Source organism: Melospiza melodia, chromosome 27, assembly GCF_035770615.1.
Source record: "Melospiza melodia melodia isolate bMelMel2 chromosome 27, bMelMel2.pri, whole genome shotgun sequence".
Classification (NCBI taxonomy): domain Eukaryota; kingdom Metazoa; phylum Chordata; class Aves; order Passeriformes; family Passerellidae; genus Melospiza; species Melospiza melodia.
Genome location: NC_086220.1, coordinates 7,690,431 through 7,797,460, shown reverse-complemented (window position 1 = coordinate 7,797,460; position 107,030 = coordinate 7,690,431). Strand labels below are relative to the sequence as shown.

General features: G+C 48.2%; 4 protein-coding genes across 4 annotated transcripts; 2 read left to right on the top strand and 2 right to left on the bottom strand.

Annotated features, from left to right (window-relative positions):
- Positions 1 to 324: 324 nt before the first annotated feature.
- On the bottom strand, positions 325 to 31,515 carry KIAA0319L (KIAA0319 like). Its single transcript, XM_063177654.1, has 21 exons — positions 31,412 to 31,515; positions 30,031 to 30,197; positions 25,633 to 26,285; positions 20,451 to 20,724; positions 17,495 to 17,596; positions 16,560 to 16,657; positions 15,224 to 15,311; positions 14,105 to 14,197; positions 13,419 to 13,551; positions 12,346 to 12,574; positions 11,475 to 11,598; positions 10,815 to 10,947; positions 9,858 to 10,006; positions 9,428 to 9,579; positions 9,119 to 9,257; positions 8,648 to 8,807; positions 6,602 to 6,744; positions 5,518 to 5,640; positions 4,801 to 4,891; positions 4,363 to 4,454; positions 325 to 2,057 (listed from the first exon to the last, which is right to left on the bottom strand). Exons 2-21 carry the CDS (start codon positions 30,170 to 30,172, stop codon positions 1,870 to 1,872), a joined length of 3,306 nt encoding a protein of 1,101 aa, XP_063033724.1. The 5' UTR covers positions 30,173 to 30,197; positions 31,412 to 31,515; the 3' UTR covers positions 325 to 1,869.
- Positions 31,516 to 31,837: 322 nt separating this feature from the next.
- NCDN (neurochondrin) lies at positions 31,838 to 35,650 on the top strand. The gene is made up of 6 exons (XM_063177438.1): positions 31,838 to 32,175; positions 32,517 to 33,503; positions 33,648 to 33,874; positions 34,050 to 34,274; positions 34,495 to 34,637; positions 34,938 to 35,650. The coding sequence occupies exons 1-6, from the start codon at positions 32,074 to 32,076 to the stop codon at positions 35,402 to 35,404; spliced, it is 2,151 nt and encodes a 716-aa protein (XP_063033508.1). The 5' UTR covers positions 31,838 to 32,073; the 3' UTR covers positions 35,405 to 35,650.
- A 5,306-nt stretch (positions 35,651 to 40,956) lies between these two features.
- TFAP2E (transcription factor AP-2 epsilon) lies at positions 40,957 to 64,482 on the top strand. Its single transcript, XM_063177462.1, has 7 exons — positions 40,957 to 40,983; positions 41,097 to 41,543; positions 41,846 to 41,897; positions 57,748 to 57,976; positions 58,173 to 58,291; positions 62,016 to 62,157; positions 63,892 to 64,482. The coding sequence occupies exons 1-7, from the start codon at positions 40,957 to 40,959 to the stop codon at positions 64,178 to 64,180; spliced, it is 1,305 nt and encodes a 434-aa protein (XP_063033532.1). The 3' UTR covers positions 64,181 to 64,482.
- Positions 64,483 to 76,738: 12,256 nt separating this feature from the next.
- On the bottom strand, positions 76,739 to 86,675 carry PSMB2 (proteasome 20S subunit beta 2). The gene is made up of 6 exons (XM_063177395.1): positions 86,551 to 86,675; positions 84,166 to 84,288; positions 83,586 to 83,656; positions 79,450 to 79,612; positions 77,774 to 77,823; positions 76,739 to 76,976 (listed from the first exon to the last, which is right to left on the bottom strand). The coding sequence occupies exons 1-6, from the start codon at positions 86,639 to 86,641 to the stop codon at positions 76,869 to 76,871; spliced, it is 606 nt and encodes a 201-aa protein (XP_063033465.1). The 5' UTR covers positions 86,642 to 86,675; the 3' UTR covers positions 76,739 to 76,868.
- Between the last annotated feature and the right edge of the window lie 20,355 nt (positions 86,676 to 107,030).

Sequence of the window (107,030 nt, the reverse complement as noted above, 5' to 3'; positions counted from 1 at the left end):
TTTGCTGACTCACACCCAAATGAAGGCACACACAGAGTTAAGTGTGGGGCCGTGGGACAGCCAGCCCTGGGCTGTGCCCTCTGAGGAGCCTCCCAGGGTCAGCCCTGCCTGTGTGTGGTCCTGGGTGGGTTTGGAGGGTGCAGGAGCCTCCAGGGAGGGGAAGCCTGAGCCAAGCCCCAGCTGTGTGCCAGACAGCCCAGGCACAGGGTGGCCCCTGTGACGCCAGCAAATGCCACAGCCTCAGCACTGGGAGAGCTGCAGGCTCCAGAGCTGGCCTGAGCAACAGCTGATTGCCCAAAAAATAAACTCAGCAGCAGCCACGACTACATTCAGTGAGGGAACACCCCCTCACGTTCAATAGTGTTTAATCTTCATCTAGCTCAACACAAATCAGTAGTGCAGCAATATAAATACAACTGAGGAACTTAAAGCCTTTTGGCTTTCATAGCTCAATAAGAAGGAAAAAAAAAAAAAAAGCCAATGAAACCAGTTTCCAGTTTTTAAATTAAACACAAAGAAAGGCAATGAACTGCCCAGCCATCCCCAGAGAAGCAGTGGCATCCTTCATGCCAGCACGAGGCTGAGCTCTGCCCGAGGACAGGGTGCAACTCTCGACAGCAGCACAGTGACAAAAGGGAGTGGCAATGTGAGAGGAGCCCCCTGCTGCCCCTGGGCTCAGGCAGCAGGGACACAGTGACACGCTGTGCCACGTGCTGCTGGCACTGCCCACCACCCCTGGGCACCCAGAGTTCCCTTTGCCACCACAAAAGGACATCATGTGTGCTATTGACACTGTGATGGGAGCACACAGGGCTCTGCAGCCACACCAGCACAGGGCCAGGGAGCTGCCAGCCTGAGGGAGCAGCCAGCTGGGGACTGCACAGACCAATCCCCATCACCTGGGATGTGCAAATTTTAAGGGAAAAAACAAACAAACAAACAAACAAACCAAAAAACCACAGTACATAGTGTTCCATAACTGAGATATGGTTATGTCCAGCCTCATGGACGGCCTGGTGACCAACAGAAAGTGCTGGGGCCACAGAACATGTCACAGCTTTGGAATGAAGCCAGACATTGGACAGAGGCACCAAAGGGGGGTGTGTGTCCCCAGCTCTGGTACCAAGCAGGACTTTGCTGCAGGAGGGGGTCTCCCAGCCTGGGCAGTAACCACAGGTCAGCTTTTGACACATGAACAGGCACCAAGTCCCAACACTCCCCATGAGAGCAGCCTGACAGTGATTGGGAACAGCCACAAACCCCTCTCCTACCTGCAAACTGCCAGAGTGTTTACATTCCCCCTCCTCTACACTCCAACAGCAGCCAAGTGCACGTGAAAGGACAATCTACATTAAAATAGTGCTCAAACCATTAGGGAAGGTGGGAGTAAAGGAGAAGAAAGTTGTTGGACAGCATAACTAGCCTGTGGCAGGCTATGGGAGCCTGAAGGGAGCTCAGAGCACAGCTCAAGTCCTTGACTTTCCTTCTCCAAGGAGCTCCAAGGCAAGTGAGCTGAAGTCCACAGGTGCTCCCTCCAGTGCAGTCTGAGGTGGCTTAGGAGGGTCCTGCACATTCACAGTTGCTCCAAGTGGTTCTGCCCTGCCCTCTCCAGATGCCAGCTCCATCCTTTCCTGACTCTTCTCCTGGGGTTCACAGTTGCCTTCTCCTCCCTTTGATTTCCCTTGAAGTTCAAATTCAAGTACAACCAGTTTTAACCAAATGAAAAGAAACCCACAAAACCAAAGTTATTTTTCTGTGAAACGACTTAGCAGCGTTGTCCTGGTCAAAGTGGCCTCCAAAGGCCCTGCTAGGACAGGGATGGGATCTGACCTTCCCTGCTGAGCTCCAGCCAAGGCTGCCCAAGGGGGGCTATAGGATCTCCTCCCTCTGGCCCTTGGCTTTGAGGCTCAGCTGCCCGTTGCGCAGGGAGCCGTTCTGGCTGCGGAGCAGTTTCCCTTTCTCCCGGTCAGGCCACGTGAAGATGGCTTCATCACTGTCCAGCTCCGACTCCGAGTGCATCAGGCTCGTGTTGAGGACTTGGGCTTTCTGTCTGCCACCTTGAAGGGGAAACATTCCCAGGTTAGAAAAGCTTTTAACACCATCCCCTCTAAGACTCCTTTTCTCATCACGTCTAAGAGGCAGCAGAACCTGACTTTCCTCTGTGTGTCTCTTATTCCCTGGGATGCTGAAGCCAAAGTGATCCTGTCTCAGACATGAGACAGGATAAATACATTCTCCTTCTTGAAATCAGGGAATGATCTGCCATTTGCATTTATTTTTTAACAACAAGCCATGAAATCCAAATCAGGACAAAAAGCAGTAGTAAGTCCGACCTGGGATTTCTTTTTGTATTTCTGAGGGGGACCCATGGTTTCTCTCATATGTCTTTTCAAACACAATAGAAGTTATTTCCTATTTAGAAAAGTAAATCTGTATTGTAGTTAGATTTTGTATAAGATTAGTAGGTGTAGCTGTTTGGTTTGTATTAGGATCTCTGCTAAAAATAGAGGGGAGAGTTAGGTGAAAACTTACAGGAGTACCAGAGAAAAACCTGTATGAACAGAGTGTGTTTATGTCTTGCAGAGTATATATGTTAAAACCTCAGTTAAATGTGGAAAAAGTATAGTGATCCTGGCTCAGACACTCTGGCATGTCAGGGGTCACAACAACACTCCAAGACAGCACAAAGCACAACAAGCAGCCAGGAAGGCAATGATGTGACCAGAAGGGAATGTGAGTACATGGGGGAGCTCTGTCTCCCTGACCTTGCTCGGGGCATTGCCTAGAAAATGCTTGGAGGGCTCACAACTGGAGAGAGAGAATATGCAGGTGTGTGAGGGAAGATCTCTGCCATCTCACTACCCTCTCCCTACTCTCCTCTCTGCAAGAGAAGAGAGATAAATTAGCAGGATGAATTTAGATTAATGCACAAGGACGGGAGAGAGACATTTACTGATATTGTCAACAGAGGAAATATTTAAATTTAGCTTTTCCTTAATGGAGAAATGCAACATTTCCTCTGTTAGCAGAAAGCTCCCTGGACATATCTAGCAGGGAAAAAAGACTTCAGTCAGCAGCAAAATGAGTTTAGTTACCAGAGAGCAAATGGTGAGGCACATTTGGCACATTTATTGCACAGTGGGCTCTGAGGTGACAGATGGTCAGATTAAAGCAGAGTTGGGTGCTGAGGGAGGGAAACACACCCGGGTTTCCTGCAAGGGTATCTGTGTTTGAGCAGCTGGGACAGCCTGGTGCTCAGAGGAACAGCTGATCAGTCTGTCACTGCAATGCCCCCCATGCTGCTCTTGGGCACTGCTCACTTTGCTGGAACACCATTAAATGGGATAACACCAGCACGAGCAGTCGTTTTCTGCTAGCAAACAAGGATCAGGGACTCTTTTCCATGCACAGTTAACACATCCCCTTCTCTAAACAAAACCAGGACACACTCTGACATGAAACACACATTCAGCAGCTGCAGAGCTCCCTGGCTTTCAGCAGGGCTGTACTTGGCACATCCTTCCCAACACTTCCCTCTTTTCCTGGTCAGTCAGCAGGTGCCCATGGCTTGGTTCATATATCAGATAAAAACACTCCAGCCTGAAATAACTCCCTGATCTTTGCAAAGCACTGACAAGCACTCTCAGGTCAGCAATGCTGGCTAAGAACACTGAGGACAAATCCTGCCCTTCTGGAATGGGCCAATGGACCTGTAGCCACAAGGAGCACTGAGGAATTAATGGAGCTCCCTCTGAAATGCACCTGCTTACTGGAAAACTAGAGGATGAGATAAAATGTGAAATTTTCACAGCCTGATGCGCACAGGAGCAAGAATAAATAAGTTGATGAACCAGTTGTTTGTGGTGGGTGAGTAGCAGAGCAGAAATAAACCTCAATCTCTCCAGTACACAAGTATTTTGAGGTTGTTCTCAGGTGTTGATCAGTTCAATGTAATGTTTAGTGCCACTGAATTCCTGCTTTGCTGTACAGAATGACCAAAGAATTGCATATTGGCAAGAAGGGAACTACCAGAACCCAGGGGAAAACTTCAGAGCAGGAGAAGTTACAGTCAAGACCCAATTTTGGGCTTCCTGAGTCAGACTCTTTTGCACAGCTTAATGCATCCCCTTCCTACTTCTGAGGTGCCAAGTGGAGACATCAGGACCAGGCCAGTTTCAGCCCCAATTTCCAAACCTAAAAGTTTAGATGACTTTACTAAATACAGATCTGAGACAAGCTCTCAGATCTTCTGAGACTCCTCTGTCAGTCCCTACATCACATTTGTTTCACTGTTAAGTCCACTGAGGAAGAATCCTCAGTCAGCCCTCTGGAAGTGCTGAGCTCTTCCCTCTCATGTTTTACCTGCTTTGGGATTTGGTTTTAACTCCAGGCTTTCCTGATCCGTTGCATCCAAAATCTTGTATTTGCTTTTTCTTTTGGATTTTCCTTTCCGTCTAAAGGGGAGAAAAAGGAATTAAGGAACAGTCCATTTCCAAAAGAGCCAGAAGAAAAACAACTCTGATCTTCAAAGCTAAAGCACTCACTATTTAGGATTATGTTCACATTACAAAGTGAAACATTAAAATGTTGCTCAGTTGCACATTTATAGGTTAATCCAAATTTTCTTCTTAACATAACCCAGAGTTCTGGAACTTTAACATTTAACTTGAAACACTTAAAACCCAGGATCCCAAGGCTCAGCAGATGACCTGCTGGGACAATGGGATCGAATCTTTAACCTCCTACTGCAGACACTTGGCTGTGAAACCTGAATACAGCAGGGTTTGGTTTCAGTCCCACCTCTTGCAGCAGCAGATCACCATCCACGACAAGATTCCAAAGGCAACCACGATGACAAAAGATGCAATGATCACATACAGCACACTCCACTCTGCAAGCAAAACCCCAGAGATAAACACATTTTGGCACCTCATACAACTGACAGTGCACATTTTAGGGGACTGGTTTTGGGAAAGAAAAGGCAAGGCCTGCCTCTTTGCAGAATTAGAGGCTGGCATTCCCCACCAGATCCCCTTGGGAAGCTCAAAATCCAATGTGTGGATTTGCTGGGCAGTGCTCACTGAGTGCTGGTTGATAAAATTTGCTCTCCTGTGGCAAGACAGAGATGACAGAAGAGAGCTGTGATTTATACACCCAGAATGGACTCAACTTTAAGTGAGTGTCCACTGGGAGGGTGTGAAGGGAACTCACTCCCCTGTCAAACATCTGCCCAGAGGTGAGACAAGGGTCTGTGTGCTGGTGTCAGCATCTCATCAGGAGATGACAGAAGAGAGCTGTGATTTATACACCCAGAATAGACTCAACTCTTAGTGAGTGTCCACTGGGAGGGTGTGAAGGGAAGTCACTCCCCTGTCAAACATCTGCCCAAAGGTGAGACAAAGGTTTGTGTCCCGGCGTCAGCATGTCATCACAACAATGGGGATGCCTGGCATGTGCCCAGCCTGGGTTCCACACAGGGGTTTCTGTGCCAAGGTGCCACCCAGGGGGGTCACTCACCGCAGTTGCTTTCGCCGTCCCCCATCTGCACCCTGAGGAAATTCTCCATCCAGAAGGGGTCACACACGCAGCGCTTGGTGAAGGAGTCGCAGCGCCCGTGCTCGGAGCAGTTCAGCTGACAGGCTGGGGGCCAAAACCAGCAAGGTGAACTAAATGACTCACAGGTGAGGTAAAAATGGGAGAAAATGGTTCAATCCAGCCAACCCCTCCTGCAGGCTCTGATCTGAATGTGGCCCCTCTGCAGCTCATTCATAGCTCAGTAATCACGAGAGGTGAGAAGTGCAAAGTAAGCACCTGGGCTTCCTGCCAAACTGAAACATCCCACTTCACCAGCAACATATATTTTGCCTAATAAATCCTCATTTTGATATACAAGTTGTGGAATTTGTATATTAGTCAAGTAAATGTTTTTAAACAAAGTTTTGATTTTCCAATTCAAACCCCGACTGTGAGACAGACAAGAAACAAACAGATCCTTTGGAGGCACCAAACAGAACTGAAAAATGGCTTCTGAAGGCCACAAAATGGTAAAATCAGGAAGTAATGAAAATAATTACTTTACACAATTCTAGTTTCAAATCTCTAACTGATCAGCAAATGATCCTGACAGGATGGATCTCATAAAAGAAAAGCAGCGCTAATGTAAAGATGTAAAATAATGATAGAAGGGGAATATTTCTCGCAGACTGATGTTTGTGCTGCACAGGAAACAAGTGGGTTCACAGCTACCAAGATGTGTAGTTTATTGTTTTCAGGATGACACTGATTTCAGGGACTATAGTCCATTAACACTGTATTTTAGTTTCATAAGTATCAATCTGCTTTTGGTTTTGTGAACTCTTATCTTCACAGCAACACTGCAAGTAATTATTTATAAGAAGCTGAATAGTGAATGGATGGAATTAATTGGTAGATAAGTGATCAGTGAATAGTCTAATAGACTTAATTTTCTGTTTCCCATTTATTAACATGAAAGCTCCTGCATGTGTGTGGGCATGGGGGTGTTTTCAGCATCCTTATTTCTGTCAGGCAGCTGAAAGGAAGGTAAAAGATGTTCAGTCTGTCCCAAGAGACTCTCACTTACTGACTGTGTTAATCTCCAGGGCCCGGAAGATGAGGAAGTCTGACTGTTGTTTCCTCAGCTCGTTCTTCAGCGTCCAGGCCACCTCCCGTCCTTTGAATATCTGGTGGGGAGGCTGGTTCTGCACAAAGAACACCATCTTTGTGCTGGAAGAGAGGAAAAAAATATTAATTATCTGCTGCTTCTCCAAATATCAGGTGGAGAGCCACACTCTCCAGTCTGTCACGAGAGGGACTGACTCACAATCCCAAATTTATTTGAAGACCAAACTTCTGGCTCTGTTTGAAAGCAGTAATGGCACACCTGATCCTGCAGTAGAAAACCCTTCACGATATCTGATCCATTCATATTTTCCAAGCTAGGGCTGCACTGTTCTTGAATTTGCACATCAAGCAGATCTTTGTATGTTCATGCTAAGCATCAAATCCCCAGACTTTAGGGTCTTGCTGTTTTCATACTCTCCTTCCTTCCTTGCTGTGGGATTCTGAGACTTTACTACACCTGGAACCTGGGGGTCCATTTACATGCTCAGCACCAGAAAATCATCAGAGCTCCAGCACCAGAAAATAGAAATTTACAGTCTTTTGCAGAGTTGAGTTTGAATGCACCAAGTGCTGTAGCCCAAAAACAACCCAGGTGTGAAGGATTCTGTATTCTGCAGCTTTACTGCATTAACTTTATGACAGAAGAACTTGTTCCTCATGGCTTGCTCACCTTGCAGAGCCCTGTGGATCCTTTAGACTCACAAAAGGATGCATGAATGTTTGGGATTTATTATCACTAGTGAGCTCATGAGTCAATGGCATATCAGTGACACCCTCAGAGTATGTGAAATACCAACAGTCAGAGGAAAAAGCTCTTTCTTAACAGCACAAGTTACTTTGACAGTGGAAGCAAAAATGGGATCTTAAAGCCATCTGTCAGGAAACAATCTCTGCTCCTTTTTAACACTTCCCACTCTTTTGTCTGCTGGAACACACAAACAGATGAAGCATTAATGACAAGAATCCCTTACTTGCCTTCCTCAGGGGCGACTTGCTTGCTCATGGCAGAGACAGAGAGCTACAGTTACAACAGAAAGTGCTGGCTCCTCTGTTCTCAGCTCCCTAGGTTTGCATGGACAATGAATTCTGATTTTCCTGCTACAGCAGGCCAGGTGGACACAAAGGAATCGATACATCACAGCACTCAGCTGGGTGTAAAGTAACAGCAGATTTATTGCTGACTTGCTGCAGGACTTTAAGCACGTCCCTTGAATCTTCTTCAGTGCTTTAGGTACTTTAAAACTACTCCCCTTTTAATAAAAACTAAGTGGAATATTGCACTTATTTCAACAGATTTCCACTCATGGCTTGTTGCCACTCTCCAGGTAGGCAATACCACCCTGACCTACAGCCCTGCTCAGCAGCCAACTTCCATGTGGTTAGGATAAATGCAGTTTTCTGTAAGCCAATTAGCAATCAAAACTAAGCTTCTCTATCTCTTCAAACAGAAATCATATTGGCTCAATATATTTTTTTCATACACTAAGTTGAAGCAGTTGTGTGGGCAATAAAGCTTCTGCAGAATTAGTGGAAGATGTCCCTGCCTGGGGCTGTGTGGTTGGAACTGGATGATCCTTAAAGTCCTTTCTACACAATCCAGTCTGTGATTGTGTGAGCTATCAATTTGGCATGAAGGTGAGGGGGATTATTACACACTGTGGTGTGTTTTAAGTATTTCAGCAAACTCCTGCACCAAGCTCTGCTACTTCTCCAGCTGCAGAACATCCCTTCACACAATCTCCACAACTTTCAAAAAACAAATCAGATTTGTTCTTATTTTACAGGTTTGAGGTGAAAATACATCAGCAGCAGCAGTTTTCAAGGGCAATGCACCATCTCCAGAGGGGAAAGATACCCAAGACCTGCTTGACAACTCTGATCCAAGCAGGAATATCAACGTTAACAACTCCACATGTCCCAATGATCCAAACAGCTTTCCAAGAGGCTTTGATTTTCCAAACCCTCCAGCAATTCCTTGCTGTGTACCCTCCCAGATGAATCCCACCTTTGCTCAGTGTATGGCTGGATCTTTTGCACGGTGATGTCTGAGTCCAGGACCCCCAGCAGCACCCCAATCTGCCGGATGAACATCCCCTTCTGCCGCTCCGTCAGCTGGCTCACGTTCACATCCAGGATTATCTCCACCAGGTTGTTTTTCCTAGGATCTAGACAGAATGTAGATTGTACAGATCTTTAAGAGTTTCTATTTAGCAGCCTGGGCACAAGGCAGGTTTTTAGCTATCTCTCCAGGATGTTTCTGATTTGAACACAGAACTAGAGCGGCACTGTGGGAAGGGACACAAGGTAACAAAAGCAGTGAGAGTCAGCCCTCAAAAACCACAGGAAAACACAACCACATCCCTCAAAACTTTTGACATTTACAGTTATAAACTACACTAGATGACATATTTTAATTCCAGTATACTGTATCAGAAGGCTGCAGGCAAATGTGGTACAGCACAAAAGCCAGACTCACCAGGTTTGACCTCCACTGTGGTCCTTTCCACATCACTCTCTCCTTTGGCATCTGTTACTCTGAGGTGAAATGTGTAGGTCCCTTCTACCAGATTGGACAGGAGGAGGACAGGATGATGGTCTGAATTATTTAAGACTTCCTGGAAGGCAGAACAAAGTATGAGGAAACAAAGGATCAAAGTAGCACCATGTATTGTCATATTTCAGGATATGACAGAGTAACAGCCCAACAAGGAGCTTTGTATTTCCTCAGGAGCTGTCAACACTACTTTGCACTGATTTTTGTGATCCTTTACAAAAGAAAGCTCACCCCAGCTGCAGGGCTCCCCTCATCCCGGGTCCACAAGTAGCTGACAATCCCTTTATCATCAGAGGACTTGGATCCATCCAGCTCTGCTGTGTTTGTGGGCAAGGTGATGACAACATTTCCAGCAATCTTTGCAATGGGTGGCTTGTTTATCTCTAAATAAACAGAGAGAAAACACTTGGAGAAAGATCTTGTAATGCCCAATCAAAAATTACTGCATTAGATCTCCAGTGTACTCCAGAAATCCCTGTCTAACCCCAGGGAAGAGAAGGGAAATGCTGCAGGATTAGGCTGAAAATATCATTCAAGGCCACTTCAGTGCTCTCCACACTGTCTCCCTCCATTCCTTACTTTTGTTGTGTCTCTGAACACAGGTTTTGCTGAACTGCTCAGAGATAACCAGTGACTGAGCAGCTCTTGTGGCTGGATGTACCTTCCTTGACGATGACGTTGACGGAGCTTTGGCTCTGCAGGTTCCTCTCATCTTTCACTGTCAGAGTGAACTCATATGTCCCAACCTGGAGGCCTGTGACAGTGGCAATGCTGCTGTTGGCATTCTCCAGCTTCACACCATCTGGACCCCTAACAAAGACACAAGGGGTCTGGTTAGTTTTTGATCTCTTTCATGGGTTTTGATAAGTTTAAACTTTGCACGGAGCACTCGAGGCAAACTCACTCCAAACAGGAGCCTGGAAATAATAATCCATTATAAAAATCAAAATTGTGTTCTCCAGTTACAGCAAGATAATCTAAACAATAAGTGCAGGATCCAGAACAAAAAGCATAATTTCTGGCAGGTAAATGTTTTGGTTAATTTTAAACCAGAGGATCACTGATAACAGCACTTAGGTGGTGTTTACAAATAGTTGTACTTTCAGCAAATTGGCTTGTGAACTGCACAATGAGCCAATTTTGAAAAAAAAAAAAAGAAGGTGCAAAGCAATAACAGTCCTTCATTTCTAAGGCTTTGCACAGACATTGCATTAACAAACAGAAAAAATGACTACAAGTTGCTCATAGGCTTTTTCCTGAGTTCCCTAAAGCATTTCAGGGAATTTAGAGTTGAAGAGAACTCTGCCTCTAAACAAACTGCAAAAGCATCGAGTTAGGAAGCCCTGCTGTTGTTGATTTCAAGGGTCAGTCTCTCCATGAGACCCAAGCTGTGAATGGAAACACAGCTGAGCCACACCATGCTCAGGCCTAGAGATGAAGGCAAAGCTATTTCTCATGCTCAAAGAAAACTCCACTTCTTTTCAACCAAACATAAATCCTTGTCTTATTCAGGTAAAGCTTGGCAGGCCCCATGTGACCATGACTGAACACAAGGGAGGTGTGAGGGTGTTTTAAATGAAAGATTTGGATACACAAGAACATGGAAGGTGATACACACCGTGTTTTTTCCCAAAGATAGAAGACAATCTTCTGGTCATCTGAGCTCTTGCTGCCATCTAGAGTGGTGCTGTCCACAGGAAGAGTCAATTCTTTATCTGGACCAGCATCTGCCTTTGGGGGCTTGTTGTTCTCTGGAAAAGAATGCAGGGTTTCTCAAACACACACCATAAAGGTGAAGCTTAAAACACCACCAATGAGATTTTCCAGTACATCCCTTGCCCACTACTTTGTACTCAGATAAAGTGAGGTTAAAAGCAGTTAAGAAATCCAATAAGCATTTAATTCACACATGTGCAATAAAATGAAACTGAAAACTAGGAATTCTGATTTTTGCTCTCATTCTCTCAGTACTGCTCCACTTTTCCTGCCCCTGTCCCAGGACCCAGCACTGTGGGCAGACACAGCTGTTTGGAAACACAATCTTGCCTTTATTGTAGGAAAATATCAATCAGGTTACACTGTGTAAAATAAGAGAATGGCCCACAAAGGCAATATTCCTACAAGCTTTATTTTGCTCATTTATCAGCAATATACCAGCCCAGAATGTTCCTCAATCAGATCAGCTTTCCTGAAAGTCACCATAAGAGGTTGCTGACAGATTGCTGCTCACCTCCAACCCCTGGAAGGGAAGCAGCAAGAGCAGGTAAAGGCAGCTTACCTGGCTGGACTATCACAGTGACCTCTGCAGTGGACTGGTGCCCAGCAGAATCAGTCACTATGAGCTGGTAGGTGTAATCACCTTCCTGCATTGCAGAGAGCTGCAAGACTGGTGTCCTCACACCCTGTGAGAGAAGATTTTCATGGATTAAAAACAATCCTCATGCAGATGAGGGTGGACCAGAAGACTCTGATTCTAAAGCAACCATTGCCAGCACATTCTAGGGGGTTATTACCAACTCCTGCTGTGGGAGCAGGAGTCTGTGCCACTTCAGCAAAGCTCTTGCAGCTAAATTTATGCACACTACAAGGACACACTGTTGTGGGACATAATAAGAGCAATGCCATACAAGCAGACCTTTAAGGATTCAGTAGTTTCCAACTCCAGTAAAATCTCTGGGGAGCCCTGTGCAAATCCCACACATTGTGAACCTGATTCATGGACTTTCTTATTTTACAAATTTGACAGTAATAATCTTCAAAAGAAAAATGATGACACAGAACAAGTTCCAACATTTATTTCTTAGGAGGGTCTGGTCAGTATCAGCAAAATTTAGACTCCAAGATTCAGCTTCAAAGTTCTCACCTCTCTCAATCCCCCTTGTTCAGCAGGATTTGAAACTGCATTGTCCAAGAAAGGAACAGGATGCCAGGGTGAGGCTGGTGCAACAGCTCAGCCACTAAACCACCACCAGCTTCCAAAATCCTTGTTTAAAGTTAAACAAGGATTTAACTTTAGGCACATACTTATCATCACACCTTTGCTCTGTAGGATTCTAAAAGACATTTCCTAACAGTCCATTCAAACTGGTTTGATTATAGACAAAATCCCAGCTAGTGAGCAACCCAGGTGGAACACAGGAGACACTGACCTGCATCTCCATCACCTTCCCTTTGCTGTTGGGGCTCAGCAGCCACTCGTAGCTGACGATGCTGTGGTCGTCCGTGCTCTGGTTGCCATAGAGAGTGATGGAGTTCTGGGGCAGGGTGATCACCTGGTTTGGGCCAGCATTGGCCACTGGAGGATAATCCACTGCCTTCTTCACAGTCAGGTTGGCAGTGGTGGAGTTGCTGGCACCATCTGAGTCCACAACTGTCAGACTAAAGGGGGAAATAAGAAGTGATGGTGACCAGAGCTGAATACAGGCTTTTCTGAATAGAAACTTCCCCCAGTGTCCAATTATCAGCCTCAAAGTGATGCAAGGAATTCAACAGTCACATCCATCTCTCACCTGAAATCTAACAACCAGTTCCAAGGTGAAACACAGAAGTGCATTACTAACCCACAAGTGGAATGACACAGCACATCTCCTCAGGTAGCTGGTACCACAAACACAGCTGCTTTTTGCTAAATCTAGACCTGAACATGGATCTGATTAGTTCATGCCAACTGCCTAACAAGAAAGCAGTGTTCATAAGAGGCATTCCAGGTTATTTGACTTTAAATAGATCTGCTGGTGCAGTGATGGACATCACACCAAAAAATACAGGCCAAAGGAAAAACACAGGACAAATACAGAATTAAAATCAGCTCCCGCCTATTGCCAAGGTTGTGCATCAACCCATTAGACCTCATTCACTTATCTGACACAAACACATTGCATTTAAAAACTGGATTTCAAGACTGCATTTCTTCCTAAGCCTTTACCCAGAGAGTTTAGATTTGACATTTCAAGGGACATTTTGTAGCACTGACAGAGCAGCCATCATCTTAACCAGGGCTACAAGTCAAGAATAAGAAGTAGCTGGACAGCTTATCTCTCCTGAAGTGCAAAGCTACAAAACTACTTGAAAGTGTAGGAGTGGAGAGAGGGAACATCACAAAATGGAGTTCTCTCCATGTTCTGTGTTGGGTTTTTTTTAAAACCAGATTAACACTTCAGGAATCTCATACATTTCATTATTGAGGGATGATAACTGATGGACTCTGCCAGGTGTGACCTACCTGAAAGTGTAATTCCCAGGTACCAGGTTGGTCAGTGTCAGTATGGGAGTGTCACTGGAAACCTTCTCCTCCCTCAGGGGACCCTTCAGCTCTTCCCAGTGGTAGCTGATAATTTTATCATCATCAGTGCTTTCTGTTTCAGCAATGGAGGAAAACACACACACACAAGGAGTTGGAAAATGCTGCTTCACAGATTCCAATGGTCAGTCCCTACTTCTGCCCTGGGGTTAGTGGGCAAAGGTATTTTTGGTTGAAGCCCAAAGTCTCTGTTATTCTCAGACACCCAAACTGTAACAAATCAATGCTAGCTGGGCCTAAGACAACCTGAATTTGTATAAAGAAACTCCTGAAAAGCTCTAGTGCAGGCCAGGATCACTAAAGGTGTCCTGTCAGTAACTTACACATTTGAAGTTTAGCCAAGAGCCCAGTAATTTTGATTGACAGTAATTATTTTTTGATTCTGAGCAGCAACCTCCAGAGCTTTTCCTTTTTTAGGAGATTGGCTCAGGCCAGTGCCCTTCCAAAGGAACATGGAGAGGTGCTGTTGTGTGTGTTCTGCTCTCTTGGCCAGAGAGGCTAATTCTTTTCAGGGTCACTGTTTCTCTTGAACTTTATGCAAAAGGCCAGCCCAGGAGCAAACACAAAGCCCCCTGCTGGATGCTGCACTAAAACCCGCAGGTACTCACTGCTGCCATCGATGAGAGTGGAAATGGTCGGCAGGGAGATTTCCTGGAACGGTGGGGACACGATGGCAACAGGAGGCTGATTCACCCGGGGCTCTGCAACAACAACCCAGCTGTTACCATCACACCACAGGCAGAAAATCCTGGCCAGAAAACTGCAAAACTATCAGCAACAGTGATTTGTGCTTCCAGCACGTTCTACACCAGCTTGGGGAATCAGTGATGCCAAAAAGGGGGTGCAAACAGTGTGGGGGTGAACAGCCAGCACATCAGTGCTCTGGGAAGGCTGCACTGCATCAGGTCAAGCACCTACAGCTTCTTGCCACAGTGTGGCTGCTGCTCTGAAAAGTGAAGGATTTTGGTGCATGCTGCCAGCTGCAAAGTCACTGCTTATAAGGAAATGAGCAGCCACAGCACCCAGAAGACCAGCCACACACTCCTGCTAATTTAGGGAGTGCAAGAGGATTCTTTGCCCACAAAGCTTGTACAAAAGTCTTGCTGAAGACTGCAAAATTAAGGGTTTTATTGACACCTGTGGCTGTCTCTACACACAGGCCACATAAAAAGTGAGGCAGCACAAAATGCTGCATCTCCACCAGCTCATCTGCAAACCAAGTCTTACAATAGGGAATGAGATTTGACTTAACCTGCCTGTGGTTGGGAATGATATTCCTTATGGACAGAAAAGAAAGGAACCACCAAAGGAGCTTCAAAGCTCTGGCTTCTCTTCAGTTTTTGCTGCTGCTGCTAGAAGCTTTTTGTCAGACTGCAGCTAGTTTTTATGGAAGCAGTGACCTTTCAGGGTGAGGTGTTTGCTGAGCACTTCCCTATCAGGGTTAGAGCTCTTTTATCAAAGTGGTTGGCTTGATACAGTAGAGCAAAAATAGCAGTGTGTTAGCAATAGCTTCCAATCTCAGGAAATTATTTAATATACATGTATATATGTGTGTGTTTGTGTGTGTATATATATATATATATATATTTACACATATTCTGCAAGTTCACAGCACAATGAACGATCCCCACACCAAACCAAACAATCTAACCCATGATACAGCTGCCTTGGCTTGTCAGAGATGGGTGAAATCAAGGAAAATCCAAAAATCCAACCCCAGCACTCACTTGGATTCACTGTTACATTCACATATCCCTCTCCATGAGCATTCTCCCCATCCACAACAACTCTGAACTCGTACAGGCCAACAGTAAGCTGGAAACAAACACAAAGGATTATTTACCTACGGGTTGGTGGCACCTTGTCAGGACCTATTGGAAGGTCAAGTTCCTGTGCTTTGGCACAGGAGCACCCAGGCAATTGTGCTTCAGCCTCTGCATACACAGCAAAGGAGGGTTTCCAGGCCAAAATGGCATTACAGGTATTTTAGTTTACAATGGCTATGCAGAAGCCAAAGATTCATGATTCTCTCTGCCACAGGATTGTCAGTCAAGCTTTATTTTCCAGCAACAAAAGGCAAACAGAAGAGAGATAATAGAGATTAGTTCAGGTTGTCTGGCCACAGGAATCTGAGCTAGCAGATTGCATTTGAGGTGAAAAAAGCTGCATGTAAGAAGAAAATCTCTTTTTGTGCATTTTTATAAATGCAAGTGTTTCTTCTTTTCCTTCCAGGTGACATGAGCCAGGCAGTCACCTCTTCACCATCCACTATTGAGCCAAAATGAGAGGATGAGGGACCAGGTGCTGGACAACAATCTTGACACCCAAAAGGCTGAAACCCTGACAGAGACCTGCACACTCCTTTCCAAAGGTTTGGCTCTGCACGATACCCTTACTACAGCCTGTAGATTTTTTTCTGAGTGCAGTAGAATCCAGGCTGCTCAAAGGAATGTCTCAAGCACAGAACTGTATATTCCCAGTACTTAAGAGTCATTTCCTTGTTAAGAATCCCCACATGCAGGACCTGGCAACCCTTTCCCTGTCAGAGCTTGTCTAAGAGCAGCAGCCAGGACATGCCATGAGATATTGCAGGGCTCTGGTTAATGGAAGCAGCAAGACCCCCTTCCAGTGGGCAGTACAAGGCTCAGACTACCACACTGCTCCAGGAATATTCCCTCCCCTTGTTACTGTTCAATTGTGCCATTTGTGTGCCTTGTCACACTGCTTGTAGGCAGCTTGTACCTCCTGAAATCAATTTCTTCCTTCCCTCGTGCCAGATCAATCTCCTTTCTCTAAGAGCCTCAGAAGAGGGTTTGCAGCCCAATGTTGGCTGCCTGCCCATCATGCAATTTCCTATTCATCCTGAAACCCCACACAAGTCTTTCCTGGCTGCTGGGATCCCTATCTTCTTCATCTTGAAATCCCACACAGGTCTTTCCTGGCTGCTGGGGTCCCCATCTTCTTCATCCTGAAACCCCACACAAGTCTTTCCTGGCTGCTGGGGTCCCCATCTTCTCCACTTGGCATTTAACACAACAGGATATGAAGTAGCCAAAGCTTTACCTTAGACAACTTCAGGGTCTGGGAGTGCTTCTCTGCCATTACTCCACTGTAGTCTTTTGGATGAGTAATCAGCTCCCACTCATAGGAATATGTGGTTCCTCAAACAAAAAGAAAAGGTCCAGATGTTTGTTTTCAAAGCCTGTCTTTCTGCCATGCTAAAGAACTGCAAAGGTATTAAACATTTACAAGGCACATTCTGCTGCACTGTGGAGAAATGAGACACCTTGGGCTGTGGCTTTTTGGGAATATACCCAGGAAAAGAGACAATCTGTGCTTCCAAACTCATTTACTCTGGAATCAAAACCCATCTTTCAGCCTCCAAGGCAATAAAGAGCTTTGGAACAATCACAGCTCCAGGATAAAAAGAGAGAAAAGCCTTATGACATCCTCAGATCCTGCAGATACAGGAATGCCAATTTCTGAACAGGAATGAATCAATCCCTGCTGCCCATAACATGGAACACACCTGCCTCTACAGCTCCCACTGCCACACTGGACAGAGTTAGGAGAAGAACTTTAAAAATATCTACCAACAATTTGCATGATGAAATGAGGAGTGTACAGAATGTGTTCCTCAGCAGGCAAATACCCCAATTCAGATTTTGATCACTTGCTAATACAGCTCAGTTCCTATCACCAAATGTAAAGAATAGATGCTAAAAGTACAATTTTTTGTCACACACCACCCTGAGAATGTGCCATCTCTTCCCACAATCTCCCAAATCCACTGGCTTTGTAGCACTTTCCATATTTTTGTGCCTCACTATTTTCTCTGAGAGGCAGCACAAGGCAAGAGCTGAGTATGAAAAATTTCCACAGGAAAGTGCTCTCTGACAAAAGACATTTTCAAGACTGCCCTTATTACATGCCACACATAATCACTGTTTGCCTTTCCACATCCCCAGCCCTTAGCAGAATTCCCAGGGAAGCTTTACCAGGTGGTGGCTCAGGAAGCACAAATGCATTCAGCTGAACTTCATTCTTTGGCAGGGTCACTTCAACACTGTCTCCAGCAGAAACCACCAGCTCCTTCATGGCTGAAAGGGACAAACACAGAATTGGAGAGGAACAGGAAAAAAAACCCCATCTTGATTTCATTTTATGGAATAAACCCCAGCTACAAATTATGATGTATTTTGTAAATATCCTGCTCTCATTTCAGGTTTTGCTCTCCTTGTCAATGTAAAAGCTCTAATGGGGGTTTACAATTTTTAGACAAGCCCAAAATGACTCAGTCTCCTCTCTCTTTGTAGATACTGTGCTGAAACCTCCTCACCCAGGTCCAGCAGGATGGGAAGGGTTTTACATGACAGCTTTTTGGCAGAGAACTCAGCTGCAGGCTCATGGCACAGCAAGACAAACACTGCTACTTCCAAACTGCAATTCCTGAGCTTCACAAATATATAAAGAATCCACAGAATTTCGTTTTTGAAAAATTGCTTGAGGGCTAAGAGAATTTTTTTTAACTTGCATAGCTGCCACACTGGGTATGGAAGCTCAAGATACAAACTTGGTCCTTTTATTTGTATTTTCTTTTCCACACCCACTCAAGAATTTTCTTGCCATTCCATTTCAAATAAACTGACAGGTTCCTTTTAAAAACTACAGGGTAACCTTGAAAACTATAGCCAGGGACATATTTTTTCTACTTTTTATTAGAATTCAGATAACCAGAAAGTTCAACACATTTCTTAAAAACACCTCTTGGCCTCCTCATCTCTCTCTTCCCTTCCCATTTGCTTTATATTTGTCTTTTTATTATTGGACCTGGGAATTATGCATAGAAAATATTAATTCTTTAGTTTGACCCTGTCAAAGACAATGTTTCAGAGGTATGCACAAAAAATCCAAATTTAAAAAATGGGGAAAAAAGGACCTTAGACATTCTGCTAATTTCCCACCTTTATTATCTATTATTTATCTATCTTCCAGTTTTAATAGCTAGTGGAGTTAACCACCTTTTTTTTTCCCACTCAAATACTCCATCAATCTTTCCCCTCTCAAATACTCATCAATCTTTCACCTTCAAAGAGTTCCAAGGCAAAAAGCAATCAGATCTCATTAGGAAATAATAAAAACAAAAAACAGACAAACAGATAAAAGACCTTGGAAAAATTGCTCTTTACATCATCTTTGCATTGTTTAGTAAAGCTAGGAGGCCTTGGCTATGTTAGTCTTCCTACACAAGCCAGTGAAGTTGTTTAAAGCATATTTTCCAGTTTTAGGTGGGGTAAGCCCTTAAAAAGTAATAAAAATAAATTAACTTGTCAGCACAAGCAGCCAATGAGCTTCCTGCCAAAACCATCTTTGGATGCAGTGCTTGCCTTACACTTTCCATTTGTTCCCTTGTAAGGGAAAGGCACCCTAAATTCAAAAGAAATTCAGCAGTGAATGCCTCAGACACTGGCTGAAGTGAATTCTGAGACAGCACACGAGCAGTACACGCCATTCCCTGTGCAGGGCTGCCAGCCTGCCTGAGGGAACAGAGCTGCCAAAGGGCATTTTGGCCCTTGTGCACTTTCAACAGTCTGTTTTAGGAAATAGCAGTGTGAACAGAAACATCAGCATGCTGCAGAGCAAGCAGGGCTAACAGCCAAGTACACTGTTCTCCACGGCCGAACTGTGCAGGGACACCTCAGGGACAGAAAAGAATCACTCACACCCTTTTTTGAGCACACATTAAGGTTTCTGCTCGATTTGATGGATAGCACTGTGCCAAGGCTACTGGAAAAACACTTCCCAGGACTCTGCCCTGCATCACATCTCAGCCTTCACTTGGGGAATTGAGATATCCTCATTAATTCCCAGCTGTCCTCACATGCAATGGTCACATGCAGATTGATGATGCTCAAGTCCCATTCCAGACCCTCAGGAATTATTGGGATCCAACAGCACATGTGCTGACACAGATGCCTCAGTATTTTCTCCAAGGTACCATAACTATCTATATATCTATATATTTTTATATATTTTTATACACATTCTCATATATATTATACATATGTAATATAATCTACATATAAAATATGTAGATATATATAGACATAGATATATAGATGGATAGATATAAAAATATACATATACATATATAGATATCTATATATTTTTATACATATTTTATATATATTATATATATTATACTCTATATATATCTATATATGTGCATATATATCTATATCATATATAGATATTTATATATATATTTATACATATATTTATAAATATTATATATAATCTATCTATATATATAATATACCTGTACATATATATAGATATATATATTTATATATATATATTTATACATATATTTATAAATATTATATATAATTATCTATATCTTTATATTTGTATATATAAAAGATAGATAGATAGATAATTATGTTACCTTGATACCATATATTTACAGATATATTTATAATATATCTATATATTTTAATCTATCTATATTTATCTAATATATATATATATATAAATAAGATAGATATGAAGATTAAGATGAAGATATAGAGATATAGATATAGATATAGATAATTATGGTACCTTGAAACCATATATTTACAGATATATTTATAATATATCTATATATTTTAATCTATCTATATTTATCTATTATATATATATACATATATATATGTATATATATATATATATATATATATATAAAAATAATATAGATATGAAGATGAAGATGAAGATATAGAGATATAGAGATATAGATATAGATAATTATGGTACCTTGACACCATATATTTACATATATATATAATATTTATAATAATAATTATTTATAATTATATTTATTTATAATATATCTATATATAATTTTCCCCACTGCTGTGGCTGGAAAAAGCCTGAGCAGGTGCCATTTGCTGGAGCCCCCCAAGTCCTCACCTGGCGTGGTGGCAGCAGTGCTGGGGGCAGCAGCAGTGCTGCTCTGGGCTGTAGTGACACTGCCATTTGTGGGCACTCCACTGGGCACAGAAGTCTCTGCCTGTGCCTTCGCTGTGCTTTTCACTGGCACAGGGCTGGCTGTGGGCAGCTGAGGGTGGGCATCACCAGGCTGCCCAGGCTGCTCAGTCTTCCCTGGAGCTGTCAAGTCCAGTGCCACAGGGCTGGAGAACGTAGCCAGCACTGAGGATTCTGGTGCAGATGTTCCTGTGTGGACCTGGAAAGGAAGAAGTTGTCTGAGTTTGACCTGAACACTGAATGGCACTTTTAAGTTGCCTTTCTCCTCCTCCACAGTGAGGGAGGCTGGAAAATCCCTGGTTTGTTTTTCCAGTTTGTTTTTCTTCTCTCTTTCTGAAGTTTCTCCATGTTCTTCCTCCAGAGCAGACATTTCTACCCCAGCTGAACACCAGATTTAGCTACAGCATTTAAGTACCAAGGCTGTTGATGTGACAAATATAAGAGAAGATCCAGGTTCAAAGTTGCAATGAGTGGAGCTAAAAGAACAGAAAGGTGGGATAAGACAGATCCTGAAGACAGGGACCACAAACTGGGGTTTATTTACTCTGGCTGTGATTTCCTGAATCCATGCAGTTGGCCAGCATGAAGCAGGAGGATGGCAATGGCATTTTTATGTAATAACTGAATTGTTACAGCAAGAGGAAATTTATTTTGGAATCACTCTTCAAAGCAAGGTGAGCTGACACACAGAGCTCCCTGCATGCCTGCCCCAGGAGATGCTGTTGGGCAGGGAGAGGAGCTGGAGGGCACAAACTCTGCTCACATCCACACAGGATGAGCCACTTGATTGAAAATAATCAGAGTGGCAGGAACAATTTCCGTTCTTTCATCAGAAAATTCCTTTTACCTAGCCCCATTCCAGCTCCCAGCCTACCAGGCCATACTCCTGACAATTTCCCTCCACCATGAAGTCCACATGTGTAGCACTTTTTGTTTTAGCTAACTCTATTTTGAGAACATCTGCTAAATATTTAAAATGGAGCAATTTACCATCTTTGACTCAGAAATTGCTTTGGAGCTGGATTTCCCACCACTACTGCCCATTAGAGGAGTGAATAAAAGCTCATATTGGAGGAAATATACTCAATATACTTTTAGACCCTGCTGTTGGCATTCAGTCCACGAAAAAGGAACTGGGAAAACTCTCCAGATCATGGTGGGCAACATCCTTGTCAGTAAATGGGCTGGGTTTTAGAAAACACTAAATGTTGGTTGTAAAAATAAAGCTGTGCTGCCCACACTGAACACCCAGCCAAGCCAGGAGCAGCAGGGAAGGCACTCAGGGCTTCTCTGCAAGGTTTTTGTTTCAGCCTTGGGCAAATAATTTCCTCTCACCACATCTCAGCTCCCTTTGCTCACAGAATGTAAAACAATTGTTTGATTAACATCTGAGCTGTATGTACCAAGGAATCAAACACTATTTGTTGGTGTTACAGACATAAGTTGTCCTCCCTTATTTGGTTACTTACTAATGGGCTCACTTAAACAGAAGTATGGATTCTTTGGAATCTATGCAGGGAAAATCTGGCATGCTGCTCTTCCTCAGTGGCCCCAGGACAGCTGGATGTCCCAAGGTGTATCATCTTCCACCCACTGACAACTGCAAAGGGTTCTGACTCCCTTCCCTCAAGATAAACTTTGAAATGCTGGCAGGAGAAAGAGGGAACAGCCAGGCAGGAACCCAAGAGAGAGACTTTAGGAAAGGCACAGGAGCAGAATGTTCCCATGACTTCCTACCACTATGGGAAACAACTTTTTGTTTCTCAAGAATCAACCCAGAAGGGTCACAAGAACAGGAGCCACAAAAAACAAACAGGAGATCCACATTCACCTGCTGGTCACAGCAGAGTCCCCACTTTGCTTGGCAATATTTTCAGGGAGCTGAATGCTTTCTTGACTCACTTTTAATTCCCAAAAAAACCCCACTTTAGAGTTAAGAGAGATCCTCTTCCTTCCAAAAATCTTCAGGATGAATTGACAGCCAAATGTCTGTGGAGAGCTGGAATTAGATAAGCTTTGCCTGGGGCAACACAACAGTCAAAAATGCCTCTAATGCTTGCAAGCTGAGACATTTCTTATCTCTGCTCCATAACTCTGAATTCTTTAAAGCAAAGAACAGATTATTTCGTTCTTGGGGATAAATGACAAGGAGACTAGAAGTTTGCCAGCTGTCCTATCTTATTAGCTTAGAAAATAGAGAGGAGTGACACATTGGCCTGAGTCAACACAGGAGCCTCAGACAATTTTGATTCCACCCCTAACTGCCTTTGGCCTGAGACAAATAACCCAGTGTCCTTGCCTGGGAGTCCCATGTCTGGGAGAGGGACTAGGGCAGCCCTGTGCTCAGAATCCACACTGAGCCCAAGTTACTTGAGAGAAAAATACCTCTGTCCTGGAAATTACTTCTATTTTTTAATTTAAATAGCCTGGTCTGAACTCACAAAATGGGCTCTTTTCAGCTTAGATGGTTTCCTTGCTGTCTGCAGTAAGTGCCACATCTGTGAAGTCTTTCAAGGCACTAAAATGTAGGTAATGTCACAAACCATTACAGAGTTAGTGCTGGTGGTAAAGAGACATTTCCTTGTTCCTTGTGGATGAAAAGCTTGCAGGAAGTGTGACAGCAGGAGCCAAACAGTGGGTTTGATGTGAGGGCAGGAATGAGTTCTCTGGCTCTGTTGCAACACTCCTGCTCCAGCCTTTCCCATCTGTCTGCAGAGCTGCTGCAGTGCTGCAGCATCCCTGCTCCTCAGCAGTGCTACAGTTAAATACTTCTCCTGACTGGCTGTTAAATGTGTAGCTATAATTTAAAATTGACAAGGAATTTACAATGAGACAGAAAAAAACCTGTCACTCACTTTAATGAAAAAGTACCAATCTCCCTAAGTTAAGGGCTGATGAGCAGGATGCACTGTGGTTTATCCTGGTTCCATTGCATGGATACAGTAAAACCAGAAATTAATGCTCAGTGCACACTAGCAAATGCCATTGCAGATGGCTGTGGAGCCATCAGAACTGCAAGAGGAAAATTAAAACCCACAGAGGCAACGTTTTCCCAAAACTATAATTTTCCTTCTCTCTGAAGGAGAGAAGGAAAGCAAAGGAAAATATTTACCTTCCATACATTCAATGCTCAGCAGCAGCAGAGCAGAAAAAGCACTTTGAATTCAAATCTCCTTTCCTACTTCAGGTGTTTGATGCTCTCAGGTGTGAACAGCCAGAACTGTCCCCATCTACCAATCCCTCCCAAATAACAGCAGGAAACACCCAGCCATGTGCTCCATGGATTGGGCCAAATGTAGCCCAGAAATTCTATTGATTTCAGCATGGGTGTAACTTTATTTTGGTCCCTCCTGGAAGGTCAGGCCATGTCCCAGGAACACAGCCCCCAATGTTTTATCCTTGGCTCACATTAAACTGCTCTTGGATTTGAAGTGCAAGGACAGCTGCAGAGCTGGGTTTGCATTTTGCAGGTAAAGTTGGATGGTTCAATAATCCTGGAATTAGCCCAGGTGGGTATTTTAATTCTTTCTCCTCAAAAACTCCATCCTAAACCTCAAAAATGCAAATGCCAGGAATTCCATCATGTCACTATATTTTTGTAGAATGTTTTTAGTTTTTATATTTAAGAATTTGCATTTTGTTAAGAGCCATGGACTTTCTTATTAGCAAAAATCATCAAGGAAAATAAAAACCTTTCCCCAGCAGTGGAAAGGTTAATGTCAATGTGCACCCAACAGTGCACATTAATGACAATGGGAGCAATTCCTAAAGAAGGGAAATCCTGCATGTTGAGCAACATTTAGAAGCTGATTAATCAGTGTAATTTAATATTTGCAACCAGTTTACTAGACACACACTGGACTGTGATAGCAGGACAACCTGGAAAGCAAAACTGCAAAAAGAACAAGCAGGGAGATGTAAAAGCTGCTCCCCAAGAGCAAGAGAAAACATTTAAAAGTGGCTGCAAAGACATCTCCTCACATGTGTGACAGCTGAGAGAATGGGGTCACCATCTCAGCTCTACTCCTAGGAGGAGGAAAGAACAGGGAGGGTGGAAATGCTGCAGCATTGCAGGGGAGAGAGAAATTTGAGCTCAAGTCAGCCTCAAATGCTGAGGGGGTTCTGGAAAATCCAACATTTGTCAGGTTTTAGTGCCTGGTTTCACATGTCACCCTGGCTGCCCAGCAGTGTCCCTTGGCTGCTCGCCACATCCTGCTCCAGGGTGGTGGCTCAGGCACTCACAGCCCTACCTGCAACCAGGATTTGAAAAAGTCAGTCATTTCCAGAACCAGAGGCACCAGTTCTGTACAAAGGCAAATCCCTGAAACGTGGCAAAAGCTATTTCAGGAGCAGTTTAACAAAGTAGAATTATATTGCACCATCAGGAGTGCACAAGCATTTTTGAGATAAGGCTCCAAAAATCATTTGCAGATGTAAAAATACAAACATCACTTAACAATTCAAATGTGCCAAATTCTCTGTAACATCATGATGTACTGGCTTAACACTGCATGTATTTGGAGTAGAGACTAAACTGATTTCATTCACCCAGTGCCAAGGTAAGCTTTGGAGGATTTGAGAAACTGGAGCACTCCTCAAAAAAGAGAACATTTGGAATTAAGATGCCAACTCAAGCAAGCAGATTGACATCAAAATACACTGTGAGCTCTATGCATGACTCTATAAAATAATGTATTTAACTGCCTTGATTCAGTATTTAAATGAAAACAGCTTTTTTAATTGTGTGGATTTGAACAGGTACTTTTACAGGTAACAGTTTTCAGCTCTCATATAATTCCCACTGACATGTCACCTTTCCTTCTCATCTGGCAAGCACACTGTGTGATTATACAGAGGATAAGCATTATTAGAGACTCCATCCTGCCTCACATTCCCACTTCAACACAGTTTATCCCAGCTAAGAAAAGGGGGAAAAAAATCCACCCCAAAACCCAAATAAAAACCCAAACCACTGGCTGTGCCTTGTTGATAGGAGGCTGAAAACTGGTAACTTGAAAAGTTATCCCATCAGTTCCAAGTCAAAATCTACCTAAAGCCAGACTGAGGAGGGGAACAGCTGTCCCAGACTGCCCCACCCATCACTCACCTGGGGCAAGTCACCATCAGCATCCCGTGACCTGTTCACATTATTGCTCTTAGTAAGGATTGGGCTTCTGGGGTTCAGTTCTCTTGGATTCTGCCCATTTCTCAGCAAGTCTTGCTTTTGTTTTTCTTTCTCAGGAGCAGCTCTGTCTGCCACTAGGTGCCTCAGGACCTGATCCTTCAAGTGTTCTGTTGCACTTTGGCTGCTTCTGGAGTTCTCTGCCAGATCCCTTCTCAGGAGCTGCACCCTGTCATCTGCCAACCTCCACTTCTGCAAGGATCTCCTCAGTCTTTTCTTCCTCTGGACAGGGATATCCCAGTCCAACCACTTGTGACTCCAAGTCTTCCCATCACCTTCCACGTGGAAGTTTAACAAGTGCTCTGTGCTTTTTGATTTCTTTAAAAACACCAAGACAGAATCTGAAAAGCCAGTTTTGTTGGCCTGACAGGTGCCAGGCATGGTGCAGTTCACCTGGATGCACATATTCTCCAAGAACCAAAAGGCATCACAGGTGGGGTGCTGGCAACAAGTGGTCTGACAGGAGCTCAGAGTGTGGAACCCCTCCAGAAGCTGCAAATGGTGACCTGCCCACGATGTCAAACGGCCACCAAGCAGGATCTTCCCCAGCTCACATTTAGATCCGTTCCAGTTTGCATCTGGGAAAGAGGAGGGAAGACAAACAGACAATTCTCAGTCCTTTAAAGCAGTGGGTAATAGATCTCATCACTATTTGGGACACAGGAAAGTAAATCTGACTTCTGAAATCTCTACCTGGCCTCACTATCCAGCACTTACACAAGATTTGAAGGAACAATCTGCTCCTCCTACCTAAGCCACCACCATCCTTTCCAAGAGCAGAAGTGGCGACAGAAATGTTCCTGTTTCAGAGGAGCCCATAATGCCCACACTGAGCAGCTGCACCAAGGTCACACAGCAAGTTCAGAGCCAGAAACTGAACCCCAAAATGCCAAGCACAGCTCTTTAACCAGTTATGGCCCTGCCTCTCTGCCCATAGTCTGCCCAGAAGGAAAACACTGCACACAGTGGCACTGGCCTGCTGCACAGCACAGAGGCATTTTTAACTCTTCCATGCTGATATTTGACATCAGTTGCTTATTCTGACTGAATTTGCTCCACTTGGGAAGTTAACAGGTTCTAGAAAAGAGTTCTACAAGGCAAAGCCTTGCCACCCACCCTGCCATGGTGTTTTTCATTAAAAACCCTCAAACATTTGGCAAAAATTTCAGTTAAGAGTCAAGTCACTTCAGGTCTCAGCTCTGCAGTAAGGCAGCAACTGCTTTGCATATGGATTCTTTTTTTCTTAGCATGAAAATTTTGAGTGCTTGCAGGGATCAATGGATTAAAGGCTTCCAAAATTCAGAGCTCTGCAGATTAAGGACTCCCTAAAAATAGCCTAATGACCTATGGGACTGTTCCACTGTGCTGTGTTCAGCATCCAAGCAATAACAGGTCATTGGAAGATTACTTTACAAACAGTGTTGCTAGATGGGAGTTGTGCAGCTGGAGAATATGCTCCAGATCTGGCTCCCTCCCTGTCAAGAATGGAGTTCTTGAACACAACACAAATGGGAAACGTTTTTCTCCATTAAAATAAAGTATGAATTTAAATTACAATATCCTGATTGAGAATGAAGTTGAGTTTAGTGACCAAGTCATGGGGACAGAGCTCGCTGTGGGTGTCTGAACCCACCACTGTGCAGAAGGGGGAGAGCACTGAAATGTGTAAAAGAAACTCTGCAAATGTTCAACAGCAAGAGAAGAAGAGAAGTTGATGCCAGGATTTTTAAAAACCTCAGCACCCTTGTCACACCTCATCAACACACAGCACTTCCTTGGAGAGAGAGCAGACAGGGAATCTGTGTGCCCAGGGCAGCTGCCAGCCTCATCACACCCGAAATGTCAGGACTGGCACTGTCACAGTCACAGCAGGGAGAAATTCCTGGCACCAACCTGATGGGGCTGGAATTAGAGCAGAATATGGAACGTGTGTACACACCAAACCCATGTGTATGCACACACACTCTCTCCAGACCTGGAGAAACAATAACAAATTGAAGAATTACACCACCCCTGTGAATTTCAATAGGATTTCATCCACTCAGATCTGTTTTGCCTGTAAAATTCCCTTTCTGTTAAAGGTGAATCACTGTTGCTAATATATCCTGAGCATGAGGGAAATGTGCTGCTTCCCACATCCCTAAAATCCTTCCTCCTCCTCCTCCTCCTCCATCACTGCTCATCCATCTCTCCTCATGTGTCAGGCCTGGCTCACACATACCACTCAAATTAAGGCTTGATATGGAAGCAGTGAAATTCAGCAGCAGTTTCTAGTACCAGGCTTGGAACTGGGGCACACACAGAATGGGGCACATTTAAAAGAAAAATGTTCCCAGGGAAGATATCCCTTGTGACAAATCACTACATAACACAGGTATTATATTTATTTATCTCAAATGTAAAGCCTGGATCCCCAAAAATATCTCAGCATGTCAGAGCCATGACTTAGCCTGGATGACACAACTCTGCCATGCTGAGAACATTCTGCTTCTCTTTTAACACACTGCTAAAACAAGATTTGAATAATATTTTGGCTACATTTCATTTCTAGAACTCTGTTAATGGCCACTTGGGACATATTTCTTTGAAATTAGCCAGTATGTTCTTCTGAATTGCTGTACATGGACAGCTTAAAACTCAGATAACTCTCAGGAATGACAGAAGTGAACAGGCAACTCCCAGCACACCAGATGTGAATTTTCCACAGAGACATACTGATTTTCACTTTGCATTTTCAAATTCCATGGCCTTTGCTGGGCATCAAACATTCAGACAACTCTACATGCCCTGGGAGAAAACAAAATCTACACTTGCAGTCATTTGTGGAAAGCAGAAACATTCCTGAGGATGAGTTCCCTCCTAAGCTCAGCACCACACAAGTCACAAGACACCTGCACAGTGGGTGTGCTTAGTCACTTTTCCATCCTGTTTTTGTCACATCAGTGCAGAAAACTGCTCTTCCCTGGAATTCAGGAGTTCCTGTCCCAGGGATGCAGCTCCCAGCCTTGCTGAGCTGCAGGGGAATGGAACACAGAGCTTCTATTAATAACTTCAGGTTTACAGACTTGCCCAGGCAGTTAATCCTGCCTGATAGCAGATTAATGATTAAAGACTTGACTCTGTGGACTTTTTAAACCTGCCACACAGTCACTCAGTCAGTTATGTCAACACAGCCCCCTTGTGTAACTCCACATGACCACGCTCATTTCTAGGCAGCCAGAACTCCTCCTCAGCTTCACAAACAAGCCCAAAATAACAAAAAGTCTGCAATGGAAAAAATGTCCACATCAGGGTAGCTATGCCCATATAATTATATTTATTTCTGCACACGCAAAAGCTTTAATTTAATGGACTCTTCACTCATTTAACAGTTGGAATTGGTGATCTCAGAGCTGCACTGTTCCAATCTTAACAATTCTGAGTCCTGGCTTTAACTCTTCCAAGCAGAGCAGCCCTTAAACACATCAACAATGTCTAGAACACCCTCTAGGAGCTCTAACTCTGAACTTCCAAGAAATTACTAAAGCCAGGAAATACAGGCAGGAAGCTCAGTTGAAAAGGAAACACTCATCATTCAAACACACAGCCCTTAGCAGGAATACAAACATGTTTTTCCAGGGTCTGAATTAGCTGATTAAAATCACACAGCTCATTAGCTTAATCAAATCTGCCACTGGGAACTGTCCAGGAAGGTCCAGCAACACAACAGGGACGCTGCACATGCCCACATAACTGGGAAACAAAACAAACCAACCCCCTTCCCAAACCAAACATCACACAATCCATTAGAGGAAAACTTCCATCCAAGCCACTAACTTTGTTATTTACTTGAGCAGGAGGTTGGTTGCTCAAGTTTGAACAGGAAACAATAAAAAACAAACATACCCACTGCCTGTAGGCAAATAAAGACTTCTGACACACTGCTCTTGGGAAGAGCATTAAACATCTTAGGGCTAAAAAATATTCCTGCCTTTCCAGGTTGATTTCCATAAATTAAATTATTTTCCAGATTATCACTTGTCCCTTTTGTCAAAAATTAAGGTCAGAAAAAAGCTCTCCCTGAGATACAAGCTACACTTTTGAGAGCTCATTTAGCAGCTGCTAAGGGTGGTGCTTTGTTTGGTTTGAAAAAAAAAAAACAACAACTGCTTTGGTTTCTCAGTTAAAAAAACAAACAATTAAAAAGGAAACCAATAAAAAACCAACCCTATAATGTCTACCAGTAAATCATTTCACTTTTCTCTCAGAGTATTTTAAACAACTAAGAGGGATAAAGAGCATAAAAATCCACAGACAGAGTCCCAGAGAGAACAGAAGAGTCACCTGCAGAGGAGCACGAGGCACAGAGGCAAGTGCACAGGTAGAACAGCTGCAGAATTCCCAGCTCCCTCACAGCTCTTCCCAGGCAGTATCGGGACAGGAACCGGGTGCTGATGCTGGGCTTGGCTTCCAACCTCTTCTCCATGGCCTTTGTGGGCAGCAGCAGGGTTCTAGAAACAAGCAGGGTGTGAAACACAAAACATCCTGTGGCAATTGAAAGGTTCCTGCACGGATCCAGCCAGAGTGCAAAGTGAACAGAGCATTTGTGGAGGAAAAGGAATGTCTTATCAGCTGGGATTAGTCCAGCTGTTGCTAAGGAACTATCAATGCCTGATACCAAAATGAAATTTGTAGTGGCACAGCTCCCAGTGCTGAGTGCAGAGAGCCTTTCCCTTGTGGTTTTCTCCTCCAGACCCCATTTTTCATCTGGTATCACAATAGCTGTCCACTGGTATCCAAACAGGCATTTAGGAAATTCCAATTTCATATATGCCTGAGGATTGGACAGCCAGCAGCAGCACGAGGATGACACAGGCAGGGACAACCCCTGCACATCTGCCCAGAGATGTCACCACAGGCACGTCCGTGCTGGCTGGTGCCAGCCACAAACAGGGAAATGACAGCACAGCAACGCTGGGAAACTGGGAACTAACGCCCTGGTTTGCTTCTTGTTGTGCCCCACAGGGCAGAGATCACCAAACTTCTCTGCCTTTCTAATGCCAAAGGCTATTTAATAGCCTTACATGCTAATTGAATGCAAATTATCTCTAGGTGACGCGGTAGGAGAACATTAATTATTTCACAGGTAATAAATAGTATCTATTTTAAGGGAGCAATGAAAGCATCATTAGGCACTAAACGGCATTAAATAGGCCAGTTCTGAGAATGCAAAGGGAATGCTGTGATAGAGGGAATGCTACTACAGGGAATGCTGTGACAGGGAATGTTGTGGCAGGGAATGCTGTGGCAGGGAATGCTGTCACACACAGGGAATGCTGTCCCAGGGAATGCTGTCACACAGGGAATGCTGTCACACACAGGGAATGCTGTCACACACAGGGAATGCTGTCCCAGGGAATGTTGTCACAGGGAACGCTGTCCCAGCCGGATCCAGCAGCGCTCCGCAAACACCCAGAGCTGGTTACACCTCGAGGAATTGCACTCAACCGTCCGCAGCAGAGCAGGAACAGACACAGGAGCAAAACTTCACGGGGATGAGGGTGTAAACACACGCCCGTTCACCCAACAGGTCCTGGAGGGAACTTTCCGCCTCCCCAGCCCCGGTGCCCGCTCCTGCCCGGCCGGAGCCCCAGCACGGAGCCCCCGCGGCCGGGCCCGGGCCCCGCGGGAGGCGCAGCGCTCCGTGCCGCCGGCGCGTACGTACCAAGGGCGCATGGCGAGGCTCGGCGGCTCCTCGGCGGCTCCTCGGCGAGCTCAGGCGGGCACCGGGCGCCGGGCACGGCCGGGGCTCCAACGCGGCGGGCCCGGGGGCACCGCGGCCTCCCGCCCCGCGGCCATGGCGGCGCACGCTCACCCGGAAGCTGAACCGCCGCCCGCCGGCACCAGGGCTGGGTCCGGCCGTGCGGGCAGTGCCAGGGCTGTGGAGTCCCCGGCGCTCGCTCCGCCGCCGCTCCCGGTCGCACCGGGCGGGGCGGGCGCGGAGGCCGCGCAGCCACAGGTGATTTGCCCACAGTTCCGCGCGGAGGCGGCGGCTTCGGGCACCGCCCAACAAGGCCGCGCGCGGTTGGCCGGCGGCGAGGAGGCGGCGCGCGGATTGGCTGCGGGGGGAGGCGGGGCCGGCGGCGCGCGCCCGCGGGCGGGGCGCCGTGAGGGAAGGGACCGGAGCCGTGAGGGAAGGAGCGGAAACCGTGAGGGACAGGGCCGAGGGAAAGGAGCGGAGCTGTGAGGGAAAGGAGCGGAAACCGTGCGGGAAAGGACCGGATCCCTGAGGGACGGGACCGAGGGAAGGGGCCGGAGCCGTGAGGGAAGGGGCCAAGGGAAGCCTGCCCGCGTTCCCCTCTAGTCCTTCAGCCCCGCTTCCCAGCCATGGCCTCGGACTCCGGGGACGGGCTCGCCACGCTGAAGCGGTGCCTCAGTGTGCTCAGAGACCCGAGGAACGACAGCGAGCAGTTCGCAGCGCTGCTCCTGGTAAGGAACGGCGGGATCGCCTCCGGAGGGGGGAAAGGGGAGAACAAACACCCTGCTGGACACGGGAGTGCCCGGGGGATGTGGGGAGGGGGATCAGAGCAAAGCTGCTTCAGAGCTTTAGGGTTCCCTTCAGCAAAGCAAGAGAGCCTGGCCTTGACCTAGGCCACACTCTTGAAACACCGTGGTAAATGTCTGGATTAGCACTGGAGCAAGTGCCAGTTCAGTGGGTACTTTCCTGCTCTAAATAAAGTTGTTTTGGTATCTGATTTGCAGCAGTTCCATCTTGTGCATGTACCAGTTCCTTTTGCTGTGCTCACTCCCACTCCTGTTTTGCCTCGTAGGTGACCAAAGCAGTCAGAGCCGGAGAGGTGGATGCCAAGACCCGCCGCCAGATCTTCGACGCGATCGGTTTCACATTCCCGACCCGCCTGCTGATCTCCCAGCAGCCCCCAGCCGACTGCCCCCCGCACACCTTCCGTGCCCTCGGCCTCACCCTGCTGGCCTGTTTCTGCACCGACCCACAGCTAGCTGGGCACTCCCAGATCCTGAACAAAATCCCGACCTTCAATGACATCCTGCTGTCCCCCTGTGACCCAGACTGCACATCCATGGTTGATGATGTGTACCAGTGCCTCAGTGCCATCCTGGCTACAGCCAGGGGCCCCAGGGCGTTGGTGACCAAAGGGACAGTGTCTGCCCTGTGCCAGGCCTACCTGAGTGGTGGTCATGGCTCTGAGCGTGCCCTCACACTGCTTGTGGGGCTGTTGGCCGTAGCAGAGGCCAAGTGCTGGCACAGAGATGCTCCACAGCTCCTGGCTGTGCTCAGCAAGCTCTCCAGTGACTTCCTCAAGGCTGAAGACATGACCAAATTTGAGCTGTGTGAGGTTCTGCCTCGCTTCATCCCCCTGTCACATCCTCTCACAGAGAGCTCTCAGGGCTCTGAGTGCCTGTGCAGGCTTTACAAAGGGCTGGCTGACGTTTTGGGCAGCAAACTCAGCCAGGCCCAGCGGGACCCTGCTCTGAAGCTCGCAGCCAGCCTCGTGCAGGCCTGTGGGGCTGAGTGGATCCCAGCAGGGAGAGCTGGCAGCAAGTTCCTGGCCCTGCTGGTGAACTTGGCTTGTGTGGAGGTTCGCCTGAGCCTGGAGGAGCCAGATCCCCTGGAGGTGGAGGGCAAGAAGGAAGTGGTGACAGCCTGCTATGTCCTTATGGAGATGGGCATCCAGGAGTGCCTGAGGGAGGAGGACCCTCTGCTAGAAAACGTGCAGAAAATGCAGCTGATGAGGATCATGGAGGAGGCATTTGGAGCTGTAATATTCTACCTGAGACAGGTAAGGCAGGGCTGTTAACAAAGAGCAGGTTGTGGGGGTGGCTCTGTGTGGAGCAAACTCTCCCTCTTGTCCCACTGTGATTTCCAGACCTGGGGTAGTTGATGTACAGTGACAATAATGTGTCACTTTGCTTTCTTCATGCAGGTTAAACAGGAGGAGCTGCAAGATCCTTTCATCTTTGCCTCTGTTCGAGTCCTTGGAGCCTGGATGGCAGAAGAGACATCCTCCCTGAAGCAGGAAATCTGTGAGCTCTTGCCTTTCCTTGTTGATTATGCCAGGAAGCTTTTCAAGGAGGGCAGCCCAGCTGAGAGTACTCCCCAGGCAGAGCTGGTCAGCACTGAGGGCTCTGCCTTACCCCAGGATGCTCTGAGGTGAGCATTTTCAGCACACATTTATTGCATTTTAGTGCAAACCTGCTCAAATATTTTGTTTTATTTTCATTCTCCCTGCAGTGCCACTTCCATGGGGCTTTCTCCCCCGAGATGGATGTAAATGCAGGGCTCAGACCCATTCTACCTCATGCTCCCAGTTTCTTTCCCCTTCCAGATTTCTGCTCCCTGGCTTTTGCCATTTGACAGCAGAGGACAAACCCCGGGACATCCTCATTGCTGAAGGGGCCCCAGCACTGCTGTGTGAGTACTTCCTGCAGCAGTGGGAGGTTCTGACCTCCGAGCCCACGGCCCCAGCACCTCTGACAAGCACTGAGATGAGTCTGCAGACCGTGTGTGGGATTTTCCTTAACCTGGTTGTGACTGCTCCAGACCTGGTCAGGTAACAGAGCTGTGGGGTCTGGCTCTGAGGTTGGCAGTGGGAAGAAAGGGTGCTTTGTGCATCAAGCTTGAGGATCTGTTAACCTGCCATGCTGAAAAGGAATATTCCTTTTTCAGCCCCAATTCCATTATATTTTTGGTGCTGTGTTTAACCTTGACATTCTCAGGCGCTTCTGGCTCTGCTCAGGAAATGTGTCAAAAAGAGTTGATTTTCTCTCTAGGCGTGACAAAACCTTTTCCTCCTTGATGGATGTGTTGCTGAAGTCTCTTCCACTTCTGCTGCCCCAGAAGCATCACCTGGTTCTGGCAGCAAACGTTGCCACTCTGGGCCTGATGATGGCCAGGATCCTGGCAGGGTCAGCAGGTAAAGGAAGTTGCCATTGGCAAAGCTTCATGGGCAGAGACCAGGAGCTGGGGCCGGGCATGTGGGCAGTGCCAGGGCTGCAGAGCCACAGGTCTGGGCTGGACAAAGCAAATAGAAGGGAAACTGGTCCAGCTTGTCATTAGAAAAGTGATAAACCAAAAATTGTTCAGGAGCAAGGAATGCGTGAAATAATCAGCATGGTGTGCTGGGATGAAGAGATTTCTAGGAGATATTCTGCTCCACGGGGCCCTTCTCTGAGTGAGCGAACTGCATTGTAACATTGATTTCCTTTTCTCCCAGCCCTCCAGGGAACACAACGGGCCAAGGAGTTCTTTGGAGCTGCCATTGGCTTCCTGTCCCGGGCCCACGTGGCTCAGGCAGAGCCCAGCAGTGACAGGCTGGCCCTGGCCGTGTCCCCCGCCTACGCCAGCGCCTGGGACGACATCGCTGAGCTCTGGTTCCTGGGGATGCAGGCCTGGGCTGGCTGTGTGCCCCTGCTCCCCTGGCTGCCACACACCGCTCTGGGGGCACGCTGGCTGCAGGGAATGGCACAGCTGCTGTCCCAGGTCACTCCAGCCTCTGTGGATTGTGAGCTGGTCACTGCGTTCCAGGCCGTGCTGGTGGAGCTGGCCAGAGCCAGCCAGCAGTGCAGGGAGGTCATCCTGTCCCACCAGGGCACGGACTGGGCCAATCTGTATGGAATGGCAGCTCTGGAACAGTGTCTGGCTGAGCAGAGAGGAGCCAGCAGCACTCCAGGTGGGAAATGAACCTGCACAAGGTCTGTTCAGCACTTCTGCCAGATGGGCACAAAAAAACCCATTTTAATGACCAAACTTCACAAAACTGGAGTGATGCAGCGGCACCCAGCATGATCAGCACTGTCCACATCTGTGTGCAGAACTGCTGCCCCTCAGAGCATTTCACCTTGCCCTTGCTCGACCTGTTGTGAGGATTTCTCTGTAAAAACAGCCTGTTTTGTTATTAAAGATATTTTGTCAGTTTGTTTTTTTAAACTCCTCAGTGCTGGAATTTCTTTCTGCCCAGGGCCCTGACAGGATGCTTGCTTCTCCTGTTAGTCACAGTTTTGTCACAGTAAGCCCTGTAGGTTTTCACCTTATTTTCTCTGACTCCTGCACTTATTACTAACTACACATAGAACCCTGAAAAAGGCAGGAATGGGAAAAGCTTTATTATTTACTGATAACACTGGGAATAACCACTTGTGACTTGAAGATGCTGTGCTGCTGGATGATCCCCCAGTTAATATCCTCCACTGTTACCATCATCCTAAGTTCACACCTAGAAAACAGGCAAAGCAAGTAGTGCTGGCAAGGTTTTGCCCCATCAAACACCTGCACGAAGTACATCCATGGGATTTTTCTATGCTTCCTCTCACTGCCAGGATGGGATGTACAGGGAGAGATTTCCACTCTTGCAAGGTGAAGGATTTAGTCTGCTCCATTTAGGGTGTGGAAGCCAAAATGGGTGAGCTCCCCCTTGCTGATTCCGAGAAGAGAAGAGAAAAGAGAAGAGAGAGAGAAGAGAAGAGAAGAGAAGAGAAGAGAAGAGAAGAGAAGAGAAGAGAAGAGAAGAGAAGAGAAGAGAAGAGAAGAGAAGAGAAGAGAAGAGAAGAGAAGAGAAGAGAAGAGAAGAGAAGAGAAGAGAAGAGAAGAGAAGAGAAGAAGAGAAGAGCCACATGCACCGTGGAGTGAACCTCTTGTAGCACCGGCTTTCCAGTTGCAGTTCTGGGGTCCCGCGTTGTCCCGAGGGTGTTTCCCAGGAGGAGCGGCTGCGCAGGGTGGCTGCAGAGGCTCAGGCTGATCCGAGCCGCGCTCCCTGCTCCCGCTTTTCCACCAGGTGTCAGCCGAGGAGTTCTCTGGGAGCTGCTGCTTCGCCGGGACCGCTCTGCTGCCAGCCCGAGGCGCTGATCAGAACTCATTGGAGGGGGCTGAGAATCGTCTGATCAAGGGAAAATCAAGCACGAAGCTGCCTCACAAGGAGGGCTGGCTCTGGGTGTATTCCTGCTTTACGCTGTGTTTTTGGCTCGCTGCTTTATTAGAGCGAGTGCCTTACACAACTGGAGAGGAGGCTGCTGCTCAGGGAAAGTATCTTCAGATCTTTTCAGCTCAGCCCTGAGCAGCCAGTGCAAGTTGGAACAAAGGCAAGTGCTGCCAGCAGAGCGGTGCGAGCCAAACCAGCAAATGAGCCTCCTGGCCTTGGAAAAGAGCAGAACTTTGTGGAGCTGGGCTGGGAGAGGCTCCTCAGCCTGCCAGGAACACATCCCTGCACCTCAGGGACACAGCAGCAGGAAAAGCTGTCAGAAAAACACCCAAACCCTCAAAGCCTTTACCTTCAAGTGCTCCCAGTCCTGTAAGCTCTCTTGCCTCTGGTCAGGGGTGTGGGCTTCCCATTAATGACAGCCACTAATTAGTGCTAATGAGAGATATGACCTGTATCACCAGGAGGATGTTCTGCTATCCCAGTGCAGTGCTGGGCTTGCTGTGGGCAGCTGATCTGGTTTGGCCATGGTTCATTCCCGTGGGCAGTGGTTGGAGCTCCAACACCTGACCAGAGATCCAGCCTGTGCCTGCAGTTCCAGCACTAGCACAGTCCTAACCCAGAGGCCTTTGGCTGCTGGTCTGTAATTTCCTGAGAGGTTACCTGGGAACAAACTGAGAACCCTGTTTTATCCTTCCCCATCTTGGGGAGTGGGGTTTGGCCACCAACGGGTGCCTGCAGAGGAGCATCTGCACCTCATTCTCACACTCTTTGGGGTAAAGTCCCCTCAGGTGTGGGCAGGACCATCTGTGCCCTGCCAGAGCTGGACCCTCCCTGGGACCCTGATATCTTGTCATGCACTTATTTCCTTGCATGAAACAAAACACACTCCTTGTGGGCCCCTCACAGCTCTGAGCTGACAATGGAAGGGGTGAGGCACCAATGTGGCTCTGGGAAGTTACCAGGCTGAATGCCAGTGGAGGGGGCAGATCTCCTCTTTGCTCTCTTGTCCCAGGGCACTTTCCAAACATTCCTGGACAGAGCATCCCCAAAAAGACAGTTTTGCCTCCCCAGGACTGAGTGCTAACAACATGAGCACTGCATGCTCAGGAGGGGAGGGCCCTCGTGCCACGTGGGCATCTCCTCTGGCTCCATGCGTGCCAGTGCACAGGCCCCAGCACGCCCGGCTGGCCCAGCCCACGCCAGGGAGATGCTGCCCTGGCAGCCTGGCCAAGGCTTCAAAGGCTGCAGGATGTCCTCAGCCACCCCGAGCTCTGCAAGCCCAACCACAGGTTCTGCCTCTGGCAGCTGGCATCCGTGGGCACTGATGATCTGGTGCCAGAGAGGTGGATGTGGCATCATCTCACATCCCCTCTCTGCCAGTGTTTGAGATCCCAGCACGGAGTGGGACTGCAGCCAGCAGCACCCAAAGCAAACTGTGCTTTATGTCCCAGGGCATTTCCAACACCAGGACAAGCTCTCCAGGAGCAAGATGATTGTTCACTGTGCTCCTGCAAGATGGACAAGGCCCCAGAGGAGCAGATCCACATTCTGTTTCTCTTTGACAGTTTAAATGTCATAATGCCATTGCAAACCTGACTGTGGTATATGTTATCGTACAGCATTTATTCATCTCACCCTAAAAGCACTGGCAATAAAATTAAATATTTCATAAAGTTATTTGGCTGCTGTGCTGCCAGAACCCAGGGCAGCACCCTCCCTCCTGCCATGAGATGTAGCAGGGGTGGCACAGCTGGACTTGTGGTCCTTAAACAGGGATGCTAAAGATCAGGGAGCTGTGTTTGAGCCTCCTGTGCTCAGGTGACCCCAACAATTGTCCTGGCCAGGTTGAACCAGGAACAAACCCAGGCAGCTGCTGGGAGAGTGTGTTGACAACCCCCTGTGTGACAGACCTGGGCCCTGCTGGGACCTCGGGACAGCAAAAAGTGAATAATTGTTCATCGTGGTTCAATGAGTGCCTCCTGTCCATGAGAGGCCAAGGGTTTGGTTTGCCCTCATCACCAGACTGGTGCTGTACAGAGGGGCTGGGGCACTGAAGGACTCAGGCAGGTCTTGGACATCTTGCAAGGACAATTCTGCTTCTTGTAGGGCTCTGAGGGTGCTGCTGGGCAGGACACCAGGGCTGGGAAGGTGCTGATTGTGCTCCCAGAGAAGGTGAGAGAAGGTGCCGGGGCAGGGGAGCTCCTGGGGGTTTCCTAAAGCCCAGAGTCTGTTGCAAGGTTCCTTTTCTCCTTCCTGAGCCCTGCTGTGTTGGACTGGGGAGGGTGACACCCCCTCGCAGCCCCACAGCTCCAGGCTGGCCTGGCCCTGCCCCAGCCTGATGTGTTCCCACGACCCCAGTTTGCCCAGCACGTTCCGTGAGGGGCAGTGGGACAGCTCTGCCTTTTGTTTTTCCTTCCCTTTGTCTGTCAGTGTTGCAGGTTTCCTCTGCTCTCATTTTTGAGTGGAAACACAGCTTCCCTCCAAGCTGCTGCAAGAAACCATCCTCCTGCTTGCCTGCTGTCCTGGGCAGGCTGACTCCCAGCCCTTCCTGCCTACATTTTGCACAGTTTCACCTCTTTTAGATGAATAAAGACTCGACATTATACGCACTAGACGAGCGAGGGACATTAAGAATGAACTGGAACATAACTGCAAAATACAGCATGTCCAATCCAATTTTTCCTAGCAAATGAAATGGATCTGGTGGAAAATAAATACAGAACTTCCAGGAGCAGCGTCCTTGAAGAGCATTTGAGGGGGATGAAGAGATTTGAATGGATCAACCCTCTATACCTCTTCATATCCCTCCTTCCACCCTTAAATGCCATCTTTAACAGAAATAAATTAGAATAAACGATCAGCCCATGCCTCCTAAAGACAGGTGGCAGGGTAATATTAAAAGAAATGAATAAAAATTCATTTAATGAGCATTGTTAATTAAACCTGGAAATCAAAGAGGTCTGAGTTGTGGGAATTCAGAGGAAAAATGAAAATGAAGGGAGCTGTAGCTCGGGGCGGGAAGAGTGGAATTAAATTAACTGCAGTGTGGGGCTGTGTTTGTTGATGTCGATCACACAGCGCGGCGTGCTAAGCTGGGGGTGAAGGGTTTGTGCTCTGCCCCACGTAAAACACGCGCTGCCGATGGAAGGTCCCGCCCTGCGGGTGGCACGGGGAGCCCGCGGGGACCCGCGGTGACACCGGCCACGGGGAGCTGTGACCGCGTGTCCGGTGCCGCCAGTGTGTGCCGGGGCGCGAGCGGCCGAGGCCGTGCGTGTGCCCGTGGGGTCGGGCATCGCCGCTCCGCCGTGGGACCGGCGTGGCCGTGATATCGGCGGAAGGGCGATGGCATTGGGGTCACTCTGCCCGGCTCGCCCCGCTGTGTCCCGTGCCCGGTGCCGCGCTCCGGGACCCGGTGTTGCGGGCGCGCCTCGTCCTGCCCCGGAGGGAGGGCTCAAACAGAGAGTGAGGGAGGGACGGGGAGGCGGAGGGAGGGATGGAGGAGGGCGCAGAGGCAGGCACGCTGCCCGTCGGTGCTCCCCGTTTTCCCCTGGCTCTGTTGCGCTCGCCGCCCGTCCTCCCGTCCGTCTCTCCGGGCAGGGAGCCAGACCCGGAGCATCCCCAGACAATTCTCGCTGTCCCCAGTCCGGGATGCAGCTCCCCGCTCCCCGTCGGGGAGGAGGGTGAAGCGCCCCGGGAGGAGCCCCGAGCTCTCCCGGCAGCACCGGCCCCGGGCCCCGCTCCCGGGAGGTCGCGGCTGCCTCCGGGGCCCTCACAGCGCTCCCGGAGGGGCCCCGCACCCGGCTCGGGCTAATAAAGTCAAACCGCAGAGCATCGCCGTAGTCCCGTAGGCCGCCCGCACTCTCCCGACCCTCGGGGCTCGCTCGGGGCTCTCCGCGGCAGGATCCTCAGGCCCGGGGCAGGGGAGCCGGGGTGGCACCGCGGGGAGGGTGTGCTGCACCGGGGACAGGGGACCGGGGCCGCCCGACGGCGCGGGGGTAGCCCCAGCCACGCTCCCGGGGGGCCGCGGGTACCCCTCGCCCCCCGCCCCGGCCGCCTCCCGCCGCCGTCCCGCCGCGCCCGCTGTCGGGAGCCGTCGGGGCCCCGCGGGAGCGGGCGGCGCGTCCCCGTCCCCGCGCTCTGACGCGCGCTCCCGGGGCGGCGGGCGCGCCCCCGCCGCTATAACTGGCGTGCATGGAGTCGGGGCCGGCGCAGAGGAGCGGGCGGGCGATGGGAGACGCCGCTCCGGCGGGATAGAGGGGCGGAGACGGGGGCACCCCCGGGGCCCGGCCCGCCCGGGGCTTGCCGCGGGCCCGCACCGATGCTTGTGCACAGCTACCCGGGCATGGTGAGTGCGGGACGGGCACGCGTTGGGCGAGACGGAACGGGACGGGACGGGGGGTCGGGGGCTGGGGCCGGGGGTCCGTGCCCGCCTCACCGCCGCTCTTTTCGCCGCCGCAGGACCGAGCCGAGGGGCTGCCCGGGGCGCCGGCCGGGGCCCGCCTGCCGCAGCTGCCCTCGCTCAACCAGGCGCCCTATGGCTCGGCGCCGCCGCTCTGCCACACGCCCGCCGCCGACTTCCAGCCGCCCTACTTCCCCCCGCCGTACCCGCAGCCGCCGCTGCCGTACCCGCAGGGCCAGGAGCCCGCTTACCCTCACCTGGCGGACCCGTACGCGGCGCTCAGCCCCCTGCACCAGCACCAGCAGCCGGCCTGGCCCCCGCAGCGCGGCCGGCAGGACGAGCCGGGGCTGCTCTCGCAGACGCACCGCGCCCTGGGGCTCGACCCTCGCCGCGAGTACCCCGCCGTGCCCCGCCTGCTCCACGGGCTGCCCGACGGCGGCCACGGCCTCGCCGACGGCCCGCTGGGCCTCCACGGCCTCGGCCACCACGGCCTCGAGGACATCCAGGTACGGGGGGACGGCGGGAGCACCGGGAGGGTGCCCGGGGTGGGTTGGTTGCCCGGGGACGGGACCAGATCTCCCTCTGCCTGTGCCACCGGGGATTCCAGGCCGGGACAAGTCGGGCCCCACGGCGTTCGTACCCCCGGGCAAGCACAAACGCCGGGCCGGGGATTCCCATTACTGGGGCTCGTTCGTGCCCTCAGAATTCCCTCTGGCCGGGGGCAGCGGGGGGCTCGGACCGTACCCGCACCCCGGGCAGCCGGTGCCCGGAGCCGGCTGACGGCTCTTCCTTCCCTCGGTGCTTTCAGGCCGTGGACGACGGCGGCATGAACCTGCTCGATCAGTCCGTGATCAAGAAAGGTAAGAAGAGCGCGGCGGCTCAGCGGAAAGCGGCACCGGACCGGGCCCCGCTCCTGCCCTCGGGGCTCCCCAGCGTCGGGTCCCCCCGCGGGGCTGACCCCCGCCCGTCGGGACGGGCTCGCTGTTGTCCCCGGCGAGACTAAAACGAAAGCGGCGGGTCCCGGCGGGCCAGCGCTCCCACCCGCCCCCCGGCCCGCTGCTCTCCCTCGGGCGGCGCCGCGGCCGCCGCTCCCTCCCGGTACCGGAGGGCCCGGAGGGGCGGACGCTGCTGTCCGTGAGCCCCGGGGCCCAGCCCGCCGGCGGCCGCGTACGGTTTGCATGGAAAGCGCGGGGATGCCCCGGTGGTGCTCAGCGGCAGCTCCCGGTGCTCCCGGTCCCGCCGTTTCCCGGTCGGAGCCCCGTGCCTGGCGGCGGCGGAGGCAACGCGGGCCGCGGACCCTTCGCACCATTCGGTGGGACGGGTACCGAGGGAAGGACGCGTTTAACGGAGGCGAGAAGTGGCTCGGCTTTGGGGCAGGTGCTGCCTGTCCCGCATCCCACCTCGGCAAAACCCGGGTCTGCGGAGACCCCCGTGAGCCGCTCCCGAACCGAGGCTTTCCTCCGGGACCGGAGGGGAGGAGCAGCCTTCCCCACCGGGACCGGAGCGGGGATCGGGGCTGCGGGCAGACATCCCGCTCGACCCCCGAGATCTCCCGCGTCCGGTTCTGCCCCGCACCCTGATCTGTTCCCCCACATCCCAAGGAACCGGTGGGTAAACAGCCCAACTCCCCAAAATATTTCTGCGCTAAATTTTCCGCCGGGCCGTTGCGAGAGCGATGAGAGGAGCGTCCGGCGCGGGGCTCGGGGCGATCCCTGCTATGGAATATCCAGCACTGCTCTTGGCTTCTCCCCGCGATTTTTTACAAAACATGTGCATGGGAAGGATGCGTTTAACCAGAACGGAACCGCAGCCTCCGGGACAGCTCGGTAACGCGGGCCGGTGGGTGCTGCAGCCCCGGTGCTCGTCCGATCCCCGGTAAATGCATGAAAAACCTCCCGATCGTGCGGTTCCTCCCCAGCTGCCGTCGGTCGTTCCGGGGGGAGCGGAATCCCCTTTCCCTAGAAAAACCTGTTCTAGGAACGCGCGGCTGCCAGCGGGACATTAATGACCCGCATTAATTGAGCTTTAATCAGAAACGCTGGAGAGGCGTTTCATTAAACATTCGGGAGGGAGGAATGGTCGCAAGAAGCTGAGCCGGCACCGACCTTACCTCGGTGGCTTGGGCAGGGCAGGAGCGCCTCGGAACGCTCGGGAAATATCCCGGAGTGGGAATGTTTGTCTGGAAGTTCGGTTGGAGTTATAATGGTTCAATGAGGTATTTCCCCTCCTTTCTCCAAAAGCGCCATTACTTAGAATTTTTTATCTCCTATCAGGCGGATTTGTCGTTGTTTAGTGCCTGGTTTTTTGCCCTTTAAGATTCTCTAGTTCTCTAGTCTTGGAAAGAAAAATTAAAAAAAAAAAAAAAAAAAAAAAAAGAAAAGAAAAGAAGAAAGGAAAAATAAAATTAAAATATCTCTGGCTGAAGGCAGGAACGGTGCAAAAATCTCAACCGCAGCCCCTGTGCTCACGGACACTTGTTCTTCCACGCCCGTTCTTGTTTGGGTATTTTAATTTTTTTTTTTTAGTATTAATACATCTTTTCCGTCCCTGTTTTTGCCCTCTTTATTATTATTTTAATTTTTCCTATTATTATTCCTGTGTTTGGAGCGCGAAGCTCCGAGTTTGCTGGAGAAACGGATAAATCCAAAGCCAAGAGCGTGATTGTGGTGGGGAGCTGGGCAGCCCCTGTGGAAGCGGCGGCACGGAGCCACCGGGGCTCTGTCCCGGCACTGCTCCATCACCCTCCACGCTATCAGGGATCGGGAGAACGAGGTCCGGAGTGCTCCTCTTCCCCTGCCCCTGGAAGCTCCCAAAAGGGCGAGTCCAGCTCTAAAGAAATCGGAAAAAATTATGGAAGCTGCAGCCGGGGATCCCGGATCAAACCCCTCTGCCCTCCACACGGCCCGGGGAATAAATTCCTTTACATTCGCCTTTATTTAATTTTTTTTAGAATGTATAAAACGCGGCTCTGTCAGCTTTGAGCTGTGTTCTGGAGCCCCAGCGGGGCCAGAGCCGAGCCCGGGCCCCCTGAGGGTGAATGACACCCCAGGAAAAATAAAATTAAATTAAATTAAATCCATCTGAGGCAGCTCCCGGCGGGTCCCGGGCAGAAAGAGCCGGAGGGAGCGGCCGGGCAGCAGGGTTCGAGAATCCCCTCTCTGAAGGGAGCGAGGTTAAACCCAAAAAGCGCAGTTTGGTCCTAAATCGCACCGAGACCCCAAACACCGATTAACCCCGGAATTCCAGACGGAATGGCCGTCGCACAGAAACCTGATAGGAATCTTTGCGCGTGGAAACAGATTTATCTCGCCCAATTAGTTACCAGATACTATTGTCCTGCTTCAACAAAATATTAATCACCTGCCCTAAAGCCCCAAACCTCCCTTTTAACTCCCATCCTCGGAGTCGCGTTTAGTGCCCGGTCGGACGGAGCCCGGAACGGGAGGGACGAGCCCGCAGCCCCCGCTGTCCCCGCAGCCTGTCCCCTCCCGCATCCCGCTTTTTGGGGACATCCCTGCTGCAGGGGGGTCACTGCCGATGTCCCCTCGCCCGGACGGGGAAGATGCTGCATCCCTGTCCGCGTGTGTTTTCTCTCCTTTTCCTTCTCAAATAAAGTTCCCGCCGTTAATATAATTCCAGGGATTTTGTGGGCATCTCGGAGATGCGGTGCTTTGCCACTTTTCCCCCCTCCGAGTGTTTTCCCCAGCCCGCAGCGCTCCGATCCCTTGGCTGCAGGTAATTCTGAACGAAACAAATAGAGAGGAAAAGCGGGGATTCACCCCAGAAAGGGCTCGGGGACCATCCGGGGACCCCCATCCCGGGATCCGCATCCCGCATCCCTTCGGGGGCAGCCCAGGGAGGCAGATCCCGGCTGGAAACAGGAGCTCAAACACCCATTTCCACCGCTGCCCTCGGGACTGGCTCTGCTTCGTTATCGCCGTGGTGATCCCCAGGGCTGGAGGCGCTCAGGGCGGTGAAAGGCGCCGAGAGATCCCCGGTGAAGGGTCCGGTTTGATTGTGGGGCGCGGTGGGTGAGCTGGGATTTCGCTGGGAGCACGGAGAGATGTGATAATTCTGAAAAACGGAGGATGAGCTTTCCCCCCGTGCTGTCGTGACAAATGGGGTGATAGATTTCGTTTGGGAATTAAATGGAGAAAATCTTGGATAGGGCAGCAGAGCATTTATGAATATCTTGTACCCCCATTTGTTCATTCTCCCTTTTTTCCCAGCAGTATTTCAGAAATTGTTTTATTTGCCTTTCTTTTGTTGTTGTTTTGTTTGTGGTCGAGTTATTATTATTATTATTATTATTGTTATTATTATTATTATTATTATTATTACTTTTCCTTCCAAGCATTTATATAAGACCAGGAAATATTAGACTGGGAAACATTAAAATTAGCTCTGAAAAAGTTCAGTTGGGGCTCTATCTGCAGCTCAGGAATTTTCTGCTCCACTCACCTGCTGCCCTGATGTTTAGTTGCCCAGATCAGCTATCAAGGTCTGGCTGTGAGACCCCCCCAGACATAAAATTGGGGACTCAGCAAGTCCCGAGCTCCTGGTGCAGGGTGCGACCTTCTGGTTATGAAATCAAGCATTTAGGTCGTCGTGCTCAGTAGCAAAAAAATCCCGCGGCTTGGTTGTAAAATAAGGAGAGGTTTTATTGCTTTCACATCCTTTTGGGATCAGCAGAAAGCTTCTGGGAGAGCCTTTTTATTGCAAAGAAAAATACAAACCTCTTTCGCTGGCACCTGGGGTGTGGGAGCAGCCCTGGCTCCTGCTGGAGGTGGGCAGGGGAGATCTGGGGCCCTGTGGCAGCAGGAGCAGGGTGAGCCACAGGGGCTGGTGCACCCGCTCGAGGGCACGAGTTTTGGCTGTGGCATTTTACAACCCGGAGTAGAGGCAGAGCAGGGTGTGACCAGCGTGGGCTCACACTGGCACCCAGGCACGCACAGCTCTGTGCTGGGGCAGTGAGACCTGCTCCTGCCACTGTCCCTTGTGTTTGTGGATCTGCTCCTGCCACTGTCCCTTGTGTTTGTGGATCTGGTGCTGCCACTGTCCCTCATTTCTGTGGACCTGGTGCTGCCACTGTCCCTTGTGTTTGTGGATCTGCTCCTGCCACTGTGTCTTGTGTTTGTGGATCTGGTGCTGCCACTGTCCCTTGTGTTTGTGGACCTGCTCCTGCCACTGTCCCTCATTTCTGTGGATCTGCTCCTGCCACTGTGCCTTGTGTTTGTGGACCTGCTCCTGCCACTGTCCCTCGTTTCTGTGGATCTGGTGCTGCCACTGTCCCTTGTGTTTGTGGCTCTGGTGCTGCCACTGTCCCTCGTGTTTGTGGCTCTGCTCCTGCCACTGCGCCTTGTGTTTGTGGACCTGGTGCTGCCACTGTCCCTCGTTTCTGTGGCTCTGGTGCTGCCACTGTCCCTCGTTTCTGTGGATCTGCTCCTGCCGCCCTCCCTGATGTCTGTGACTTGTTCCAGTTTCCATCCAGCCGCTCCGAGGGGCAGTGCGAGCGTTTCTGCTCAGGAATGTGGACCTGTTTGGCTGGATACTGGACAGGCAGATGGAAAGCTGTGCCTCAGAGCCCACAGTCAGGAATATTGCAAGAAGTAGCTGTCACTGCTAAGGAATGCAGCAGAGGAGGGAGATTAAGGCCGAGATCCTCAGATCCACTCGCCACCGCACGCGAGCTCCAGGTTTTGAACCTTCTCAGCTTCTTTTCAGGCTGGTGGGATTGGGGCACTGGCCTGATGGCAGCAGTGCCATTTCTCCTTTGTTTCGGTGCAAGGAGGAATCGAGCTGTGAGAAATGTAAGAAGCCAGATGTGGCAGAGGGGAAAAAAAAAAAAAAACCCTGAAAGAATGGTAGATTAGATAAACATCATTTCCTGTGACGAGCAAGGTAATAAATGAGGTCATGCTGTAAAACACCTGGGGCTGTGAAGACACAGCTTTTACAGGACTGTCCAGGGCCATGGGTGGAGGTACTTGGCTCCCAGTCAGCTGCAGGGTGCTGGGCTCACTGGGGAGCCCTCCCAGATCTCTGCAGCCTCATTGCTGCAGCAGTTTGCCTGAGTAGGAAAAGGGGCTCACCCGGGACAAGCCGGGTCTTGACTGGAAGTTTTGCTGCCTTAGTGCTGCTCATGAATGCTTTAAAGTTTGGACAAGCCCTCGCACACACCGGGAGATAGAGCAGAGCTCCTCAAAACGCAGTCACACCTCCCGAGCCTGCCGCTTCTCCCTCGCGCGCTCGCCGTGCGCGGCAGGAACACCTACGAATCAAACAGAGGAACTTGAAAGAAAGTTTTCGCTCTGAACTGCATCCAGATCACCATTCCTCCATTAAAATTATATTTTTAATGTCCTATAATTGCACCAGGATAAGCCCAGGTGTGTGTTCATGTGAGATAACACACGCGAGTACTGGTGAAGGCGCTGGGCTTTGTCTCAACCTCCCCGGTGCCTCCCAGGCATGTGTTATCTCCAAGTTTCATGTACCTTGTCATGACTTACTGCTTAATTAGATGTTTCTAAATGAATTTTTTTCTTTGTTTGAAATAAAGAGCAACTCTTAAAGGGTAGGTTCAGGAAAGCCAGCTTGGGTTGTTTTTTTGGCGTGTGGCTTGAGCCAAAGCAGCAGCACCTCTGCTCTGGGAGAACCTCAGGTGAGGCTTCTCCATGGACAGCTCTGAGAGAGCAGCACAGATGTCTCGGGCTTGCTCTGGAGCACCTTTCCCTTCATTTTTTGGGGGGCTGTTAGGTGTTTTTGCAGTTTGGTGGCTGCTGTCACATCACTACCCTGGCTCCCACAGGGGCCTCTTCATCCGCAGGTGGAGTGGCAGCAGGACAGCCTTGGCCAGGTGACACCTGTGGTGTTTGTCCCTGCAAAGGAAGTGGTGCCAAGATCTTCATTTGTGTGACAGCACAGGTCCCTGCCTCACTGGGGTCCATCAGGACACACACCCAGGGCAGCACAGACATGGGCAAGACCCATAGGGACCCATAAATGTCACTCCAGACCAGGGTCACACTAAACCTGCAGCAGAGCAGAGGCAAACACAGATTATTCCTCCTGGTTTAATAATATTCCAAGATAGATGATCTCAGAAAAAAAATGTTTGCAATCTCTCTTAATTATTTGAAGCCTAAATGAATTTCTCTGAAGTCCTAGACTAGCGCTCTAACCACTAAACCATCCCACCCTTTCCTGTGTGATCCAGGGAATTACTCACTCTTGCTGTCCTTCCATTTGTTTGTTTATTTTAATTCTTAATTGAGGAACTAATTAACAAATCTGGATGTGATGCTTCTGCGTGCTCAGCTCTCATCTCCCTGGCCTGTCCCCAACCCAGCTCTTCCTTCCCTTTGGTTGTGGTTTGGGGGAAAAGGGCAGAGAATGGGAGTGAGAGGGAATTGCTAGAAAAGAGCCCAAGGTGCCCATTGCAATTAAACAACCCAAAAACACAGCATGGCAGGAGCTTGGGGCTTGGAGCAGGACAAGGGGAGCTGGAAGCAGGTTCACCTTCGTGGCTTAAAAATCCATCTCGGTGTCTGTGGTGCGTGCTTGGGATTCCAGCCGGGCTGAGTCTCCCCACCCTCTATCTCAGGCATTTATCTGGCATCAGTCACCAGAGTGCCGAGGCGCCAGCGAGAGAGGGACTGGGTCAGGCCCTGCTCCCTCCGGACTGGTCAGACAGGTCCCAGGTGGTGTCCCCAGGGCTCCCTGGGAGCCCCAGAGTGGCCACATGTGTGGGAGAAAGCAGAGCCACCATCCCAGGCCTGGAGAGGTGCGAGCAGAGGATCTGACCGAGGGCGCTCCGGGAGGTTTCCAGCATAATACCCCAGTTAGCAAGAGATGGGGTGGCCATCGAAAAACCATCATCAGAGGGTTTGTCTCAGCAATACGCTGGTGTGAGCAACCCAGGGCACCTGAGCAAGTAAAAGGAAAAGCCTTTTTTGCTGTGACAGTGGGTGAGCAGCTCCGAGGAGCCGCTGAACCGAGAGATTCACGTTGCTGTGGTCAAACCCAGACTGAAACCCCGCCAGCACGGCGGGCTGGCAGCGAGCTCAGTACAAAAGGAAGAAGTTTTTCTATTATTATTCATGTCTAATCTTTGCTGGATGGTCTTTTGCCCTTCAACAACCTGAATAGATTTAACAAATTGACAGGAACCTGGCAGTGGCTTCCACAGGATCGGCTGCCGCTCGCCGCGATGCCACAGCTTTGTTCTTCCCTTTTAGATTATGGAGATCCCAACCACACAAATTCAGGTGCACCTACAGGGAATACAGGGAAAAGCTCCCCTGCATGTTGTTGTGAAATGGATTATGTGTTTAAACACACAAAGATCTCATAGACTGGGCGCCGAAGTGTTTGTGCTGCTAAAGGAGTGAATTTGGGGTGGTTGATGCTGCAGGCTGAGTTATGGGGTGTGTGGGGCTGGGATCACTCATTGCAGCACAGCCAGGGGTGACATTGGATGGGGAACTTCCCTTGGTGTCAGCAGTGTGGCTTTTCAATTCCTCTGGATTAAATCCCCTGGCTCTCCAGCCTCCCGTTTCTAAACCTGCCCAGTTTGTGCTGTGAAACGTGAATTCTATACCGGCAGAATTTGAACTGAATTTTAAATAATTATTCAGTAATTGAACTGAAATTGAAACGGTTAATTTTCTAGTTGTAGGTATGGAAAGGCATAGCTGCAGATTCAGAAAAAGTAATTTAGAATCAAGGAGGATGGAAATAATGTGAATTACCAGATTAAACTGACTTCTCAATGAAGTCGCTGCATCGGGGTGGCTTCCAACCAACAGTGCAGGAAATATCTCTAAACACTTTGTCACTCAAAAGCAGAACCCAAATAGTTTTCATTCATTCCCTTTAAAGGTTCAGACACCTGAGTTTTACTATTTAGGGGGACATTTTAATCATTGATGTTTGGTGCCTTCCAGTGAAGTGTTTCTGCAGTTACTGCTCAGACTGTTACATCAGGGTTCCCCAGACAGCAAAATCCACTCCATGAAATGAAGCATGGAAAGGAAACATGTGGGAACTCACCACAAATTAATTGTGAGCAGTTCCCAAAAAACTGACAAACTGAACAGCAGCATATTTGAGGTCGAGTCATTCCTAAATGGTGAAGCAGAAAATGCATTGGCTGAATTATCAATTGCAAAGCGCTTTCTAGTCCCCTTCCCAAGTCCTGCAGGAGCACAGGGGGTTGAGTAAATTTTAATATTATATCAGCTGGCCATTCTTATCAAAGCATGATGTATTCAGCAGGGACCATTCTTGCCCAAGCCATTGTACCCATGGATTTGGGGGAGTCTGAACCTTCCTGCTCTGTCAATTCATCCCAAAGCTCCTCTGAAGACACCTGCAGTGACACATGGCTGGGACTTCACTGGGTCAAACAGAGGTGCAGAATGAAAAATGGAATTAATATCACATGGCAACTTCATATTTCCTTCCCAACCTGATGAATGGATTTGCATGGGAAACTAAATGTTAAATATGGGAGTTTTGCATAGGCATGGGACCTCTCCTGATCAGCTTTCTCATGGGAATAGATTGAGGCTGTATCCCTGCTCTCCTCTGAGGGTCCGAGATTAATTTTCCTATCAGAGCGCAGCGATCTCGAAAACCCACAGATAAAACCAAGATTCTTTCCATCCTTCCATTTGAAAAGGCCGGTGCTGGCGGTTCCTAGAGAGGCTCTTTGACAGGGGGACTTGGTTCAGGTTGTGCATTGGAGATAAAGAGAATACCTGTATAATCCCCTCTGGGAAGAGAGGATAATTACAGAGTGCGCGTTTGAAATACAGCTGATGGCTCTGACCTCCTTCCCTGGACCATCCATAAATACCTCTCTGCTGAAACACCGGGAAATTGGTGCAGCTGAACTCTGCAGCACCTCCTCCCTGAAAAAGGGATGGCAGGAGCAGCTTTCCCTGGCTCGCACCCACATCCAGATATTTTTTTATATATGTATCTCCATGTTGTAATTTACATCACAGCCCTGTCTGGAGAGGGACGGGGGGCTCAGGGGCTTTGGTGGGGGCTGCAGACAGAGCTGCTGTGCCTGAAGATGAGCGATTGCTTTGTCCCAGGTTGTCTCCTAAGGCGATTCACTGCTACCTCTTTAAAATGCAACCTCCACAGCAGCACACTCCCACTTTTAAAGGGATGTCGCAGTAAAAGCTCCGATATTCAGGGATTCCGCCTGGCCGAGGAAGAGAATTTACCTGCAGTGGATCTGGAGAGAGAAGAAAACAGACTTGTAGGACGGGCAGCGATTTGCATGTTCCCTCCGGACCTGTTTTTCCCCTTACAGCACCCCGAGCTCCAGCTGGAAATGGAACAGAACAAATAACAACACCACGATAAGCAACTCAATTCCCAAGTACCACAATTTTTCCTGCTTACAGATAATTTTGCAAGCGAGCAGCGCATTTCTCCTATGGAAACGAGTCTGTACTTCGTATTTTTCTCTTTTTGTAGGCAAAGTTTCTTTTCCCTTAAACCCAAAAATCGATGTTTTGCTGCCAGCCCTGGGCACGGACACCGGCTCCAGGAGCTCCCCGCACCGAAGACTTAGCCGGGCTGCAGCTGCACCTTTTTCACCGAATATTTACATTTCAAAGTGCCCATTTCCAGGAATCACAATGGTAATTTCACCCACAGACTTTGGTGAACAAATATGAGGAAGGAGAAGGAATGCAGGAGCTGAGGGATGGAGCATCCTCAGCCCGGAGCGTGCGGGAGAGGGAGGATGAGGAAGAGGAGGAGGATCGGCTCGTGCTGGATTTCACTGTGCAAAAGCAGGAAATTCTCCAAGGTTTTCTAGGTAAAAGCATTTGAAGGATGGGTTTGTTTTGCTCCTTTTTTTTAACCTCTTAAACTTAAAAGCTAAAGGATCTGCAAGCCAGAAGTGGCAGAAATTTTGCGCTTTCTTTTGGGACACTTTGAAGGAATGAGGCTCCTTATTCCATTCTCTGGATTCACAGCTGAGCAATCCACTCAGCCGCGGTTTTATCTTTCTCCCGGCTGCCTCCTGAAAACCCCTCAGGGATTCAAAGCTGTGACATCCCATCCCATGGGCTGCAGCATCGCTGGAGGTGTGGGACTCCTGTTCTTCATGGAATTGCCTTTCCATTACCTGTTGTGACTTTCTCAAAACCCTCTAATTTTATGGATCCCAACACCTGTCTGCTCCGAGGGGCATCATCACATCCCGTGCTCAGGGGCTGGACCAGCTCCTCCTGGTGCATTCAACACCCAAGGACTTCTCCCCTGGAGAAATCTCCCACCAGAGATTGCTTGGAAAGTTTTAATTGGGTACCATAACATCCCTCCCAGGTAGACATTATTGTATTATTATCTGCAATTTGTTGCTGGAGACAGTCAAGCCCACACTGGGATGGTGACTTGTCCTGTGTCACAACACAATTTCGTTCTGGCTGTGCCAGATACAAAGAGATAACCCCAGGCAGGCAGGGTGTTCTGCAGCTCAGGGAAGCCAAGGGATGAAACCTTTGGTAGTTTTGGACACCAAGGCTTGTTTGAAATCTCTTTCTGCATCAGGGTTTTTTGAGCCACAGCAAATGAAGTTGTGGGGGTTCATTAAGAAGGAAATATTTCACAGAAAGAGTGGTCAGATACTGGAATCATTTACCCAGTGAGGTGGTGGAGTCATCAACCCTTGAAGAATTCAAAAAAAGACTGGATGTGGCACTTGCTGCCATGATCTAGTTGAACAGTTAGAACATGGGCTGGACTTGATGATCTTATAGGTCTCTTCCAGCCTTGAACTTCTGTGATTCTGTGATTATCTGACAGTTACACCAGGGTGTGTTTTAAAGACAAACCAGAGCTGACTGAACACAAAAGGCTCCTCTGATGGGAGATCACAAAGCTTGAGGCTCACAGGGAGGATGGAGTCATGGGTACCTGCTCCAAGCGACCCTCTGGGAGTTTGTGTCTCTCCAGTGCTGCTCACACACACCTGGAATAGAACAGATTGCAAATGGCACCTGCCCTGTGAGGTTCAGGGCTGCAGTGAGAGGCTGAGTCTGATGGAAACGCTCCCTGTGAGGTGTACAGAAGAAATGGGGATCATTTCCCTCCCCACACTCAGCAAGATTCTGCTGTGTGCTGTTGCTGCCATGCTGCCCTTCTCCAAACCTCCACAGCTCCAGCAGCCAAGATGATGGAGTGACAAACAGCTCGATTTCACAGCTTCCTACAGAAAATCCAGAGCTGGGAAAACAGAGGCTGTGTGTAACCAGCCTGCAGCACAGCACTTCCCAACACTTGGGCATCAGCTGAACCTGGATTGCTTAGAAAGGCAATTGCCACAGACTGGAATTGCACACACACACATCATGCCCACGTTCCTGAGCTCTGGTAAATCATTTAACTTGCTCTGTGCCTCAGTTTTCAGGAGCTGCCTTGAGTCAGGAGTGAGTTAATGGCTTTGTGGCTGGTGCTGTACCTGCACTGCACTGAGGATCAGCAGTGTGTGAAGCCCTTTGAGGTCTGCCAGCACAACCTTATTCCAAAATCTGTTTTCCCTTTCGGATCTGACCGCTCTGACCTGTGTCAGTGCTTACCTGTGTACTGCCCACCTGCAGCATCCCCAGGGCAGGTCAAAATGTGTCACAGGGGCTTCAGTTTTTGAAATCTGCAGCCAAGCTCACCTGAATTTGCTGTTTTAGAAGTAGCAGAATAATCTGAATTAAAAAAAAAAATTCCATGGGAAAAACCCTCTCAGAAAAGCCATGCAGTTTAAGAAAAGGAGAAGGACAGAGTGAAGCAATCAAGCATCAATAAATAATAATTGATAAATAGTAAGAACAGATAACAAAGAGGACCTTGCATTCCCCAGGAGTGCTCTGAGCAGTTTTTAAAGGTCTGAGGTCTCCTTCTTCCCCTTTCTTTGGCTGAATCAACCCAAACTCCCACTTGTGCCATTTGTAGCTTCCTGGGGTGGGCTGGGGTGACCCAGGGGTGCCCCATCCTGCTCACCAGGCAGGGCTGGAGCTGTGGTTGTTTGGGCAGCAGCATCCAACCCTTCCTCATCAGCCTTTGCAGCGTGTTGGTGTGTCACGGTGTGCACGAGCATCTCTGGGATGTGTTTCTGTATTTCCATGGGCAGGAGTGGGACCTGACCCTGCCCGAGCTGCTGCCAGGGGGACGAGGGAGGGAGAGCCGGGTCCCTGAGGGAGAGGTGATGCCAAAAATGGGTGTGTCCTGTGGCAGATCCATAGCAGGGATGTGTGTGCAGTGACACAATGAGAATTTCCATCCCACACGGGCGGCTCTCAGGTCCTTGCTGTGCCCGAGGCGCCGCAATCCGCGCTCACATCAGGGCTGTTCAGTGCCTCAAACTCACCGTGCAGACCCTGTCTCTGCCCCGAGGGGTCTGTGCTCTGCCCCGAGGGTCTCTGCTCTGCCCCAAGGGGTCTCTGCTCCATCCCAAGGGTCTCTGCTGTGCCCTGAAGCGTCTCTGCTGTGTCCCAATGGTCTCTGCTGTGTCCCGAGGGGTCTCTGCTCTGTGCCAAAGGGTCTCTCCTGTGCCAAAGGGTCTCTCCTGTGCCCCAAGGGTCTCTGCTCTGCCCCAATGGTCTCTCCTATGCCCCGAGGGTCACTCCTATGCCCCGAGGGTCTCTGCTGTGTCCCGAGGGGTCTCTCCTGAGCCCTGAAGTTTCTCTGCTCTGCTCCGATCACCTGCTGCTTGCGGGAGCAGGAAAGCAGCAGCTGAAGATCGAGGGGGACTTTTGGTTTACTCAGATGACAAAAGAGACAATTCTGGTCTCTCCTGTGCCCCGAGGGGGTCTCTGCTCTGCGCCAAAGGGTCTCTGCTGTGTCCCGAGGGGTCTCTGCTGTGTCCCGAGGGTCTCTGCTCTGCCCCAAGTGTGTCTGCTCTGCCCCAAGGGTCTCTCCTGCACCTCGAAGGTCTCTGCTCTGCCCCAGGGGTCTCTGCTCTGCCCCAGGGGTCTCTGCCCTGCCCCGGAGCCGGGCTGAGCCCTGGCAGGCGGCTGTGGGAGCAGCCCGGGGCTCAGGGGGTCGGTGCCGGGCGCGGGGCTGCCGGCCCGCTCCTCTCTCATGCTTCCTTCTTGTCTGCAGGCTGGCTCAGGTGCTCCGATCACCTGCTGCTTGCGGGAGCGGGGAAGCAGCAGCTGAAGATCGAGGGGGACTTTTGGTTTACTCAGATGACAAGAGACAATTTTGGTTCCCCAAAAGCCAAGGAAACAAAGCTGTCAGGCTTTAATGGTAGCTTGTCTCCCTCCTGCAGCATGTTTATGGGCAAACAAGCTGCAGATCAGACCAGGCAAACAGCAGCAGGTGAGGCTCAACAACAATAACTCGTGATTAATGGCGAATGTGGCTTTGTTTATTCCTGTTGTATTGAGGCAATGCTGTCTAATGGCTGAAGCGCTGCTGCAGGACTCCAGGGCCCAGCTCCCAGCACTGCTGCCTGCTCCATGCCTCCCTCACGTCCCCCGTGAGGGCACAAGCTCTGCGTGACACGGCCCTGTCCCACACCTGCACAGCCCCAAGTGACGGGGATGTGGCCTTGGCTGAGGCTTTGAGGCAGATGAGCAGTGCCCAAACCCACGCTCAGTGCTGGTGCCTGCCTGGTTTGCTCGTGGCACGGAGCTGGGCTGAGCCAGCTGTGCTGGGCTTCGCCCGCCACAGCAGTCAGCTCCAGGGCACAGCTTCCCAGGGCTTTGTTTCTGACATTCCTAAAGCCTCCAGTACGTGTTTCCCAAGTGTTGTGTGTCTCCATGCTGCGCATCAACATCACCCGTGCCTCCCTGTCGCTGCCTGGCAAACCCAGAGCTGTGTCCCACCCTTCTCCATAGGCTCTGGTGTTAAGCCACACTGGTCCCAGCTGGGTTTGCCTCCTCCCCATGGATGTGTGGTGAGGCACGAGCCCTCTCCCTGTCCCTGCATGGCTCTGCTGTCCCCTGGGTGTGTGCAGATCCCTGGCCACGCATGCAGCTTGAGTGCAGCCATGGCATGAACACAGGCATGCACGGATGTACCCAAATAAAATCCAGAGTGGATCAGTCACACACAGCTCTTCGCAGCACTCTACAAGCAACACCTGCTCCCCAGGGGAGTCTGGTTTGGGGGTGGCCCTTTCTGCAGCAGAACCCATCACTGAGACCCTGCAGGGCTTCTCAGCTCAGCAGCACTGCACGGGTATTTGCAAACCACGCTCTGACTTCTGGTTTTAAGGGATCCCCTGGAGACTAACCTAACCTGTTCTGGGACTGCGGAGGAAAGCTTTGAAGTTGCTCCTTCCTGGAAATAGCTCTGGTTTCCTACATCTCAGGGGGATGTTCCTGTGGTTTGTTCTGCCCCAGACCAGCCTCAGCCCTGGCAAACACTGACACAGCTGCCAGCTCCAGCAGGGCACTGGTGCATCTTGCCCTTCGCTCCCTGACTTTGTGAAAGTTTTGTGCTGGGAGGAAACTCCATTTCCCTCAGCTCCTTTCCGTTCATCCCTTAGCCTTAAGACATGAGTCATTTTTATGGAGCATGTGCTGATTTTTATTGCCATGCTAGCGAGTGGTTGAGCTGGATTTACAATATGCCAATTGTAAGAGCCCCCTCATAGGTCCATGAACCCTCCCTGGTTAATCCTGGGGCTGCTGTTTCATTTTGGCCCTATTTATTTCCTTTATAAACCATGGCAGTCACTGCTGCATTGCTTGCAGGAGCCATCTGACTGTGGAACAGTCATTCCTGAGGAAGCACAAAGAATGGCAGGGCTGAAATTATCTTTGGATTCTTTCAAAACCTGCTTTTTTCTCCCTGAGTTAAATTAGTTATTAATTTCAGAGCATAAATCCAAAGAGATTTGGCACAAGTTTCACCTACAGTTTTAACTTACAAACCTTTATTGCATCTAGGAATGTTTCTTATGGGATGACAAATGGGAAAACTGAGCCCCTTTACCCTGGTGTGGTGCCATGGGCCCAACAAGATGCTGCAGTTACCAGTGCCTGCCTAACCTTGTGCTAATTGACTTTTGCCCATTAAGCAAAGGGAAGTTTGCGCTGGATTAATTTGGGTCTGATCTTCTCAAGCTTCCTTTAAGCCCGGGATGATGAAAGTTTAGGGCTGTGGCTATTTGTGGGGTTAATCCCAGAGCTGAAGGCAGAGGAACTCTTTCCCCTGGTTCCCGTGGGCACATAAGGGAAGCAGAGCTCTCGGCCAGCCCAGCAGCTCCTGGGCTTGGGGCAGGGGATGGAGGTGGCTGATCCTGCCTGGTGGGTGCTGGCACTGAGCTGGGCTGCAGCTGCAGAGGGTTGGCATCCTGGCCATGGGACCAGCCACGTTTTGCCCGGCCTCTCAACTCCACGGAGCACCCAGAGGGGACAGGGAGGGCAGCTGGCCACAGGTCCAGCCATCCACACTATGACAATGCTCAGGAGACCAGCCCAAACCTTGGCTTTAATTACAGCTGGGCTGGGAGGTGTGGGAATGCAGGCAAAGGCAGCGTCCAGGCTTCTTCCTTTCCTTCAACCTTTATTTAGTTTAGTTTCATCACCCCACCTCGCTTCTCTCATTGAGGAAAACAAGGGGCTGATGAGACACCCCAGCAGCCGTGCCGCTGTCTGGGAGGGGCTGCAGAGCTGCCTGGAGTGTTCAGGTCTCTCAGCCACGATCTCCTCTTCTCTCCCTGTCCCTTGTCTCCAGTGCCCATCCCCTCCAAGGCCAACGGCGCCACCATCCCCGCGCTGCCCATGAGCAAGGACGGCCTCATCGGAGGCGTCACCAACCCCAACGAGGTTTTCTGCTCCGTGCCCGGCCGCCTGTCCCTGCTGAGCTCCACCTCCAAGTACAAGGTGACGGTCGGGGAGGTGCAGAGGAGGCTCTCGCCCCCCGAGTGTCTCAACGCCTCTCTCCTCGGCGGGGTCCTCCGCAGGTAAGATCTGTGTTCAGCACCAGCTCTTGCCTCGGATAAAGAGATGAGAAATTCTGACGTGTGTGGCACATCAAGGGATAGTATTTTTATTGCTTTTTATTCCTTTCCTTTCAAACCTCAAAGCTTAAATTAGGATTATGGTTGTTTCAACATGAATTACATGGAAATTTATTTTCCGTCTGTTTTCTCTTTCCAGAGCCAAATCAAAAAATGGGGGTCGGTGTTTAAGGGAAAGGTTAGAGAAAATTGGATTAAATCTACCTGCAGGAAGGCGCAAAGCTGCCAACGTCACCCTGCTCACATCCCTCGTGGAAGGTAAGAGTGCCTCCATGGAGGGCGGAGTGCCAAAACTTCCATCCCCTTAATTTCCAGCTTTCCACAAACCAGAACTCTTAAAATATGGAGTGGTCACCACTGAATGAGCATTGCAATGTCCCTGTGTAAGCCTCCACACTGATTCAAGAATGTGTCCTTTTAAATGAGCAGACTCTTGGGACGGCAGCGGGCAGAACACGAATGAAACCAAGGCAGCAAATGTCCTAGAAAATGTCCAAGCACATTTGCCCTGCCTGTGGTAGGAGGTTGGAACTGCATGATCTTTAAGGTCTCTTCCAGCCCAAACCATTCTAGTCTATGTTTCCATGTCTTTATTTCAAAACTCAGCTATTTCTGCTGGATCAGGTGTGGCCCATGGAAAAGGGCTCTTCATGGGTGCCAAGCAGGAATGTGAGCATCCTTCTGGCTTGGACTCAGAGCATCCCTCATGTCTTTGAGCTCTTTTTGACAGTTGGGTCACAGAGCCCAAACACAAAAAAAATCCTGAATAAAGCTGCTAAGTATTTCCCAGCTGCCCTGCAGCCCCGTGTGCCCACCTAAGGCGCAGCTCAGGTGCTTCCAACCGTGCCCAAGCTCAGGTCCGGGTCATGTCACCTGTAAAAGGGAAATGCCCCATATCCAAGTCCTTCCCTGCTCCAGGAAATGGGTGAGACACCAAGGAGATGTCCAACTGCTCTGAGGTTTTGCAGGTGGAGCTCAGGTGTGGAGCTGCCACCCTCAGAGCCATGGAAAAGGTGCTGCCCTGCCCAGACATGTGAGGTGCCCCTGCCTGACTCCATCGTTTCCTCCCCTCTTACTTCTCCCCACCATGGAAATGATGATGCTGCCTCTGAGAAAAGCACACGGGGATGCAAACAAATGGAATGACTGCTCTGCCTCCCTCTGAGCTCAGGAATCCATTGTGTCCCTGCCCAGCTGCCTTGGGATCCTGAATAGAAAATCATCTCCATTGTCGCCAGCAAATTAAATGACCCGCTTCATTAGGCCGAGGTTGTTACCCAGGGCAGTTGGTTGTGCCGAGTGAAAGGCTGATTTCCATGAAAAGAAAAGAAAGAAAAGAATGAAGGAAAGAAAGGAAGGAAGAAATATACAGTTTGATTTCAAGTGGCTGCTGATGTTTTGGTTCCTGCTTCCCAGCTCGTAGTAAATAGGAGTGGTGCCGTGTGTGTTTGATGGATATAATTTCCTCCTGCTTGTAAGCACGATGGAACCAGGGGATGTTTCACCCAGAGGAAGGTGCTGCTGCACTGCCATTGCCCAGCAGACACAAACTGGTTTGTCCTTCTCTGCCCCAAACACATTCTTCCCTGAACATTTGCTGTCTTGGCTTAATTTGTTTTCTCCCCTCTGCCTCCCTGAGACCTAATTATTTAAAAGAGTCAATATGGATGGGGTCTTGAGTGCTAATGAAATATTTTTTCTTACACTGACCCACAGCCACTCATAGAGATGGGGAGGATATTCCTGGAGAACCCAGGGAGCACCAGGTAGAAACATCTCCCTTGGAAGTCCTCACCATGCGCACCAAGCAATCCACCCTCTCTGGGGCAAATGCTCCATGAGAGCACCTCCAGCCTGGAACCCAGGGGAGCAGCAGGGCTCTATTTCCACTCCAGAAATGTCCCTAAGCTCCTGGGAGGAGATTTGCCCTCAGCCAGGCTCTTGCTGCCCACCATGGCCCTCTGTGTGCTCTCCTCCTCAGGATCTGGCTCAATGTGTCTTTAACACTAAAGCCAGAGTGTCCTGTTCCCCCTGGCACCTCTCTAATCCAGCATCCAAACTGCCTTTAAAACACATTAAAATGTGCAGCTACTCACACAGTCATGGAAGAAATAAATCCTGGCTCTGACATGAGGCCACTCAGCTCTCTTTTATTATCCCAGTATCAGTTTTTCAGTAGTTGTTCCTTTCTGACTGTTTTTTGGTTTTTTTAACACACAAACAATTGCAATTCTGATTCTTTGGGTTTACCTTATTTGCTCTTTCTCTGGAGGAGGAGACGAAGTGGAAAGTGCTGTTGTTGTGTGGGAGGCAGAGACACTTCCCTGTGTCAGGGCTCCACAGCCTGAGCTGGGCAGGCTGGGCTGGGATCTGGGTTAATGCTTTAGGATGGATGGCCTAATACACGTGAGCAGCAGGGGGGCAAGGCAAATTAGCTCTGCCTGCCCGAGCGGGATTTCGGGTGCTGGGCATGATCAATGGCCATCAGCTCTGATTATTTCCACGGGGACGCCTGGAGATGGATCAATGCCATCAATGGGTGGGCATTTCCACGGGGTGATGGATACGCTGCCTGCACGTCCAGCCCGAGGGCCCTGTGGGGGATGCAACCCCCTTCCCCCTGCCCCTTCCTCTTCTTCTTCCCCCTGTCCCTTCCTCCTGCCCTTCCTCCTTTCCCTTCCTCCTGCCCCTTCCTCCTTTCCCTTCCTCCTTTCCCTTCCTCCTGCCTCTTCCTCCTTTCCCTTCCTCTTCTTCTTCCCCCTGTCCCTTCCTCCTGCCCTTCCTCCTTTCCATTCCTCCTGCCTCTTCCTCCTTTCCCTTCCTCTTCTTCTTCCCACTGTCCCTTCCTCCTGCCCTTTCCTCCTTTCCCTTCCTCCTGCTCCTTCCTCCTGCCCTTTCCTCCTCCTCCTTCCTCCTGCCCTTTCCTCCTGCCCTTTTCTTCTGCCCTTTCCTCCTGCCCCTTCCTCCTTTCCCTTCCTCCTTTCCCTTCCTCCTGCCTCTTCCTCCTTTCCCTTCCTCTTCTTCTTCCCACTGTCCCTTCCTCCTGCCCTTTCCTCCTTTCCCTTCCTCCTTTCCCTTCCCCCTGCCCTTTCCTCCTGCTCCTTCCTCCTTTCCCTTCCTCCTGCCTCTTCCTCCCCCTCCTTCCTCCTGCCTTTTCTCCTGCCCTTTCCTCCTGCTCATTCCTCCTTACCCTTCCTCCTGCCTTTCCCCCTGCCCTTTCCTCCTGCCCTTTCCTCCTGCTCCTTTCCTTTCCTTTCCTTTCCTTTCCTTTCCTTTCCTTTCCTTTCCTTTCCTTTCCTTTCCTTTCCTTTCCTTTCCTTTCCTTTCCTTTCCTTTCCTTTCCTTTCCTTTCCTTTCCTTTCCTTTCCTTTCCTTTCCTTTCCTTTCCTTTCCTTTCCTCCTTTCCCTTCCTCCTTTCCCTTCCTCCTGCCTCTTCCTCCTCCTCCTTCCTCCTGCCCTGCTGAGGTCACTCTCTGACCCTCCAGTTTCCCTTTCAATCTCTTCTCAATCTGGGGAGGCCAAGCAGGAAATTTGGGAAGAAGTAGGGAATTTGGGAGGAAGCAGGGAAAGATGCAGCAGGGGGTGTTCCCAAGTAAGAAATGCCTCTGCTGTCCTTCCTTTTGCAGCAGGTGCCCAGAGTCACTCCTCACCCTGCTCCAAGGCCAGCCCTGCCTTGATGCTCTGGTAAAATGTAGTAAAGGAAGGACCCAGGTGCTGTTTAGAGCTGGCACTGGCTTATCTGGCCCACACAGACTAATTTACAGATGAGAATAAGAAACTCAGTGGTGTTTCTGCAGCAAGAGATGAAGTTGGGGAGAGCTCTTGGGTGGCCACTGAGACAGGGAAGGGCGCCAGTGCCACCAGAACTGAGCCCCAATGGTTCTGAAGCTCTACAGGAGTTCCCACCTCCCAGTTCCCAGTTCCCAGTTCCCAGTGCCACTGGTGCTGGCACAGTGCTGATGTCCCTCTGTCCTGCTCTCAGGTGAAGCCATTCACCTGGCCCGGGATTTTGGCTACGTCTGTGAAACCGAGTTCCCGGCCAAGGCAGCAGCGGAGTACCTGTGCCGGCAGCACTCCGACCCCACGGAGCTCCACACCAGGAAAAACATGCTGCTGGCCACCAAGTGAGTGCAGAGGGCAGGGAGCCACTGGGGCACTGGGGATCTGCAGCCTGGCAGGGCAGAATGAGCCCCCAAACTTTGCTTTTCTGCGGGGAATATCGCCAGCAAGGGCGTTATTTACGAATCACAAATGGTACAGGATTGCTGGGGAAGGTGCCTTGAGCTGTTTTATTTTCCAGCATCAGTCTCACTACATGGTGATGACAATGGGAAGGTGCCACCAGCTCACATCCCAGGCAGCAGACCAAAAACTCAATGTTACAACTCACTTAAAAAGTTTTTTGACCAATCACACAAAGCAAAAGCACATTGACAGTGGTTCCATCCAACCACTGTAAGCACAGGTACCTTTGGTTAAACAATGCTTGCTTATTTCAAATACAATACCTGCTCGTGAGCCTTAAAACACAACGCACTGAGCTCCATTATGAAGCTTCAACCTTCCTAATATCTCTCTAGATAAACTTTTCTGGAGCTTAGAGAGTTATTCTAGACAAGCATTAATACACAGACCATTGTTCTATTTGTCCTTGCTTTTCTACAGTTTAAATAATTTTTCTGCTGACCAATCTCACGGCTGCTGCTTAGCTCCAGTCACAGTTCTGCTCTCTCTGGGGCCTGCCTTTTGCAGCTTTCCCAAAACCTCTGATTTTGTGAATTCCCACAGGGAAGAGATGGGTTCAGCATTAGCCCCCAGACTTTGCTTTTCTGTGGGGAAGGAAGGTGTCCAGCAAGGGGGATGGCCTGTAGGGATTTGAGGGTTTGTCCCTGCATGGGAGAGGGTAATCCAGCCCTGGAGAGCATTTTGGTACTGCCTCATGTGCCCTTTCCAAGCTGTGGCTCCAGTTCTGCATTCAGTGGCTTTCCCTAGGCTGGAGCCAAAAATTCCCAATGGGGAGGTGGCTGTTGAGGCAGGGAACAGGAAAAGAACCCCAAAATGCACCCATGGAGGTTGTGGATGTCCCTGAAAGCATTTAATGCTTGTGTTAAAAACACTAATCACTTGTTTTTAAAACTTTAAAAGTTTAATAGTAATAAAATGGTTATAAAAATAGTAATACAATTAGAGTAATAATAATTTGGACAATTTGAATTAGGACAATATGAGACAACAAATACAAAGAGTTAGGGGCAGTCCAGGTATCTTTTCTGGGCAGCATAAACCCGAAAAAGGACCCATGTTAACAAAGGTTTAACCCTTAAAAGCAACAGCCTGTTGTATATTCATACACCTCATACATGATGCATAAATTCCATTCAAACACAGGATTCTGTCTGGTCAGTGCCAACTTCTTCCTCTGAATCCTAACAGCACCTTTGAGGCAGGAAGAAGTTCGTTTCTTCTGATAAGAAGGCAATAAATTCCCTTTCTCTGAAAGATTCAGGTGTCCTGTGGCTGCTATCTGGTGTGAGTCCTTTCTTTAAAAAAAGTATCCTACATAGCATCCTTTCTATTTTAACAACTTTTATAACCTAAACCTATATTTAACACAGCACTTAAGAGAATTAATACAGCATCACTTCCTAACACAACACATATAATATTCATTTTAATATTTGTGAAAAGGCAGTCATAAAACACATGCACTTTTCACGCTAGGTTGGACGAAGTTCTGAGCGACCTGGTGCCCACACCAGAACTGGATGATCTTTCACCTCCCTTCCAACCCAAGCTGTTCTGTGATCCCATGGCTGTGTCCCGCAGCATCCCAGTGACCAAACCTCTCTTTTTTACAGGCAAATTTGCAAGGAGTTTGCAGACCTGATCGCCCAGGATCGCTCTCCGCTGGGGAACAGCCGCCCCTCGCTGATCCTGGAGCCGGGCGTGCAGAGCTGCCTGACCCATTTCAGCCTCATCACCCACGGCTTCGGGGGCCCTGCCATCTGCGCCGCCCTCACCGCCTTCCAGAACTACCTGGTGGAGTCCCTCAAGGGGCTGGATAAAATATTCCTCAACAGCACGGGCAACGGGCACACGGCCGGGGACTCCAAAGCGTCAGACAAGGAGGTGAAGCATCGGAAATAACGAAATTGCAGCGCTGCCTCCCCGCCGTGGGAGCTTCCCCTGGCTCCACGGGGGGAAAAAGGTGACCCACAGCACTGTTCCTGAACTGCTGAGTTTGGATGTCATAAAGCAAAGAAAGAACAGACGGGGAAAAAAAGGAAGATTTAAAGAATTTGAGAAGAAAACAGTGCTAATGAACGTAGTGAGGCTGAGAGAAGCCAGGCTGGTGGCTTTGGGGTTTTGCCTTTTTTTTTTTTTTTGTTTTGTAACGTGGATGCAGGAAGACAAGTCATGTGCAATTTGATTTTATTTTGCTTTTTTTTTTTTAAATAAAAACATAGTGAAATCCTGGAATTTGTTCCAAGTGAAAAACTGAGAGGAAAGAGCAAAAAGCCTCATCAGTGCAAGACCCAGAGCAGGAGCAGCCCTGGCTCTACCTGGATTTATCCGCTGGTTTTGAGGCTGGAACCTTCCCATTTCCCCCCAGCCCAGGCCAAGGAACACTGCTGGCAGAACTGCTGTGGATTTAAAGCAGGTCCAGGCTTTGTTTACAGCTTCAAACTGAGACTCACTGTGGATTTTCCTGTGGGCTGAGGAGCCCCAAAGCCACGGCACGAGGGAGGAACAACCACACCACAGCCAACGGGTCCCAGGGCAGATCAAGGGGAGTGCCCCCACCGCTGCCCTCCTGGCTGGGGATAAGGCAGGTGAAGTTAAACCCAGGACTAAATAAAACTCCACAACCCACAGATAACAGCACACAAGTTTCTAAATTTAGTAATAATAATAATAATAATAATAATAAATAAAGCACAAGGAGCAGAACTTGAACCAGGCCAAACGGAACTCTTCTAAATCTGTATATATTTATTTATGTGTAATTAAAATCTGAAAGTTTTAAAATGTCCAGTGCAAGTTATTTATATCAAATTGAGTTGTTTTTTTTTTTATTTGTTTTGCCTTTTTTTTTTTGTTTGATTGTTTGTTTGTTTTGGGTTGGGTTTTTTTTTCCTTTGAAAGATGAAAATCTTTGGATTTTCTGCCATTAGAAATGGGAATGAAGTTTTGGATCCACCAAACTGTAGCATGGACAAGCTAGGCTGTGATGATGATGATGACTCTAGAAGTTCTGCAGGATTTTGTACTTGCTGTCGTTTCTCTTAATGCTGCAATAGATGTACAACACCCACACTACAATGTCATTCTCATTCTCTTAATAAACCTCTTTTTATTTGAAGAAAGCACCTCCATCGTCTTTGTGAGAAGATCCTTCGCCTCTGTATATAAAAGGGATTTGATTAGATGGAAATTACATAAAATTGCACGGATTGAAGAAAGAATTCTCCAGTTCCATGGCTGGGGGTTGAGTGCTGCCACCAGGAGAGCTTGGGGGTGACAGGGGCTGATGTTCCTGCCCTGTGTCCCCAGCCCTCGTGCCGAGCCAGCCGGCGCCAGTGGAGATGAATGAGCCTGCTGATGTTTCAGGGCAGTCAAATCCAAACCTGTCTGTGAGGAGCTGCAGAAGGACCTCATGGTATCAGTGATAAAAGAGGAGATAAAACAGCCCCGCTGGTCTCCAGGCAATGAAGCTCCAAATTAGTTTTGTTGGTGGCGTCGCCGCGAGCAGGACGCGGCAGCAGCTCCCAGAGCTCAGAAATGAACACAAAGGGAATGGTCAGGAAAAGGATGAACAAAGCAAAAAACCAGATTGTGTGTGCCAGCCCTGTGCTGCTCTGTCCTGAACTGGCACTTACAGATCTGGTAAATTCCAGCTGGTAAATCCGTGGGGAACTCAGGTGGGAGCAACTCCCACACAGGGCAGGACCAAGGGCTGCAGGAGGAAGAACGTGAGCAGGATGTGACAGAGGTGTGGAAAATGATGGGATAAAAGAACACAAACAGGGAAAAATGACACTAAACCAAGAGGCAGGACACCCATGAAGTGGTCAGGAAGCAGATTTAGGTAAATTTTACGTGCCTCAGGTAAGAAGCTGTGATTTTTCACAGGAACAGGTGTAAAAATGGCTTTTGGCACAATGCAAGAGGGTGATTTTAGGGACCCTTTCTTACACATCATTGCTCCTCACAGAGGAGCAGCTGCAGGGACTGAGCTATAGCATCAATCCCTGCATTGCAAACCCTTCTCAGAGTTTGCACCCCACAGGTTTCTCTGGAGGTGCAGAACAGGCTGATGCTAATAGAGGAAAAACCCCAAACAGTCCCAAAAGAGACCACAGGAGGTTTGAAACACAAACATCCATCTCAGGAAAGTGTGAAAGGAAACATTTAATGTCCTAATATAATCTGTGGGGATGGCTCAGCGTCAGAAACTTGCATCTAAATATTCCCTTCAAAGCTTAGGGAGGCATTTAAATTGGGAATTGGATTGGAAAGGTCCCTTGGTATGAGGTTTGTGAAAGCAGAGACCTAAATGACGGGCTCTGCAGGTCTGGTTTTGCTCTGGACCTTCCCAAAGGAAGAGCCAAGAAACAAGGAGGAGTCAGGGAGCAGAATGGAAATATTACAGACACATCAGAGGCTTGTTTACACTTCAAAGCCAGTTTGGATAATGCAGGGCGTGAGCCAAAAGCACAAAAACTATTCCTATTTAAAATTATTCCAAAGTAGGAGTGCCCTGTTCTGCATCAGCATAATCCACATTTAAATGGATTATGATAAAGGAGAGTAAGGTGCTTTTGTGCCACAATACAGGTTTCCCTACATGGGGTTATTTAGGATAACTATGCTGAAATAATTCCATTTGCAGACATCCTCTGGTGCACGGTATCAGAGCAGAGCAAGCGACGCTCCAACACAGGATGAAAGCGTGTGTGTGTGCACACTGTAATATCCAGGCATGAAATATCATTTCCTAATTTAATCACATTATGCAAACCTGGCTTGGCTGGGGCACTTTGAATATCAAGGAATTCTTAGACACAGCACGGATGAGCAACGCAGACAGAGAATCAGGATCTGCCTCCAGTAATTACACACCACATCCGTGGGGTGGAAAACACCTCCCTCCCTCCTCATTTTCCTTTTTGGGTACCTGCAAGTCTTTGGAATGTTTGATGAAGAACAGTCTGGTGCCTGAAAGGCCAGGGCACCTCCAGTGACCCTGAGTGGGAGGAAGTTGCATGGTTGGGATTCACTTGTTGATTCCACCACAGATGCTCGAGATGAGTAATGGACATGTCACACAGGAGCAACTTTCTAAAAGCATCAAGACTCCCCAAAATTTGGACACCCGCATTCCTGCAGGCCTACAGAGACACTTAGAAGAGTCAGGGGTCGTGCAAGGCCAATTCTTGTACTGAAGTCCCCTCCCAGCTCACTGTCCCATCCCCTGACGTGTCCTCTCCCTTTCCATCCTGACAGAAAAAAAAAAAAACATTTTACACAATTCCAGGCTCAAGCCCAGTATAAATTCCCACACTGATTACAAATCTCATCGTGGGAAAATACATAGGATTGTGTCAAAGAGTAAAAATAGATCCAAAATAGATCCAAGAGTAAAAATAGGCTCAGGGTTTCTATGCTTGTTACAGAACACGCTGGAATTTCAATTCTAAAGGGGAATGAAACAACAAAAAAAAAAAAAAAATCTTTTTTGAATTAATTTTGAATGAATGACAAATCCAGGGAAACCACATAGCAATCCCTGACAAGTGAAAAAGAAAAAGAGAGAAACTCTTCAATCCCTCAGAGTCAGCTGTCCCAAGGGCAAACCAAGGGGAACACGGAGCAGTGACTGTGCTGCATCATTAACACCAGGGAGCAGAGGCTGTGCTGGAATTCCACACAGCTTTGGACAGACTGAATAATTACCTTTAAACAGGCACCTTAAAAGCAACAGGGTAATAACAGCTCTTGGTGTGAAACAACCCAATAACCAGAGTTTGCTGACCTGTAGTTAATGCATTCCTTCCTATAGGAGAGCCCATTAAATTCAGAATCCAGGAGCCACACAGCCTGTGAGCAAGGGAAGCTTTTCCTGGTGGTGCAGCTGAATCAAAACACCAACACTGGAAATGTTTTTAGTGAAATAAATGTGATTTGTGAGGCAGTGAAATAAATGTGATTTGTGAGGGTGACACGATGCTCCTGAGATTATTGGTGTAGACCAAAACACCAACACTGCAATCAAACACCAATACTGGAAATGTTTCCAAGCCAGGCAGTGAAATAAATGTGATTTGTGAGGGTGACACGATGCTCCTGAGATTATTGGTGTAACCTTGCTCTCCCTGTTCAGGTGCAGGATGTGGAGCCTGCATTACCCAGACAGAGCTGGCACAGAATCTGACCCAGCCATCACCCAGATATGGCCATGCTGAGGCACAAGTTATCACTTTGGTTTTCCCACCTTATCTCCTTTATATGAAAAATAATTCCCATTGTGTCCACCTGAGCATTTCCCTATGATACCATAAATAGCAATAATAATTCCAGACACTGTACATCCACCCAGGCTTTGTCCCCATGATTGTGGTGCTGAAGCATCCCAGAACTTTTCCAAGGCAGGAAAAATTATGGCAGTGAAGTTCTGGATAGTTCCTTTGTATGTTTTTATCCTGACACCTTCAGATGATAATCAAATTATGATGATTTTCAGCACAGAAAGGGATTAAATCCCTGAGATCCAGAAGGATTTCTCATTGGGATAGCCTTGTTCTAGTAGCAAAGGTTATAGCCAAAGAAAAAAGTCAAATGGAGACATCTCAGCTTTTTTGGGGTGTAAATGAGTTCAGAGAAAGATCAATTTATTGCTCCAAGCCAAGAAGTTCTGCAGCACCTCAAGATGTGTCTGGATGCTGCAGCTTCTCACCTGACAATGGTTTTGCTGTGCAGAAGTGCCTTAAATTCTTCTTGAGTTTTTCCACTGTTTAGAGCCTTAAATTCACTAAAAGGCAGCATTTTCTTGGTGTTACCTAACAACTTGTACCCAACAAAAAACAACTGGTCCATCAACCTCCTCTGACCCGAAATTCCATGTGTTCTCTGTGCTTCTATTTATTATTTCACAGAACAGAGAAGTTTATGTTCCCACAGTACCTTGTTGTGCCATCAAACATCAAATCCTCATGGTATTAAACATTGTGTTGAAACCTCTTCCCTGCAAATTTCTATTTCAGCAGGTAAGTTTACAAAGGAAAGAGTTACCTGCACCTCACTGAGGACAGATGTGACATAAAGAGCTGAACACAGTGACACAGGGAGTTTAGGAAATTGCTGGGGTTCAAACACAGACAAACCAATTTGAGCACCATCATTACAAAGGAAACCCCCAAAATTCATTTCAACACTCTGTTTCAAAGATATAATCTGTATGTTTATAATTTTATTACCAATGATAAAAGCCTATCACCTTCAAGAATCTCTGTTCTTCACTACCTGCAAAAGCTTTCCAGCAGCAGGCAGGACACGGGATGAAGGCAATGCTGAGGAGGAGGAGGAGGAGGCTGGTGGAAAGGCCAGTTTGCTCAGTTTGGACCATGAAAACAACCTTTCTTACACCCTCTTGGTAATGTGCTGCTGTTTTGCCTCTTAAATGGACCCTGGCACCACAGGGAATTATTTCAGCCCAGGCCTCCCACTCCTGACCCATTTTCATTTCATTTCCTCTCCCAGCCCTGTCATATGGCAGCAGCACATTGTATGTTATATATTATATATTACAGATTATGGCTTTTGGAGTTTCCTGCTAATTTGGTCATCACAGGGATCCTCCAGGAGCACGCAGTAATCACCATGAGAGATGAGACCAGTCCTGTAGCACAGACAGCCCTGTGCAGGTTCTCTTTGTGAGGAAGATGGGCTTTGGCACAAAACTTCTCCCAAAAAACTTCTCCAGAGACAAAACAGGCACAGGACATCCACAGCCCATCCCAGGATGGGAAAAAGGGAAGGTTTCAGACAAACTGAAGCATTCAGCTCTCCTCTCACTCTCCAGGAAAGTGAGGAAGGCCCAAGAGATGGGAAAACCTTTGGATCATCTTTCACAATATTTAGTATATGGACTATTTAGAGATTACAAAGGTCTTACTTGGTAAAGCAGAAAATTTAGATAGAATGCTAAAAAAGTTAAAGAACCTTCTTGTTTTAAAGTATTCCTGAAAAAAGTTGTCAATGCCTTTGAACCTGCTGAGCCAAGGAGTAATCCAGCAAATCCTGTGAGGAAAAAACAGCTCCGTTCAGCTCAGCTTGGGGCAAAAAATGTTTTCTATTAATTCCATGTGTTAATAAGCTTTCTCACAGCTTTTGAACATAAAGAACCTTTTGCTTTAGTACCCTGTAAATGTTGGAGCCAACATGGAAACCAAAACCAAAACTGCGTGGCTTCACAGCTCCTAAACACACCAGGAGGGGTCAACCTCAAATCCTTTCTGGTTTATGTGAACATGGAGCTCACACAAGCAGCCTTCCCCTGGTTATCACAGCACAGGCCATCAATCCTGAGGCAAAAACCAACACAAAAACCTCGGAATATCAGGTGTGCCCCCAGAGTGATGCTCTGGGCAGGTTTCTCATGTGTACGGAGTGAACATTGCAAGACAAATTAAATTAAAACCCTGTTTTAATTCTTTTCTTCTTTAAGGTCCTCACTAAGAACTATGTGGGTTTAAAAAGAAGAAGAAAACCAGGTTTGAACTGTATCGTTTTAAATCAGAGAAAATAAGGAATAAGTAAACCCTGGAAATCCTTTCATATCCCAAACTCAGCCTTGCCCAGTAACAAAGGTTTCAAAGATACACGGAACTGCTGCCCAAAAAATAAGGAAAACCACCAAATGAGCTGACAGCTTTGGAAATGTTTTCCTAATTCCCATGTCAGAGTCTGGCTACGTACTTGAAAGTTTCTGATTCCCATATAATCCAGCTGGGGACATTTTAATTACACAGACAAGTGCATTTTCTGCTCCAGCCAGGCCCATAATGCCACCCTTGAGCCACGGCCTCAGCACACTGCAGGCTTGTTTTGGGAGGGAGCAAATGAATGGTTTGTGATACCCCACATACCAAACCGGCCTTTGCAGACTTTTCCTGATTTTTTTTTTTTTTTCCTTCAGCAAATTTTGCTGTGGGATCACAGAAAGTCTTTTGGAAACAGCACCATGTGGTGGAGGAGCTTTTCCCTCCCTGGCACAGCTGCTGATAAAATCCTGTGAGCATCCTCAGCGTGAGCACACAGCAGTGAATGTCCAGAGCAGCTCTGCAAGGGAGAATTGTAATATCCTAAAACTCCTAAAGATTTACTTCATTTACTTTAACTTCACATCAGTGCTTGGATGAACTAGGACAGGATGGATCCCAGCTGCTCTTTTTTTTGGTTTTTGGCAAGTTTTTTGTGGTTTTTGGCTATCTTCCTTTGTGAAAATACGGATAATTACCTGTTTCACGGCACAACTGCCTAACGCTTGTGAAAAATAAAATTGTTTTATTTTAAAGAAAATTTATTAAAATAAAATAAGTCTTAAAGGAAGAAACAACCCTGTATGTCCACCACAGCTGGGCAAGGCTCTGTTTGTCTCTCTATGAATTCTGTGACCACCAGCTGATCGGCAAGGCAGCGAGAGGACAAACCAGTTTGGGAGAAGGCAGCAGCGCGCAGGATCACTGCCCTCTGCTGAATCCAGAGCTGGGGAGACACACAGGTGCTCCCTACAAACCAAAATCTCTGGGAGCAGGAATGGCATCACCACATTCCCAGTGCAATATTTGGTAAAAGGAGATCAAGCACCACTGAGGCCCACGGGTGTTTTGGTGGTGCAGCAGCAGGTTATTGTCAATAATCCCCAGAATACTGACACAAAAAACCCTAGAGTTACCTTTGTCTGATGGAAATTAACTCGAGGAGATCCACAATTTTCATGTTTGTGCATAAACACGAGAAATATTTAACAACATCAAGGAAACCTCTCCTAAGCAAAAGGTAATTTAACCAAATCAAAACACACCCAACCAAGAAATCATTTCGGAGGATTCAGTGATTATGTTGGCCCCACCTTGTAGGGCTGTCTTAGAGTTGATTTATAGATCAAAAATTATTCCACACTTGCTGGCGTTCATTTTGATTTTCTCTCTATAGATCTGATCAGCAGAATTGAATTTTTCATAAATCTTGCTAACTTTACTGTATTACACAGGGGAAAACACCATCCTGGCAGTTGTGAAACAGATCCTTTTAGACACCCTCTCCCCATGCCCCAACAGCCAAGGGTTTTCTCTGCCTACCACAGCTGTCTCCAGTTAAACTACATGAATCAGCTTATTGGATAACGACCTAATTGCACATTAGCACAGAAACAAAACACTTAAACTGTCACTTTACATTTTCAAGACAACTAACTTATTTTTTAACATAGTCTTCAGCCGGTCAGATCTAAACCAACATAGTCAAGGGCATGGAAAATAGACAAGTTGTATATTTTAATTCCACCATGTACATTTTGTTGTTTTTTTTTTTTTTTTTAATCTGTTAAAACAACTGATGTCTGTTTAGCTTGATCAGTGAAAATTTCCTGCATTAAATTACTGTTGATGGCTGATAACAACACATGGAAATTCTATGTAAGGTTAAACCCTGAAAGAATTAAAAATGGCTTGAAGGATAAACTTTTTACAAGTAGGATAAATTAATTTTTCCTTAAATATATAAATATAGTGCTTCACAGGTAGCAAAGAGAGGGTTTTTATTCCTTAAATGTTAAATTATTTAATACAAAAGGAATATATTGTCCCTGCTTCAGATGGGAAAATGGACTCAACCAAATCCTATGAGCATAATCCCTAATGTCAGGCCTGGCATGGCCTAATGCCTCTTGGAGGAGCCTACTGTCAAAACTAGAGACAGGAGCAGAGGAAAACACAACCTCGGGAGAGCTCAGCCTCATCTCTCCCCTCTGCTCCCACATCGTGACTCTGGGAAGTGACAGCTCCATTTGGTGACAAAGCTTCTGCCAGTGCCTGATCACCATGAGCAGAAGATGAACTCAGGGACTGCAGAGCATAGGATGCAGGGTTGATCACACACTCTTTATTTCTAGTTGTTGCTGTTGTTGTTATTATTATTAATTTATTTATTTTTTATTAGTATTAGGCAGTCTCATGAATTTTTGAGGACACTCAGGTTTGCACTGATACCCAGTCCCTGCTTGAGGCTGTTCACCTGCCCAGGGCTGGAGCATCTCTTGGTTGAAATATTATTATTATTATTATTATTATTATTATTATTATTATTATTATTATTATTATTATTATTATTATTATTATTATTATTATTATTATTATTATTAGGCAGTCTCATGAATTTCTGACACTCAGATTTGCACTGCTACCCAGTCCCTGCCTGAGCCCATTCACCTGCTCAGGGCTGGAGCATGTCTTGGTTGAATTTATTTATTATCATCATCATTATACTTATAGTTATTATTACTATTACTATTACTATTCAGTCTCATGAATTTCTGAGGACACTCAGGTTTGCACTGCTACCCTGTCCCTGCCTGAGCCCATTCACCTGCTCAGGGCTGGAGCATCTCCTGGTTTAACAGGGCCATGGATTTCTTGAAGAAATCCTGGGGAAAGGAAGGTGAATCAGCCTGGGGGGCTCAGCAGCTCCCCACAGAACTGAACCCAGCAGCATGGGAGGCAGTTTCACCTTCCAGGCATTTCAGTTTTTGATTGATGTCCCTGCTTGGCTGTCACTTCACTCAGGGAGGACTTTCGAGTCGTGGAGTCACTTTTAGGCAGCAGAACTGTGTTGGCACCATTACAGATTTCTGTGAGACCAATTCCACAAGGCAGCTGAGCTCTGATGGCTCCTCTGGGCCAGTGCTTCTGGTCACAGGGAGGTCTATCCCAAAACACAGATTTTCTTCCTTGGAAAGGTGTAATTAACACCAAGAAAAAGCCCCGTGAGCGCTGCACCCACGCTCACATTCCTCTTCCAGCAAAGCACTCCCAACCCAAGGTGGCCTAAGGCACAGAGAATCTGTAAACTGATCTTGGAGCTCACTCAGAGCTCTGGAGAGATGAGCTGGTGATGATCTGCTCCCCAGGAAAAGCCCATCCTTAAACAGGAAACCTAACACGAGAAAAAGAGCCTTGTTAACTCTTTGGGCCCTGAGGCTTTGAGAGTAAAACATATGGTCAGAATTAGCAGGCAAGGCCAGGCAGAGCAGCTCACCGTGGCCACAGTGCCCCAGGAACAAGGTACCTTGACTGCTACATTCATTTCTCATAATATGAACCACAAAAATTAGTACAAAGCAGTATTTTCTTGCAGTGCTCAATTATTTCTGAGATTTCTTATGAAAGAGGTCTGTCATGACAAATACAAATGGAGAGGTGAATTCTTTTGAAAAGGGATTCCTGGATTCCAGGCTAAATATGGTTTTCAGAAGCTTTAGGGCTAAATGTGAAGCAGGTAAGAAGTTTTCTACTCTTTCATTAACTTAAATATTGGTTTTTCAAACAGATTCCATGTAATACTGTCAAAAATGCAAACTGGCTTCTGAATCTGAGTATCAGCACATTTTAAAAAGTAAACTATACAGCAAAGTATCACACTTTTCCTTAAAAAGTATGAATTCTTGGAAAGTCCTTAAAAAAATCTCCTCTGTTAGAGGCTACAGTCCAATCTCATCATGGGCCAGTTCTTTTGTTCCTGGTTTGGAATCAAGGGCTGTATTTATTCATTCCTCAAGGTTGCTGCTCCATTGGCTTCAGATGCAACCCCTTGGATCTTCCTTTCCATGGGGGATTCAGATCCTGGGCCCTGCCCTCGGGCAAAACATATGTTCCACTGCAACCTGGATCCAACCAGAGAATAATTGTTTTATGTTTATTAATCACCTGCATGCAAAATAGGTGCCAATAAAAACTGCAGGCAGATTCTCTGCCAGGCTCACATCACCCAAAAGCTCCACACCACAGTTTGGTGTCTGAACAATGAATCCCTCCAATGAAGAGGCATCGCTGCTTTGATATGCAGTGACAAAAATATCACATCAGCTCAGCCCCTCTGCAGTGATGAGCTTGAAATGAGACAAGAAACCTGCAAAAACATTCAACATCAGTGGGAAAATAAATTAGAGATGCTGCATTAAGCTAAACAAGTAGATTAATGCAACACAAAGGGGTGAGATTTCAGTGGCGGAACGACAACGCTCCGACTCTGCTTATGTTAAATGTGACCTGCCAAGAGGAAATCATCAGGCTGGGGATTGCTGAGTGTGAAAGTTTAAAAGGTTTTCAAGAGATAAAGTGAGTTGTAGCAAAATGTTTTAGAGTTCTGTGCCATTGGCCTTAAATAAAAGCCATTGCAGGCATTACAGCAAAACCAGCTGTAATTAAAGTCATTCTGGGAAGAATTAAACTACAAAGCCTGATGGGACTCCAGGGAAGAATTAGATTTAAGTAAGAGGAAGGGTGAGTTTAAGGCACTGGAGCTGCAAATTTCTTCTGTGTCATTAAGCAAGTCTCAGTCTCATCCATTCCAGAAGACAGGAATACTCTAAGACTGACAACTTTTTTTTGGGAGAAAACAAATCTTCTCAAACAGCCCACTGAGGTAAGACCAAAAAGCTTAAACAAATAAGGTCTGTCACTCACCTTCTCCAGCTGAGAACTTGTGCCACAACACACAACTATCAGTCTGCACACTATTCTGCACACATCTACTTCCAAGATTCTTTTTATGAGCTTATTCCAACATAAAAATAAGCATCCAGAGCAATTTTAATGCCAATTCAAGTAGGGAAGGAGTCACACCAAAAACTGTTCTCAGAAAAATCACTTCTGGGCAGACCACAAGTATCAGCCACATGATAATTATCTGAGGCTGTTCCATGAATGGGGGTTTTGTAGGGAAGCAGCATCTTGAGCCTAGATGGATCATCAGGGGTTATTCTCAAGGAAACAAAGCTCTAGCTAGCTGAGAGTAATTCAAAGATTTATGAGGAGTGCTGCAGTTTAATTTCTCACTGAACTGCTTTCATGTACTTCTAAATGTACAGACACATCAATTAAGAAACATCACACAACTGATATATTAGTTTCTATTTAAAATACTACTTAAATTCTATTTAATGTAGTTATGAACCCACTGTGCCAGCAGAATGTTCTTTCCCAGTAACAGAACCATTGCCAGGTGAGTTAAAAGTGCATTTCAAAATCCATTCTACTTGGAAACCTTTGTATCAATCTAATTCAAGTGAAAAAAAAAAAAAAAACTCTATCAAAAGCAAATTAGGTCTCTGAAAACCTGATTAATAATTTATACAGCAAAGAGTGGTAACATCTTTGAAAAAATAATGTAGATGCTGCATGTTTGGCATGGACCACTTGCCTGGGGTTTGATGAGCTTTACTGATGAGAGGGATGACAGCACAATGTCATCTAGAAAACACAATTTCCCCACAAATAAGAAATCTGGAGAGCAGTAAAATCTCAGAAGAGGAAAGATAAATAACCTGAATGTGCCCCCATGAACTGTAAATCAAGTTTCACTTTCACTGTGGAACAATTCACTCAAATCCTCTCAGGAAGGATCAGTGGAATAAAAAGATAAAACTGGCTATATAAATGTCAGGCTTTATTCGAGCTCCCACTGCAGTACATTACTCGTGTACTTCAAATGAATAGAAAAAAAACCAAAAACCAAGAGAGAACAAAACAAGATTGTTGAAGAAAGATCTTGGGGGTTAGGACTCCACTTTGGCAAGGGGTATATTGTCCACTTCGTGGATGCCCTCCTTGTCAATGAACCGGGCGTTGAAGGAGGTCAGGTTGAGGATGAAGCGTTTCTGGAGCTGTTCAGCAAAGACAAAAAGAAGAAATGAGATTCACTCAAAGCTTATACCAAAGAGAAAAGTATACTTTAAATTTCTATCCTGGTTTTAGTGACCTGAAATATTAGGAACTAGGGTGGGATTTTCACTGCTCAGGAGTGAATTAGTGGGAGTTTGTTGTAAGATGGATCACATTAGACAAACCTTGGGTAGAGATGTAAAATAGCCAGGCCTGTTAGCAAGACATTTAAACAGGAAAACTAGAGTGGGCTAAAATTTTGGACACAAAGATACTTCAAACAGGACCTCTTTGGAGCACTTCTTGATGTTACATTCAAATCAATCTCTTAAAGACAAGGATAAAGACTATTTTCCTACAATAAAAGCCTTGGTGTCTGAAATGTCTGCAGTCTAATGTTGACACTAAAACTGGTCATGAACTTTAAGGTCAAGGCTTTACCTCACACAAGCTGGAAAAGAATTAGTATATGCTTCTAAGAGTTCTTAGGTGTAACACAAGTGACAAGCATGCTGCAGTACATTCAGAAGAAACATAAGAGGGAAAAGTCTGGATCAATATTATGCTAAGCACGCAAAAAGCTCAAGTTTAGGTTCTGGAGGACGTGAACCATGCAAAGGCAATGCAACTGCCTGTAAATCCTTTTCCTCAGTAGCTATTCCACATCTGGCCAGTGCCTTTATTACCCTTCTGGCAAAGGCAGCAAGAAATGCAGCAAGAGGAACAGGAAAGTATCAGGAATGAATGCAAACAAACATTCCTTTCTCAGGAGCATCAGGGCCCGAGCTCAGACACTCACCTCCTGTAGACATTTTTTTAAGAGCTCCACAGCTTCCTCACGTGTGATACCTGAAAGGGAAAAGATCCACAGATTGATTTCATTAGAGGCCATCTCTCTCCACAGAAACTTTTATTAAATTTAAACAACTTTTCAGCTGAGCACCAAAACCTCTCCTTCCCAGCTCACAGAAAACACTTTCCAGATGTCCCGAGGACGCTCTGCACCGCGGTGCTCACGCCCCAACAAGCCATTGAGAATCGATTTGTTACAGGGAATGGGAAGCATGACGGAATTCTGCCTCCCATGGCCAGGGCCTGGCTCAGAGCAGCACAGCCACCTCCCTCTCCTGCAGATTATTGCAGCTCTAAATCAGCTCCAGCTGCCCCAGTCCAGGGCAGGAGGTGGAGATGGGTTTAGTGGATGCTCCTGCTGGGTATGAGCTCAATAAAGGACAAGGCACGTGTGGGATGCTCCTGCTATTCTCCCACTTCAGGATAAAATCCAGCACTCTATAGGGGTGACAAGCTATGACAATGAAGTTCATTATTTTCCTCTGTTCCACGAGGAATGGTGAAAATGGAACAATAGAATGTTGAGGGACATGACTAGAAAACAAACAGGGTTGGTGGGTCTAAAACTTCTTTCTAGGCTTTGTTCCAGACCTGTATCCACAGCTCAGGCAAGTTAAATGAAAATGATCAGTTTATAGTTACATTTCTTGAAGGAGGTAGATGAAAGGATTTCTAATCTCAGAGCAGAGATAATAACTTAAACTCAGCTTTGCACACAGGAGTCAAATAGTTTGTAGCTAAAGCCAAAGATGTCAGATTAACAATATTCTGTGCTTTGCACATTTCCTTATCTGCACAGTGGGGATGGGGCCACGTATCTTTCTTGGCATTGGATTATGATGCTAAAACTGAAAGTTTAGACAGGTACAAACACGTGCAAGAGTTATGATGAGCAGCTGCCAAGTGCACAGAAATGTGAATCAGTCTAAAACCTCTCTTGCCCAGAGCAGCTGTGGCTGCCCCATCCCTGGAAGTGTCCATGGCCAGGCTGGACAGGGCTTGGAGCACCCTGGGACAGTGAAAGGTGTCCCTGCCCACGGCAGGAGGTGAAATGAGATGAGCTTTAAGGTTCCTTCCAACCCAAACCATTCCATGTTCTGTGATTCATCACCACCACTCCAGAGTGCTGGAGATGATCTTGCTAGGAACATCTTTTCATTTGAATGTTTTTAATTTATCACACACAGAGTCAATCCAAGATATGGAGCAATAGCATCTGGGACTGACCTCTGAATATTGATACTCTGGGAAAATGTACATGTCAGAGCCAACAGACAAGCAAGAAGATAGAGCTGTCAAACTGTTATTTATTAAAAGCAGACTAGCAGCTGCCAATGGTCCAGGAAAGTCTAATCATATTTCAGAATAAGTGAAATGTCCTTTACTCCCAGTCTGATATGCTGCAAACAGGAAAAAAATTTAAGGACTTGACTAGTTTTCTGTTTCCATGCTAGAAAAACCAAAGGCAACCTTTTGAGCTCCATTTATCTATGAAAAAGTCAAGTTCCAATCTGTTACACCACAGCAATGCCACCTGACTCAGCAAATGTCACTCTCACTGGTTAATAAACTCAAGGGATAAATTGAAGCAGGAGAATTTTCCTGTCCAGTGGCTCCACTCACCGGGCTTGTAATAGCGGTCAAGGATGCTGAGGGTGAGGAATGCTCCATATCCATGTGCTGCAAAAGGAGCCTTGGCCAGAGCTGCCAGGTAATCCATGTAGTACAGGGCAGGGCCCTCGTGGTCATCATAGCCAGCCAGGAGAAGGTTCACATGGTAAGGGGTCTGAAAGAGAAATGATGGTTTTGTTAGAGCACTCACAGCAAATCTCTGAATCCTGATTCCCTGTGCACCTGGGAACAGCAGCAGAGCTGATTAGACAATTCCTTATCATAAAATGCTACATCAATCCTGTCTGCAGCACAGTCTCGAGCTAAAAGTGATCAGGTTTTCTGGTAACATGGAGTGCACAAGCAAACAAAAACATAGAACTCTCATTCTCTTGCAAACCAGTGTGTTTGGGGTTTTTTTAGAGCTTTCACAACACACTCAAACTTTAAAAAACTTGAATGCAGTTTTCATGCCAGATTCCTTCACTCAACATAAAAATTGTGGATTTTTACTGCTGACATGTGAGCACAACGTGAACATTTTGCAGTTTCTGAGAACTCTTTGTTCATTTAACCTGCTCTGTGCTCTCTCCCCACTCCCCCTCCCAGTGAGCACGTATGAAAGCTCTCACACAGTGAGTTACACACAGTGTCCTGTTCACTGGCAATTTGCTTTTTATTGCATGTACCAAGTTTAATCTTTAATATTTGGCTGTTTACTCCATGTTCTGGTTTAGTGTTCCACCATCATGAATAAATCACACATCTCTTCTTCTCCTACATCTCCTTCCAAGATCTGTACTTTGTAAAACCATGAAACACACATGCACTGTATTATTTTTAAACACAGGATCAGAAAAAATTTGGGCATTGTATGTATTTTTAAAAGCAGCTTTTATATACTTCCAGTATTTCCATATCTACACAATGTTTCTTATTAAATTAATTGTACTAACAGGATATCTCCAAATTGCTGGAAAACCTGGATCAACAAAGCAACAAAATAAGAAAAAAAAAAGATGATGCAACTACCAGATTAAAAAAGTAAACAAAATTTCACCCTAAAGCCAAAACATTAACTGCATCATAGGAAAAGTTCATTTTGATACTCAATACAGTAAATTTCCACACAAACAAAAAAAAAAAATCACATGCCACTATATTTTTACTTTCAGACAGTATGAAAGAATAAAGCAGGCTACAGTTATATATAAAACATCACTTTAAATTGTGTGATTTAATCTTCAAAGCATCCAAGAATATTTGGAAAGAAGTTACCATGCAGCTGTATTGGTTTAATTAGGCTGTATTTCATCATTTATTTATTCTGAAACATCACACAAGTTGATATTTAAGAGCCATGACACAAGATCACTCAAATTATTGTGTGACTTGGAATTACCAACATTGGCATATGTGAGATACTCAACCATAAATAAATGGTGTTATACAGACTTAAACCCATCTGTAAACTGATTTTCAGTTTTAAGTTCTCCTGCTAATGGTCTCTGAGACTTCTTAAATCTCCAATGTAAATAATTATCCCTCATGCTTTATTAGTCTAGAAAGGCAGGATTTAAACATTAATCTATTTATTACTTCCATGATTATAAATGAAATTTGCAGTGTAACACCTCAATGCTGGGACTGGAATTTCTTGTGCATCCCAATCCTTTTGTCCATTCCTTCCTTGACTTTTGTAACTTGGTCCATGCCAACAATTCTCAACTCTTTACCAGGCTGGTGTGGTTAAAGGGCCATCAAATGAGTGCTGACTAACACTCCAGGACATTATTTTGACCCCAAACTTCCCTTCCTACAGAAGCACCACTTCTCATCCCAAGTAGTTTTGCACTTGGTGCTGTTTGATTTAAAATAACAACAGCAATTAGGAGATGTGTGAAATTGTTCAGGATTTACAGCTGAAGAGCACAGTTGTGCCAACCAGCCCAGGCCCAGCTCGGTGGTGACACAGCCCGGTGACATCTGGTGCAAGGCAAAGTCACAGCGAGGGGGGAAAGGTGGGAGCAAGGAAACCTCCTGCCAAGTGTGGACATGGGGAGAGGAGCTGAGAGCTCCCTTTGGAATCCAGCCAGGCCCTGTCACCTATAATTAAACAGCATCACAGTCAGAGACTCAACTTCATCACCTTTGCAGGGCAGGGGGCTTTTTTCCCTACTCCCCCCCACCTCAGCAGTGAGATCAATGTACCAAACGTTTTTGTACCAAACTTTTCCCCACCAAACTTTTTACTTCTCAACCATCTTCCCACTCCTAACAGGAGGCACTGGCATGTTTTACCTTTTAGTTTTTATTTTCATGATCCACATGATTACCTTAGTAGCCTCCAGGAATCCCTTATGCAGTTTCAAGCACCAGCGTTAATCCTTCTGGTATATTATGATGAAAATGTAACAAAATTCACAGAAAAAGAACAACTCTGATGGCAAGGCTTGTATTATAAAATTCTAAATGCCACAAACAAACCGTGAAGTGCTAAGTTAGAGAAAAAAGCTTCTGCCTGCAATGTGGAGATCAGTGTAGTGTGACAGCAGTGTCAGAGAGCGCTGCGTGCCCTGGGGCGCTGCCATCTGCACCAGAGCAGCGTTTTTGTCTCTGGTAAATAAACACATCTGCCTCTGCCAGTGTCCTCCCCACGCTGCTGCCTTCTGCAGAAGGTGAGCTGGAAGAAAGGAGTGGGCTCAGCAAGGAGTGGAGCCACAGGGAGGATCAGGCCACAAGGGATGCGGCGCAGAGGAAGACAAAGGTGCCTCATCAGTGCTGCCTCCTGATGGGCAGGTTTATCAAAAAGCCTGTTAAAAATACTTTAAATCATATGTAAGAAATGGCTGCCTCTGCTGAAAGGGGACTCAGACTTATCTGTGCAGGTCAAGGCCTTGAGATGAGCCATCAGCACCAGGGCCAGGCCCCAGCAGCATCACTGCTTCATATCAGCCTCGAGAACTGCACAGGAATGCACAGAACACACACAGACCTTCCAAACCACACCTCAACACAAGCTAAAGCAAACAGCATCACTGCCAACCATCACCTGCCAGCCTGCAGCTGGATTAAGCCATTGAAACCAGAAGAGCAGTGTGGAATCACAGAATATCCTGAGTTGGAAAGGATCCACAAGGAAAAACTTCTACTTGCAGCTGTGATTCATGTCAGAAAGGAGAACAATGATCTCTGGCTGCTCCTGTGCATGAGTTCTGGAAGAACTCTCACTCCACATGTGTAATTCTCAACAATACAGCTCTGAGGTTAATACTGGCCTTTATTTGCTACTGTAAAACCTGATTTCAGGCCTGAGCAGTGCACTGTTAGAACAGCAACACAGTTTGGGCTATCCCACACTCTATCCTTGACAGAGCTGAACAACTTCATTCTCAACATCCTCTTTCTTCCTGTTTTCTTTCATGTAGCACATTACATTCTTCTCAATGAAATGCTTCCTAACCTTAGATCATTAAAGGTTTGTTTGCCCCCTCACAGCAGCTTTTCATACTTTGAAAAAAATCACCCTGGGAAACATCACTAATTGCAGTTCAGTAACTTGAAAACACAACCCCAACTTGGATGTGGTATTTACCAAAAAGCTTCATGTTGCTGTTTACAAAAGGCACTTGTTGTCCTAAGTACATCAAACAGCTTTGCTCTATGAAATCATTTTCCAAGAAGATTAAACGGATTTGGAGCATTTGCATGAAACCCACAACCTTATCTCGATGTTCAGGAAGTTGAATTCACTTCGCGTCTGCAGTGTGTGACAAAGTGTTTACTGGGCCCAAGGCTGGAATTTTAAGTTTATGGCTGTATCAGTTATTGATAAGTGATGTGATAAGAATTTCAAATAAGCAAATCAAGTTCTATTTTACTAAGACATTATTTCAGCAATGTGAACTCACAGAATATCAGAATCAGTGATGTTGGAGATCTTCAAGATCATTGAGTCCAACCTGTGACCCATCAATCCCTTGTTACCCACACCAGAGCACTGGATGTTCCTTGACCCTACTACATCACTGAGCAGCCAGCTCCAAATTCATCACCAAAAACAGCAGCTCCCACCTTTTTCAGAGTCCATTATGTGAGGATGGAAATGCTCCCTGGAACCTGTGCCAACACCTCTCAGCTTTACTCACCCGGCTGCGCAGATAGTCCGCGAGGTTCCGCCGGGTAAAGTTTGCAGCTGCAGTGGGAGACAATTCATAGCCTGGAGGAGAAATGTGACAAATATTGATTTGGTAACAGCCCAGATCACTCATGTTTCACCTTCCCATACCTTCTCTGAAATGACAAAATGTAGTGACAAAATAGAGCCTTTTGTCTAATTCTGGTTTATTCTCAAAGCTACAAGCCCTCAGACTCTGGGTGTTTCATATGGACCATAGAAATAAATGGCTTCAAAAAATTAAAATATTAAGGACATGTAGCTTGACTTCTTTGTCCAATATATCAGAACTGGTGACAGTTAGCATGCAATGGATGTATTAAGAGAATAAGTCTGTCAGTAAAATATTTGTGTCATTTATATTGCAAAGAAGGTTTCCAGGATTTGGATCCAGACTCTTATTTCTGCATCCTGCCTGAATTATCACCTTTGCTGGACACTAAAAATGCAAGAATCTTCACAGAAGGTTTGAGAACAGCACTTTCCACCAACATTCACCTGGGAACCACCCTTAGCTCTGCTGCCAACTCCCAGTGTCCTGCTTCACTCACCATTTCTCATTTTGTAGAGCTGAACATTTTTCTGGATGTATTCTGCAAACTGCACCGTGTCTCCAGGCTCCCCCACACACAGCAGTAAAATCTTTTCACTCATCTTAAACATTTTGTCATGATCTAGGCAAAGAAAAATATTGTGAGTGCCATGGTCACAAGGAAGAATAAATTATTTTGGCAATATCCTGACACATCAGGATTTTACAGAAGCAAGAAAGAGATTTGGATAAATGAATCATGACCTGGAGCACCTTGATAAAAAGCCTTCCTTTCTGAGCACAGACTGACATTTGGTGTCTCACAGACACAGAACACAAGAGTTGTTGAAGAGAAACAAAGCCCTTCAGGAAGGGAGGCATTCCAAAAATATATAGTATTTCCTATTTTAGAAGCAAGGTAGGAAAGAATAAAGCTTCACACAGAATATTGTGTTCAAAGCACAAGGTTTTGCTTCCTGGGATCAGGAGTAAGAATTTTGCTCAGTGACTATTTAACTTTTTTCAAATATTCTGCAACAGAAGCAAATAATTTAATATAAATCTGAAATATCAACACATTGAGCAAAACAATCTTAGGAAATCCAGAAACAAATTCCATGTCAAATGATGCCCTTTTACTTATATCCAGCAGTCCCAAAAACCAGAAGTTTACATGAATAAAACATTTCTTTTGTTTGGCTTATCATTTTTTGAGGAGAAAAACAAATCAAACAACCAAAGAGAATGAAAATTGAAGTAACGATTATAAATCATAATGAAGCTGACCTACAAGCAGGAAATTAAGGAACAGTAACCCATATTTTTAGTCAGTTTAGCCATATTTTTAGTCTGCAGTTTAGGACAGTTTTTAAGTTTGTGTTTGAGGGGATCCAAGCTGTTGCAATGACAGTGCTGAAGCCAATCCTGTGCTCACAGAGTCTCCTCTCACCAGAGCAGGTATCTGGCACTTGGATATCCCAGACAGACACTGAGGAGCTGCTGGATTGAAGGGAAAATCTTTTTTCTCCACTGAGGGCTTGCACAAACACCGAGCCTCCACCTGCAGCTCACTGAATGGTGCTGAACAATCCCTGCTGCAAGGCAGGCACCGAGTGTCACAATCCCCTAAAATGATGTCAAAACTCATCACAGCACTGCAGCTGCTGTCTGGAGCTCAGGGGCAGCCCTGACACTGCCCAGCCCTGCAATCCCAGACTGGTTTGGGCTGGAAAGGAGCTCAAAGCCATGGCAGGGACACCTCACACTGTCCCAGGCTGCTCCAAGCCCTGTCCAACCGGGCCTTGGGCACTGCCAGGGATCCAGGGGCAGCCACAGCTTCTCTGGGCACCCTGTGCCAGGGAATAATTCCTTCCCAATATCCCATCTATGCCTGCCCTCTGGCAGTGGGAAGCCTTTCCCTCTGTCTTGTCATTCCAGGCCTTTGTAAACTGCCTCTCTTCATCTTTCCTGCAGGCTCCCTTCAGGTACTGGAAGGGGCAATTAGGTCATCTAGAAAACTGAAACTGATTTACAAATAAATAGTAGCTTGTGAACAAACCTATATGGAACCAAAATTAACTTTGAAAACATTATTTAAAATGATAACATTTTTATTTTGTATATACCACCAGCTTTCAGAAGGGCCTCTAACACTGCTCCAACCGACCATCACAGACTTGAAGTGAAACATCTGAGGTAAAAGCAGCACTATGACATTTTTTATAGATTTATTTATATTCATTTGTACAGATCTGGCAATTTTGTATTCTACAAATTTGTTTTTAAAAAGCTACTAAAGTACAGCCTTTAGAATAGAACAAGCTTCAGTCTAGCAAGAAAAAAAAATTGATTTTAGACAATTCCAGAGACTTGGTGATGCCCTAGATGTTTTACCATACAAAGAAACCAAAGCCATGTTTCAGTCTTGCTCCTGCGTCCTGCGCTGTGAATTTCACTGATACTTTTAGTCCCCACAATGCCTTTCTCCCATTAACTACGTTTTAGCAATGAATTAGGCACAAGTGAGCACCTCCTGTCACACATCGTTATTAACCCTTTTACACTGCTGTGCAAAGCGAGGTTGGGGATCACAAGCCCACGCTGACCTGAACAGGTAAATTAAGCTGACAACCCAACACAGAGCGGTCACACTCGGTCACGACTGGGGACTTCACCCGGAGCAAGAGGGTAAAGTCCCCCGATTTAAGCCCAACTTTGGCTCCTACAGCCACTACACCTCCCTGAAGGACCCGGCAGCGCTCAAACCCAGAAACCTCCCCGGGCACAGCCTCCCCTCAGCCCGAGCGCCGGGCCCGCCGCACCCCACCGCGCACACCGCGGGGCCCTGCGGCACCCTGCCCGCCCAGGGCTCAGCACGGGGCCCCGGCGGCTCCCAGGGTCTCACCGTGCTTCATCTGGATGATGCTGGTGGCCGCCACGGTGTCCGCGGCCACCAGGACGTAGTCGGGGCCCTGGATGCCGATCAGGTACTCCATGGCCGCGGTGACACAGCGCGGCCCCGGCCCGCCCCGCCGCGCCTGCGCGCCCGCGCGCGCCGATGGCGTCACCGCTCGCGAGAGCCGCCCGCGCGCGCGGGGCCGGGCAGCCCTGAGGGGAGTGGGGGGGGCGGGAGTGTGAGGGGAAAGAGTTTCGTTGCTTTGGAATAGTGGAGTGATTAAAGGTGGAAAAGGACGGGGTGGCCTTGAATTTGAGGGGATCGAGTTCCCTCCCTTTGGAATAATGGAGTGGTTAAAGGTGGAAAAGGACAGGGTGGCCTTGAATCTCAGAGGATTGGGTTCCATCCCTTTGGAATAAAAGGATGGGGTGGCTTCGAATCTGAGCGAGTTGGGTTCCATCGCTTTGGGATAACGGGGTGGTTAAAGGTGGAAAAGGACGGGGGGTCTTGAATCTGAGTGGGTTGGGTTCCATCCCTTTGGAATCATGGGGTGATTAAAGGTGGAAAAGGACGGGGTGGCCTCAAATCTGAAGGGGTCGAGTTCCATCCCTTTGGAATAATGGGGTGGTTAAAGGTGGAAAAGGACGGGGGGGTCTCAAATCTGAGCGGGTTGGGTTCCATCCCTTTGGAATCATGGGGTGGTTAAATGTGGAGAAGGACAGGGTCACCTCGAGTTGGAGCAGGTTGGGTTCCATCGATTTGGGATGACAGGGTGGTTAAAGGTGGAAAAGGACGGGGTGGCCTTGAATCTCAGAGGATTGGGTTCCATCCCTTTGGAATAAAAGGATGGGGTGGCTTCGAATCTGAGCGAGTTGGGTTCCATCGCTTTGGGATAACGGGGTGGTTAAAGGTGGAAAAGGACGGGGGGTCTTGAATCTGAGTGGGTTGGGTTCCATCCCTTTGGAATCATGGGGTGATTAAAGGTGGAAAAGGACGGGGTGGCCTCAAATCTGAAGGGGTCGAGTTCCATCCCTTTGGAATAATGGGGTGGTTAAAGGTGGAAAAGGACGGGGGGGTCTCAAATCTGAGCGGGTTGGGTTCCATCCCTTTGGAATCATGGGGTGGTTAAATGTGGAGAAGGACAGGGTCACCTCGAGTTGGAGCAGGTTGGGTTCCATCGATTTGGGATGACAGGGTGGTTAAAGGTGGAAAAGGACGGGGTGGCCTCGAATCTGAGAGGATTGGGTTCCATCCCTTTGGAATAAAAGAATGAGGTGGCCTTGAATCTAAGCGGGTTGGGTTCCATCCCTTTGGAATAATGAGGTGGTTAAATGTGGAGAAGGACAGGATTGCCTCAAATTTAAGAGGATTAGGTTCCATCCTTTTGGAATAAAAGGACGGGGTGGCCTCAAATCTGAGAGGATTGGGTTCCATCTCTTTGGAATCATGGGGTGATTAAAGGTGGAAAAGGACAGGATTGCCTCGTAGCTGAGGGGGTCAAGTTCCCTCCCTTTGGAATCATGGGGTGGTTAAATGTGGAGAAGGACAGGGTCACCTCGAATTGGAGCAGGTTGGGTTCCATTGCTTTGAGATAACGGGGTGGTTAAAGGTGGAAAAGGACGGGGTGGCCTCAAATCTGAGGAGGTTGAGTTCCATCCCTTTGGAATCACAGGATGGTTATGGGTGGGAAAGATCACAGAGACACAGGGTGGCTGAATGAGGCACTGAGATTGGAAAAGATGTCCAAGGTCATCCTCAGCCCAGTGCCACCACCATGCCATCCACTAAACCATGTCCCCAAGTTCTGAATACATGTATAAGATTCTCATGGAATCATCAAGGTTGGATTTAAGATCACTCAGTCCCTCAACCAGCACTGCTTCTGGAGCCACATCACCCAGCTCCTGTTGGACACCTCCAGGGACAGTGACTCCACCACCTCCCCAGGCAGCCTGTTCCAATGTCTCACCATGCAAACAGTGAACATTTTTTTCAATATCTGACGTGAATCTCCTCTGTCTCAGCTTGAGGCCAATTCCTCTTGTCCTTCACTGAATTCACTCTTCTCATAGTAGGAGAGACAGCCCCATCTCACCCACCTGCCCATCAGGGAGTTATGGAGAGCCAGAAGGTCCCACCTGGGCCTCCTTTTTCTCCAGGCTGAGAAAGCTCCCCTCAGCTCCCTCAGCCATTCCTGGTGCTCCAGACCCTTACCCAGCTCCGTTCCCTTCTCTGGACACACTCCAGCCCCTCAATGTCTCTCTTGCCATGAAGAATTGCCCCAGGATCCAACGTGCAGCCCAGCAGTGCCAGCACAGGGGGATGAATGGTGTCCAAAACCCCCCAAAATCATTGAAATTGGCTCCCCACAGCCAAAGGGACAATCCCAGGCCTACCTCTGTCTCCCAGTCTGGTGATCCCAATATCCTTCCAGATGCTCCTTCCAGAAGGGCCATGCTGAGCCCTCCTTGGGCTGGGAAACGCTGTCCTGAGGGATCTGGGCTCGGCTTTCTGCTCAGTCTCCATCTCCAATGACCAGTGTGGGGCTGTGGTGTGACCCAGCATGGTGGGACAGGAGGGATTTGTCATTCCGGGGATTGTTTGAGCAGTGCTTGAGCAGTCTCTCAATGTGATGTTGGTAAAGATGATGTTACAGTTACTGGAATGCCTGGATGAAGTTTCCTGCAGGACCTCCTGCTAGCCAGAGAAGAAAAGAATCCTCATGTTCCTGCTGTTTCAGGTGCAGGAAATGAAGGTGCAGAGAGGAGAAGTGATTTAGGAGATCACAGGGCAGGGTAACGGAGAGGATGGGAATAGAAATGTCTTGATTCACTGACCTTCTCTGCAGCTGCTGGAGCGTGTGGTTCAGATCACCAACCCCAACGTGAACCCTGCAAGGCTTACACGGGGCTTTGCTCCTAATCTCCTGTCTGGGCTCCACAGAGCTCCCGGAACTGACTCTCCATAGGTCTAAACGTGGTGTCTTTTAACAGATTTCCCTCAGGGATGGGCAGGGACAAGCCTTGCCTTGTTCATCCCATGCCCAGCCTGTGGCAATCCTGGTGCCAAGTCTGGCTCTGTCCTTCCCACCGCAATGCCTGGAGAGCAGCTCTTGCTGAATTTTTCATGAGCAAAGCTACAGAATCTCTTTCACATGTTTATTTTGACAGTGTTAGATACTACCTGGATGGAGGTGTTTGTTAAATCCTGAGCCTGGCTCTCCTGGCATGCAGAGCAGGCTGGGCATCTCCCTTCAGTGCTTGCTTTCAGGGGCACAGCAGCATTGCAGAGGGATTGTTCTGACCTTGGGGTGCCCCATTTCCCTTCAGACATTTCCCAGGTTAACATCAGTGTGCAGACACCATCCTCTTTGCAAAACTCCTTTCAAGGGTCTTCATTCTTGGCAAAAGTGTTGGGAAATGTCAGTGCGTGGCTCTGTGCATCCTACAGACATCCCTGTGCCTCCCAGAGCTGCTCTGCTCCTCGCTGCCAGGCTCACTGCAGTGTTTTCCCTCCACCTGTGATGGCAAGAACAGGGCATCCATCAGAGTGTGCAGGTGAAAATGGATTGTAACCTGCCCTGCCAACAGCTGATTAACGTTTGTGTCTCTGTCAGGATTGATTTGAGGGTGAGAGCATTCCAGAGTCCAGCTGGGGCCCTGCTCCTCAGCTGGATGCTCCTTCCCTGTGCTTCTGTCATGGTCACCATTGTCTGCTTGCGGTGGGGAAGAGGATTGTCCACTGTGGGCAGCTGGGATGGCTGAGGACAGGGTGTTATTTCTCAGTTTTTGCTTTTCTCTCTCCCCAGCAGTGCAGACCATCTCCCCACTGTGGTAACTTTGTGTTCCCTCTCCTAGTCTGATTTGTCACTCAGACCTCAGTGAGGTGGGAAAGCAGCAGGCACTTCAGGCTCTGCTACACCAACCCAGGCTGGTAACCCCAAAATGATGTCCAGCACTGAGTTGGACATAACTCATAACTGCACATAACAGCAGGACAATCAATTTCATGATTGTTGCTAATTGTAAAATCAAACCATAAAAGTAAAAGCTGCTTCGAACCAATGAATAGGGTTTTTTCTCCTGTGTGGAGGCACAAATCAAGAAATCTAAATATTTAGCCAGAGATTTCTGCAGTGCTGTGGGGGATTTATTGACAGCCACATCTAGTCAAAGCTTCCCCCAGTTCCTCTAGCTCTGTACTCTTTGAATTCCTGCTGGTCACTGAATTATTTCTTCTCTTACTATTTCCTGTGCTTTAAAAGTGTGGAAAGCACAATCAAATTATCGTCATGCTCATTTGGTTAATCACCCATTTAGTTACTTATTCAGTTCATTAACAAGACGCTGGCTAGTGTCAGTGTGGAGGAAATTCTGAGAGGCAGGCAGTTAGGAGACAGGATATAGAAGAAACAGGCCATTACCCCAGCCCAGTGAATGGCAATTTCCATCCCTCTTTTCTGCTACGTCACTTCAGTGCACAGTTTGTTCTGGATTTAAAAAAGCAGCCAGCAAACACGAAGAAAGCATTCTGCTGCAGATCACTGCTGTTTGTTAGATTCCATTTAGGTTCAATCCAAAGCTCTGCAGAAGACCAAACCACCTATTTTAGGACTCCTTTTTTTTCAGTTGAGAAAAATGTGCTGCTCCACAGGTCATAAGATGCCTGTAATTATGACCCCGAATGGATAGAAATGTTGCTTCTTGAGACAAATTCTATCTGACAGTTTTTACAGTACGTTCGTTCAGAGCAAAATGCCCTGTCCCCTGTCACCCGGATTGAAATTATTAAGGAAGACAGACATTTCACTGACAACTCTAGCCTCAGGGGGGAAAATATTCCTTCTGTTCCCCTCTGAAGGTCAGAGCTCACATAATGCAAAACACTTAGAACACGCGCGTACACATGCTCACGCACATGCGGATGAAACTTTCTCTTCTGCAGAGCTCTGCATGGGTTTGATGGAAAATAGGAACCCACTCTGCAGGCAGCTCAGGGAGTTTGGGCCAAAAGAGACAGGCCTTGAATCCTTCAGTGTTAATTCTCATTGTCTTGTAAGTGATTTCTTTCTCCTCTGCTTGTAAATCACATCAGGAGATGGTCATGTGTGCTCACATGTTCGTACTTCCCCTCACATGATAGTGCTCAGACGTGGCACATCACTCCCTGGCAGCTCCTGGACAGTGTGGGATCTGTGGGATAGTCACACTTCCCTGCTGTCTCTTTATTCTTTCAAAACATTTCGTGCCTTCTTTCCCGTGCTGTTAAAAGCCCATTTGCAACCTGTATGTCCCATTTCTCACTTAAGCTGCATTGCCAGCTGTCATTTGGCCCAGTCTGTCACCCAGCAGTGTCCCCGTGCTAGGGATGAGCAGGTCCTCACCAACTCTGGCTGCTCCAGAGCTTTTTCATGCAAAGCCTGGCCCTTCAGAGCCTCCCCAGCCCCAGCTGGACGTGTGAACTCAGCGGTGCAGCCACAGATGAGCTGTCAGTCACTGTGTAGTGCCTGTAGATCACCAACCTCACTTAATCTAGGGCTGAAAATTGGACCTGAGCCAAGGTGAGCAGAGGTGAGAAACCAGCCCACAGCTCATTAACCTCTTCCCATTGCACAGAGGCTCTGTCTTCCCCAGTCGCAGCGATTTGGATGGTATCAGGCTCATGCTGGGTCCCTGCTGACCACACACGTGTCCTGGTGTCATTTGCACCGAGTTTCCCTGGCAGGACCCAGCTCCCAAGCACTGACCCTGCTTTTTCAGCCCATCCTAGAAACACTTTCAGGGTGTTAATGGGCAGCTGCAAACCAGCTGCCCTCCCAGCACCCCAGGATTGAGCCTTTCACAGAGCTGGCCCTCACATCTTCCAGAAACCCCTGGATTAATGCCACCACTTGCCTGTGGACCTGAAGGACCTGCCCAGACCAGCTCATTCCCATGACAAGGATGTTCCCAAGTGCACACTGGTACCAGTGGCAGAGTGGGGAACAGAGCTGGGAAGCTTTTGTGCTGAATTTCCTCTCAGAAAAAGGGTGGAAATCCCAAATCCTGCTGTGTACCGCCTATCCCATGCATCCCACCCCACTGTGCTCCTGCCAGGTGGGAACACAGCCCTGTTCTGCCCAACTCCTGCCCCAGTCCTGGCTGCCCTTCCCAGAGGGACACCAGCTCCTGCACAGCATCTTCCTTCAGATCTGCAAGAATCTCCAAACTTTTCTTTCTTCTTTCTCTCACTCCCTCTTTTTCTAAGTTTAATTCCGAACAGCCGGCTGTGTTCAGCCTGACTGGTTTGTTATGGCTTATAATTTGTGTTAGGATTAATTAACTAATTACCGACAAATGTCCGTTGGCAAGATTCTGCTTCTGCTTGTCAACTTGAAGTATTTAATTATTTTAATCATTTACTTTCATCTTCAGAATTTATGCTCTTCCAAGAGCGTTTCTAGGCATCTTTTAATTATTATTCTGATTTTTTTTTTTTTCAGAGGGGTGGCGAGCTGGGGGGAGAGAGCTGGGGGATGGGATTAGTCCTCATTAACTATTTCAGTGAGGAAATTTCCTTGGAAAGCCATCCATGATTTTCAGACACTGGTGCACGGAAGGGACAGCCTGGAATGCAGGTGTGTGGGAATGCACAGAGAGGGATGGGCTGGGCTCTCTCTTCCCAGTAACAGTCCTTTCTTTCCCCAAAGGATTGCAGGGATGCAGACTGGGGATGCCACTGATCCTGTTCCTTGGTCTAGGGGTCAAGCAGGTGTTGATTTGCAGAGATGCTTCATCCACCAGGAATAACCCCTAAATCCAGGGGAGTGCTCAGGACACCCTATAAGGCACAAAAGAGTCTCTGCAGGATGAAAATTGAAATGGACTCACAGCCACTGTGCCAGCAAGTAAATAAAACAGGATCATATGAATGCATCCATTGATGTAGGTTTTTCATCTTTAAAAGATTGTGAATGGCTGAAAAGCCACAAATTGAACCCTGCTTTGATCTTCCCATGGGTTTGAACATGGGAAGTGAGAGCACATGAGATTTGGGCTGGGATCCTGTCTTGGGGCTGGGGGCATGTATGGAAATCCCATCCCATCCCACATCTGTGAGCATGCACAGGAATCCCAGACCCTGGACATGCTGCCAGTTGTGAGACAGGAGTGCAGCAGGTAACTGGGCAGTGGAGAATACAGTCAAGGACCTCTTTTTTTACATCCATGTGGGTACCACAGACGAGATCCCACCTGAGCACACTCCGAATGAAAAGTCAATTTGCTCAGAAAAACAATGCACCTGAAAATATATTGTATAAATAATTCAATGCATGCATTTAATTCCTTCCTTCCAAACACACTGGCCTTGCTGTTCCTTCCCCATTTTGATCTCCAGGTGGGGCAGGGCACCACAGTGATGTGAAAGTTATGCAATTTTGATTTGCACCTGCTCACACAGTATGATCCAACACCTAGAGTGCCTTCCCTCTTTTTCCTTCACACACTGAAGCTGCAGCACTTGTGTGGGATTAAAACACAAGAGAAGGAAGCATAAGAAGATGATAAAAGACAGTGAAACTGAGTCTTTCACTAATACTTTCCAGAACACTTCCAGGCTTTTTTTTCCCTGCCAAATGCTTTATGCTGCCAAGAAACCAAATTCTGAGGGGCTTGTAAAATCTTCCTGTGGTGGGCACTGCCCAGGCAGGCACAGCCCCACATCCTCCAGTGGGACACACACACCCCTGACTTCAGCAGGAGTCTCTCCAGGAAAGGCTAATGAAGGATTCAGCCCCAAGAATATTTTTTTTTCCTGAGACAAATGAATCCCTTGGACTGGAGCACTGAGGAGAGTGTGCTATTTAAAAGGTTTCTTGAGGGTACGTAATTATATTGAAAATAATTAGGGGCAAGGCAGCAGTATTATTACTACTTATCATATCACTCTAAACTTAATCCAGACTGATCTTTGGGAGTGCAGTGGGAATGCAGAGGATGGACCTTTCTTGAACTTGATGGGTCCATAATTTTGCTGGTTTGGGGTTGACATGGGAGACAAGGGTTTCCCTTTAGGGGTCACCTATGAAGAAGCAGCTTTGTCCCAGAAGGGATGGAGGACCCAGCAAGGCTGGAGCATGGCCCTGGAGTCTGTGGGGTCTGGACTTCCATGCTAGTCCTTTAGTCCTTTGGACAAACGTGTTCCAGGACCTGGCAGCCTTTAAGGTGACGCCCAGACCCTTCCCAAAGACACAACAGCCCCTGGGGTGTGATTTGTGAGGTGAGCAGAGGCTCCCAAGGAGCCCAGGGAAGCAGCATTGCCCTTGTGAGCACTCATGGAGAGATCTAAACGAGATTGTTTTAATTAACTTCAGAACCCTGTTAATTAGAAGCCTCTCTGCATTGAAAATTGCTCCAGAGACCAGACCAAGTCGTGGCTACATGTGAAGGCAGAGGAAGAGGCAGGTCAGGCGTGGATGGATCACAGTCAGGACCTATTTGGAGCAGAGGCATTTTAACCCAAATGTCAGGGTTAAAAATCCAGCTGAGGTCCCAAGGCTGCTCAGGAAGCCCAGCTGAAAATCCCAGGGCAGGTGATGGCATGGCAGGAGCAGAGCATGGCAGGACTTTTTGGAGAGGCTAAGAGCTGCTGTGGGACCTTGGGAGACAGGAGATGTGACCAAAGCCCAGGAGAGCTGGGCGGGAGGGTCTGGGAGAGCCTGCAGCCAGGGAAACTGAGGCATGGGGGGAGCACAGGGTCAGGGGAGGGTGCTGTAAAGCTGAACAGCTCCTGGGGTGGGCTGTATATTCCCCAAGAAATAATCCCAGGGGCTTGGAGGGCTCTGCAGTGGGAGGGGAACAGCTCTGGGGTCACAGAGGAGCAGGAGCTGGGCTGAGGGTCCTTGTGGGAAGGAGAGCCTTGTCCTATTGAAGGCTGACAGAATGAACTTCAGTTTATGCCCCTGGCAGTTTTTTACAGCTCAGCTATTCCATTTAGGGGTTGGGAGCCAGTGGAAGGAAGCTCGGATCGCTTCACTGACCAGCCATAACATCCAGCCAGTACATTAACTGCCCTGCTGCCCTGATCTGATGTGGTTTTACAGACAATAGCTACTGGCTATTTAGGCAATGTATAAATTAACATATTCTGCACAAACTAGGAGCATATTTAAATTAAAGGAAAGCGCCCTTTATTTGTCAATCATCCAACATCCACATTTTTACATTCCTTTACAAAGACAATTTCAGCCGTCTTAATCCTACCTCAAACTATTCATCTTCACGAGGGAAAAATGTTGTTTGATTACTCGATTGTAGCTCTGCCCCCCTTCCCCTGCCTCTTTCCTTTAATTAAAACAATCCTGATCTGCTCTCCTGGAATTTCTTTCCCAGATTGGCTCAGTAACTTGTGACCTTCATTTCTGCCCAGGCTGGAATCTGCTGGCACGCAGGGTCAGAGATGAGGAGATAACAGAGTCACCCCACAGGGTCACCACCAGAACATGGGTGCACACAAGTGTTTGGGGTGTTGCAGCAGCAAACTTTATCTCCTGCTGTTTCAATATTGATGCCTGACATGGCACTAAAGGAGAAATGGGCATGGGGGAAGTGTTTGATTTGACAAAATCATGCTCAAAGGGCGAGAAAAATGACCTGAGTGATATTTTCCAAACTGTATCAGCCTGAGTCACTCAAGTCTCAAGTGCCATTTCCAGTAATTTTAAGACCTGCATGATGCTGGTGAAAAACATTTCCAAGAAGCTCAGGGTTCCTTGGAGCTCTACAGCTCTTGCAGATGTGAATTGCCACAGCTCAGCAAATTATCAAAGGCTTTTCTCTTGACAGCAGCTGTCGGCAGTGAAGCACCTTTCCCTGCTTGATGGTCTGATCAGGCACCAAGATCCGGTGGCTCTTAGCAGCACAATTCTGTTTGAATGTTTGAACTCTGTTTTTCTTTCTTTCTATGTTTACAGAAGATGTAAGTTAAAGGAGGAAAATGCAAAATAACTCTGCTCTGAAACAGAGAACAGATAGAAGCCCTATCGCAGCTTCTGCCCAACTCCCAAGGCATGGTGCTGAGAGAAGGGAAATAAATTTCAAAAAAGGGAAACATTGCTAAGAAATGCCCATTTGGCAAAGTTTGCCTCTCTGTGCCTGTCAGCCAGATGCCGACACCTCGCTCTTCCCAGCAAACCAGGGCCAGTGTGTTTATTTAAGACCCAAATCAGCATCGATCAGGGTCTGTCAGTCACTCTCCCGGAATAAAGCGCCGGGGTCTGGAGCGCGGACGGTAATGGACACACGCTCCACTGAGCTTGCAGCCATCCCACCACATGCCCCAAGGCTGGAATTCTATTATTATTATTATTATTATTATTATTATTAAACATTTTGTTTGTTAAGAAACTGTATTTAAGGTGCTGGAATTGAGCTTTCTTTAGCACACTGGGGGCCTTTCCTGTAACTATCAGCTGTGGAGGGATTTGGAGAATCTGGCTGGGTGCTGAGCCTGGAGTGTGGGGCAGCCTCAGCTGATCCTACAGTGGTCCCAAGGGATGAGGAAGAAGAGAGCTGCTCCAGCACGGATCCTACATAGCCTGACAGCACCGTGATGCTGGCTGGAACCAGGCTGTGAATAATGTCTGAGAGGTGTGAACGCTGCAGCGTGCAGGAGCCTCCAAATTATAACAACTCACCAAGGGAAAACCACCCCGACAGCCCTCAAAATGGAGCTGCCTCCTCCCTGCTCCCCTCCTCCTCCCACCTGCCTTTCATTTTTCCTCATGCATGGAAGGTATTAATTACCAACGTGCTTTAATGGCTCGCAGGAAGTGCCCTGCAGCGATCCCGGCGCGCAGCGAGCTTTGCCCGGTGCGTGGCCAAGGAAGAGGAGCACAGTGTGACGCTGCTGGGGCATGAGGTGTTTCCTGTGGCCCTGTGGAAGGGACCCCATTTTTCTGACTCCTCTGAGCAGCTCTTTTATCTCTGGTGTTCAGCTAAAGCAGCTCCCGTGCCCTTAGGGTGGCTGTGCAGGGTTTGTTAACCTCTGGGACAGGCAAAGCGTGACCTCTCTCCTCCTGGGAATGAGCACGGCTGCTTGTTCCTGCTCACTGACATTTGCTGCTGCTGAGCTGTTCCTAACCTGGCTGAGCTGTGCCTAACCCCATTAATCTGTGGGGAGAAGCCAGAGGAGCATGGCCAGGTAACCCACCCCACTATGGAACAGTAGATGGGGACACATGCCACCTGCATCCCCCATCCTGCAGCAGAATGCAGCGTTGAGATCAGCAAGTGCTGGGCTCCAGGACTCCCCCTTTCTGCTTCCAGCTCCGTGCTCCAGCTGTCAGAGGAGGAGTTTGGGCACCAGGCTTGTGTCTGGCATGAGGAGCTCACCAGTACCCTCCTCCTGCTTGCAAGGACTGCAGGAACCTCCTACAAAATTGTGTTTGCACCAGCAATTTTAATAAAGAATTTGGAAAATAAGCATTTGGAGCAGCAGGGCACAGGGAATTTTTAACCCCAGCAACCTCTGCCTCAGTACTGAAACCTGGGAATGCCACTCCCTGGGGAGGCCCTGAGCTTGAATCTGGGCTGTCTCCTGCTGCCAGATTCTGCTTTCATTGCACCAGCCTAAAACCAACAGCAAAGCACTCAGCAGATTGATGCACAAAGAGGTGGATATGGGCCAGTTCCAGCCTGTCCGAGGCTGCATGAGGCAGGAACCAGGTCTGAACCTCAGCCCTGGGATTCCTGAAATATGCCAGCCCTTGACAGACACAGTGAAGCTCTAGGAGAAAAGATGATAAAAACCCTCCTCAAAACCGGATATTAATTCACAGACTATCATGGCCAAAAAGATGAACCCTTGCTTTTGCTCTGCCTTGCCCTTTTCCACCCCTGCTTTCAGCACCAGGAGAGCTGAGCACCCTCCCTGCCCAGCCCGGTGCCCGCCGGTGTGGGACCTGCCGAGCCGAGCGAGGGGAGCACGGAGCAGAGCACGGAGCAGAGCACGGCGCACGGGAGCAGAAGGGCATTAATCACCTCACTGTGATTAGGGGCTCAGTGAGCACAGCCTGCCTCGGGGCCTTTCTGCTCCCTCTGATGCCCCAGTTTGCTGCACTCTCCGACAGATGCAGCCCGGCCGCGTGCACCAGCCCTGGTGGCTCCAGCTCCTGCCCACCCTCTGCAGGTTGTGTGGCCAGGATGGAAATGGGCATTTCTTAATTGCTTTTAGTGCTTTGCTGGTAAAAACCGAGTGTGCCTCCCACTGTACTCCAACTCCTGGCTGTTAGCCTCCTTTGTGGTTGGAACTGGAATTTTTTGGTCCATTCCTTGTGGAGAAATGAGATGGCAACAAGGACAGGGTTGTCTGGGAGCTGAAGCCCAGGAGAGGCCATCAGGAACACACCAGGGCACAGAGCTGCTCAAGGAGACGTGTGGAAAGCAGGAACACAATGCTCCACTAAGGGAGAGTGTGGCCTGGGCCACATTGCCCTGGGGACCAGCACCCACCTCACCAAGTCAAGTGTCAGGACATGCAGAGATGGTTTTTCCCCATCTAGAAATGCACAACTTTATTCACTCGGAGCCGTCCTTTCATTGCACGGAGATGGATGTGGCCACACACGTTATTTTAACTTCACGGCTCTCCCATCCGTACATAAAACAGCCCAGGGAGCTGGAGTTGATTCATCTGTTTGCCACAGAAGATGGATCAGTTAGCAAATTATTTTATTGACCCGCAGCGCTGCTCAAGGTCATTTGTTTCAGTGGACAAGCAGCATGCCTGGCATGCAAACGGGGCTGAGAGGGAACCTCCATATGTGAGTGGCATATCCCAGCCCCTGGCCTCATTGTGGAGCCCTCAGCTCAGGCTGGAGCCCTCACAGCCCGGCTGTGCTCCTCGGATAAGCTCAGCATTTGGGCTGTGATGCTGTAGCTTGCTCAGCTGTCTCCAGGCTTTCATCCCTGGCTGCTGCTGGGAAAGAAAATCCATCCCTCTTTAGCAGAATGTGGTTAGGAATCTTTTTGCTTTGTTCTTAAAGGGCAAAAAAAACCATTTGTGGTGAGGAAGGGAAGAAATGGAATTAAGTAGCTCAGTCCTCATCCAGACACAGCCCAGATCTGTAGGTTGTAAGGATGAGACTGAAAATCGCACTGTAGAAAATCCAGGCCCTTCCCAGGCTGATCTTCTCCCAAAAATCAGGCAGTGAGAAAAGCATATCATTTCTTACAAAAATGGGGGTGCCTCTGCAGCTTTGGTGAGCATCCCTCCTGCCCCACAGCCCTGTGAGGTCCCTCCCAGTGCAGAGACCCCCGGCTGCCCTGGCACATCCCACCCTCCGTGTCCTGCTGCCATCCACTGCTCCGGAGCATCTCCACTTCCCACTGTCCTCCCCGAGCTTCCCGTGGAGCTGGGGCCTTGCTAACCTTCATTGACTTGCCTAAACATTTATTAATTGATTGCTGCAGGGTTACCACAGGCTTCTGCTGGCGTTTGGGGGAGATGGGATGGGATGTCCACGGAGTATCCTCGCATGAACTCCCGCCGCTCCTCCGGCTCCGCGGGCTCCACTCTGCATCTGCTGCTCTTGCTGCTGGAGCAGCTTTTAACCAAAGACATATGGGGCCCATTAACACGGTTTTGCTTGTTTGCAGAGTCTGATCTTGGGAAGAACTGGCTGATTTCAGCTCATAGTTAAAAGTCTCAAGCCTTGGTGATGCAGGAGTAGAGCTGGAGCCAGCCCTGCAGCTGGCTGTCAGCACACAGGGGTTCATCAAGCTCAGGATGAATGCAGGTGAAATCTGCAATGGACAGAGACCAAATTAATTATATCAAAGCCAAAAAGATGTCTCCTTTTGCCCAGCTTAGTGCTGGCTCCTTCCTATGGTAGGTTTCATTCCACCTGCAGCCTGTGTGAATGGAGGGGAGGGGAACTGGGAGGAATGCCCAGGCTACAGGGATGTGCAAGGAAACAATCCTTATCCAAAGAACTTAAGAACACCTCTATCTTGCACCTCTGCCTCAAGAAATGGATCTAAAGTAAAAGCTGGGCTTTCTCCATCTGTTGCCCCACCCTAGTCTTCACACTTTTTTTTTTTTTAACTTTACAAATGTGCCAGATTTAAAAAAAGGAGAAGGAAAACCAAAAAGGGAAAGTAGCACATCCCTTTGTGCAAGGCTTTCTTCCAGTCCCTGTTAAGTTCCTGTACATGCTGACAGTTTTACAATTTACATGACAGCTGGCTTGCTTGGAGGAGATCTCTGTTAATTAAAATAACACAAAGGGAAAGAAGCGAAATCGTGTCAGCGGATAATTAATTCGGAGCAGGGCACCAGGCTGTGCGCCGATCCCGCTAACAAAACTCTGCAGGAATTCGCAGCTTTACAGTCCCGGTCCTGCTGAGCCTCCTGGAGCCACGAAATTCTTGGTCCCGTTTTCCACCCCAGGCTGTCCCTTCCTGCAGGACGCACTGCCCTGCCCTGGGTGCACACACTGCATCCCAGACAGAGCTGGCGTTTGGACATGTGCTTTCCTGAGGGTCCAGCCCCAGTCCTTCTGCCCTCCTCCTCCTCCTCCTCATTTCCAGGGCTCTGCCTCTACCAAAGGGATCCTTCCTGCTCCTGCCCCTTTGTCCTGAACCCACAGAGGCCATGGAGAGCATCTCATCCCTTCACTGCTCAGTGCTGGGAGCAGCCAGCAGGTACCCGGCCGGGGGCCAGCACAGCCGAGGCCAAATCCTTCCTGGCGGCTGCTGGGTGAGTTATCTCTTTCCTCCAGCCCCACTCAGCATCAGAAGCTGATCCAGAGGCAGCTGCTGGAGAGGAGCTCTGTCCCTCTTGGCCAAGCAGCAAATCTGTGGCAAGATGAGCATTGGTGTCTCCCTGTTAGGATGGAATTTATGGGACTTATAGGCAAGGAATGGGTGCATGAGGGTGAGCCCTGGGAAGATTTGGGGAATCCAGGGGGCTGGGGAGCAGGGAAGGCATTCCTGCATGGAGTAACAGGGGATTTAGTGGGACTGAGGACAGTGAAGCCAGCCAAGCCCTTGGCTGCCGGCCGCAGCCCTGGGGCGCTGGCTGGGTGCAGGCTGTGCTGTCACCATGCTCGTGTCCCTCTGTGCCACCCCAGTGCCAGCAGTGGCACCTCACAGTGCCCTGTCCACGAGCAGGGACAGTGGGTGCTGCCAGCACCTTCCCCAAACTGGCCACTCAGCACCTCACCAGCAGAGAGAGTTGTGCTTCGTTAAGGATTCTGCAGCTCGCTCTCGCTGCCTTAGTGTGCTGATCAGGCGGGCTCCGAGATGGGGAACAGGAAAAAAACATGGAAAGAAAAGAGAAAGAGCAGCCCAGGGCTCCAAAGCAGCTGAGGTGTCAAAGACAGAGATTTAATGAATGTGCCTGCGGTTCACCTGAACAGATGAGCATGAGCTAGAAGGAGAGAAAGAAGAAAATGGAAAAAAGGAAGGATCATTTTTCAGATTGGCAGCTCCCCTCCCAGACATCTTTTAACAAGAGAAGGGGAAAAAAAAGGCTTTAAAGGGCCAGCCAGCTACTTCCCTGCGTGGTGGTGGGGACCCGGGTGCTCTGCACCCATTACAGGGGTCAGGCTGGGTTGAGGCTGTGACTCCCAGCCCCAATGTCCCCTCAGCTGTAGGATCTGGGTGCTGCGGGACCATGGTGGAGAGGAGGATGGGGAGCAACTGCTGAAAAGGGGTGAGAGGAGGCAAAGCTGCTGGCTCATCCATCTCTGCACCAGGCCCATGGAAAGGCAGCAGTGTCTGCCTGCAGAGCCACTCTGTGCCCAGAACATGGCAATAAATGGGGAGTTGGCAAGGGCCAGCCCAGGACAGTGACTGTCCTGTGCCCCGAGCACCCAGCACACCTGGGCATCCCAACACTCCATGACTCTGCCCTGTTGAATCTTCCAGAAGTTGCTCTGGGAGAGCCTCAGTTCCAGAGTTTCTTTACAGTTTTCTAAAACAGAGACATTTCTTCTCCAGTGCAGCTCCTTTTCTGTAGCCATTTGCCCTGTGTAAACCAACAGCCTGTGTCCAAGCAGTTGGCCAGCAGTTTATCCAATGTTTCTCTTTCAAATGGCTAGTGGGAACAATATTAATAAAATACTGTATTTATATAATAAACATTAATACCATTTTATTTAATACAATTGTATGAAGTGCAACGTGTGATGTGTCCCAAGCCAGCAGCTTCCCTCAGCTCCTTTATTACAGCGACCTGAGTGGGTCGCTGAGGGTGAGAGAGAGACGGTGAATCTTGTTTCTTGATCAGAAGGCTGGATTTATTGATCTATGATATATAATACATTATTACTATACTAAATAGAATAAAGAGAGAGAAGTTGCAGATGCTTGCTAGCTAAGAATAGAATAGAAAGAAAGAATCTATAAAAAAGTTGTGTCCAGGGACTCTGTCCCTAGCTTGCACCCGTGATTGGCCTCCAATTATAAACATGGGAACATGAGCTAATCAAGGTGCCCCTGTTGCATTTCACAGCAGCTGATAATAATTGTTTACATTCTCCTCTGAGGCCTCTGCCTTCCAGAAGGCGCAGAAATCTGAAAGAAAGGACTTCTGTGAAAAAATGTCTGCGACACTCCTTCACATGAGGACCCACACCACAGTTCTCATTCAGACATCACTGCTGAGCTCCATGGGCCAGCAGGATCAGGTTCAGGGGTACTCCAAAACAAAACCAGCAAGGCCAGCATGTCCCCACTGTGTTCCTGCCCCTCCCAGCTGGGTGCTGGGACCTCTGGGTCCCCCCCAGCCTGTCCCCCACTCCAGCACTGTGCCAAGCGCCGCGCGCCGCTGCCGCAATTAGGGCGATCTGGGTTTCTTCGTAGCTGCAGGACAACGTTTTTGAAGGCAGGACTTTGATCTTATTTCCTAAGAGTTTCTCTTTCCCTTCCTTTTCATGTGTGTTTTCCCTGGGTTTTGTCTCATTACGCAGGTGAAGGCTGACGTTCCCCACGGCGGCCGTGCCGGAGCGCGGTCCCCGTTCCCCCCATTCCCCGCCTGCCGTGGGGACCCGCGGGCTCGGGGCCGGGGCATCCTCACATCCTGGAGCAACTTTGGCCATGGGCCTCTCCTGGGCACAGGCTGCCAATTATGCTCAGCACGCCGAGCTCTGTCACATCGGCTTCTTGTCAGGGAAAGCACAGCGCTGGGGTCCTCCGTTCCCCTGTTTTTGTTTTTTATTGTCCGTGGTTGATTTTTTCTTGATATTTTTAATGATTTTCCAAAAGGATTTTCCCATCTCTGTTTTTCTTAACTACAGAGATGAGGGCATTTGTCCACGCGCTGCTCTGGGGAGTCTGGGACTGTCACCCCCTGGCAGGACAGGGGCAGGCTGTCCCCAACAGGGACAGCCCTGCAGCCTGGGGAAGTGCCACCAACATCCAGGCAGCCACAGGGAAGCTGTCAGTCTCCCAAGATGGGCTGTTGGCTCAGGCCTGAATATCAAAGTCATCCTGGATAAATAAATAAGCAAATCTTGTCCCCTGAACATCAGCATTTCTTCCTCAAACAGGCCCAGCCTTCTAGCTGCCCTAATCCTACCCAACACCAATCTCCAATTAAAACTCCAGTGCTGAGTGAGTTGTAATTCTTAGCACCTCAGGGCCATTTTATTATCATCTTTTTTTTTTTTTTTTAACCCATTAAAACCTGTTTTCTCTAAATGAAATAAAATAGGGGCAGAGATAACAAAACCCATTGCTTTTTCATATATATATATATATAAAAGAAAGAAACAGTTTGCATTAAAAAAAAGAAGTTAATAAATGGCCGAGCCCCAACAGATGGGGGTGTGTGTGGAATTTGCATTTTTCAGATTAACATGCACGAGCAAAGATAGAAAACGCACTTGCCCCGGGGAAATAATTTGAGAAATCTTTGCATATTTTATTTAAAAGCATGCCACGTTAGGCAGGGTAATAATGCAGAGCGATGGTGATTAGGTTAGGCCTGGAGGGATTGCAGCCTGGGACCCTCCCTCCTCTTGATCCTGCTCATCCTTTTGCTGAGCCCCCCTCAAACCCTTGGTGTTACAGCCCAGACACCCATCCCAAAATCCAGCCCTGTTGGGGTGTTGGTGGTTTAACCCCATGGATTTGGGGCAGCTCCTGTGGTCCATGAGCTGCTTCTCTCCTCACTTCCAGGTGATGAAAGTACCCCAGTTTAGCTTCATCCCAAGCTCCTGAGCCCTGGGATCCCCCCATGTGTTGAACCCTGCTCAGGGTTCAGCCCTCTCGCAGGTGAGGTGTCTCCCTGGAGCTCTGCAGATCCTCTGGGATTTTCAGCATCCCTCAGGATGCTTGGGAAATCACCAGGTGGAGTTCAAGTGTGGCAGCATCAAGGTCCCGCTTCTGCCGAAGCTTTTGTGCCATCATCTCCTGTTTGAAGGCAGGGAGTAAATCAGGGCTCATCCCCAAAAGTGCTGGGGACACTGCACGTGGAGTGTGCTTTAAAAATTCATGGACTTTCCTGAGGGATTCAGGCAGCTTGGGAGAAATTGGATGATCTCTCATAACCTCTGACAGCCTGCTCGTGGCACTGACAGAGCCCCAGACCTCTGAGCTGAAAGGTGTTTTTTCTCTCATCCCACAGTGAGGAAGAGGAAGGTGAAATAAGCCTTTCAAGACACACTTCTCTCAGACAGCAGAAATGGGCAGTTGGGATGAAACCTGTGGGTCACAACCCCACAGCCATCAGCTCTCACCAACACCAGGATTAGGATGATGCTCTGCCTTGAAAATATTCTCCTTTTTAATGTCAGCCTCTGCATTCTGGTGTTTAAAGCTTAAAATCTTGTTTGCCAGGTGATGAGATCTTGCCATCATTCAAGAGATTCTTCATTCTGGGGGTTGCAGGGAAGACAATCCCGTGCAGTGGAGCAGAGCTTGGAGCATCTCCCAAGCAGCCCAAGCAGTGGTGGGCACTGCCCATTCCTTCCCAGCCACATCTGGGGGGTCCCAGGTGCTCAGCACCCCCAGTGCTCCTCAGAGCCACCACCAGCACCTCCACACCCAGCTGGAAATGGGGCAAAATCCCTCCTGCCTGGCAAAACCAGGCCCTTGCAAAGCTCCTGCCACTTCCCCGGCTTTGAAATCTGACCCAGAGCCTGACTCTCTCCCTGTCTGCTCCCATTATTAATAAACTTTGAAGGGCTCCCTTCTGTCCTTAATGAGATTAGTGTTATTTTCATGCATTGCTGCGGGGCAAAGGACTGAAAAAGTGGCTGATCTGTAAACTAAAGGGTGCTAATCTATAGAGGGTGGGTCCCCCATTCTCATGGCCTCGGGGGCTGGGTGAGAGTAATCAATTAAAAGAGGGGATTAGAGGTGCCGTGGTCACCTACTTTATTGAGGTCACCCTGACACCCTCCCAGCCGTGGGCACACGCGGGTCCAGCTCGGTCATTGAGGCTCTTAGAATTAAAAAAGCCTTAATCACCAGCCCCTCTTCAGGCTCTGGACCCAAAGGAGCAGTAGGGAAAATCTGTTGTTAATATATTAATGGGCACAATTTGCTTAGCGGGTCTGTCTGGGCTTTGTAAATTAATGCTAATTTAAAGCACAACCTCAATGTCTTGTGTTTATTTTTTTTTTCAACTTTATTCAAGTGCCTCCTTTTTGCCAGGAACTTGGGGAGGAAAAAATACTTGACCTGGCCAAATAGGGAGTTGCTTTTGCTGTGGTTTCATAGATGTTCTAAAGGCAGATTAAGGAAGGAAAGGGTGGACTTGCACCAACTGAGTGTGTACAAACACTGCTCCAGTGGCCATAATTGTGGAGAAAAGAGATTTTCTCCCTGAGGATTTCCTTACCAGAAATGCCTTGGGCAGCTCTGGGCAGGGATTGAGTTGCTGTCCCTGTTCCCTGATGGTTAAAAACCAGCTGCACTGTGCACGTTGTACTCCTGGGATTTCTGCCCTTCACTTTGGATCACAAATCTGAAAATGGCCCAAAGCCCTGACCTGCCCCTGGCCCATCTTTGGGGAGAGGAAAGAGCAGTTTGCTGCAGGACTCGGGCACTGACAGTAATTAAAAGCCTCTTTGCAGAGAGCAGGAGCCTCGGAGCATCCAGCAGGGACTGCAGCACACCTGAGCCCTGGGGAGTGGCATGGAGCAAACCCCTCACCTGTCCTCTGATGTCCTTCCCTGGGATGTCCCAGCCACCTCAGGAGCACCAGGGCATCTCCCAGCCCCAAACCCAGCAATTCTCCCTGCAGCCTGGGCACGGTGGGTGTGTGAATCAGGGCAGGGGTGTCACCATTGTCACCCACAGACACAGCTCGGTGGCACTGCGCTGACATTTATTCACCCTGAGCCACCAGGACTTGTCACTGCCACTGTGACACTTCCCTGACACCCACGGTGTCCCACCCCCTGCTCCCCAGAGAGGACCCTGGCCTGCTCCTCTCCTCTCTTCCACGTGTGAAGGGGATGTCAGTTTGGGTTGATCCCGAGCCCTGTTGCTGTCTGG

Excerpts from the sequence above, each read along its gene's own strand:
- KIAA0319L (XM_063177654.1), bottom strand. The coding sequence starts at position 30,172 with ATGGAGAAGAGGTTGGAAGCCAAGCCCAGCATCAGCACCCGGTTCCTG. Across the intron at positions 10,007-10,814 it reads TATCTTTGGGAAAAAACACG|GGGTCCAGATGGTGTGAAGC; the intron begins GTGTGTATCACC and ends TGTCTTTGTTAG. Across the intron at positions 4,455-4,800 it reads GTGATCTGCTGCTGCAAGAG|ACGGAAAGGAAAATCCAAAA; the intron begins GTGGGACTGAAA and ends TCTCCCCTTTAG.
- NCDN (XM_063177438.1), top strand. The coding sequence starts at position 32,074 with ATGGCCTCGGACTCCGGGGACGGGCTCGCCACGCTGAAGCGGTGCCTC. Across the intron at positions 32,176-32,516 it reads AGTTCGCAGCGCTGCTCCTG|GTGACCAAAGCAGTCAGAGC; the intron begins GTAAGGAACGGC and ends TTTGCCTCGTAG. Across the intron at positions 34,275-34,494 it reads ACTGCTCCAGACCTGGTCAG|GCGTGACAAAACCTTTTCCT; the intron begins GTAACAGAGCTG and ends TTTTCTCTCTAG.
- TFAP2E (XM_063177462.1), top strand. The coding sequence starts at position 40,957 with ATGCTTGTGCACAGCTACCCGGGCATG. Across the intron at positions 40,984-41,096 it reads TGCACAGCTACCCGGGCATG|GACCGAGCCGAGGGGCTGCC; the intron begins GTGAGTGCGGGA and ends TCGCCGCCGCAG. Across the intron at positions 41,544-41,845 it reads ACGGCCTCGAGGACATCCAG|GCCGTGGACGACGGCGGCAT; the intron begins GTACGGGGGGAC and ends CGGTGCTTTCAG.
- PSMB2 (XM_063177395.1), bottom strand. The coding sequence starts at position 86,641 with ATGGAGTACCTGATCGGCATCCAGGGCCCCGACTACGTCCTGGTGGCC. Across the intron at positions 77,824-79,449 it reads TGACCGCTATTACAAGCCCG|GTATCACACGTGAGGAAGCT; the intron begins GTGAGTGGAGCC and ends TTTCCCTTTCAG. Across the intron at positions 76,977-77,773 it reads TAAAAAAATGTCTACAGGAG|CTCCAGAAACGCTTCATCCT; the intron begins GTGAGTGTCTGA and ends TTTGCTGAACAG.